Below are 107,677 nucleotides of genomic sequence, written 5' to 3'. Positions count from 1 at the left end.
TTCTCTGAGAAAATAAGCACATCATCAATATAAACTATTGACATATACGTATAGGGATTGAAGATGCTGTTCATGATATTTTGAAACTCTGAGGGAGCGTTCTTTAGACCAAAAGGCAAAACATTCCATTCATAGTGTCCAAACGGGACATTGAATGTTGTTTTATATTTATCCTTTTCAGCTATTTGAATCTGCCAGAATCCTGACTTCATATCAAATTTACTGTAAAGGTTGGCCTTGAAGGTTCGTTTGAGAAGATCCCTTTTGTTAGGAATCGGGTGTCGAATCCATTTTAGGACAGCGTTTAGCGGCTTGTAATTTATCACAAGCCTAGGGGTGCCGCGTTCTTTTTCTGCGCTGTTATTAACATAAAAGGCAGAGCAACTCCAGGGGGAGTTAGAACGTCTGATGATACCGCTTTGCAGGATATTGTTATTGATGGTGTTTGTATTACTGGTAATGGTTGTGTTGGCATTAGTATTGGTGTTGGTGGTATTGATATTGGTGGTGGTGGTGGTATTGGTGGTGGTGGTAATGGTATTGGTGGTGGTAGCATTGTATTAGTGGTGCTAGATTTAGTAGTGGAATTGGTTTTGGTGGTGGTAGTGGTATTGGTACTGGTATTAGTGGTGGTGTTAGTATTGGTGTTCGTATTGGTGGTGGTAGTGGTGTTGGTGGTTTTAGTGTTGTTGGTGGTAGTGGTTGTTTTGGTATCGGTGGTGATGATGGTGTTGGTGGTGTTGGTTTTGGTGTTGGTGTTGCTGATCTTGGTGTTAGTGTTGGTGTTCGTGTTGGTGGTGTTGGGGTGTTGGATCACCCAACAGATTACATATCTGATGTAAAGATTGAAAAACTTATTCAATTTGATTCAACAGATGACCCATCTGTTGCAAAAGATGGGTCATCTGCTGGAAGTTATCAAAACAGAACTGCTACCTATTTTTATAACTTCCAATAGATGACCCACCCCGTTGTAACATGTGGATTATCCATTAAAAGATATTAAAATAGGTCTTCCAGCAAATTCTCCATTTGCTGTAACTGATAAGACAGTTTTGGGAATAAAACAAAATAGCTCTTCTAACAGATTCTCCTTCTGTTGAAATAGATGGATCTCCTATTGGAACAAATCAAACCAGTAGCAAGATTATTTTGATTTTTTCCAATAAATAACCCATTTATTCCAACAGATAGCTCATCTGTCGGAATATTTTTGTAATGTATTGTATTTATTAAATTTTGTGTTACCTTTTTTAAAAATCATGCAGACATCAATTGTAATATTTTTTTGTTTTTCTCTTATTTGTAGGTAAAAGATGTCTCCCAAAAGAAAAAAAAAATGAAAGTAGATGAACTTCTGACCAACTAGTAAAAAAGGCTAGAGTACAAATGGATTCAGAGGAGCTTCCTAAACAATCTCTTTTGGGAAATAGTGAAGCTGAGGAAAGATATGAAACAAAATAAAGAAAGATAGTTAAATTAAGTAAAATGATATTGAGAAAGGTGAAGAAGGGTCTGTAGAGGATGCTAAGGAAAATAAAAGTAAGGAGGAAGAAGATGAATAGAAAGATAAAAAGGAATGGGAGGAAGCAGAAAGTGAGGACGAGAAAGATGATGATAATGCATCATCGATGGGTCATGAATTAAGATCAAAATCCCAGCATAATCTTGTCAAAACTATTAGTATTTACAGGTTTCAAGTTGAGATATTGATAGATAACCCTGCAGATTTAACTGGTGATTTTATAGTTAAATCTCTTATGGGGAAAATTTTTGATGATTTTAGGAATATTATGTTGAGGGAAAAACTTGAGGGTCTTTTTAGGTCTGCTGCTTTGGATAATTTCTTAGCCTGCTTCAGGACAATTGTTCCCACTTCCAAATGAGCATGGTATATGGTCTTCCAAAGCACAGGATCAAGTACATGGGTGATGATAAATATTTGAAGGAGAGGAACAAAAAGATGGATAAAATATAGATTAACTACTAACGCATGCCGATTTGTTTTGGCATGAAAGAGTTTTCCATAGTGATTGGCTTGAGATGTGATTTTCCACATGAACCACTCCTCAAGAAAACACCTATCAAAAATATAAGGCAAGTCGGACCCACAAACCACCACCAACAAATAAAGGTACGACATTGTCCAAGCGACCACCTACCAAAACAAAAAAGGAAACGAAAAATAAATAGGTTTTGGAACATTGTTGGATGTGTCTACAGAGCCATGAGGTTGATAGAAGGTCTCAAGAATAAAGACATACCAAAAAAGTACAAGAAGCAATTGTTCTTAGTTTTGTTTGTCCATTTTGTTATATTGACAAAAGACATCAACAAAGTCATAGAAGATGATTTGTTGGTGCTTGTTCAGGATTTGGATAAATTTAACATTTATCCCTAGGGATATGGCAGCTACAAGTTGACTCTTAAATATTTATTAAAAAACTATCCCCAAATACGATCAGCTTATACGGCTTTCCTTGGTCTTTCATGGAAAACTTAATCACTTTTTGTTTACTCTTGCATTAATTTAAATTGAATAATTATTATGACTTTTTTTTATTTTCTTCATGTTTACATTTTTTGTCTTGGGCATTTAAAGCCATTCCTTACCTCCAAAAGAAGGTTAAGAATTACCCGGATAAGGTTTCTTATTCAAGAATCCTTAGGTGGTTGGCTGCAAAGAGAAACACAAAAATTAAGGAGGTTGATAACTTTAACCCTTTGAATGATGAGTAAGTCCTCTTCAAGTAGAATAATTTTACTCAAAGAAAGATTAAAATAGATGGGTTATTTGTTGTAACAGATGAACCATCTGTTGTAATTTATCTTAACAGATTACCCATCTACTGCAACTAGTGTAATAGATGGGTAATCTATTGCTACAGATTACAACAGATTGCCCATCTATTTCTTTGGATCTCTGAACCTGACTTAACAGATTACCCATCTATAATAACTTATACAAGAGGTGAGTAATCTATTGCAACAGATGTATAATCTGTTGTGATAGATTTATCATCTATTATAACAGATGGATCATCTATTGTATAAGTTATCTATGTTAGCAACACATATTACCCAACTGACTGTAAATTATTATTTGATTTAAATATATCTACATTTATTTATAAGTACCATGGCTTGTGCCTACTGAGCAAGAGTTGAGGATGATTTCTTTAGTTACTCTAGGTCTTGTTCATACAATAGTACACCCAAAGGTGGAGTTAATAAAAAAGGAATTGGCTGGAGAAAAATCCATAATAAGAGAAGTTAGGGAAGGTCAACCTCATGTTGAGGCTCTTCATGACTAACCTGGTGCAACAGATTTAGATATTATTTTTGGGGGTGTTGGTGGTGATGGTGTTGTTGGTGAAGTTGTTGATGTTGGTGCAAGCCATGTTGATGCTGCTTCTAGGTATGATGATGAGCATGTTGCGGATGCTCAACAAGATGATTCTTTCCAACTCACCCCCTTCAGTGGTCCAACTCAACCCTCTTCAAGCTCATGTTTTCTTTGCAAATACAGAAATTGCATAGATAGATAGAATGAACTCATCAAAAAATAGATGCTCTCACTGATGCTATCAAGTTATTAACATCCAATAGGGGTGTCATACCATCTAAGAAGGTGAGAGAGTCATACACTCCTACAGTAGAGGTTAGGAAGAAAAAAAGATGAATTCGACATATACTTTCAAATAGGAAATAAAAAATTACAACTACTTCTCCTCCAAAAGTTGATGAAGTTTAGGAACCATTAAAGAAGGTAGGCATATATGCGGTTCTTGATGCCAAATTTAAGGCTCTGCTGAGAAGGTACATAAATTCCAAGCATGCCGCAAGAACCTTCACCATGAATCTACTTTCCTCCGAAGACTTTAAGAATATGAAAAATATGAGGGAGTGGTACGTGGATAGTGTAGTTTTACTTTTTCTAACCTAACCTTCCAATCTAATTTATTTCTTACATTCTAAGTCATATTTTTAACAGATTACCCAGTTGTTGCATAAGTTGTAGTAAATTGGGTAATCTATTAACAAAGGTTAAGAGAAGCTATGTAATAAATTATCCATCTGTTGCTTAAGTTACAGTATATGGGTAATCTGTTAACAGATTCAGAGAACCTATGCAACAGATGGACTATCTGTTATATCTTTCCACTTTATTTTTTAATAATTACTAACCTATTTAAAAAATGTCTTCTTATACCACAGTATGTTGATGAAATTCTCGGCCTCATGAGGGTCAGACACTTGGCATTCACAAATGCCTATTATCTTAGTGATAGGATAATGGCCCTCAACTTCTGCAACAATTTCAAAAGAGAAGGTACGAAGATATATGTAAGCTAGAGTCAACTCCCGGTGGTACAGTATTTGATTTCTTAGTTTCTACATTCAAATGGGATCAAGATATGATTGACTATGTTAGAAAGAAGAGGCAATATCCACATGGAATAGATTGGATTAGGACAAAGAGAATTCTTGCAGTCATGAACCTAGAGAAAAAACATTTTGTGACTCTTGAGATCCTTCTCTATGAGGGACACATGAATATTTATGACTGCAACTTACCTATCTTCGAGGAGGGCAATTTTTTACAAAGATGCAGCCATTATTGCACTTGTTCTCAAAATTGTTGAAGCAAAGTAACATAATGAATCACTTTCCAGAGAAAGTGTTCAAAGAAATATTGACTTTTGAATGTCAAAAAAAGGACAAGGACCTTGAGAGAAATCTAACCAGTGCCACGTACGGGTCATACGCGCTAGCATATATCGAATGTTTGCTAATCGGCACAGAAATGTCAAATCCAAGGACCTTCCTGAATGACAACACTGTGACAAGGATGCAAGAGGTCTAGGTTGCTGGGGTACTAAATGAATGTTTGGAGCTTGTATGTAAAAAAGAAAATGTAAAAACATGATGACAATTTTTATTTTAAGTAATGACAATTTTTAATTTTTATGCTTGATGACAATTGTATTGGTTTATTAAATTTGCAAACTTATGAATTTGTACAAAAAATAGTTACTAAGTTCAAATATTATAAAAAGTGCATTATATAGATATAGACATCTGCATAATGCAATAGATGACTAACCTGTTGCAACAGATGTCTCATATGTTTGAAGAGGCCAAACAGATATAGACTTGTCTACATTGCATAAATTGAAACAGATGAGTAACCCTATTGCAATAGATGTATCATCTATGGAAATTTTCAAACACATATTTTATCTATTGCAACAGATGAGTAATTCCTTGGAAATGACCAAACAGATAAAAAGGACATCTATTGCAATATATGGGTAACCTGTTGCAATAGATGAGTAATATATTGTAAACGAACAAATAGATAAAATTATTTATTGCAATAGATGAGTAATATATTGCGTAGTTGTGGTTTAATTTATTGAGAGAAAGGAGAGTTGAACAGATGAAACATTTTTCGCAACAAGATGAAATGGTTTGAAAAAATTAGTTTGGTCCCAATTGATCTTAACTAATTTTTAAAAAGAGAGAAATTTTAGCAGACGTGTCATCTGTTGCAAAAGATCCATTATCTTTTACAAAGTTTGAATCTAGTATTTCATTTCAATTAATAAGTTCAAATCTAAGGATAAAATAAAATTCATAGATAAAATAAAATAAATCAAAGCCTTCATATATTACATTAAACAAATAAACAAATAAATGAACTGTAAAAAATTATTATGGTTATAGAAGATAAATATTTGCAATTTAAGTTTTGAAGCCAACAATTCCTAAGGAGAGGTTATATACTTTGACAGACTAAATCTACAAAGATCTAATCAATATTGACCAGTTGTTCTTCATCCGGTGATATGGAGTTCGGCTTTGCTCATCGTGGACTTTTAATATCTCTTACGTAGGTTTTCTCAATCTTCACTTCTCCATATTTATATAAAAGAGTAGCATATCTTTTACTAAGTCATCTAGCATCAAGTCCATCATTTGGTACTTGTAATCTATCGCTCAAATACTCGGCATAAGCGGTAATAAAAAGATTGTAATCCCTGTGTATGTCAAAGTCAGATAATGTATATCTTGTAATTAATGTAAGAGTTATGGAATTTATGAAACTAAATCATGATGATACTTACAGGCTACCACTGGATTGTTGAGCAATTCCTTTAACATATAACACATCAAATGGATTATCCATTTTATCTCGGTATGCTTCAATCATCGACCAATCAGTATGAATCTTTTGATCCAAAAAGCCACTTATATCAGGGTAAGTAAGAAATATTTTGTCCAGCTTTTGTATCTTTGATAATGGCCCAGAACGTATCCTTCGCGATATCGAGTCATAAACTAGAATGCACCTCTCTTTTAGAACAATAACCGCCAACACCCAATGTAAGTCATCATCATATTTAATTGGGATGTACACTTCATTGATCAAGTGACGAGGTATGGCCGATGGAATTCTAAAACCTTTGATGATGTTGATTAAACATTCCTCATTTAGAAGAACTTTCAGTTGTTGTTGACAAAGATCGTAATCCTTATTGATGTAAAATTTGAACAAATAGTTGTCTGTCATGTATTTGTAGTGTTGTTATGTTTGCAACTTGGCCTTCTTTCAGAAGTTGTAAAAAATGACATTGATGTGTTGCACATTTCAAAATATGTAATAATAAAATTAATAAACAGGTATAATTACGTACAGTATTAATAATAATAATATATATATATATATCTGACATTTAAACATCATCATTCTAGCATGTTTGGGGTTGTGACATCAAATAGAACCAATTCTTCATTTTGGGATGTGCAACAACAAAGTCAAACATATCAAAACTAACCCGATTGGTTCAATTTATAGTGTTCGTCTTTTCTTCAGGACTTATATATGTTAATTTCATCATTTTACAAGAATAATTGTATAAATCAATATTTTTAAAAATAATTTATCTACCTATTGGCATGAAGCTTCTTTAACAACCCATCAACAATCCGTTCTGAATAGTCGCTGATCAACTTTGTTATTTTTTAGGAGTCTTTTCCAATATGTTGAACTCTTCAAATGGATAATTCGTTCGTTCTCCTTGACTAACAGGATTTACTTTTTCTTCCTCTTTAAAAGCAGCTGATGGATTATCAGCTATGATGGTATGTTGTTCAGCAGAAGCTTCTATTGTGACATCCATTTGGAATGCCATAATTGTCAATGCAAATCATAGAGATAAAAAAAAAATAAACAGAAAAAAGATAACTCATCTATTGGAGAAAATCAACAGGTCTTCCTACAATTTTAATTTCTCCCAACAGATGACCTATCTGTTATAGGAGGAAAATATGTACGACAATACTGACAAATATAAGGCAAGAGTTGTTGGCAAAGAAGTTAGACAATGAGAAGACCTGGTTATTTTGATACATACTCACTAGTAACAAGTATTATATATGTATTCTAATATTAATAGTTTGGTCATTGTGTACGGTCTGCAACATCATCAAATGAATATTAAATGTAATGCCCTGAGAGTACACCCTAGGTGCTACACGGTGCTTATAGTCTGAGGGACCACAAGCTAACCCATGAGCTGGTACCTATTGTGAGCACTGAATAATATAATAACATATGCAAAAGAACAACTGATAAGCCTTAAGGTTTTAGCAACTAAAAACAATACTAAATCATGATTCTAGAAAACAAATCTCTAAAACTAATAAAAATAAAGATAAACCAACTGACTATTTAAAATGTCAGAAAGCCTTTAAACTGCCTGAATAAGAGTTGATGGGACAACCCTCAACTAACTTCATCTATTGAACTGAAAACATGAAGATAAAAATAGTCTTTCATTAAAATATGAGGACTCACCACTGCTACGGCTGATAATTTGGAAAGTCTATGCGCGATCCGGGAACTGAGCGTTCGAACCTATGATATGATACATCATAGTGCAAGAAAAGACTAAGCGATCAGTACTTTGAATGTACTACTATGATAAATGAGGTAGGCTGACATGCATGGTTTCATGAACATGAGTAATAACTGACTGCATAAGTAGCATGAAATATTGAATATAACACATGAAATCTGTAAGCATTGGAGATGCATGAAATCTGATAAATACCGAGGATGCATGAAATTTAAAAATGCTAAGGATGCATAACCAAGCATATAACAGGTTCTGAATATAATCTGTAAATATTGAAGTACTGAAATTTGATAACTAAATTACTAATATCTATATACTATGGTCAAGCAGCTGAAACTAAATTACTGAGCTGATTACTGGACTAAGACTGTGGGAGCTATCATCTAACTGACATGCCCCAATGAGCAATTTGGAATCTAACCTGTGAACCCAGTTGGAAGGGTGTCAGTACCGTGCCACGGGTACTAATGTTGGTTGTGTGGATCCACTAAAGTGTTGCTCAGAAGGACTAAGGGTTACCCTCAACTGGCAGGTACCCGTATAAGATCAACCCTCAACTGGCAGGTTAACATCTTAACCTACGCTGGATACGTATTTTGGGAATGCGGCGACTGCTACTAAAGGTCATACCCTCAATTAGAAGGTGAGCCCTAATCCCTGGGTGTGTTCGGTGATAAATCCTACTCCCAACTGAACTGACTCAGAAAACTAAATTGTTCTGAGTTTAACTGACTATGATAACTAACTGAAGTGATAATACTCATAACATATTCTAAAACTAATCTAAAGATGCTGAGACTAAGTAAAAAACTAATTTTTTGGGGTATTCATAATGCACAGGACTCGATAGCAATAATAGTAAAATAATACTAAAACTTTAAGTACTTCATATGAAAACATTTATATCAAAATCCATTCTTGTAGGCATTTCATTAAACACTTGATGTTCATAGTTCAGGCTAAGCATGGAGATAGTTTAAAGCTTGTAGTAATAACATGATTTCAATATCAACATCACCAGTTATGAATTTAATCAACGAATAACAGTATTAAAACATGTGGGGTTTGATAGCAACAATAATTTCATGTAAACATGGTATAGAATTACAATTCATGGGAGTTGATGGTTAAAATCATAATTTAAAATCAAAATAACTTGAAAATATCATAAATTGAATTTAAAATTGGATACTTGGGCTCCATGGGTGAAAGGGACCCATGAATGAACACTTAACATACCATGGTTTATAAATTTGTGAGGATTGATGGTGTATTCTTCAGATTTGACCTTAAATCTTGACGGCTAGGGTTTGTTCTTCAAAGAGACTACTTTTGATTTGGGAGAAATTGAATAAAATAATGAAATAATAGGATATTGGAGCTTTAATCCTGTGTTTTTCACGAATTAGGGTCATGGGAAAAAGACCAAACTGCCCTTAGGAGAAATTTAATTTTCGTCACTGAAAATCCCAATTTGACCAACACTACAACGTGATGCTAATCCGGTGAGTCACTGGAATTTCACTGTAAGTGTAGTCCAAGGATGAGTCCAAAATTGTACCTTGGCGTGACGAGGTGCCATCGTGATGTGTCACTGGAAAATAAACGATCGTGAAATTGCACCTTGGTGCAACGTGGCACCATCGTGGTGCTTTGCTGGAAAAGGATGAATATGAATTGAAACTCCATCGTGATGTGGGATAATCGTGGTGCTACACTGGAAATCAGACAATTACAAATTTTTCCTTCACCACGATGCGGTACTTATCGCGGGGTTCTACTGCTCTCACTAAAATTGCCATAACTTCTTAACCGACTATCGGATTTGGGTGAAATTAAAATCGTTGGAAAGCTAATTCAATTTCTTACAACTTGGTTGGTCTTGAGATGGAAAATTATGAGTATAGAAAATGATATGATCGTTTGAAGTTGACTAAAGCAACATTCTTATACAAAAATCAATCGGTAAGAATTATTTTGATTCGTCTAACAACTGCAAGTTATTTGAGACCTTAATATACATCAAACTAGTTCATAAAACTATCAAATACCATGATGTAATATGCATGAGCTTAAAACATAACGATGACATGGGTTTGGATTTTTGGGGTATTAAAATATCTCCCCCTTGGGAACATTCATCCTCGAATGAGACTGTTTAAGCTGAAAACACTGAGGAACTGAAATTACATTTTGAATATACATGACAAAAACATGATTACATGACTGAGTCTGAGACATGACATATGACCTAACTAGTTCTGTGAATGCATGACTAACATGAGAATGATATGCAGTTGAAACTGAGTATGGGAATGAGAAATTCTAAGAAGATCATTACCTGAAGCTGATTCTGAGTTTGCGGAGAAAAGATGAGGGTACTTGGTCCGTATATCTACTTCTACTTCCCAAGTGGCTCCCTCAACAAATTGATTCCGCCAAAGAACTTTGACTAGCGGAACTTCTTTGTTCCTTAGTCTACGAATTTGTCGATCAAGGATCTCGATTGGAATTTTTTTGTAAGAAAAGATGTTCTAAACATCTATGCTTTTCAAAGGAATGACAACTGCTGGGTCTTCAATGCACTTCTTCAACAAAGAGATATGAAAGACTGGGTGCACTGATGCTAAGTCTGCAGGCAATTGAAACTCATAAGCCACCTTTCTGAAATGGCTCGAAATTCTGTAAGGACCAATATATCGGGTACTAAGCTTCCCTTTCTTACCAAACCTCTTCACTCCCTTCATAGGAGAGATCTTCAGATATATGAAATCACCAATCTCAAACTCAAGATCTTTCCTTCTCACATCTGCATAAGATTTCTGTTAGCTCTGGGCTACCTTCAGTTTTCCCCTAATCAACTGTACTTTCTCTAAAGCATCAAATACCAAGTCAATCCCTATCAAAGTGGTTTCTCCTACTTCAAACCAACCAATTGGAGATCTATATCTCCTTCAATACAGAGCCTCAAACAGAGCCATCTAAATACTGGAATGATAGCTGTTATTATACGTGAATTCAATCAAAAAAAAATAGTCATCCCAACTGCCCTTAAAGTCGATGACACACTCTCTTAACATATCCTCAAGGGTTTGAATGGTCCTTTCTGCCTGACCATCTATCAGAGGGTGAAAGGCTGTACTGAGGTGAACTTGGGTACCAAGACCCTTCTGAAAGGCTTTCCAAAAGTTAGAGGTAAACTGAGTACTCTAAAATGATGGACAAGAGGACACCGTGAAACCTAACCAACACTCTAATATAGAGATTAGGATAGTGCTTGGCTCAATAAGAAGTATGAACTGACAAGAAATAGGCTAATTTGGTCATCCTGTCTGAATGACCCAAATTAAATCATGCTGACAACGAGTACGAGGAAAACCTATCACAAAATCCATGTTCACTTCCTTCCACATCCAAGTGGGAATACTGAACTCCTACATAGACCCACTAGGCTTCTGATGCTTAATCTTAACCTACTAATAAGTAGAGCACTTAGCCACAAACTCTGCAATATCCCTCTTCATCCCACTCCACCAATAGACTTCTCGCAGATCGCGGTAAATCTTTGTGGCCCATGGATAAATCGAGTAATACGCACTATGTGCTTCTGTAAGAATTCACTGTCTCCGCTCACCAATACGTGACACACAGAGTCTACCTTAGCAATGAAACACATCATCTTCCCCTTGGGAGAAAACCTCTAATTTCTGACCTCTGACTGGCTTCTTCAACTTCACCAGACTAGTATCCCTATCCTGCTTTTCTTTTACTTCAGAAACTACAAAATATTTGGAACTATTCTGAACCCAAATGCTACCCTCAGCTGAATCAACCAAATGAACACCTAACCTGGAAAGCTGATGAACTTCCTGAACTAACTTCTTCTTGTCACCCTCAACATAAGCAACACTACCCATAGACAATCTACTTAGGGCATCTGCCACTACATTGGCCTTGCCTCGGTGATACAGAACACTCATACCATAATTTTTCAACAAATCTAACTATATCTCCTCTGACGCAAATTTAAATCCTTCTATGAAAATACATACTACAAGCTTTTGTAATCTGTGAATACATCAACATGCACCCTATACATATAGTGCCTCCAAATCTTTAAGGCAAACACAATAGCTACTAACTAAAGATCATGGGTAGGATAATTCTTTTCATGGGACTTAAGTTGTCGAGAGGCATAGGCCACAACTTTACCCCTTTGCATCAAAACATACCTCAAACCAACTCTAGAAGCATCACAATACATAATAAACCCATTTGAACTATCTGGTAACATTAAAATTAGGGCTATGGTAAGTCGAGTCTTCAACTCCTGAAAACTCTTCTCACAAGAATCTGACCACTGGAACTTGACTTTCTTCTGAGTCGATCTGGACATGGGGGATGCAATAGATGAAAATCCTTCAAAAAACCATCGGTAATAGCCAGCGAAACCTAAGAAAATCCTTATATCTGATGTAGAGATAGGTCTGGTCCAGTTTCTCATTGCCTCAATCTTTTGAGGATCGACTCTAATGCCATCACAGATAATAATATATCCAAGAAAAACTACTAATCTTAGCCAAAATTTGCACTTACTGAATTTAGCAAATAACTGATGGGCTCTAAGAGTCTGCAATACTATCCTGAGGCAGTCTGCATGATCATTTTCATTGCGGGAGTAAACAAGAACATCATCAATAAAGACTATGATGAACATATCCAAGTTCTTCTTGAACACTCGATTCATCAAGTACATAAAGGCTGCTGGGGCATTTGTGAGACCAACGTACATGACAAGAAACTCGATGTTACCATATCGAGTTTTAAAAGTTGTTTTTGGAATGTCACATTCTCTGACTCTAAGCAGATGATAGCCAGATCTGACATCTATCTTAGAAAAATAACCGGCACCCTGAAGTTGGTCGAATAGGTCATCAATTCTGGGAAGTGGATATTTGTTTCTGATGGTGACTTTGTTCAACTGACGATAGTCAATACATATTCTAAGAGAACCATTTTTCTTATGAACGAACAGAACTGGCATGCCACACAGGGAGATATTGGGCCTGATAAATCCCTTATCTAGGAGATTTTTCAAATATTCTTTCAACTCTTTGAGTTCGGTTAGATTTATTCTATATAGAAGAAAAGAGATAGGTTGAGTATTTGGAAGAAGGTCTATTCTGAAGTCAATTTCCCTCTCGGGAGGAACTCTGAGAAGGTATTCAGGGAACATATCTGGAAATTCCCTCACTGCTGAAACTAACTCAAGGTTAGGTCAGGATTAGATTCTTTGACTCGAATAAGATGATAAATACACCCCTTGGATATCATTTTCCTCGCTCTAAGGTACGAAACAAGCTGACCTCTAGGCACTGTAGTACTACCCCACTATTCAAGGATAAGTTCATTTGGAAACTAAAAATGAACCACTCTATTTCTATAATCAACTAAAGCATAGCATGAGTGAAGCAAATCAATGTCAAGAATGACATCAAATTCTGCCATCTCTAACTCCACAAGATCAATTGAAGTAAATTTTTGAGACACTGTAACCAGTCAATTCCTATATACCCGTCAGGATACAATAGAGACACCTACTGGGGTAGACACTGAGAAAGGCTCTACTATGATTTCGAGACTGACTCCTAAGTTGACAGCTCTATAAGGGGTTACAAAAGAAAGAGAAGCTCCAGGGTCTAATAAATTATAAATATATAAATAAAAGACTTACAACGTACCAATGACCCCATCAGGAGAATTTTCTTGATCCTATCGAGACTGAAGGGTATATAATCTGTTTGGACACTGACCACTGGTAGCATTGGAAGCGGCACCCTACTGAGTCGAGCAACCAGCTAGAACTGGAGGATGACTGGATTGACCCTGCTGACCACTCTTTGGGCAATCCCTGACTCTGTAGCCTGGCTTTCCATACCCAAAACAAACATCACTACCAGCTCTACAAACACCCTGATAATTTCTACCATATTTTTGACAAAGAGGATTCGTATGACCACTGTTTACACTACCTTGGGAGTTAGAGCCTGGAGCCCTATCACGATTGTCATTTCTGAATTTGGGCACAGGAGCACTGGCTGAAGATGGAGCTGGGACCAAAGATTTTTGATAGAACTGGGGATGGTTACCACCTTCTGACTTTGGCTGAGTAAAATTAAAGCTACCCATTCTAGCTCTCTTATTCTCTTTCTCTCTCCTTAGTCTTCTATTCTACAATCTGTTGGGCATGGAGCATAATCTTAGATAGGTCCATCTCCTTTATCAACATTGTAGTCCTACACTCCTTGACCACACTGTTAGATACACCAGACATGAACTTACTCACATGGTGCTTACAGTCTCGAGAGTACACCCTGGGTGCCACATGGTGCTTACAGTCTCGATGGATCATAAGCTAACCCATAAGCTGGTACCTACTGTGAGCACTGAATAATATAATAACATATGTAGAAGAACATATAATAAGCCATAAGGTTTTAGCAACTAAAAATAACATTGATTCATGAATCTAAAAAACAACTATCTAAAACTAATAAAAATAAACATAAATAGACTGACTATCTGAAATATCCGAAAGTCTCTAAACTGCCTAAATAAGAGTTGATGGGACAAGCCCCAACTAACTCCATCTACAGAACTGAAAACATGAAGATAAAAATGGTCTATCCTTAAAATATGAGTATTCACCACTGCTACAGCTAATAATCTGGAAAGTTTATACATGATTCGGGAACTGAGCGTTTAAACTTATGATATGATACATCATAGCACAAGAAAAGAGTATGTGATCAGTACTTTGAATGTACTGGTATGTTAAATGAGGTAGGCTAACATGCATGGTTTCATGAACATGAGTAATAACTGACTGAATAAGTAGCATAAGATAGTGAATAGAACACATGAAATCTGTAAGCATTGAAGATGTGTGTAATCTGATAAATACTGAGGATACATAAAATCTATAAATGTTGAGGATGCATGACCAAGCATATAACATGTTCTAAATATAATCTGTAAATACTAAAGTACTAAAATCTGATAAATGAATTACTGATAGTTATATCCTATGGTCAAGCAATTGAAACTGAATTTTTGAGTTGATTACTAGACTGAGACCGTGGAAGTTATCATCTAACAAACATACCCCAATGACCAATTTGGGATCCAACCTGTGAGACTAGCTAGAAGGGTGTCAGTACCGAGCCACGGGTACTAACGCTGGCTTTGTGGATCCACTAAAGTGTTGTCCCAAAGAACTAAGGGTTACCCTCAAAAGGCAGGTACCCGTATGAGATCCACCCTTAACTAGCAGGTTAACATCTCAACCCACGCTGGCTACATAGTTCTGGAATATAGGGACTGCTACTAAAAGTCACACCCTCAACTGGAAGGTGAGCCCCCATCCATAGGTTCACTCGGTACTAAATTCTACTCCCAACTAAACTAACTCAAAAGACTGAATTAACTAACTATGATAACTGACTGAACTGATAATGCTCATAACATATTCTAAAACTAATCTGAAGTTACTGAGACTAATTAAACAGCTATGTTTTATGGGTACCCATAATCCCTAGGACTCGATAGCAATAATAGTAAAATAATACTAAAACTTTAAGGACTTAGCATGAAAACATTTATATCAAAATCCATTCTTGTAGGCATTTCATCAAACACTAGATGTTCATAGTTCAAGCTAAGAATGGGAATAGTTTAACGTTTGTAGTAATAGCATTATTTCAATACCAACATAACCAATTATGGATTTAATCAGCAAATAACAACATTAAAATATGTGGAGTTTGATAACAACAACAATTTCATGTAAACATGGTATGGAATTACAATTCATGGGAGTTCATAGTTAAAATCATAATTTAAAATCAAAATAACTTGTAAAGATCATAACTTGAATTTAAAATTGGATACTTGGGCTCCATGGATAAAAGGGACCATGAATGAACACTTAGCATACCTTGGTTTATAAATTTGTGAGGATTGATGGTGAATTCTTGAGATTTGACCTTGAATCTTTAGGGCTACGGTATGTTCTTGAAACAGAATACTTTTAATTTGGGAGAAATTGAATAAAATAATGACCTAATAAGGCTATTGGGGCTTTAATCCTGTGTTTTTCATGGATTGGGGTCATGGGAAAAATACCAAACTGCCCATAGGAGAAATTTAATTTTCATCACAGAAAATTCCAATTTTGACCATCACCGCGACGCGGTGCTAATGCGGTGAGTCATTGGAATTTCACTGTAATTGTAGTCCAAGGATGGGTGTGAAATTTTGCCTTGGCGTGATGCGGTGCCATCGCGATGCGTCACTAGAAAATGGACGATCGTGAAATTGCACCTTGGTGCAATGCGGCGCCATCGTGGTGCTTTGCTAGAAAAGGATGAACGTGAACTGGAACTTTACCATGATGTGGGCTAATCATGGTGCTACACTGGAAATCAGACAATTGCAAATTTATCCTTCACCGCGATGCGGTACTTATCGCGGGGTTCTACTGCTCTCACTAAAATCGCCATAACTTCTCAACCGACTATCGAATTTGGGTGAAATTAGAATTGTTGGAAAGTTAATTCAATTTCCTACAATTTGGTGGGTCTTGAAATGGAAAATTATAAGTAGAGAAAATGATATGCTCATTTGAAGTTGACTAAAGCAACATTCTTATTCAAAAATTCAATCGGTAAGGATTATTTTGATTCATCTAACAACTGAGAGTTATTTGAGACCTTAATAAATATCAAACTAACTCATAAAACTATCAAAGAACCATGATGTATAATGCATGAGCTTGAAACATGGCGCTAACATGGGTTTGGATTTTTGGGGTATTACATTAAATAATCTTCTTAAATGAAGATTTGGAGAAAAAAATTTATATGAAACAATCTAATGGGCTTGCGGTTCCTAGAAAATAAAAGAATATTGTACGTCGTATTAAGTCACTATATGAATTAAAAAAAAAGTACTCAAACAATAACGTGTAAAATTTGAAACATTGTTGTCGAGTGATTTTAAGATTAACGAGTGTAGTAAATGTGTTTACACTAAAAATACTCCAAATCATGTAGCCATTGTTTACCTATATGTTGATGATATGTTAATAATTAGATAGTACTAGCATAAATGCTACAAAATGTATGCTTTCTAAAAATTTTGACATGACCAACTTAGGAGTTGTCGATTTTATTCTAGGAATTAAAGTTCACAAGAATCTTCAAAATCTAACAGTGTCAAAGTCGCATTTTATTTAATTAGTACTTGAAAGTGTCAAATGCATAGACTTCAAAATAGCAAGATCTCTAATTTGATTAAAATTTTGCTCTTGCATAGAATTAATGTCAAAGTAAGTCTTACTCGGAGTATGCTCAAGTGTTGAAAAGTTTGATGTACATTATAAATTGTGCATGTCCATATGTATCTTGTGCGATATGCTAACTAAATTGATACATAAGTGATTTCGACTAAAATCATTGAATGATAATGAAACGAATTTTAAGATACTTGAGATAAACTTAAGACTAAATTTTGTCCTATAATTTGTATCCAACGATCATTAAGGGGTATTGTGATGAAAATTTATCACTGAAATAAGTTGAAACTAAATTCACAAGTTAATATATTTTTAGCATTGGTAGAGAAGCAGCATTGTGTAAGTCATGCAAACAGATATGCAGCTCGAGCAACAATGAAATTTTATTTAATAGCTTTAGGTAAAATAGTGAAGAAGTTGAATGGCTTTGAAACTTCTTAGATGACATTCCATTTTCCCCAAATCTTAGGCACCTAAATGTATATACTTTGATAGTCAAAAAACAATAGGAAGGGTTGGGAGCATTAATTATCATGAGAAATCTCATCACATTCTGCAAAGACATAATACCTTAGACAAAAACTCTCTAGTGGTTAATTTTTTAAGGTTAAGGATAATGTGTCGAATTCATTTACAAAAGGTCTAACTAGAGGGGGTTCATCATCAAAAGATTTGAAACTATGTCCGAGGACTAGTAATTATGGTGGTTACTCTACTTAGAAAATTGGAGATCCCAAATCTAAGTTTAAGGAGAAAACAAAATTATGGTTGACGGTTCAACAATGTCAAAATAAAATAATGATCCATTCTCATGGTGAATAAAATGTTCGGTATCAACATAAAGTGTTATTGTTTTTTAATGATTTATAAGTTTGAAATGAGATTATCAAATAGTGCATCTACATGTGTATACATATGTAAGTGTGAACTATAAGCCACGTCAAGAAGGATGCAGTAGGATTTAGTTCTAAATGCACTTATAAAATCAAATAATGAGAATAAAAGACGGTTAAAGGATTGATTGTGTGGCTTATGATTGTCTACCTAGATAGACACCAAAAGTCAATGGTACAATCTCAAATCTACTAATTGATCGTGTATATACAACATATATTCCTTATGAAAATTTCAAAGGGAGACTTATTTATCCACATGAGATTAATCCTTTTATCCATATGTGATTAATCCTTATAATTACACTATTTTTTCATGCATATTTTCATCATATAATCATCTCTATTTATGTGAAATATCATTGGGGTTTTAAGATGTATATGAGAAATGAGAAAAGGCACCTTTTGAAGACACATTTTTTATTGCACCTCTTTATCTCACCCTTTTACTGTCTATAAAATCAAAGGTCTTGCTTCAAATTTTAGACATTGAAAAATATTGAAATACGTAAACTTTCTCCCCTTACTTTTGTATTTCTTTTTTTTTAAAAAAAAAGAAATTAATTCGTATGATTTGCTCAACCATTTAAATTTGCGCAATTTTGTCAATTGAAATAATGCATTACAAAATAGAATTTTATTCTATCCTAGGAGAAATTTTTTAAGAATACATAAACAAATTATAGGCTCGAAATAAGTTTGTGCATCATGTATTTTCAAATTTTGTTGTTTTGAATATAGGGAGATAACAAATTTAAGAAACTAACATCTAATTTTTTATTTACCAACACAGTTACCAACATTTCATCTTACTCATTCATGAAAAAACTTCTGCACCTATAAATAGAAATCTACCTTCTCTATGTTTTGCATGAAAAGTATTGTTAGTGTGCATGTAAAGGTGGGGTTGTGTAGTGAAAGCAAAAAAAGTTATGATGAAAAAAGAGATAAAGTATCTCTTCACCACAAAAAAGAATAATACTTTTTTTAATGATGCTCATAATGTAGCTTGCCTCCACTAATCTAGACTTTGTTTGAGTCATACAATTTTGTGGACTATTGTATTTTGGAGTGAAAAAATTCAAATTGTTAAAACCAAGTTGGTAAAGATTCTATTGCAATTCGCTTGAATCTTTCTTAGAGAGAGATCCATACCCAATAATTACTTTTACTTTACCTTTATTTGCAACCTTAAATTATTTTTATCATCAACTCAAAAGTTAAAACGAAATAGGAGATATTCCCTTATACATCAATCTAGAATTTAAAATTTAAAACTTTGACATCAATGAGGACTATTTTGATGTATACTCAAAACGGCAAAGGACTTAGTTGCAGTTATTAGCTGCAACTTGCAAATATTTTCTGTTATTTTTCTCAGTGCATTAAATAGTAAAGAGAACACATTAGTTGGTTCATCAAAATTACAGAAGAGAATTGAGGCAAAAGAATAAAGTTATTTAACATAAGAAATACCAAGTGATACTTATTCAATAAAATCACCAAGAGAAAGGTTTATGGTTAGGTGTAAATCCAACAGTCATTGTAACGTGATACAAGATAGATGATAGCTTTTTCTTTGATGGAACAGCCACCAACCAAGGTTGTTTAGTAACATCTAATATAATTAAGTTAATGCATACCTTGTACCATGGTCCAAGATGTCATTTCAGCCTATGAGGATCCTGCTCCACACAACACAAAGTCTAGACCAGTGACACCTTCCATTGATCTGTACCAACCTTCTCAGCCGAGTAATAAACCTCTAATCATATAACTCTTAAATTTTTTTTACCATGCTTGGAACTGTGATGGCCATCTTGTATAGCTTATTTCACATAATTTTGATTTAGCAGTTGATCACTCACTACACAAATTAACATGGAACAAAACTTTTGGCTTAAGTTGATTATATAATGTATGAATAAAGATGAAGAGAAAATATCCAAGTGAAAAGTAAGAACCTCTTCACAACACACCATACACATATTACATTCCAAAGCCCACTCTATTCATATAATCAGGGCGTCATTTTCTTCGAATACGAAGCAACCCTGTAATTTGTAGCTCCATTATAGCTCTACATAACCGGGCTCTATGCAGCATTAAGTCAAGGATCCAGCATGGTTCCATTGGGTTTCCATGATTAATTCTCACATAAGACCACAATATCGTACACTTGAGAAATGAAATCTGTATCGTACACTTGAGAAATAAAATTTGTAACAAGTACTAAAAGGGAAAATGATACTGAAGTAAACAGTTCACAAGAAACTTCATATTCCTTCTACTGTATTGTTTTCTATTTTCCATTGTCAGTGAGTGTTGGACAGATATAATTGGAAACAACTATTTATTTTAGTCAAGCCTTTCATCAAGCGAAAAAATTTGATCAACTATGTATCATATATCAAACAGGCTATAAATGGAAAACTTTAACTATAAGGAAACACAAGAGAAAAATATTATTGAATTGTTGTATCTACATTATTAACTGAAACCCTAATTATAGACTCATTTTTCAAGTAGAACACTACATTAAAATACTTTTCCAACTAGAATTCTATATACTATTCCTATTCCTACTCCAATTCTAACACTCTCCCTCATGCTGGTGCATATAGATCAATACATACCGAGCTTGCCATAGATATAATTAATATAATAACTCATGAAGACTTGGTTATAATATCTACAAGAAAACTGGTACAGACTACTCAGGACGTCTGGGCAATCATAATTGAAAAGAAACAAACTGAAAAGCGGCTGCAAAAGTAGTAAACGTCGCCGAAAAGTATTTGTCATTGAAAAATTGCCGAAAACTGGTATAAAATGTATGGGTTATCTCAAAATCAATAGATGAATAGATCTTGAAAAAGTCACGGAAAAATTGGTTGGAACGTGCTCACGCGCCAAAATATTAGATTTGACGTATGAAAAGTGGTCAAAATCTAAGAAAAATTAAGAATAGTCGAAATGAAGGCACAGCCCTACTTGAAAAGAAAATTATATGGGTAGGGTCGGAATGATGACATGACCATACCAGGAAAATGGCATTTCGGTGCACTAAAGTTTTCGCTATCCACAGGATCCAAAGAAGGGACCGACCACAAGGATCTATTGTACGCAACCTTTACCTTTGCATTTTTGTTAGAGGTGATTTCCAAGGCTTGAGCCAGCGACCTCCTAGCCACATGAAAACAACTTTACCAGTTACTCCAAGGGTCCAAGGCTCTTCTTCAGGCACGACCCTAATAGAAAAGAGAAATTATATAGGTAGGGCTGGAATGATGGCACAACCATACACAAATCTGATCTAAAAAGTCATGAAAAGACGCACAAAACTATGCAAATCTAATTTGAGGAGTCACCGAAAGAATGCAAAGAACTACACAAATCAAATCTAAGAAGTCATCGGAAAGACGTAAGAAGCTACATAACTTAGATATGAGAAAATAGTCCAAAAAGATCCACGGTGATATGAGAAAATAGTTTGAAAATATGCATGGTGATACGCAATTCAGATTTGAGAAATAGTTACCAAAGAGATGCACAGTGCTACATAGATCAGATATGAGAAAGTAGTCACCGAAAATATGCACGATACTACACAAATTATATATGAGAAGCCACTAAAAAGAAGCACGCCAATCCAACTTTTGCTAACACGATCATTGGCCAGAAAGGCGACATATATGGGTAATAGCCACCCGCTGGCAGCAAAAGCTTTTTGATTCTTTACCAAGATCGTAGAGGCTCTAATACCATGAGAAGAAATACTAGAGAAGAATATTATTGAATTGTTGTATTTTCATTATTACATAGACACCCTAATTATAGACACTGCATTCCAATCATTTTTCTGTAATAACCTGAATTATGCAAACTTGCTTTTATATGTTTTGACCATTTTCCCTTCTCCATGGTTGCTATATATTGATTTTTAGGTGTGGGGATGGTTGGAACGATTCTCAGTGTGATAAAAAATGATTTGGGCGAGTTCGTGATTTTTTAGAGACTTCAAGAGCCATATAGTTGAACTTCAGTTAACATTTGATGCTCTGAGTGTCAGATGACTATTTGGAAAGTTCCATTAGATTTGAAATGTCAAATTTGGATTAGTACCGTGGCTGGTTTGAGTTTGGGGTCTTTATTTTGCATTTCAACCCTTTGTTTGAAATATAGTGAAAAAGAAATCCCGAGAGTTGATTTAATGAAAATAATCCTTTTACAAAAATCTAACGTTTCCATTGAGTTCGGAATGTCAAAAATAGCCTGGTAGCATATATGATTTATTTCTATTGTGTCTCGAATAAATCTCAAGGGTCCGTTCGAAGATTTTGAAAACCATAAAAAATCAGATGGTTTGATGAATCTGGTGCATGTGTAAAACCTTCTTTGCGTTTGTGAAGAAGGAATTAACTATTCATCTCGATCGCAATAGTAGTGGTCGCGATCTCGAAGGGTAGTTGAGTTGGGTCAGGTCTTCACCTTCTTCACGAACGGGATAGGATTGTCGCAAATGTGAGGGTCTGGGACGTGGATCTTCGCGAACACAAAGGCTATTAAATTGGCCAGGTAACGTCGACCCACACAAACATGAGGGTTTGACCGCGTTCACGAGGTACTATTCACTAAATAGTATAAAAGCCCCAAATTTGTGAATTCCAATATTTTTGGACCTCAAGCTTCGCGTATTGAGTGATTTCTTAGGGTTTTATCATTTTTTGTGCTTAGGTAAGCTCCTAAACCATTTTTCCATCAATTTCATCTTAAAAAACACCTTTTAATCATGATTTGAAATGGATTTTGAGGTTTTTATCAGTAAAGCTTAAAATATTATTTTATGGATATGAGCCTTATTTTAAGCTCATTTCCACATGGGTTTTCAACTGTAGATTCTTTTAACCTAAGGGAATGCATTTCTAAAATGAAATTCAATTTTACCCCTTTCATTTTTGAACTTGTTTTTCAAACTCATTTTGGACCCGACCTAAATATGGGCAATATAAGTATCATTAGCTTTCTTTTACTGTGTAGATGCTATAATTAAATATTGTAGTTGATTCCAAGGTCATTTGTAAGGGGAAAACTCCATGTTGAAGCACTTTAGACTGGTTTTGTCGTTTTGAGGTAGGTTATGGCTTAACTTCTTTCAGGTTGAATTGGATAGTTAATAAATAAGTAAAACATGCCATGGGTTGGGGAAAATAAGTATGAAATTTATATTTCAAGATACTAATACAGTTATGTGCCCATGTGGGGACTTATATTCTGTTGTTGTTGACTTTTGATATCTAATATTGTGTGTTGCCCATGCAGGCACTTAATTTGGCATCATTTACCTTATATATGCATCTAAATGCCTTTAATTTAGATATAATGCCCGTGCGGGGGTTTAAATGGTTATATAAAGGACTTACTTAAGCATTGGTTACCTTTATCATGATAGAAATACTTGAGTAGGGGTTGATATGATAAAAATGATGTCTTACATGCATATTTATTCCGATGGTGCCTAAATAGAGTTGATAATCATAAATTGGGGACATTGAGTTGGTTTCTGGGCTCACATAAATATTCGTGTTGGGTGGAATGGATATTTTCATATTGATTGATTGTGATCATTACATCCTCATTCCATACATATACATTCATAAGATACTAGTACCATTGTGGAACAATGCTTTTTGAAAGAAAATGAGACACTTTTATAAAAAAACCCTCTCTGTAAACACGAACCAGTAGTACTAAATTTAGTTGCAACATATGCTACCTGAACGCTTCAAAAATATTGGCCCAAAAGTGGAAAAACACTTCAAATGATTTTTCATAAAGTAAATCAAAGACATAAGAGAAAAGTCATCCACAAAGGTAACCAAATACCTAAGACCCCAATTTCGGACATAACTAGACTTGGTATTGTTGCGGCCCTCTTTCCTTGCAGAAAGTGGGATTCAATTTGGCAAACTCTTGGGATGCGTTTAAGATAAGGGTGTGAAGAGTCGCCATCTAACGTATTAAGGCGCATTAGGGTACCGATCTAGGCTACTACGAACCTATTTTATCATTTTGTCTTAGTTCACCAGAGTTCAAGTAAGAGTTCAAATTACCTCAAAAGGAAGGTCTCAGGCACCTTTCAAGGTCCACAAAGGTGGTTCCCGGCCAAATTCATACTTTACATAGGGATTCTATGTGATCAAATAAAGGTCTGTTCTTTTATTTTTAATTTACTATTTAGCTAAGCAATAAGATAATTAATAAGCAAACACATATCATTTGTTAATGCTAATTGTCGATTATCTATGTGATAAAATAAATAAAAATATAGAAATAAGATAAACGAGGAGAAAGAAACGACATAATTTATAATAAAAAGAGGACTGCTTTATAATAAACTAGCTACCCCAAATAAACATGTAAAATAAATAAAAAGACAAAGAAATCGTACGAATAAAACAAAGAGATGTTTTGATTCTATTCGAATCAAAAACCCAACTTGTTAATCATCATCCGACCCAAAGGCCGAACTCTTAGATAAGTAATAATGTCATTAGCCTCGCCGTTAATATTTGTTGGGATCATCATTTCCGAAAAGGGCTACCCATCCCACCCCACCTAGGCTGGATGTCAAGTCTAAGGACGTTCTATGACAAGGACAAAACTAACATCTTTAGTAATATTTAACATCCCGACTATCGTTCAAGAGGCATTTGACTTTGTCATTTTGAATTTATGTTCTAGACTAAAAGAAAACTATGCTGCCTAGGACTCGATATATTATCATTAACCTATAGACATGCTATCTAAATGTTCAACAAGTAGTGATAAAGGACGACTATGATTCGTGAATGTAACATCATTGTGTGTCAATGAGAGGTGTCAAAAGTATGGTAAATGTGTCGAACAAAAAATGTGCTTGTGAATTAAGTGTTGTAAAATATAAATGAGAACATAAGAAATCAATAAAAATATTAAAAGGCATTAACATGTTAAGGATGCCATAATATATCTACTCTAGTGTTTAAACATATCGTAAAATGCTCAAAATATGTATTTTAATAAACCAGAAGTTGTACTATTGCAGGAATTTCATAGTGATATGCTAGAAGTGTGTCAATCGTACTAAGATGCACAAAAATTTAATGTTCTAATGATAATAACATGCTAAAATTGTGTAGATATACAGTAACATGATTTAAACATGCTCGAAAGTTAATTAATTATGCTGAAGAGTTACTTAAACATGCTAAAAATAACATTAAGGCACAGTATTTTAATGTTGACATGCTGAAAACATGTCAAAAATGCCAAAAATCTAATATTTTAACATGCTATAAATGTAAGGAACTAGCATTTTAAACATGCTGAAATTCAATCTAAGCGCTGAAATTAATTTGTTGTCTAATTATAACACGCTAAATGTATAGTCCTGGTAATATGATAGAAATATTTTATGCGCTGAATACATGTGAAAAAATTATTTCTTCAAACTAAGAAGTCATGACAAAGTATAGAATTGTATAATTGCTAAAGGAAACATGGATCCTTTTAAAAGTTAATATGCCAAAAATTACTTTATCATGCTCAATTTACGTTAACATGCTAGACACACAATGACACAATAACATTATTTTAGCCTAATACTTAATATGACAAATGGAATCAAATTAATTAATAAATGAACTAAATATCGCATAATCCTAAATTTGTGTGCCTAGGTGACCTATGTAGCATGAAATGCACGTAAAACCTAAGTTGTGCCTATCTACGCCATTCATAGAGCACGTAAATCTCCGCCTCCCAAAGCAGTCCCCAAATTAATATTACATCAATAACAATAGTGTCTTTACAATAATATTACAAACCGGAATACATTAGAAGAAAAATAACTGTCTAAAGAATACATAGTCCGTTTAAAGACCCCGGCGACTCTTCGGAATTTTCAACCTGTAGAGCAACAATGTGGCAAAGGCAAAGACAAACAAGACACTACAGCATGCTTCTACATATAAGTGACATGTCAAACACAAGGCGGAGACACTACAGCATGCTTCTACATATAAGTGACATGTCAAACACAAGGCGGAGAAGTCCCTAAGAACATACATTCTAACACACTAGGCACTCAATAAATAATTAATAACATCGTTCTAGACACTTACCAGTATGCAGCAGTAAGAGGAGAGAATTAAGTATAAGAAACCCAAGCAGTTGTAACAGCGAAATAAAGCAGGATGTTCCCAACGAGCCTCCCCGAAGAATCAAAGACTCTTAAAACAACAAAGGAATTGCCTTGTATTCAAATAGCTAGTAGTCTTTTTGTTCTCACAGAGTAATTGTGAACTTAGGAAGTTTGAGAAGTTCAGAAGTTGAGCCGTGTTTTCATTGTCCATTAATGATAAAAAGGGTTATTTATATATGCTAAAGGTATGGACCCTTTTCGAAAAGTAAAAGGAAAGAAAAAAGAGTTTTTCTAAAATCATTTTACTGACTATCAGTAATTGAATCAATTCAATTTTATTCAAAAGGAAGGGAAAATATTTATGTAGTCAATCAATAATATTTTTCACCTCAAAATCAGTTAACCACAAAATTCAATAAGGTAAAAAAAAAAAGGCCTTCCATAATTACAACTATCATCTATCATAAATTGATATTCAAATATTATTAAGCAATCATGAAAAATTCATTCCAAACAATAAAGGGAAGAAAGGATACACAAAATCAATTTCAAGAAGGAAAGGAACATGTCAGGAATCAATCAGGGATGTAAAAAGGTCAAATTTACCATAAATGCCTCAATAAGAATATTTTCTAAAATAATAATAAAATATGTCCACCCATTTACCATAAATCAATTAGAGATAATCAATTAGAAGTAATCAAGGAATTAAACAGGTTAGCTACCATAAACAAAATCTATTCGAATATTCAAACAATAACCAAAGGACAAATAGGTGCTTATTTCCGTCATAACATGATTGAATTTCCTACTACCATACGTTATAAAACATGCTGTCAACTTTATCATCAAAGGGAGAACACAAAATGACATACCCACCAACTTTTCACATCAAAACACACAAGTATACAGTAATTACGAGTCCAGCATGCACCGATTAGAGGCAGAGAATCGGATAACATATAATCAAGCCACAAATTTTGTCAAGGTTAACGGATGGAGATAACCCATCAAGCAAAGAAATCAGTCCAAGTGCTTAAAGAAATTCAAGGTTAACTCATAGAAATTAGGCATTTTCACACATGACAGACCCAGAGATGAACATGAACAAATAATTACATGAATTTAATCACAATCCAAAGTTACATGTCACGAAAAATTAATTTAACAAACAAACATGCAATTTGAGTTTAGGGAGATCAAACCAAATAATAGTTGAATCTGGGGGTGGCGCGTAGCTGGTTCGTCGTCGTTGATGTTTCTCGACTGTTGAAGGTGGAGGCCGGATCTGAGTGGGTTGGAGGAGAAGGGTGACGGCGCTGGAGCGGCTGTTGTCGCGGTGGCGGGGTTGGAGCGGTGCTGGCGTGCTGGCTGGATTCTCTCCGGAGATGGCGGAACGCGACGGGAGAGGTGTGTTGACGGCGTTGTCTGGTCGGAGAACGGGCTGAAGCAGCTGTATCGCCGGCCATTGCGGGTGGAGGAGAGGCGCGTGGACCGTTTGGGTTGGTCGCCGGAGGGGAGAGGAGAAAAGAGATGGGAAGATCGGAGCGGAGGGTCCAAGGTGGTGATGGCATAGCTGCCGGCGTGGAGGGATGGAGAGGCGGCGCCGCTTCTCCTTTCTTTTTGCAGAGAAAGGTTTAGAGAGAGCGGGGGGGGGGGGGGGGGGGAGAGAGAGGATATTGGAGGCGGATGAAAAAATGGTAATGAGATTAGGGTTTTGGGGTTATTGGATTAAAAAGGAAAGGAAGGTGTAGATCAAATCTCAGCCGATCAATTTCGATGAACGACTGGAATTTTAAGACTATGTAGATTTAGACTGACTAGGATTGCAAGGAAATGGGTAGAATGACTAGGATTGCAAGGAATTGGGTTAAAATTGTATTGGATTGAGTAGAAAGGCTATAATTATAAGGAATTTGAACACTATTGGACTAAAAGGTAAATAAATTGTGCACGGTAATTTTAATTTAGGCTGTCATTTAAATTAAAGTAGGGATAATAATATATGATGATAATAATTAAATAATAAATAATAATATGAAATAATAAATAACAAATAATAATAAATAAAATAATAATAAATAATAAACAGTGAAAATTATCTCAAATATACTTTTTAGATTGTAAATTACAAGTTATAGCATAACATTTCATTAATTACTAGATTTAAGAAATAATTACAAGATATAACAACTTTTGCAAAAAAAATATTTTAATTAAATTTTTGATTTTTTTTTAATATTTATTATTTGTATTATTTTCTTATATTTAACATTTATCAATCTTAATCAAAGATCTTGGATAATTATGGCAAGTTAAGGTATTAATATTTTTTTAATAATTAAATATCAAATTTGTTCACAATTTAAGGAGTTATATATGGTAAATATATTTTGTAAAGTTAAGAACTAATTTCATACTTTTATTAAATTGAATAATTAATTTGATTATACACTTTTTCATATTTTACTGTCTTTAATTACCAATAGAAGTCTTATATCTTTATCTTTTTTAACTTCTTTTTTCCTTCCTTTTTACCCTTTTCTACAGAGCATCACATTTTACAGTAGCTCTTTGTCCAAAACATACGCAAGATCTTTAAATTTTTACCAACTATCAATAAAAGTCTTTATCTCATTATTATTCACTCTTTTCAACTTATGTTTCCTTCTTTTGAGTATGACTATTGGTTTCCAACATTCATTCACCCTTAACCTTGGTTTAATATCTTAAACTTTTGTTTTTTTGTTTTCTTCAGATAATGTCCAAAAAAATTAAGTTTGGTTATACCCCTAGTAGAAAAAGCCTAAAATTATACAACAAAATAGTCCGATTAATCTTTCAAGACTTTGTTTCATTGTCTTTATTCATTGAGCATCGTTTGTTATTGGTAGCATGTTATTGATATTTGTGCAAATACCATGTATTGCCGAATTTCAAATGCTTGTTATTGATGAAACGAGCAATATTACTGCGCTTATCAGGACAAATGACGAAGTCCTTTAATGTATCATTAGTACTTAAAAGAGTCATCGTGCTATCTCCATCATTAGCTTCACGGTTATTCAAGTAATCAGCATCTCTAACATACTCTGTAATTATTGTCCAGTCCCTTATGAACACATCTGCTTCAACAGTAAATCTGAAAAATGAAAAGCAAATCGACAAATGAAGCATCCCATATTAATCATACACAGTAAAATTCAACGGTTGTTCAAGTACATACCCCTCTTTGGGATAAAAAACAATCATAAGTTGTGGCCATTCACCTTGTTTCATCATGTTCTTGCACAAATCTAAAGTTTCAATGTCATCTTTACATAATACCTGGAGTTGAATAACAAAAGCATTAAGATATGAAACATGATATTCAAAGATCATGCTAAGAAACTTGAACCTTTTTTTCTCTAAATAAAAGGTCTATCCAAAATTTATCCTTTTAATTTTTTATATTTTTTTCACTGAGGGCATACTAAGTTGCTAAATAATATTATCTCCTTGTGAAAATTTTGAGCATCACAGGGAAGGCAACATACAGGGAAGACAACGTATCCGTGTAAAACACCCCATTTCTTTTCATAAAAAAGACTTGAAATTTTTTTATTGAGCATGTATGAATGTCACAATACTTTCTTATCTTAAAAATCTTTGGTTTGTTAATTCTTGAAGAACGAAGAAACAAAGTATAGTCCCCCACCACACAAATCAAATAGTAACTGTTAAATTAAAAAAAAAAAAATTAATACTCAAAAATAAATACCCAATTTACATGCAAATATAATATCCAATTAAATACACTAAAAATACACAATCGTTTTTACCTGCTTGCGCTTGACCTTTTAGTTCGAGAATGTAACAATAGAGAATTGAAGAAACACAGAAAAATAGAGAATTGAAGAAATACAAAAAAATAAATCTTTAAATTCGCTTTGAATGAAAAATATCCATTTTCATAAAAAAAATTAACAAACTTGACGAATTCCATCTCCCTCCATGACGTATCATGATTGAATACAAATTAACAAAATTCATATTTGTTATCAAAAGAAATAATTATTTTTTCTTTTCTTTCAAATTATAATCCTCAGCAATTTGTTGACGCCGAAATTATGATATTTTTATTTACTGACAGAAATTAATCGTGTACAAAGAGGAAGGTAGTGTATGAGGATAGAAACTCTTAATGCAAGCATTAAAATAGGAGAAAAAACAACGGTTAGAGGGATTTGGGGGTGGATAAAGATCAGTAATTAAGTTTAACTATATTTAAGTAAGGTAAATTGTATGTTAATTGTATTAAATCTTAATTTTCCTTTTTCATTAATTACTTTTTTGTATTTTCAAAAAAACAAAAAAGATTTTTTTATATATATTTTTTAAAATGAAAGTTGCTATAACTTGACAACTTAAAAGTTTTGCTATAACTTGTAATAACTAATCTAATAAGTTTATATAGTTAATTTTCCATAACTTTAGAAGGATGCTCCTTTCGAATGGGACCAAGCATGTAGTAAGGCCTTTTAAAGTATCAAATCATACTTAATGAAACCTACAGTCCTTGTGGCGCCCATACCTAGAAAACCTTTGATACTCTATATCGTGGCATAAGAATGGTCAGTTGGAGCACTATTGGCACAAAGAAATAGTAAAGGAAAAGAAAACTCTCTTTACTATCTGAGCATAATGATAACACCAAATGAGCTGAATTATTCTCCAATTGAAAAGTTGTATTTGGCATTGGCCTTCTTAATCTAAAAGATAAAGCACTAATTTCAAGCTCATGTTGTCCATCTTGTATGTGTAGGGTAAATCCCATTAAGTTTGTAATATCATAACCACTCCTTAGTGACCGACTTGCAAGATGGTACCTTCAATTCCAACAGTTTGAGATCATGTACATCCCTAAAAGGCTATAAAAGGACAAATATTGGCAGACTTCTTGGCAGACCACCCGATACCCGATGATTGGGAATTGTTTGATGAACTTCCTGATAAAGATGCAATGGTTATTGAATCTAGACCCCCATAGAAGATGTACTTTGATGGTGCCGCACATTAATATGGAGTTGGTTCTGGTATATGGTGTTTGTCACTCCACAAGGAAAGGTCATCTCATACTCTTTTACCTTGGCAAACCATTGCTCTAATAATGTTGCTAAATATCAAGCATTAATGCTCAGCCTTGAGATGGCAGTTGACATAAAACAACTACAATTAAAAGTCTTTTGTGACTCTCAATTGGTAATCAAGCAGCTATTGGGAAGCTATGAAGTCAGAAAGCCTATGCTACGCCCATATCATAATTATGCTCAAAATTTAATAGGATGACTTGGAGAAGTGACCCTCCAAAACCTACTAAGAAAAGAAAATAAGTAAGCTGATGACTTAGCTGCCTTGGCTTCAATCCAAACTATTCCAAATTAGACATAAGTTACTATTCACCAAGAATGGGTAGTACCGCCGCTGAGTGAGGATAAAGATGTAGAAAATAAGGTTGAGCACCTCAGCGTCATGTCTGAAGTTGTAAAGGAAGATTGGTGATAGCCTATCATTGACTACTTGTGTTATCGTATTCCTCTAGAGGAACCAAGAAGAAGAACTGTCATCCGTCGTCGTGTATATCACTTTCTTTACTAGAAAGATACACTGTACAGAATATCAATTCAAGATTTGTACAGAAAGGAGTACTTTTATGATGTTTGGGAGAGGAAGAATCAATTCAAGATTTGTAAGAATCACACTCGAGAGTTTGTGGATCTCACCAATCTGGATCGAAGCCCCATTTTCACATTTAAAGGATAGGATATTATTGGCCAATAATGGTAAAAGATTGCTTGGATTATGCTAGAAGGTGCAAAGCTTGTTAATTCCATGAAAATTTCATACATCAACCTCTTGAAGTATTACATCTAACTATAGTATCTTGGCCATTTAATGCTTGGGGACTGGATGTTGTTGGGCCACTACCAAAATCTTATGGTAGACACTTGTACATCTTAGCCGCGACAGACTACTACTCAAAATGGGTCGAAGTTATTGCTCTCAAGGAAGTAAGGAAAGAAAATATTGCAAACTAAGTGAATATCATCTACCGCTTTGGAATCCCACTGTACATAACAACCGATAACAACAAGCCATTTAATAACAAGCTGATGAATAAGATTTGTGATCTTTTTGGTTTCAAGCAGTTTAAGTCTTCTATGTACTATGCCGCCGCCAATGTCCTAGCTAAAGCATTCAATAAGAATTTTTAAATCTATTGAAGAAAGTCATCTCTAAGTCCAAACGAGACTGGTATGAGCGAATAGAAGAAGCTTTATAGGGATATAGGACAACTAATCACACACCGACATAGGTAACCTCATACTCGCTTGCTTTTGGAGTTGAAGCAGTCCTGCTACTTGAGCATCAAATACCTTCTTTAAGACTGGATATTTAAAAGGGCTCACAGATAAAGAAAATGCTAAGTTGCATCTTGCAGAGTTAAAAACTCTTGATGAGAAGAGACTAGAGGCTAAACAAAATCTTAAATATTACCAAGCCTGTCTATCTTATTCTTTCAAAAAAAATTTTGCTTGAGGTGCTTCCAAGTTGGAGATCAAGTCCTTGCAGTAAGGAGACTTACTATCACTTCTCATAAGTCTAGGGCAAAATTCACCCCAAAATGGGATGAACCATATGTCATACAAGAAGTATATTCATAAGGTGCTTACAAGATTATCGTTGTTAATGGCATAAAAATTGGCCCTATAAATTAGGGGTCGGGATTCAGTTTAGTTTGGTTGTTTAATATCGATTCGGTTTTTCAGTTTTCAGATTGACAAAAATGACAACCATAACCAAGTTGAAACAAATTTGATTTGCTTCGCTTTCTACAAATTCGGTTCGGTTATTTCAGATTATTCTTTTGGTTTTGAAGATTAAAGTAGTGAACCTTCTTTGTCATGATTGGGCATTTAAAATTGATTATTTTTCTAGAAAAATATTTTTTTTTCAAATCTATTTTTTCATTTCCAAATATAAATAACTCAACAAACATGAAATGAATAAAATAACCATAAGTTTAACATAATATACAACTGCCCCTGGAAACTAGACACTCGTTATCTCGTCTCTCGAGGCACCACAAATCCACCAAGTATATAGTTTAAAGTAAGAAAATTTTATCAAGCTTGCAAGCTGAAGTTGCCAAATTCACTAAATTTGAAAGTTGAGTCGCCCAAATCGCCAAGTTTGCAAGTGGTAGTTGACAAAATCTCCAAGTCTTCAAATCGAGGCCTCCTAAATTTTCATGCTTTAATATGGACAAAATTTGTCCTTTTAAGCTAGCCTCTTACGATATTACCCTTATAAGGATCTCAAAATTTTCATGCCTTAAGGTGAAAAAAATTTGTAGCTTTGCACCTTAACCTGGCCTCTCACGAGTTTATCCTTAAAAGGATCTCAAAATTTTTTATGCCTTAAGGTGGACAAAATTTGTCTGTTTGCACCTTAAGATGGCCTCTCACGGGTTTATCCTTAAAATTATCTCAAATTTTCATGCCTTAAGGTGGACCAAATTTGTCCCTTTGCATCTTAAGCTGGCCTCTCATGGGTTTATCCTTAAAAGGATCTAAAAATTTTATGCCTTAAGGTGGACAAAATTTTTTGCTTTGCACCTTAAGCTAGCCTCTCATGAGTTTATCCTTAAGAGGATCTCAAAATTTTTATGCCTTAAGCTAGACAAAATTTGTCCCTTTGCACCTTAAGCTGGCCTCTCACGAGTTTATCCTAAAAGGATCTCAAAATTTCCATGCCTTAAGGTGGACAAAATGTGTCCCTTCGCACCTTGAGCTGGCCTCTCACGAGTTTATCCATAAAAGGATCTCAAAATTTTTATGCATTAAGGTGGACAAGATTTGTCCATTTGCACCTTAAGCTGACATTTGAACAAATTTGTTATGTATAGCCACCATTTTGAAGTAAAATTGGTCCGGTCTTAAGGTGACGGAGGCGAATTTAATCTCTCACACCCTAAGTTGACTGTTGAATAGCCACCATCTTGAAGAAAAATTGGTCGGGTCTTAAGGTGATAGAAGTGAAGCTAAACTCTCGCACCCTAAGCTGATTGTTGAATAACCACCATCTTGAAGTAAAATTGGTCGGGTCTTAAGGTGACGGAGGCGAAGTTAAACTCTCATACCCTAAGCTTATTATTGAATAGCCACCATCTTGAAGCAAAATTGGTCGGGTATTAAGGTGACGGAGGCAAAGTTAAACTCTCGCACCCTAAGTCAATTGTTGCATAGCCACCATCTTGAATTAAAATTTGTCAGGTCTTAAGGTGACAAAGGCCAAGTTAAACTCTTGCACCTTAAGATGATTGTTGCATAGCCACCATTTTGAAGCAAAATGGTCTGGTCTTAAGGTGACGGAGGCGAAGTTAAACTCTCGGACCCTAAGCCAATTCTTGCATAGCCAGCATCTTGAAGTAAAATTGATCAGGTCTTAAGATGATGGAGGCAAAGCTAAACTCTTTCACCTTAAGCCGATTGTTTCACATTGTTATTGGCTTTGATTCTACAAGAAAAAAAGAGACAATACAAAGAAAATACAAGTAGGAGAGAGATTGGAACCTGACTAGATGTTTCAAACTTGAAAGTCATAAATCACCAATTTGGATTGAGACAAAATATTATGGTGAGAAAAAATCCTCAAAATTTGGTTTGCAATAATCAAATTACCCTTTGATGGTGACATTTCTGCATCAAGATGTAAGTTATTTTGTGAGGCAATGCAAATCTAAAATTCTCTATTGAACATAATTTAGGATCAACTTCAAAAATTATGTAGAAAAATTTTGAAGATCATAAATTTCAAATCTTGGATATGTTATGTATTCTTATTTCTGGCATCTATATAATCAAGTGGATCATGATTTCGATACTCCCATATTAACGTTTAAATTTTCTGGTGTCACCGCACAAATCTGAAGTTGTTTGTGCATCAAAATCCATTTCTGATTGTAGGATAGTACCTGAAAAGATCTCAGAGGTATTAAATTATGAAATATATATATATATATATATATATATATATATATATTATATCTTTGTGTCTTGTTTTACAAGAATCAAGCGATTGTGATTTCGTCTTTCCTACTTCAATATATGAAAGTTTTGGCAAAGACGCACAAATATGAAATTTTCATTATGATAAAATTTAGATCTAACTTCAAAAAATTATAGAGAATTATATTAAAGTATTTTAAATCTAAATTTTTTATATGTTAAAGATCTTGAATTTTAGTTTCAGGAATATCAAACGGTTCATTATTTTGATTTTCCTACAATGAAATAAAGAAATTCTACCACTAACATGCTGGGATGGAAAAAGGTGACAAAAAAATAAAAGAAAAGCAGAAGGAAAAGAAATTACCTCAACATTATTCATGGCTTGGAAACCCACAAATTTATATTGAAAAAGTGGGGAACCTACATCCTTTTATAGAGTTGTAGAGTGACTATTTCCTTCTCAATATAAATTTAAATTGAAAGAGTTTTCATCTCCAATATGAATTCAAATTGGAGGTTGTTTCCTTCTTACATATAAATTCAAATTGAAGGTTGTTTCCTTCTCCAATATAAATTCAATTAGAAGAGTTTTCAGCTCCAATATAAATTCAAATTGGAGGTTGTTTCATTCTTCAATATGAATTCAAATTGAAGGTTGTTTCCATCTCCAATATAAATTAAAATTGGAAGGGTTTTATTCTTGATTAAGCAAGGCCGTAAAAAGTTTTCCAAAATCTATTTGAAGTTTGACAAATTCAATATATCCTAGAAGTAGACATCGTTAAGAAATTCATTATTGGAGTTGGATATCATATCTCACCAATGGGTCATAGTGTAGAAATTGATGAAATAAATCAGGACTAAAAAAGAGAGAATTTTTTAGAGGCAATATCAATTTGTAAGTTACATGGTTCAACTTTAAATTTTCTCAACTAATGAAATGGGTATTCATATGTATGAAAATCTTTGAAGCACGAAGAAAGCATGTTTAAATAATCATACTTCAAGTCTAGTCTCTAAAATATACACTCGACCAGCCTTGAAGTAGGGAATATTTTGTGGGCAAATTTTTTTTTATTAAATTAATATCCGTACAAAATTTAAATTATATTAAATTCAAAATATATTAGTTCCAAATAAATATTGTGAATTTATATAATTGGATTAATTATTTAAGAACAAATATGTAAGATTTTAATTAATGTCCAATTTTTATCAGGCTAGCCCATTGATTTGGGCTACAAATGATGAGCCCACTTTGCTAATCCCAAGATATTGTCATATTTTAGAGGCCTAAATAAGTGCCATGTATATAATGACATGGAATGCCAAGTCAAGTTAAGGATCTAACAAGGTCATGCCACATGTCAAAATGATGCAGCAGGCCTAGTGAAATCAAAGTCCATGAAAAAGCATCATGTCACTTAAATTTGATTGGTCAAAAGAAGTCTATCTTTACCATGACTCTTCACTTCTCACAACTATAAATAGAGGTCTCATTATTCATAGAAAGGGACCAAGAACTCTAATAAGAAGCAAGAAAGAACTCGTTGATCAAAAGATATAACTTCTCTACAAAGTTCAAGCATTCAAATTCAGTTCATCATCAAGATTCAATATCAAGACCACAAGATTCAAGAACAAGCCCAAAATCCCTTGAATCTAAGTACAAGTCAAATCAAATCTGCAAATTGAGTTCAAATTTAAGATCAAGCTCGAAGCCCTTGAATTTATATTTGAAAAGATGAATCAGAGGATTCATAGAGATTGTAGCACTCACTTACTAAAATTAATAAAATTATTATTGAAATATTTTTTTTATCTCGACTATTATTTTTCGGTCTCGAAATTTGATTGTCTAACAATAGGTTCAAAATTATAATTTATGAAAATTATTGTTATAAAATATATTATTTATGTAGATGTCCACTTAATGTAATTCTTCCATCTTCCCACCATTATTTACCATTATGTTTCACTTCCTCCATGATCTCAAATCCTAAATGTTATGTCTTTTACCTCCTCCATGATCTGACTCCTTAATGTCATGTTTATGACAACATTTTATATGTCGATCCTTCCATCTTCCCACCATTCTTCACCATTATGTTTCACCTTCTCCATGATCTCAAATCCTAAATGTTATGTCTTTCACCTCCTCCATGATCTTACTCCTTAATATCATGTTTATGATAATATTTTATGTGTCTCTAGGTAACACTATAAATAGAGGCACGAGGGTTCATATGGTATGGAATGGATACACTTGAACAATTGAAAGAATAGAAAACTCTCTTCTCTTGAGCTATTATTTCTTATCTATTTTCTTACTTATATTGTTCTCTTAGTTTAAAAACATATTATTAGCACGAAATATCCTCATTTAAAGCCAATCCCTTGTCAAAATATTGGGCTAAATTAATACATCAAAGATTTAAGCACTATAAGTAAAGGTTATCCTTGTCTCTGTATGAGGCATGCATGTTTTTTAAAAGATACCTTAAATGAGATAGTCTATGTATGTACGCTTAACATATATTGTTAGTATGTTTATGAAATTAAATATTGCTTATTATGACATGTTATTATCTTCATAAATTTTTTACGTAAGTATTTAGTGAATTGGATAAATATTATTGTGTGATTTGGATAAATTCATCAATCATGAAGTTTCCTTATTAAGGTAGACATTAATTAAACATATAAAGACTACACTATTTTCATTAATCATATATAATAAAATTGCAAATATATATTACTGGGAATACTAATGGATCTAGATAAAAACAGTTAATTTTACACTTTATCTTTAATGGAGGAGCAGATATAATTATTTTGGTGTTTTAACTAGTCATATATGAGGGTTCTTGTTAAGTATTATTTACTTGTTTGTCATGTTCTAATTGATTTTGCTTTTGTTTTGGAGACTAATAGTGTTGGTGAAGCCTTATTGTTGGTTGTAGGATAGGAAGAATGAGGCAAAGCATAACTTGTTACTCACTATAAATATGAAACATCAACTTAATTTCCTTTGTTAAAGGTATTTACTTTTCACTATCTTAGTATATAAATACATAATTGCAAAGAGGGCATAAACTCATCAGATTACACTTTGTGTTGCATCATATGATAATGACTATGGACCAAGCATGAGTCCTAGTGCACTGTGGCCTATTGTTCCATTGGTTGAGGATAATATGGTAGATTCAAGTCCTATCACACCGAGAGAATAAGACATTAAGTTGGAATCTCGATGCACCATGTTGGGTTCAAGTCCACTGAATTATTGCTTAGTATGTCTTTTATGGTTAAGATGTTTAAGTCCCACCGAATTATGGCCTATCATATTATTTATTGGTAAGATGTTAGGTTTAAGTTCAAATGAAATATATTGATCATAACAATGATGGGGGCAAAATAAACTTTCAATGAAAAATCATGAGATCTGCCACACATTTATTTGCTCCGTTCTTTGATGTGGATGTAGTAGTAGTGAATAATAAGTCTGAAAAATAAGTTATTTTTTGTATATATGGATGTAAAGGAACAAAATTATAATAACCATAATTATGGTAAAAATAAAGAATATTATAGATTGATAAAATGGACCTTAAAAAGTGAAGGTAATATTTACCATCAATTTGGTATAAAAGGTATATATTGGGCACACGGTTGTCAAGCGGCCTAATTTGATAAATATTAAAAGTCCCCCATTAAAAGAATATAAAGTGGTGGTACATTTAATCTTTCAAAGTGATGTTGAGGTGAATCATGTAATATAGAAAATATAAAGACATAACATTGAGACTATAATAAAATTTATGAAGTATGTACAATTATTACTCCATTCCTTGAAGAGAATATGGGATGTGATAAGTATGTAAATGTTAGGCCATTCTTGAAATTAAAGGTATCAATATGTGATAAAATTGAAAAATAAGAATGTGATTATGATTGGATAAATACCACTACTCACCTCTACGGGAGGTTTGCGTCTCTGATTATCAAACTATAAAAGCAAGAAATAATTCTTGTTAGATTTGGTATGGCATGCTCTATTATGAACTATCAAATGGAAAAGAAAAGAAATAATTATGTCATATAAAGGTTGTGACCATGACCAAATATAAATGTTATTGTGTGGCTACATAAATTTGTCACAGATGTATTTGATAGCTTTGAGAAAAAGCTAATATGTTACGACATGAAGAACTATTCTTCATGAAATTGGGATTGTAGTGAATCCACAAAAGAAACTTTTTAAGTTTCAAGAAAATTGACAAACAAAATAATTATTATTATTATTTAGATACTAAAAATTATGAAAAAATTTTATACTCATATTACTACAATCAAAATGGTTTTTAAATATTTATGTGAAAGGTTACTCATTTTTCTTCTATTTGTTGACATAAATATCTATGCACGATGCTAGAATCACATGTGACAGTTTTCATGACCTGATTTATGAGTCATGATGGCATCGACTTTATTTCACCAGTAGGTTATTCAAATCGTAGCTCAGAGCTATTAACAATGGGCTGATTTGTTGGAAAATGGCCTAAAAGTCTAAAATCACAAGTAAAAGGATTATAATAACAATAAGACAATCATAATAGTCTAATAGATAGATATAAGATCAACAATCATCCCACGACCTAGTAGTATCGGTACAAGAGCTACTATAAATGGAACATAAGTACGAAAATAGTCTAATACAATCTGTCTCAGAAACTAAAAGACTATACACAGATAATAGAAGGAAAAATGGCAACTCCGACTCCAAGATATCACCCTATCTTCAAAATCAACTCAGCACGAACGTCACATCAGTGATGGCTATAAGTACTCAGATCTGCATAAAAAAGGTACAAAAATATAGTATAAGTATCAAAACTATGGGTACTCAGTAGGCATCATCAGCCGACTGAGCTAAATCATGATATAAATACGATAAGATAAAAGATGAAATAAGCTAAGTCAAGGTAAAAGGAAAAACCTAAAAATAAGCTCCAACACTGTAAATAAGTGATCAGAACAGACATAAAATAAAAAAAAAGCATAATTAATACTACAAAACTGGCCTTCATAAGTCAGAAAGTGTGAAAAATAAATAACCCAATAGGGGCTCACATAAGCTTGAGGGTACAATCAAAGAAAAACAAAAAACTAAAGATCCATAACTTTATCGAATATCATCTATAGCCATTAAACCATCTATACCATATCATATCTTGGCTAACTATTAATACCAGACTCAAATCAGAACTTATATCATCATCATCACCATAACATCCACAATAGTATCAACATTATAGAATTTGCCGGACTTGAACCAAAACTCATATTATTATTATTATTATTATTATTATTATTATTATTATTATTATCATCATCATCATCATCATAACATCCTCAATAGTATTAACATCATTTGTCAGACTTGAACCCGAACTCGTATCATCAATATCATCATCAATTGCGGACTTGAACCAAAACTCATAACAATAAACTATATCAATAAACCATACTAATAAATCATATCAATAAACCAATGGGTTTTATCCAAAATTAGCACCAACTCTCATATATCAAATTAGCATAATCATTAAATATTTAATCTCCTAAAAGACCCAAAATAAGCATTTCAAAAGGTATAACATGTAATGACCCTTCCGGTTATTTTCTATGTTTTCACTTATCTTCCATAGCTTTTTCAAGTCATTTATGACTTGCTGGGACTGACGGTTTGGTTACCAAATAATTCGTTTGATTTTTAGAGTCAATTTTCTATTTTGATATCTTCATTGATTCCAAATGACCATCGATAAAAAACTTTGGTAAAATGATCTCGGATGAAAATTTTGACTGTTTCAGCAGATATGAAATATTGATTTTATTTTGGGTAGACCATTGGTTTTGGTACCAATGTATTCAAGCTCATTTCGACCTATTGGTCGGAAAGTTAGAAAATCAAAATATGGGTATGGGATCCATATTTGGTCGAAATGACCTTAGATTAAAAATTCAACTTATCCACCACATTCAAAAGATTGATTTTAGGTTAGGAAGACCCTTGGTTTAGTTCCCAAGGCTTCTAAACTTATTTTGGGCTATTGAGCGGATTTTAGGAAAAAGTAGAGCTATATATGTGGGCCTCATTTTTTGCCGAAATGATCTTGGATGAAAGTTTTAATGATTCTAATGGATTTGAAATGTGGTTTACACTCAAATTTTACTATTGAGTGATGTTATTAATAAGTTTTTGACTTTGCTGTCACAGAGATACCGTACCTCTTTGCCGAGGGGGTCTATAAATAGACCCTAAAGTCGCGAATTTGGGCATTTTCCCTTCATCTTTGAGAGCCTACAATCCTAAATGGTTATGATAACTCAAAATTAAGTCTTGTGGGAGTCTAGGGAGCTTGGTAAACATCTTTTATCATGATTATCATCCGGATTAAGGTAAGATTTCATTTCTTTATTGGTGAATTGCATAGTTTTTGATCCAAAATCTCAATTTAGCTTAGGTCTTCATTTATCAATAAATTTGATTTGTTTGAACCCATTAATTGAGGGTTATGATTCATTGGTGATGTATGAGCATTAGGTTGGCCTCGAAAATGCAATTTTCGTACTTGGAACCCACTTGAGGTTTTTGGTGTTGTTTTTGGATCCGAAGCACAATACTGAAATATGGGTATTTTTAGAATCGTATTGATGATTAGATTATATTTTTGATATCATGATGACAGTTGGAAATTGTGAAGTGAAGACGAGCATATAGTGCATGATGTGAGGTTTTGTGGTTCGCCCTTGAGGTAGGCTTTTACCTTCTCTTCTTCGAAGATAATGTGTGTTATGTATGGCATGTTAATATGGATTTTAGGATTGATTATGAATAAATAACCTAGTATTGATTAATGGTGTTTGGGAAATTGGATGAGGGTTTTGGACCCATAATATAGTATGTCTATGACCCTTTTAGAATTCTATTGCCTTCTCTCTAGATTGAATTACATTGTAGTATAAAAATGTTATGATGCTAGGTTTGGGATATGGTCCAAGTTTTGTAATCATGGTTAGTCTGACTGACCTTGGTTGGGCTAGTCTAGTGATCTTGAAACCGTATCTTAGCATAGAATTTGACATAATTGCCCATGTTTCTAGATGAATTTCCTATTTTAGGATTGGTTATGGTTTAATTGACATTTAGAAGTTGAACTAGATACCTTAGTCTAGTTTTGCATGTAGTTTGCATAAATATGGAGATTGAGGATTATAAGTAAGATCATCTACCCACTTAGGCCAAGACTTGTGTTAGCCCTTGTGGGCTTAGTTATGGATAGTAGGCCTAGTAGAGATGATTTTTTTTGGATCATGATTATTGGATTATAGAGATGTTAATTTTCCTTAGATATGGTATTGATCTTTTAGAGATGTTATTTCGTCTTAGTTATTATATTTGGCCCATAGAGATGCATTTTCATCTTAGTTATCATATTTGGCACATATATAGATGCATTTTCATCTTAGTTATGATATTTGACCCAAAGAGATATATTTTCATCTTAGTTATAATATTTAGTCCATAGAGATGCAGTTCCCTCTTAGTTTTGATATTTGGCCCATAGAGATGCATTTCCCTTTGTTATGATATTTGACCCATAGAGATGCATTTCTCTCATAGTTATGATAGTTGGCCCAAAGAGTTGCATTTCTCTCTTAGTTATGATATTTGGCCCATAGAGATGCATTTTCCTATTAGTTATGATATTTGGCCCATAGAGATATATTTTTCCCTTAGTTATGATATTTGGTCTATAGAGATGATTTTTCTCTTAATTATAATTATTGGGCTTATGGAGATGATTTTCCGCTTGGTCATGATGTATGACCTATAGATATGAGATGTCTAATAGAGGTGATATGCTTATTGATATTATGCCTCCTAGATTTGAGATGCCTCCCTGATGTGAGATACCTCCTATATGTGAGATAATTATAGATATGCTATGGCTTATAAATATAATTATCAATATTAACTTTAAATATTCTTATGGGCCTAAGGCTGCGATTATAATGTTGTGATTATTCCAAACATATTATTGGGCCAGGGGATGTATTATGATATTGGTTGGATATTCGGGAAGTATTTATTCTTGTAAAGGAAACGGTTGTAGAATATGGATACATATATGTTTATGTTGCTTATGATTTTATTAACTGAATACTAGTGATGGCATACATAGATTTGGTACATTCACGATTATTATATCGGTATTAATATGATCCTAGCTGAAATACAACTTTATCACGATTTTTCCTAAATAAGGGTTAAAACCCACTGTTCACCTTAACAATGAATTTCTTTACTATAATAATTGTCTAACTAAATGGTATATTTATACGTATAAAAGAGGTTAAAAATATTATTTTAAAGATTTGACCGAGACAGATTCTGATTCATGGCTTGCCACTATTATTTACTCCGATCGTGAGATATTCTGACCTTTTCTATATTTGTACAATGATTTAGTCTCAAAGATCATTTTGGGAAACAAACTAACAGATTTATGCTCTTTTAACCACGGCTTAAGTCCATGCACCTATTATATATCTATATATATGTATTGAGAGTTATGATGATATTAGTTCTCGACAAGGTCGGAGGATATTGTTATGATGATATTGACACCTGACAAGGCCGAACGATACTGTTATAATGATATTGATACCCCTTAAGGGCGGAGGATACTGTTAAGATGATATTGATACCCTTCAAGGATGGAGGATACTATTATGATGATATTGATACCCGACAAGGCCGGAGGATGTTGTTATAATGATATTGCTATCAGGCAAGGTTGGAAGATACTGCTATGATGATATTGATACCTGAAAAGGCTGAAGGTTAATTATGATGATAGAGATGGTTATGATGATGAGATTGTGATGTTGATTATGTACCTTGCATTCATTCTTACATGCACATCACCTATCACCAGTATGTGCCTATGTCTATCAATTGGTATGGGATGGTTGCATAGATATGGGTGATGAATATGCCTTATGTTGTTGTATGTTGATTAAACCTTCCGAGCCTGAGGCGGTGGGGGTATGCATAGGCTTGGCTAAGTATTTAGTTGTCCAAAATAACCAGTTATTTGTGTTGTTATTGATATTGTTATTATCATTGTGATGATCATTATTATGGCTAGTTTATGACAGATTGGTCATTAATTCAATATTGAGCTTTAAGTTATATGTTTGGCCTCTTTTATCTTACGATTGTATTATTATGCGTGATTATTTCATGTCTAACCATATGGATTAGAAACCCTGAGTATGATAGTATTAAATCCTGATAGGATCATAATGAGGTCTTAAAATGAACACATGATGCTTAGGTTATGCTTTGAGTTGACCTCATAACTATACGTATATATATTTAGCTATATGTAGCTATGGTAATACCGTATATCCCTTCTTTCATTTGTTCATATTGTATATTTGTTATTGGCATTATATATTATTATATATTCTTCTTCCACTCTTTATTCATATATTGGCTAAGGATATACGGTACAGTATTGAGATTCCTAAGTATGACTTGAATAAGATAGTGCATCCTTATTACTTAGTTAACCTTATTATGTTGGTCTATTGGACATGAACATGATACGGTTTTCTTATTATATCATCGGCTTGTTATATGATTTCTGGACTCTTGAGTGTAGTTTTCATTCTGTTTATTATTTTATATATCTGTCTTATCTGTGGAGCTCAGTTGGCAGTTGCCTGCTGAGTACCATTCGTTTGGTACTCATACTACTCTTCTGCAGCTTACAGGTCATAGTACGGGTTATCTCCATTGATGTGTGGGTTGTGTGGAGGAGCCATAGTCCAGATATACAGAGTGAGTTCCCAACATTTGGAGTAATACTTTTCTCCCTCTTATGTATTAAACTAGTCTATATGTTATACTCCGAGATAAGTTGTATCAGTGTATTTTCCTTGATATTTCACTTTTACCCTTATTATATTAGAGCTCTTGTACTGATACCACCAGGTTTTGGGATTTATATATGTATTTGCACTTTTGTTATACTTATTCCATATTCTTTCCTTAATTTATTTAGTAGTCCATTACTAGTCGTTCCGGACTATGGGTTTGACTTACCTATGGTGGATCATAGTAGGCGCCATCATGACCTGAGAAATTGAGTTGTGACATAACATGAGTATATAAGTCTACAAGTATTAATACAAGTCCTTGCATAAGATGGGTTGGAGGGGCCTACTTTTAATCTCCTAAATCTATTTTAAGGCATATTCTACCCGAGACTAGATTAAGGTATCTACACTCACTTCTAGATGTTAAGTAAGTTATAAATATTCCTAAGATACAAATTCTACCTACAACATGAGCAACTAAGTCAATTAAGCCTAAATTACGGTTTCAAGATAGCCTAAACAATCCAAATAAGACTAATCATACCAATCATACTTCCAATACCTAAATTCCATCCTATATATAGTATAGTATCATAATTATACTACGAATTAGCTCAATAATAAAGAGGGTAAACCTAACCTACATGGACACCAAAGAAGCTCAATAAGAATTTTTGAGAAGCTTCCGCAACATGCCACGCTATCAAAATTATAATCTACTCATCAAAACAAGAACAATGATACCCATATTGAATTAATGTGCTTCGGGTCCAAAATTATGTAAAATATTGTGTGAGGCTCGTTTGTGAGTTTTACTTTTGAAACCGAAAAAACATCTCTCTATAATCAAGGAACATTTATCCTAAAAAATGGGTGAATTCCGATATTACATGGTGCTACAATCACCCCACCAATATTCTAGGTATTTTTGAATTAAATGGAGAAATTAATTATAGAATTTGATGAAACTTATCAAAAATTCAAAGAAGAATTGCGTAATTTAAGTCAACAAGGGATCCAGAATCACCCACCAATGATTCTACCAAATTTTCACACATTTTAGGGTTCAACACACTTGAACATAGAAGAAAAATGGGAGAAATCGGGTTAAGTAGGGTTTTTATACCCTTCCCACGTATTCGGGTACCTCTTAAGCAAATACTGGACCTCTTAAGCGACCTAGTGTCTCTTTAGTGAAATTTAGATGCCCGTAAAGGTACCACTTAAGTGGTCCCTTGCTGCTTCAGTGGCCACCTCTTATGAAACAACCCGAGCCAGGGCGTAGTCATATTGGGTGCCTCAAGCCCCATTCGAGACCGGAGACCACCCCTAGCACCGAGCCATTACCACCTTACACTTTAAGTTAGATGAATCTAAATAATATAACATAACAATATGGAACAATCAAAATCAAATACAGTCAAACATTGTCTTCCCCAATACCAATACCAATGACAAGGCTAACACCAATATCGACAATGCCTATGCCAACCCAAATTAGTCTTACAAAGCCTCTATCCAAAATCAAAACAACATCAGGTCGGGACATGCCCCTGACCAGAACCAAAAACCAAAGCCTAAGAAATAATAAAAGCATGGAAGTAATGTAGAGAAATCCATAACATGAAATAAAGCCTTCTAGAGTATGGAATCTCACCATTTCAATCCGACTCTAAGTTGTCCCCGAATCCAAGATCAATGAGTAGGAGGAGTAGTATGGCAGGCTTCTGCATCACGTAGGGATACAACACTTTAAGATGGATTAGCGGGTGAATGATAGCATGTACTCAGGAGTAAGGATAAAATAATGTCAACATTTGAAACCAAGTAAATAATCATATGCAATCACATCCATCCATATATATATATATATATTCCTTGTCGGGAAAGGGAACTTGGTTTAGCATGAATTTAAATCTTTAACCTGGTTGTGTTGCTTGACTATCCTAAAACCACCCACGAGCTATGTGGGTCCAGTGTTCCCCCATGAACAGGCCCCAGTACGTGTAGCCACATGAACAAGAGATATCATAATGGTTGGGGATTCCCGTGTACTCTTCACCCATCGTGATACATATATACAAGCATAACTTAGGGGATTCTTGGGAACCCAACAAACATATGGTCACCATGGCCAACCCCCATGTTGGCAAACATGAGTTTTTAATATCCATCTATTGCACCTACACCTTCATGGTTAGCTATCACAACCTGCCATTATCTCCCAATTAAAACCTTTAGCACATAACCAAACCACTAATTCCATGTATTAATAACCAAGGCCATTATGAAGTGGTATCGTCATATCGACTATAGCTTGCAAGCAATGTCATTAGCCAATACTTAGGGGATTCTCATGTACCCCATAGTTTCCATTATTAAAATCACTTGGGGGATTTTCATGTACCCCACAAGGTTTTTTAGTTAAAACAAATCCATGGCCACCAAGGCTTTAACATTTAACCATTTAAACCTACTGTAAGTTCCATTACCATATCACGCAATACAAAGTTTTTCATAAAAGCCAAGCTATGTGACAAGCATTCTCATAGGCACTTAACATGTTGAGGGAATATAGTTTCCAAAGCCAAAACCAAGTACCAATTAACCATTCCTATGCAACCATGTGTTCAAAACCATAAATATAACATGAAAATAATAATTAAAACATAGGAAAACATTATCCAACCAAGAACAACCAAAAGCCTCAACATAATTAAAAAAAATAATACAACATCAATACCATGAAAACCATACATGAAAACATGCTTTTAGTTTGAGTAAACAATGAGGGAGGAGTAACATGCCTTAGATACCAAAGAGTACAGAGAGAAACCACCTTTGTAAGCCCCGAATTGATTGCACTGAAGAAGCCCTAAACTTTTTCTGAACCAAGAGCCTTGAGAGTGTTTAAAGTGTTTTTGATTGAGAAGAATAGGGTAAATGAAGTCCTAATAGTATTTTAAGTCGTGGGGTCAGCAGAGGTTAAGAGGGGAAATGTCCAAAATACCCCTAACTTAAACTGTAATAATCCAGCGGGTGGGTAAAACTCCACCACCCCCAAAATTATCCACAATATATGAGTGGTATCCACTACTCGTACGTTGGACATCATATAATATCCACCATACGCCTCCTCTTAACTAAGTCGTACCCATACCATATGACTAGTACCTTCAAACCGTATCCAAGATAGAATCAAAGGGATTACACACTGGAAAACATACGAATTAGACTATACCACTCGTACCATATCTATACGACCCTTATGAAATCCATTCATACCTTGGACAGAAACCAACCAAACCACATGATTATCATATGAGTTGAGGACCCTAAACCATACCCACATTATACAACAAGTATCTTCAAGTCATATAATGTCCAGAAGGTCAAACTTGGGAAATTTGTAAGGGTCATAACTCAGGTTTTTTCAATTCTCCCCCACTTAGATCATTTAACCTTGAATAATGGAACGAGGTAGTACTAGAATGATTTTAACCCCCAAATGTCTCTACCCTTACCTTTAAGATGGAAAATAGAATACCAAGAAATCAATCTTTTCTTTAACAATGTTTAAAAACAAAGACATTGTAAAGAACACATAACTTTCTCATGAACTTTCGGAGAAGAAAATAGGAGCGGATACTTGAACTTCATGTCCTCTTTAACTTCCCATGTAGCCTCTTCCTTCTTGTGGTTCCTCCATAGAACCTTTATTATGGCCACATCCTTATTTTGCATTCGATGAACCTAACGATCCAAGATCTTTTCATAAGATAGAAAATCTGAAATACCAATATCCTTGATAGGCACAACATGAAATGGATCACTAATACACTTTCTCAACATAGATACATGGAATACTGGGTGAATAGAGCTAAAACTAGAAGGCAATCCCAACTCATATGTTATATTACCAACCCTCCATAATATAATATAAGGACCTACATATCGGAGTTTCCCCTTTTTCCCAAATCGCATCACTCCCTTCATGGGAGACCCTTTCAGGAACTCCTTATCTGCAACCTCAAACTTCAAGTCTCTTTGCCTCATGTTCAAATGAGAATTTTACCAACTATGGGCAGACCTAAGCCTATCCCAAATAACCTTAACCTTTAGCATAGCTTGGTGAACTAAATACGGGCCAAACATCTATAACGGCTTAAGTCTGCACCCCAACACAGTACTTACGACCCTGAAGGACGACAAGCAAACCCATGACTGGTACCTATTATGAGCACTGAATATTAATACTAAAATAATGCATACGTTAGGCTAAAATGCCATAAGATTCATAATATGAATACTGATAAATATAGCAACTAATAATAGCATCTAAAAATTGAATACTGTCTGAACTAGTCTAGTCTGAAAAGTCTCTAAATGAATTATCAAAATATGAAGTTGATGGGATAAGCCCCCAAATAACTTCTTTTAAGGAATTGCTGAATCTACTAAAATACTAAAATAGTAGCTCTGTCTTTAAAATATGAGGACTCACCACTGAAACTGCTACTTCTAACTGAATATGGCTAAGTGCAGTCCGAAACTTGAGCCTCTGAACCTATGATATGAGACATCATAGCGCAAAAGACAGTATGCAATCAGTACGTGAAATGTACTGGTATGCTAGATAAGTTAAGGCTAATATACATGGGCTCATGTGTATGAACAGTAACTGGATAAATGATATGAAGTAATTGAATCAGAGTACATAGATAGCTAAAACTGTTGTACATACTGAGTATGGAATACTATGTATTTACATGTGTATTATATCTGAGATTATACTAAAACTGAGTACTGAGTTATGATAATTATGTAACTGATATCTGAGTAACTGATAAATTAATTACTAATAACTGAGTGACTGTTAACTGACAGTCCTGATTCTGTAGAACTAAGCTAAGTTCTATGCTAAAGACTGAAACTAAAATTGTGGAAGGTAATCATCTAACATGTTTAATAGTTCTAATGGATTCTATAGTGTTTAATGAGTTCCAAAGGTTTTTATTATGTAAATATGTGTGTAACAACTTGTTTAAAATGTACAAGGGTCAATTAAATCAATACAAGAGTCAAAATAATAAGTTAAAGATCAATGTGCTAGTTCATCATTATGGATGTTGTGTTATTTTGAGCTTTAATCCATGGTGTTTGATGTTATAGGATTCTTAGTGAGTTGATTATTATCATATATGAATTATATAAAATCTATAAATAAAGTAAAAACAACACCACAAGGTTGGTAATGTATCAATGAAAGCACAAGACATGACTCATCTTAAAATTTGACAAGTCGGATGTCACCAGCGTGTGTAGGACCTTGGAAATAGATTTGGGGTACGTGATATGCATAGGGAGCTTCCTAAGGGACCTATAATAGTGTCCCCTTTATATGAGCCCACATCACGGGCTCCATCCCAGCGGAATGACCCCCAGACCCGCCCCTTGGTCCACCGACGGTGAAAAACCTTGTCCTATAAATCGAACACTTAAACTTGTTGTTATGGATTTTTGGATGTCTTTTGACATTGACAGGGTCTGATAAACACTTATTTTAGGGTTTATTTCTCTTTAATTTAGCTTTTTAATGGATTATATCATGTATTCAAGAATCTTGATTACAGTTATGTCTATTAGTAGCTAAACGCCCCCTTTTTGGGGTTAAGGCCAAGAAAATGTTTAATCTCGCTTTGAATTGATTTTTTATGGATTACTTATCATGTTTGGATATTTGCTTATCATTTTTTTTTAACTATTTTAAGAAGTATATAACCTTAGAATACATATATTGTCGATCTTGTGATCTCAGGAGAAGGAATAAAAAGATAGAACATGGGGATAAATAAGCAAGGTTCTTATTCTTTTATAAAATAAAGAATTTGAATTAGCATCTAGGATAGTGTTATACCTAGAATCCTTTCTTGGTTCACATGTAGTATGATAGCTTTATGCATCTAATTGGATTAGTACATCCCCGCTCAACAATGTAGTTGTAATGTCCAGTTAGGTATAATGTTAGAGGTTGAGAGACCATGGTCATACTATGAACCCTACCAATCAACAACCAAGATAAGTAATCTAATAAATAAAGCTAAATAGCGTAATATGATTGTTCTTAGTGCTTTAACCCTGGGTTTTCATCCATTAATTGTCCAAAGTCTTTACTTTTATGCGCTGTTTATTTTTCTTTTAGTTTATTAAATTTCAAAACTATCTTGGTTACCTTTGTACCACTTTAATCTTAATAAGTTAAACCAGAATAGGATAGTTGTTAACACAAGTCTCTGAGGGATCGATATTCGGCTTTTTTTTAAGGTCACTGTATTACTTGGTAAGACCACGTACACTTGCGTGTGCGCTTGGGCACAACAACTAACTTCAACTTTGGTTTTGACTTTGCCTGAGGTCATTGAGGTATTTGTGGTCTACTACTATACATCTCGTATGGGACTTGGATTTTTCTTGATAAAGCATGGAAACGTGATAACTTATGCCTCTAGACAGTTGAAGGTGCATGAGATAAATTATCCAATCATGACTTGAAACTATTATTTGTGGAGTTTTCATTGAAAATTTGGCATCACTATCTATATGGAGTGCATATAGATATCTTTCTTGATCATAAGAGCCTGCAGTATGTATTTACTCAGAAAGAGCTTAACCTTAAGTAGAGGAGATGGCTTGAGCTTCTCAAGGATTATGATGGGTTTTCACTATGATCCTGGTAAGGTTAATATGGTTGTTGATGCTCTTAGTAGGTTTTCCATGGGGAATCTAGCTCATGTAGATAAGGAAAAGTAGGAGCTAGTGAAGAATATTCTCCATTTGTCTAATCTTTGAGTTTGTCTCTTGGACTCCGAGGATGGTGGTGTGTTCATTTGGGAAGTGGCGCAGTCGTATCTTGGTGTTGAAATCAAGGAGAAATAAGTGTTAGATTCTGTACTGATGAGGATCAAGGGTGACATTGGTGGGCAGAAGGTGATGGCCTTCGAGATTAGTGGTAATAGAACTTTGTGGTACCAAGAGAGGTTATGTGTTCCTGATGTAGATGGTTTGTGATAAAGAATCTTGGATGAGGAGCATGAGTCATGCTATTTTGTATATCCTGGTTTGATGAAAGTGTATCATGACGTAAGAAGATGTATTGGTAGAACAATATGAAGAGGGACGTGGCTAATTTTATGGCCAAGTGCATGGTGTGTCAACTAGTGAAAGTTAAGCACAAGAGACCCAGAGGATTGTATCAAGAAATTTAGTTTCCTGAATAGAAGTGGGAAGTGATCAACATGGATTTTGTTACTGGTCTTCCTCGATCTCGAAATCAATTTGATAGGTTGGCTCACTTTTTTCCAGTGAGGACTAACTTCTCGGATGAGGATTATGTGAGGTTGTTCCTCTAGAAGTTTTTGAAGTTGCATGGGGTACCTGTTTCTACCATTTCTTATCAAAGGAAACAATTTTCATCTCTTTTTTGGCTGTCATTCTAGAAAGGCTTGAAGACTAAGGTTAGTCTTAGTACAACTTTTCACTCGCAGCTGGATGGGCAATCAGAAAAGACTATTCTGACATTGGAAGACATGTTTCGTGCGTGTGTGATTGAATATGATGGTAATTGGATTGAGTACTTACCTCTTATAGAGTTTGTTTACAACAATAGCTATAGTATTGGTATGGCTCTATTTGAAGCATTATATGGTAGTAGGTATAGGTCTCCTATTAGGTGGTTCGAGCTTGGTTAGGCGGAGATGTTGTAATACCCCATATTTTCCTAGCTAAGTTTAGCTCTCAGTACATGAGAATTCCTACATAAAACTTTCAAAATTCTTAAAATTTTTCAGTTTAAGACCCACCATTGTATAGGAAATTCAATCAGCTATCGAACGATATAAAATTTGCCATAATTCGATAATCCCGTAAAAAAGTTATGGCGATTTTAGTTTTGGGAGTCAGGCTCTGCGATATCATCGTGTTGCAGTGACTGGCCAAATGGTATTCATCAGTTTCCAGTGAAACACCATGATTCCATCGCATCGCTCCATAGTTCTAGTTCATACTCGTCCTTTTCATGTGTGTTACCATGATGGCGCCGTGTCGCGCCATAGTTCCAGTTCAGAATTGTTAATTTCAAGTGATGCAATATGATTCCACCGCATCACGCCGAGGTTCAGTTTTGTAAATGTTCGGTTTTAAACAGTTCCATCCAAACTTCCAGTGGCTCATCGTGATGCCACCACATCGCGGTGAAGGCCAAAATTGGGAATTTTAATGACAAAAATTTAAATTATTCCAGGGGTTGTTTGGTCTTTTTTGTGACCCTAAGCAGCCTAAATAGGGGGATTAATACCCTAATAACCTTATTAGATTATTTACTCAATTCCTCTCAAATCAAGATTATTCTCTCTCAAAATAGAAAAACCTAGCCTCCAAGAATCAAGAGCAATTCTCAAGAAATCTACCATGAAACTTCAAGAACACATCTTCTCTAGTGTGTTAGGTGTTTATCCATTGGCCCTTCCACCCATGGAGTCCAAGAACCCTTTTTAAAAATACAAGTTTTCAGATTTGTGATTTCTATTCTTGAATTAGATTGTACTCATGTTCATGATGTTGTTTGGGTTTCAACCCATGATTAACTTCAAGTTTCATAAAATTAAGATAGTATTTGTGTTGAATTATGTGATCCTCATGTTAAACCCTTGAAATTTTCAAGTTGAGTGTTGTATTCATAATGCTTATATGTTGACCATTATTGTGTACATTAATTATGCCCCCTAAGTGTTTGATTGAATGCCTATGTAAATCGACTAGTGAAATCATGACATATTATCATGTGGTCCCATTCATGTACAAGTTCATGCCTCTCAAGTATTTGACAAAATGTCTAAATGAATGCATTATGAACAAGGCAACTGCCATCCTGGTTCGACTAATGTCCCACTTCCATTCACACAGCTCAATTTCTTGATACAATCCTCCGAGTATCTTTTGCTTAACTTTCACTTGTTGACACACCATGCACTTGGCCACAAAATTAGTCATGTCCCTTTTCATAGTGTTCCACTAATACATCTCCTTAGGTCATGATACATTTTCGTTGAACCAAGATGTACAAAATAGCGTGACTCATGCTCCTCAGCCAAGATTATTTATTGGAAACCATCTACATCAGGAACACATAACCTCTCTTGGTACCACAAAGTACCATCACCACTAATCTCGAAAGCCATCACCTTCTGCCTACCAATGTCACTCGTGATCCTCATCAGTATAGGATCTAACACTTGATTCTTCTTGATTTCAGCACCAAGAAGTGACTGCACCACTTCCCAAATGAACACACCTCCATCCTCGGAGACCAAGAGATAAACTCCAAGATTAGAAAAATGGTGAATATCCTTTACTAGCTCCCACTTTTTGTTATCCACATGAGCTAAACTCCCTATGGACAACCTACTAAGAGCATCAACAACTACATTAGATTTATCTGGATCGTAGTGAAAACCCATGTCATAATTCTTATGAAGCTCAAGCTATCTCTTCTGCCTGGGTTAAGCTCTTTGTGAGTAAATACAAACTGCAGGCTCTTACGATCAGGAAAGATATCCATATCCACTCCATATAGATAGTGACGCCAGATTTTCAATGCAAATACCACAACTAATAGTTCTAAGTCATGAGTTGGATAATTCTTCTCATGCACCTTTAACTGTCTAAAGGCATAATTTATCACCTTTCTATGCTGCATCAAGACGTAGTGAAGTCCCACACGGGATATATCATAATAGACCACAAACACCTCAGTGACCTCAGGCAAAGTCAAAACCGAAGTTGAAGTTAGTTGTTGCACCCAAGCGCACATGCAAGTGTACGTGGTCTTACCAAGTAATACAGTGACCTTAAAAAAAACTGGATATCAATCCCTCTAAGACTTGTGTTAACAACTATCCTATTCTAGTTCAACTTATTAAGATTAAAATGGTGTAAAGGTAACCAAGATAGTTTTGAAAGTTTATAAACTAAAAGTAAAATAAAAAGTACATAAAAGTAAAGACTTTGGATAATTAATGGATGAAAACCTGGGGTTAAAGCACTAAGAACAATCATACTACGCTACAGTCCTGACGGATCCAATTCTAGTTGTTGATTAGTAGGGTTCATAGTATGATCATGGTCTCTGAACCTCTAACCTTCTACCTAACTGGACATTACAACTACATCGTTGAGCGGAGAAATAATAATCCAATTAAATGCATGAAGCTATCATACTACATGTAAATAGAGTAAGGATTCTAGGTATGTCCCTATCCTAGATGCTAATTCAAATTCTTTATTTTATAAAAGAATAAGAACCTTGCTCTATTTATCCCCACGTTCTATCTTTCTATTCCCCCTCCCGAGATCACAAGATAGACAATATATGTATTCTAAGGTTATATACTCCTTAAAATAGTTAAAACAAGGATAAAAAAGATCCAAACATGATAAGCTATCCATAAAAAGTCAATTCAAAGCAAAATTAAACATGTTCTTGGCCTTAACCCCAGAAAGGGGACGTTTAGCTCTTAATACACATAACAGTAATCAAGATTCTTGAATACATGATATAATCCCTTAAAAATCTATATTAAAGAGAAATAAACCCTAAAATAAGTGTTTACCAGCCCCTCTCAAAGTCAAAAGACGTCCAAAAGTCCATAACAACAAGTTCAAGTGTTCGATTTATAGGACAAGGCTTTTTGCCGTCGGTGGAACAAAGGACGCATCGTTGTGGTCATTCCGCTGGTATGGGGCTCGCGAAGTGGGATAATAGAAATGGGACACTATTATAGGTCCCTAAGGAAGATCCCTATGCATAGCACGCACCCCAAATCCATTTCCAAGGTCCTACACACACTAGTGACATCCAACGTGTCAAATTTTACGCCAAGTCATGTCTTGTGTTTCCGTTGATACATTATCAACCTTGTGGTGTTGTTTCCACTTTATTTACAGATTTTATATAATTCATATATCATAATAATCAACTCACTAATAATCCTATAACATCAAACACCATGGATTAAAGCTCAAAACAACACAACATCCTTAACGACGAACTAGCACGTTGATCTTTAACTTATTGTTTTGACTCTTGGATTGATTAAATTGACCCTTGTACATTTTAAAAAGTTGTTACACACATAATTACATAATAAAAACCTTAGGAAATAATTAAACACATTAGAATCCATCGTAATAGGCTAGAATAACACCTAGCTTAATCTGGTAACACTAGTTTTCTTGTTGAAACTCTAAGTGACCAAATTAAGTACAAACTTATTCGAAAGACACCTTTAACATTGTAATCACATACTTAAACACTCATATGTTTAATTATATCATCATTAACACATTAATCAAATAATAAGTCCTCAAAACAAGGCTAATTAAGCTAGAATACAACACTAAGGTGCATAAATCCACCTCATACTTAAAGCTTTATTCGTCCTCGAACAAATCTTCACTATTAGCATTATAAGCTGAGGTGACTACACTTCTACCACATGTAAGACACTTAAGATAGTACTATGATGACTACACACAATGCAAGTTACTACAATAAGCATGTTATGTACACAATTGAGAGTTTAAGAACACTACTTCAAAACATCCTAGCCTCAAGAATTGACTCACTAAGTTGGAAAACTCATACATATTGTTCAGTCACAGAAATCATACAAATCACCTCACTATCATCAAACATGTTTCCTCAACATAACAGAGTTACCCAAATCACTCACATAAACGCAATTTATAACAGAATGGGTACAAAAATTAAGTTACTCTTACTCTCACAAGGAATTCACAAGTTACAAAAGATGAACCATAGGCTTTCCTTGAGTTTAGTACTTCACTAATAGAAGAATGTTGAAGCTTAAATCAAATAGTTCTTTAATGGTTGTAATGTAAGCTAAGGGATGGGTAGGAACTATTTTGTCCAAGAATAGTGACTATCTTCCCTAAGCACTTTAATACATCACACATGTCATTCAGCTCACGTTTAATAACCACTTTACACCCCTTTTGTCTACCCTATTCTTTCATTTTTGCCCCATCTCATTAAGCTCACTTATATACACTATGGTGGGAGTCCTCTATATACACAACTTTTTCAATTTGAACAATTTTTTTTACTCTTTACATTATTCAACTCCCAATCACAGCACATATAATTTTCTTTTAAACACCAACAACTATTACTTAGGGGATTCACTTTCACCTTTCTCCTACTTGAATTTCCAGTCCCTCACTCAATTAATTATAAACTAAAGCCATTAGGATCTTTGGATCAAATTAATGTCAATCAAAAAAGGGATTAGGCTACATATGAGGCTTCCAAAGAATAAGCGAAAGGCTCAATGGGGCTAACTAGGATTATGCACAAGGGTAGGTAAAAAGAAGGTATAAACTTGGCTATCAAAGAAATGCCTATATCTTCTCCTAAACTCACACTTTTAATTTTGCTTTGTACACACACCACACAAGTTCTAGCACCAAATGCAACATGGAATATACAACAACCTTACATCACACATGGCACATGCTTAACTCAAGTAGGATTATCATAGACTTTTAACCAAACAATCACATGAATTCATATTAAGCCAACAACTAAAGGAGTCATAAACATGAGCCTAGTAGTCTCAAAAGTAGTAATTCACACAATCAACATGCTTTTACAACCAAAACACTTGCATCATGCAGCCAAATATAGCACCAACACGAACATCTCACTTATTCCTAAAACAATTTTTTTTTTAAAAATTACCCTAAAAATGGGAATTTCCTAACTCCATACTTAAAAATATAATTTGTCCCCAAAGTGCACAGTAAAGGTAGAGATAGAAATAAGAAAAAAGGGTCAAAAATACCCTTCTACATTGAGAAATTGGGCAACTTTATCCTCAGTCATACTTTTGGGTCATATTTACCCCCACTGTTAAGAAAGTTATCAAAAATACCTCCTTTTTAACACTTTTCCACCATGGCAAGATCATAGCCACGTGGCATGATATTTTGTGTGAGATGGATGCCACGTGACATGCCACCTCAACATCATACTTTTTTTTAATTTTAAATTTTTTCTTTAAGTTTTATTAATAATTTAATTTTATTAATTTTTTTAAAAATATTCAAAATAACATTTTAATTAGTAACAATTAAATTATTATTTTGAACTGAACAACAAGATCCTAAGGTGCATTATTTTCATTTGATCACGGATAATCTTGATCTAAGATATTGAAAGCTTCTTTCATTCTTGTGCTCCTCTTTTTACATGTTTTTAGTGGGAGCCATCCAGACTGGAACTAATTAGAGATAGTGATGTTGATCGTTACTTCTCCAAGATGGATGATGAAGATTGGAAAGACCTAAAGTTGCCTCCATATGCAATTGCCAAGCTTTAAAATTGACCTCTAAATATCTTTCAATACTCTACAGCATGTTGCCCTCTATTCACTACATCATAATGAATGCCCAATAATTATTTGAACTGTATTTTCTTTATGTACACTGAATAAAGGCACATCACTCAGTTGAACGAATTGTTAAAAATCAAGCCTAAGAAAAGATACATTACTATTGCAATACTTGCCAGATAGTTAGGTACACAGATATACACACCATTCCATTGAATTGTGATGTCAAAAGTCAAGCACAAGGTTAGATTGTATAGTAATACCTTGTAATGTTTTTGTATTTTCCTTTCCAGTTCTTAACCAACTACTCTAGTGATGCGCAAGCACTCCAATATTTGTTTTCGGTGAGCTTCAATTTGAGTTGGTTGTTTTGAATATTTTTTAAAATTAATAAAATTAAATAATTAATAAAACTTAAAGAAAAAAATTTAAAATTATCTAAAACAAAAGGTATGACATTAAGGTGGCATGCCATGTGGCATCCATCTCACTCCAAATGTCATGCCACATGGCTATGATTTTGCCATGATAGAAAAGTGTTAAAAAGAGGGGTATTTTTGATAACTTTCTTAACGGCGGGGGTAAATATGACCCCAAAGTATGACTGGGGGTAAAGGTAGCCAATTTTCAGAGTAGAAGGGTATTTTTGACCTTTTTCCCTAGAAATAATCCCTGAGGCCTCTAGGCCTAGCTTGTAGCATCTTCTTGCATTAAGGGGTTCTGGGGACCCCACACTCAGTCTTTACCATGCTCCTTAGCTCAGATTTTCCAGTATTCAGACTCCTATCAACCTGCGACTCCCAAGGAGTGCCTGATTTAATGTAAAAACTAAAAATATTGAAAACAAAACATACCTTAACTTGGATTGTCTCCCAAGCAATGCCTGATTTAATGTCACGGCATGACCGAATCAACTTTTTCCTCCACTTTGAGGATATGAATTTCACCCCCAACTTCACATCCATCTTTTTACTTCACTCATAGGGTGGTGGTAAAAAGATTAAGGAACCAAGTAATGGATGGTTCATTGTAAACCACTCGTACTTGAAGTGAGGTGTGTTTTTATGTTGCTTAACTGGTGCAAAATAAGGAATATAGGATTCTTATTCCTCATCCTCACACTTTCCCACTATTTTAGATGATTCCACAGACTAGACATAATCTAAACATAACGTAGAAAAGTGCTTTAAGTGAGACCCAATCAATCCCACTTCAAAAATTTAAACAATCCACGATACACTCACTCTTATTCACCTTCTCAATTTTAGTCTCAAGAGATAGATAACAAATGAATGGCTATGATTCTTATGTCTTCTCCACACATTAGCTAGTATCCTCCTTTGCTTTACTTAATCTCTACAGAGATGGTGGTTGTGGTATCTTCTTAACCTCTTTAGCAACTTTATGTTTCGAGTACTCAGACTTCCTCGAATTATCAGCAACTTTGTATATAACTGGTTAAGGAGTCAACTCTTCATCTACCTCCTTAGTTGTATTTTGAGCAACGCCCACAAACATGAATAAATTAGGATTAGTACCAAAGATATCTGCAGAGTGATACATATTGCCACAAACCACACATCAACTTGAGGTTTTCTCTAAAGGTTGTAAACAAGCATGTCCCTTCCAAGCGCTTCCATTAAAATATAGACAAAAAGCCTCTTGGTGGGGTCCTCCACAAAAACAAAAAGAATCGTCATCCCTCATAAATCATCTATCTCAGGCTGCCATAGCAAGAAGTGTGATAACAGAAATAAAGGAAATAAAAAGAAAAAACAACTAAACTATGTACAATTCAATATAGCTAACTAAAAATAAAATAGTTGCCCAATTATAAGTCCCCGACAACGGCGTCAAAAACTTGTTGCCTCCAAGCGCACACTCAAGTGTACATGGTCTAACCAAGTAATATAGTGGCCTTAAATAAAGACGAATATCAATCCGTCAGAGAGTTTTGTTAACAACTATCCTATTCTAGTTCAACTTATTAAGATTAAAGTGGTGCAAAGGTAACCAAGATAGTTTTGAAAGTTTATAAACTAAAAGTAATGTAAACAGTACGTAAAAGTAAAGATTTGGACAACCAATGGATGAAAATCTGGGGTTAAAGCACTAAGAACAAATATACTATGCTATTGAACTTAATTTGTTAGATTACTTATCTTGGTTGTTGATTCATAGGATTTATTGTATGATTATGGCCTCTCGTCCTCTAACCTTCTACCTAACTGGACATTACAACTACATCGTTGAGAGGGGATTTAATAATCCAATTAGATGCATGAATCTATCAACCTACATATGAACCAAACAAGGTATCTAGTTATATCCCTATCCTAGATGCTAATTCAAATTTCTTATTTTATAAAAGAATAAGAGCCTTGCTCTATTTATCACCACATCCTATCTTCCTATTCCCTCTCTCGAGATCACAAGGCTGATAATATATATATTCTAAGGTTAGATACTCCTTTTAGTAGTTAAAACAAGGATAAAAAACATCCAAATATGATAAGAAATCCAAAAAAAACTCATTTCAAAGCAAAAGTAAACATGTTCTTGGCCTTAACCCTGGAAAGGGGGTGTTTAGCCACTAATAAACATAACCGTTAATTAAGATTCTTGAATACATGATATATTCCATTAAAAAGCTTAAGTAAGGAGAAATAAACCCAAAATAATTGTTTAGCATCCTCTATCTAAGTCCAAAGACGTCAAAAAGTCCGTAACAACAAGTTCAAGTGTCCTATTTATAGGACAAGGCTTTTTGCCGTCGGTGGACTAAGGGGCGCATCGCGGGGGTCATTCCAATGTGTCAAACTTTACGTTGAGTCATGTCTTATGCTTTTTTTGATCCATTCCCAACCTTGTGGTGTTGTTTCCACTTGATTTACAGCTTTTATATAATTCATATTTCATCATAATCAACTCAAAAAGTATCCTATAACATCAAACACCATGGATTAGACCTTAAAACAACACAACATCCATAACAGTGAACTAAAAACTCGAGCTAAGACTAGGCTTGCCCACGTTGGTCTTTAACTTGTTGTTTTGACTCCTGGCTTGATTCAATTGACCATTGAACATTATAAAAGAGTTTTTACATATATAATTACGCAATAAGAACCTTAGAACTCATAAATACATTAGAATCCATCGAGATAGACTAGAACAACACCTAGCTTAAGCTAGTAACACTAGTATTCTCATTGAAACTCTAGGTGACCAAATTAAGTACAAACTTGTTTGAAAGATACCTTTAACATTGTAATCACATACTTACACACTTAGATGCTTAATTATATCATCATTAACATATTAATCACATAATAATTCCTCAAAACAAGGCTAATTAAGCTAGGATAAACACTAAGGTGCATAAATACACCTTAGATCATTAGCTTATCCTTCAGCTTCTCAAAACTCCCTTACAAGCATCAGACCAAAAGAAATTTACCTTCTTCTGAGTCAACTTAGTCAATGCGGAAACTATAGTCAAAAAACGTTCCACAAACATCCTATAGTAACAAGCTAAACCCAAGAAGCTCCAAATATCGTTTGGAGTCATGGGTCTAGGCCATTTTTTCATCACTCCAACTTTTTGCGGATCTACCATGATCCCTTCACTAGAAATGATATGACACAGAAAAGTGATAGCATTGAACCAGAATTCACATTTAAAAAATTTAGCATACTACTTCTGCTCCTTCAAGGTCTGTAATATAATGCATAAGTGATTCACATAATCCACCTCGCTCTTTGAGTACACCAAAATGTCATCTATGAAAACAATGAAAAACAAATCTAATAATTGATGGAAGACCCTATTCATCTAATCCAAGAATGTCGAAGGGGCATTGGTCAACCCAAAAGACATAACCAGAAACACAAAATGCCCATATCGGGTACAGAAGGCAGTCTTAGGGATATTCTCCTCCCTAATCTTTAACTGATGACACCTAGATAGAAGATAAATCTTGGAGAAGAACTTATCATCTTGCAATTGATCAAACAGATCATCTATCCTAGGAAGAGGATACTTATTGTTTACCGTCACCTTATTCAACTATCGATGATCAATATAAATTTGAAGGAAACCATCCTTTTTATGTACGAATAACACTGATGCACCCCACAGGGACATACTAGGATGGATGAAACCCTTATCTAAAGGATCCTTGAGGTTCTTCTTATGCTCTTTCAACTTAGAAGGAGCCATTATATACAAGGGAATATTAATTGGACTAGTGTCTGGAACAAGTTCAATCCCAAACTCAATCTCCCTATTAGGAGGAACACCAGAAAGGTCATCGTTAAAGGCATCAAGAAATTTATTTACCATTGGGACGGAATGCAAAGAAGGACCCTACGAGTTAGAATTCTTAATTCAGACTAGATGATAGAGACACCCTTTGGAGATTAATTTTTGAGCTCTAAGATATGATATAAAATTCCCCTTAGGATCTAGGAAACCACCTTCCCACTCAATAAATGGCTCATTAGGAAACTTAAAGACAACCTTTTGAGTCCAATAATCTAGAGAAGCATAGCACGAATGCAACCAATCCATCCCCAATATGACATCAAAATCCACCATATCTAGTTCAAACAGATCCACCAATGTTTCTTAACTACCAACAGATACCACACACTCCCTATATATTCTTCTAGCAATCACAGAGTCACCTATCAGGGTAGAAACAAAAAAAGGGTCCGAAATACACTTCGGACCAAATCCAAAAAACACAGCGATAAATGGGGTCACATAAGAGAAAGAGGACCCCAGATCAAGTAAATAGTACACATCATAGGAAAAGAGTTTCAATGTACCATTAACAACATTAGGCGATGCCTCGAACTCCTATCGGGTAGTGAGAGAATAAAGGTGGTTCTGACCAATGCCAGAACTAGATAGTTCACCCTTTGGTGCCGGAGCTGATGATGAGGTAGCTGGAACTTTGTTCGCCCCGGAAGCAACCTTAACAATAGGACAGTTTCCAAGCATATGCCCTGACTGACCACAGTTGAAGCACTTATCCCTTACCTCATCATAGAAACCCTAATGAAATCTACCATAAAACCTCCAGGAAGGATATGATAGAGTTGACTAGGACTTACTAGCATGATATTAGGCACCCTATACCGTAAAATTATTGCCACCATGAAAATGTTTATCACTCGACGGCTTTAGGTAGGGAGTACTAACCATCGAGTAAGAACCAAAATTTCCCTACTTCTTCTTGGGCCATTTACCACCATCCGTGACACTCTACTGTTGGCCACCACACTACTCAGAGAACTTAAACTTCTTACCCTACCTCTCTCCTATTTTAGCCTGCTTCTTCTTCTCTTCCTCTACCTATTGCATGTACACAACCAACCTAGAGATATCCATGTCCTTGATCAACAGGGCATCCTTACTCTCTAATATCAACTCTCTGATAACCCAAAAAAAAACTTCTTCATTTTATCCCTAATGCTAGAAACCATTTCCAGATCATACTGAGATAATTAGTGAAACTTCAAGGCATACTCCTTGACAGACATCTTACCTTGCCTCAAATTAATAAACCCTTCCATCTTTGCTTCTCTTAACTCCTGAGGAAAGAAGTGGTCCAGGAAAGTATTAGAAAAATCCTCCCACAGAGATGACTTAATATTCTCACCCCTTGCCTATTCCCATTCCTCGTACCAGTGGTGCACCACATTCTTTAGCTTATAGGTGGCAAACTCCATACCCTCCATATTCATGGAATGCATAACACTAAAGATATTATTTATCTCATCTAGAAAACCTTGAGAATCCTCCTCCACCTTAACACCTATAAAGGTTAGAGGGTTTTACCTCATGAACTGGCCAACCCTTGTGTCCCCAGAAGATAGAGTAACAGGAACACCACACTCAGACTACGTAGCTACCAACTGTTCCAACATATGAATAGATTGACAAAACTCAACATTCTTCACTTTAGCTTAAGAAGCTTGAGATGGACAAGAAAGAATCGGTGAAACTACAGAACAATCTGAAAGAAGACCTCTAGATCGGGTCTGGACCCAATAAGTAGCACAGGTCCCATCAGCATTGTCCTTAGTTGGTAAAGAGGAGTTTCCATGAGCTTTAGATCATCGAGGAGGCATGATATGAAGAGCAGAAAAACTAAAATTAGAGGAGAATTCAAGAACTTAGACTCTACATCTTGAAAATAGAACATAAGAAAGAGAAACATTCCTAAATACCTTGTAGCAAAATTTATGAGTGTGGCATGCTACAGACCCCTAAAAGAGACTCTACTCGATATGGCTTTATGAACTCCCAATTGGCCATGAACCTAGTCTCTTATACCAATCTAATATGACCCGAGCGAGGGCCTAATTGTGTTGGGTGCCTCAAGCCCCATCCAAGACTAGAGACCGCCCCTAATACCAAGCCTACCGCCTTGCACCTTAAGTCAGATGAATCTCGATCATATAACATGACAAGATGGAAAAATCATAAATCAAATACAGTCAAACTTTGTTAGCCCCAATACCAATACCAATGCCAAGGCTGGCACTAATACTGACACCGTTTATACCAACCCAAAGTAGTCTCACAAAGCCTCTATAAGAAATCAAAACAACATTCGGTTGGGATATGCCCCTGACCATAGCTAAAAACCAAAGCTTAAGAAATAGCAAGAGTATGTAGAGAGATCCATAAAATGAAATAGAGGCTTTTATAATATAGATGCTCGCCACTTCAATCCGTCTTAAAGGTATCCCTGAATCCAAGATCAATTAGCAAGAGTAATAGTACGGATGGTTCCTACAAAGTATAGAGACATAGCGCCTGAAGACGGGTTAGAGGTGAACACTAGCATGTACTTAGGAGTAAGGATAAAATATTGCCAACATTAGAAACCAAGAAAATAATCATATGCAAACATATCCATACATATATATATATATATATATATATTCCATACCTGGAAAGTAAACCAGGTTTAGCATGCATTTAAATCTTTAACTTGGGTTACGTAGCTTGACTATCCTAAAACCACCCACAGGCTATATAGGTCAGTGTTACCCCCTGAATGGGCCCCACTACCTGTAGTCGCATACACCAGAGAAATCATAGGGGTAGGGATTCCAGTGTACCCTTCACCCACTATGATACATAAATACAAGTATAACTTAGGGGATTCTCATGTACCCCACAAGTATATGGTCACCATAACCAACCCTCATGTCAGCAAACATGAGTGCGTCCATTAGACTGACACCTTCACGGTTAGCTATCACAACCCGCCATTATTGTACAATTAAAAACTTTAGCACATAACCAAACTAGTAATTCCATTTATTAATAACCAAGGCCATATAAAGTGGTATCGTCATACCAACTATATCTTGCAAGTAATGTCATTAGCCAATACTTAGGGGATTCCAATGTACCCTATAGTCTCCATTATTAAAATCACTTAGGGGATTCCCGTGTACCCCACAAAGTTTTTCATTTAAGCTATGGCCACCAAGGCCTTGCCATTTAACCCTTTAAACCTACTTTAAGTTCCATTACCATATCATGCAATGCAAAGTTTTCCATAAAAGCCAAGCTATGTGATAAAAACATTCTCATAGGAACTTTAAAGAACATGTTTAGGGCATATAGTTTCCAAAACCAAAATCAAGTATCAATTAACTATTCCCATGCAACCACGTTGTTGAAAACCATAAATCTCATATTAAAACCATAATAAAACATGGGAAAACATTATTCAAAAAAGAACAACAAAACCCCCCAACATAATTTTAAAAAAGCCCCAAACAATACAACATCAATACTAAGTAAAGCATCCATGAAAACATATTTTTTGTTTGAACTAACAATGAGAGAGAAGTAATATGCCTTAGATACCAAAAAGTATGGAGATAACCCACCTTTGTATGACCTAAATCGATTGTATTAAAGAAACCTTAGCCTTTCTTAAACCAAGAGCCTTGAGAAAGATTTGAGAGTGTTTAAAGTGTTTTTGATTGAGAAGAATAGGGTAAATAAAGTACTAGTAGTGTTTTAAGTTGTGGGGTCAGTAACAAACAATCCTATTTTAGTTACCCAGCTCAGTAACAAACAAGGTTCAGAGAATAACCTAATTACGAAAGAAACCCTGTTGATTCGCCAAAGTTCTACAAGCCTGGATTCTAGAGAAAGAGATTCTATTAAGGATACTTTAACAGAACCTTAGGACTTATCTTGAGTTGGGAATCCATGACTCTATTCCTGACTAGAGAAGGGAATGTAGTGAATCACCAGTTTGGATTGAAGAATAGGCACGCACAAATTCACAGCATATTTGTGGGATCTATCGAATGGAAAACTGGGAAGACTGTCGATACACCAAAGATCTACCAAACATGATCACTAACAAGAGAGTAACAAGTGCTGGCTTGGGGCTCAGAGCTCCTTAAGCTTGGGTTCGCTTTTACCTCTCTCTAAAAAGTGCAGTCATGGTAAAATCTTGGTTTATTGTTCATCAGGGACTCCCAAGCAGATGAGTTTTCTACAAATCAAAATAGAATGCTTGTTATTCAACAGTATAACATGACTTATATACTCGTGTCAACCAAGGTGTATGTGGATCTGTTTTAATTTTGTTTGAAGTTGATTGGAAAAATATGGACTTCTCTACAAGGAATTATAATTTCGATATGATAGTGGGTTGCTCGGGATTCAAACCTGGAACTAGTCGGATGGAGTAGATAAGTTCCTTGTTAAATAAAATTAATGTTAATCTGAAATAAAATAAACAAGTAAAGATCCCTCCCCAAGCCGTGGTTGCACTTTTCATTGCACACGGCTTTCCCTATGTATACATCAGTTCCTTTCTTATAGAAATTTGAAAGACTTTTCAAAGTTGAATACTCAGTTGATTTACCCCTTATTACTATTACTATTACAATCAACATTTCATAATAGTGCAAATTTTTTATCTCTTCATTATTTAGAAAATCTAAGAATAAATCATTGATAATTCACCAGATCATTGATACAAAAAATATCCAAATACCAAATCCTACTTCTATATACTATACTCCCCACAAACTATACGAAGCTCGTGGGAAGGTCAAAGAAAGAAGAGGCATCTTCCTGGCTTAGAAATAGATCAAAAATCTACCCTTCGCCCATCTCTCCCTCAGCAAGGAAATAGTAGTAGCAGCAGTCTCCCCACTAATTCCAGGTTAAAGTCCCAAGTAAGTCAAAGAGTCCGAAATGAACAAAGGCATTATATGAAAGCTTTCCTTAACTATTCAAGGAAGGGGTTTGACTTAGACCACTTAGTAGGACCTTCTAGCTTACAAGAGACCTTCCATCCATGGTTGATATCTTCCTAGACTTTCTCCTTATTCAGGAATATGAGTTTTTCTTTCCCAATCCTTTGTTGGACGAGAGCCTACAATGTCCAAATATTCGAAAGAAAGATGCTAATGTCACTAAGGGAATAGCTCCAACATTCCTTCTTCTAGTTCCAGAAGCTTTTATAGACCAGTCTATCTTCTCTATAGGGAAGACAATGCTAGTATATCAGAATCGAAACCTTGGTTAAGGTTATCTAGAGACTATGGCTGTCTAGAGTAGAGTATCAGTATAGAGAAATTAATAGTATAGGTCTTCCTCGCTTTTACCGCTGGTGAGATCCCTGCTTGACCATAATTATTTTTATTTTGGATCGTTTTGAGGGCTGTTCTAGATGGATGCACTACAAGACCTCTCATGGATGCTTACCTAAGCTACAGAACTCAATTGTTGGGCGCCTTAACTAAAGGAGCTAAACCGAAGGATCTCATTCCACCTTATCCTTCGCTGAATCTTTCCTTTGTCCTTTCCCTAAACTGGAGACGAAACTTTCTTATTCAACTATGGGGGTTAGTGAAGGAAAGAAAGATCAACACGTCTTCTTTAGAAGAATTTTCCTGCATCAGTATATCAGCTGATTAGATATAAAGCTATGTAGCAAGATCCCCAATCGGGTTAAGAATATGTCTTTTTTCTGCCTCAATTGAGACTTATAAGTGGCCAAGCTTAGATCCTAAAGATAGTAGGATTAACTGGGCTTAGCTTAGATAAATGCTCTTTAAACTGATTCAATATCTTTCTTGCCTTATCCTGCTAACAACCTATGATGTGCGCTTGTTGGAAATCATCTTCAATATTTGATTCCTAGTGCGCTGATTTGAGAACAACCTAACTTTCGTTCACTTCCTGCTACTCCTGCTAATGCTATTGCTACCTCCTTATTTTCTCCTTCGATACGTGCCTGGTCAAAATCTTGCTTTATTTATATTCTTCCTAAAAAGGTCATACTTCTGCTCTTTTTCTTTTATCGGCTATTTTGACTATGAGAAATCTTTTCATCAGATAGTCTTTAGTTCATTTTGTAGGCTGGACATCTTTTTCCTAAAAAGTCCTCACATAGTCAGTGAAGGCCCAAGTATACCTATCTAAAAAACAAATGCACGACAGCTTTTGAATAAAAAAGAGATGTATCTTTCTTTTCTACAAGAGGAATCATAGCTGATTAGAGTGATACTAAGTTTTATTTTTGGTTGCAACCCAAATTCCTGGGAGAATGAAATTCAAAAAGTTGAGGAACGAAGTAACCTCATCCAATGGCCTCCTTTCTTTCCTTTAGAGTCGAGTCACTTCGTACCTTCCTAGTCGTCTATTTCAATCATGCCAATTGGAGGAAAGCCCATCTTTTTTTGCCTATTCCTGGTGCCTAGGGGGTAATAGCTTCTTCAATAGCCAAGTCGAGCAGTCAAGCAGCAGGTTGAAGTCTTTGACTTCACAAGTCCAACTCTCAAGCAAAAGGCTAACAACGCTTGTTCCACTTCTAACTCGTTAGGGATGGGATTTCTAAGACCTCTGATGCCCTGACTCTCAGTCTCAATCAAGTAAGAAAGGGAACCCTTTTAGCTACGGTAATGGGTATAGATCTCTTCCCTCAGCTGCTTACCCAATGGACCACTTAGAATAAATTGAATCGAAGACGGTAAGCATTCTGTAATCATTCTAAGTTTTCTAGGCTGCCCATTCTCTTTGTATAAAAAGTAAGAGTAGGAAATGTCGTAGGTAAAGCCATCCAGTACTATATCCTCCAGCCTTCCATGTATTGCATTCGTTCATCGGGGAATCCCTTTATTCACTCCCATCAGGGGAATTTGCCTTGATTTCAATTCTATTACATACAAGTAGGCCAGCCAGCCCATCTGGTAATTGATTTTATATTCAAGGTAGGATATTTCATCCTAGCTTTCCAATTTATCAGTCGTAACAGTGTTCGAAGCCTAATATCCTTGCAAGCTTTGGATTCTTTCCTATCTCTGACCGGGAAAAAGGTTACCAAGCAAGTGAAACTTAAGTGAAACTGTACTCGCCTCTTCTCCTTCTTGTCCTCTTGTACTTCTTTTCTTCTTATTCTCATATCCGGAATCAGAACAAGCTCTTGTTTAGCAGCCTCACTTTGTTAGCAGTACTAGTTTGTAGTCTTGATTGACCTGGAGCACAAGCTTTACCAGCCAACCCGATCTGACCTTCGAAACTCTCTTCTCATACTCCTCGTTCATCGTTCCAGGCATACTCCAATTAGCTCTTCTCTTACAGAGCCTCGTCTGTTCGATTACTTTCCTAGTTTTATTTTTGCTTTATTAGATAAAGCTTTTTCATTAATACATAGAGTTGGCGTATGTAGTGAGAGTCAAGGTCAAGGTTGATTGATGAGTTCAGTGGACAGAACGATAGATATGAGGCCTAGGTCAAGGCAGGAAGTTAAAGTGTAACTTCCCCCGTAGTTGGGGGCGGGGGTTAAGCATCCGATTAGACAATGAACACTAAATGAAAGAGGCAAATCCATTTTCTCACCCGCCGGAGATTGATTGGAGGCTTATTCAGTAGGTCCTCCTTCCCTACAGAATGGAATTCCAAGGCATCTTACGACGATCGCATTTGCTTTTTCTTACTCCTGAATAGAGAAAGATTGAGCCTTTTCTGTTCAACCCAAGTGTTGGAGTTCTAGAGCACACTCTATCTTTTCTTCCTCATTTTTCTGTTCCAAGAATGATCCAATTGAATCTTCTGAAGATGATATGTAAAATCTCAAGGGCTCAAAAGAGGATCGTTTATGCTAATCAAATTAGTACTCATGAAGAAGTATTTCCCCTATTATAGAAGGTGTGAAGTAGGCGGGGTCTTTAAAGCAAAAAAGCAAAGCCAGTTCCAGGGATGTAGAAAGAGGGGGATTTCTCGATAGTCCAAAACTAGTGATCTAGTCTTCTCCAGCAAAGAATCGACGCATGCCAAGTAGACTATAATTTGTGGCACTATATCCTACCTATCCCGAAGAGAAGTCTCCAAAGTGGGATTGTATATTAACTCAGTCTCCGACGAAGAAGGTTCAGGCATGCTTCGACTTAGCCCTATGATCCGCTAATTCATCTCTTTTTCTAGTATTCCACAAAGGAGGTGGATAGGGTCAGCGAAAGAAGTGGCGAGGGCAGAAGAAAGGGTTTTCAATTCGATGATTCCCGCTCCTCAAAATGGGTATGAAACAAAGGACATAATGGGTTAGGTAAAACCTATTTTGAGATGAAAGATCTATCAAAGCAGAAAGTCTGAAGCCAAAGGTTTTTTTCAATGCATATGCTTTAAAAGTCAGACTTGGATTATATTATTTATCTGTACTTTATTAATGGGATAGGAATTCGTAGTGGGATGTTCTTTTCATAGATCCTTCGAGAGAGAAAGGTTCTGCTCTGGATCCTCCTCAAAGTCATTCAGAACCACTTTAAGGCTGTTTATTGACCATAGCAATACCATGTTTAGTGGTGGGGTAAAGCACTAGCGAGAAGCTTCCCTTGGGATTGTTTTCCCAGGAAATTTTCCTTTTTTGCGCTTATACACTCTATCTTTGATGTCAAGCCCAGTCCAGTGACCCATTGGATTGGATTTCTCCATTGGGTGGACTCCATATGGGGATAACTTGTAACTTGTAAAGTCCAGGAATGAATGCTTATTAAGGAATCGGTAAGCTGATGTGCCATTACTGGGTTCCATCCTATGGCAATTATCGACTCGGGAATGAACGAAGTCGCTTCAGTTTAAAGTAGAGGTTTGTGGTAATAGTGGACTGACAGATCATCTCCAAGGAATGAGTGCCTAGGTTGCAGTGGTAAGAGTCGCTGCCGATGGAGTTCTAGCTACCAGAGTCTTCGATACGAAAGAGGCGTCTGAGTAAATAGAAGTGAGATCTTTTTAGTTCTTGAACTAGCCTTCCCCAGCTTAAAGTCTAGTGAGGAACTCTTTCTCTTATATAGGCTATTTTGCCTTGAAATCCCATTCTACATCTTATTCTTCTATGTAAGCAAAGACTAGCAGGGCATTCTCTTGCATCAACTCCACCATCCCAAACCGTACCAACAACATACGAGTGGTACCCACCACTCATACCCTAGAAAGAATGTTAGACATCATACACTGTCCACCATACAACTTCCCTTGCCCAAGTCGTACCCATACCATACGACTTGTACCCTCAAACCGTATCCAAGACAAAATCAAAGGGAGTGGAAACTGATCAACATACGAATTGGACTATACCACTCATACAATCTCCATATGACTCTTATGATGTCCATTTGTAACTTGGAAAGAAACCAACCAAACTACACTAATTATAGTACAACTTGAGGATGCAAAACTGTACCCACATCATACGACAAGTACCCTTAAGTCGTATATGTCCAGAAGCTCAAAATCGGGGAATTTCTAAGGGTCAAAACTAGGGTGTTTTAGCTTAAGAGGTAGGGGTTTTGCTTAATCGGACCTCCACTGGGCCAGCTCAATCGCTTAAGTGATGGACCATTCGCTTTATCGCCCTTTAAATTAAGAGACCTAAAAGGGTATTTAAGCGGTGCACCTGCACTAGCTGAGACTTTTAATTGTTCCAAGTCTTTGCCAACCCCTTGGGATTAATCCAAAATTTTGTATACATAAATGAACTATGCTACTCTATCAAATTCGACATTTTGGACTCAATGGCTAAGTTGAAATTTCCATACAAGGTTATTTTAATGAAAAGCGGGTCCTACACCCATGTGTTGTTTTTCTTAACTCCTGACCAATAACCCAAAAGCCTCAGGACCTGAACCAGGGGTCTACCCAACCTATAATTGACATTCTAAAGCTGTTGGAATTGCGAAATTGAAACACGAGACTAGACTGATGCTTTTGCCCTGTAGCTAATTTTAACTAGTGAAGACTTCAAATTAAGATATTGGTTTTAAAATCTAATCAAACTGCCATATAAACGAGCTTCCAGCTCAACCAAGTCATAAATGACTTAGGGCAGCTTTAGGAAAGCTCTAAATGGAAAAAATGAGCAGAAATGCAAAAAATGACCTAGAGGGTCATTATATTATCCACTACTAAAATGACTTTCCTTAGCAAAAGTAAAGGATTAGGATGTACCTGAAGCCTCAAATAGGTGAGGATACTGGGCCCATATCTGGTTCTTGATTTCCCAAGTAGCCTCTTCTACTGGATAATTTCTCCACTAAACTTTAACTACTAGAATCTTTCTAGTAGGCAACTGCCTGAAATCCCTGGCTAATATGAAATCGGCTCTTCCAAGAAGGTCAACCGCTCATCCAACTGACCTGAGTCCCATCTAAGCACATGAGACACATTTGGGATGTACCATCACAACACAGAAACATGGCTTTTCCACTATAAAAAAATCCAATTCTGCAAAGGATTGTTCATAGAATTACTTGGAAAATCAAATGAATAACAGCAAAATCTGGGGCAAAGCTAACTCATAAGCCACCTCACCAACTGTGAGAAGGATCTCAAATGGTCCAATATATCTATGTCTAAGCTTGCATTTCCTCTTGAGCCTTATCATATCCTTTATGGGAGATACTTGAATGAATACCTTCTCACCAACTCTAAATTATAAGGCACGAAGTCTACAATCTGCATAAGCCTCTTTCCTACTCTGAGCTACCCTCAACCCATCTTGAATCACCCTAACTCTATCCAACAGATCCTAAATCAAGTCAATACGACAAGGCCCAATCTCGGAGGTCTTAGACTACCAAATAATAGAACGACATCGGGTACCATACAAATCCTAAAAAGGCTCCATCTCAATACTCAAATGATAGTTATTATTACATGCAAACTCCACCAAGGCTAAATATTGCTCCTACTGACCTCCAAAATCCATAACACAGGCTAGGACTATTTCCTTGAAAACCTGAATAGTTTGCTCTGACAGCCCGCCGGTTAAGGATAAAAGGCTATATTAAGATCCACCTGAGTACCCAACTCCTTTTGAAAAACCCTTCAAAATCTAGGAGTGAACAACGAACCTTAGTCTAAAAATATTGATATGGGCACTAATTTTAACAGACTACGTCACGAACATAGATATGGGCTAACCTCTCAGCACTAAAGGATATCTGAATAGGAATAAAATATGCCGACTTAGTCAACTAATCCATAATGACCCAAATACCATCAAAACCATGGAAGGTGAGAGGCAAACCACTAACAAAGTCCATGGTAATCCGCTTTCATTTCCACTTGGGAATGGACAATCTTTGAATCAAGCCACAAGGACTCTAATGCTCGGCGTTCACCTGCTAACAACATAGGCAATGAGCTACAACATCCATCAAATATCTCTTCGTACAACTCTATCTATAATGTTGTCTCAAATTTCTATACATCTTAGTTGTACCCGGGTGAATAGAATATCAAGAGTCGTGCGCCTCACGCAAAATTGATTAAATGAAGTCTCCAACTATCAAAACATAAATGCAGCTATCAAATCTCAAAACACCCTTAGAATATGGTGTCTCTCTTGGACTCACCACTTAACATCTGATCACAGATGATGCAAAGTCTCATATCCTCAAACTGACGACTCCGAATCTACTCAAATAAGGTAGACCTTACCTCAACACTAGCAAGAATCCTCCTAGGATCTTAAATATCAAGTCACACCATCATGTTGGATAAGGACTGCATATCCAATGTCAACGACCTCTAAGAGATTGATATAGAAGACAAACTACCCATATTCACCACCTTCTAGCTCAAAGCATTCGATACCATGTTTGCCTTGCCTGGATACAAAATAAAGATGTCATAATCCTTAAGAAACTCCATCCATTTATAATACCTAGGATTAATCTCTCTCTAGGTCATAAGATGTTGAAGACTACAATAATCCATAAAAATCTCATAATGCATGCCATAAAGATAACACCTACAAATATTATGTGCGTAAACTACTGATGCCAACTCTAAATCATGAGCGGAGTAGTTGCACTCATGCACCTTTAACTTCCTTCATGCATAAGTAATAACTTGACCCTACTTCATCAATACACAACCAAAACCAACACCAAAATCATCACAATAGATAGTGAATCCCTCACCCTTGACAGGAAGAGCCAATATAGGAGCTAAAGTACAAAAATCCTATCAGCTTCCCAAAGTTCAATCCAAACTCCTTGAACCATTAGAAATAAACCTCCTTCTAAGTCAATCTAGTCATCGGCCCTACAATAGTGGCAAAACTCTCAACAAATCGTCTATAGTAACTAGCCAAAGTAATGAAGCTAGGAACCTCAGATGAAGATCTAGGCCTAGCTAAATCACGAATAGCCTTAATCTTTGTTGGGTCTACGATAATCCCATCCTTAGACACCACATGCCCAAGAAATGTCACAGACTCTAACAAAAACTTACATTTAGAGAATTTGGCAAAAAGCCTATGGTCTCTCAAAGTCTGAAGCACAATCCTCAAATACTATATATGCTCTTCTCTACTCCTTAATACACAAGGATGTAGTCAATGAACACACTTATAAAGGAATCCAAATAATGTGTGAACACGCAGTTCATCAAATCCATAAATATGGCTAGGGCATTGCTCAACCCAAAATATCTCATCAAGAACTCATAATGACCATACCAGGTCCTAAAGATTGTCTTTGGATATCCTTAACTCGAATCCTCAACTAATGGTAACCCAATCTCAAATCAATCATAGAGAAACTACTGCACCCTGAAGCTAGTTAACAAATCTTCAATGCGAGTCATAAGATACCAATTCTTCACTATCACTTTATTAAACTGCCTGTAGTCAATATATATATGCATGAAACCATCCTTCTTTTTTGCGAACAAGGTACGTACTCCCTAAGATGACACACACGGTCTAACAAAACCCTTATCTAAAAGATCCTAAAGTTGAGAAATTAGATCCTTAAGCTTGGCAGGATCCATACAGTAAGGTGACATAGAAATAGATCGAGTGCCTGGCTCAAGATTAATAACAAACTCAATATCACACTCTGGAGAAAGACCAGGTAGATCAACAGGGAAATATCATGAAACTCGTGAATTATAGAAACAAAGTCAAGCGATGGACTCTCCACACTAACATCATAAATATAACTAAGATAAGACTTGCAACCCCTCAAAATAAGACTCTTTGCTCGAATATAAGAAATAATCTCCATCGACTCGTGGCTAATAGCTTTATGGTATACCAGGCATGGATAAGGTAACAATCTTTGTAAAATAATCCAAGACCGTATGATAGTGGGATGACCAATCCATGGCCAAAATCATATCAAAATCTACTATGTCTAACGCAATAAGATTAGCAAGAGCAAAAAACTCTTGAACAATCACAACACATGATATATAAACTCGATCTACTACTATAAAATCATCCATGGGAGAGACACACATAATGACAAAGATAAAGAATCCCAATATAACTCCAATCATAGGGCATAATAAGAAAACATATAAGAATAATTGGATTTGGGGTCAAATGAAGCAAAAGCCAGATGACAGCATACCAAAATCATACTTGTGATAACAACATTCAAAGATTCTGCCTCGAGTTTAGCAGGTACGACATAAAACTAACTACACCCGCCTAAATAATGGAACACTCTAAACTAAAGGGATTACTATTCCATAACTGGGGCGCTCTCTCGAGAATTGGCCAAAACCCATACAACCATAACATGCCCTGGTGTTGTATTAAAACCAAAAAATTTGGTTGACCCAGAATAACCATCATGGCTAGAATAACCAAACTATGAACCCTTCAGAGTCTGACCACTACTCTGGCTAGGATGATTATTGTAACTAGATTGACATCCATTAGTGATCTAAACTATGGCCTGGACGTTCCTACTAGACTAATCCTGATGCTAATACGACTGATGCGGAGCGTACCTACCCTGAGAACCACCACCTCTAAACTATAAGACACTACGACTCCCACTGAAACTACCGTAATATCTCAAGATCTTATTGTTGCATCCTTGCACCTTATAATGCATCTCCTCCATAATAGGAGCATGATCAAAAACCTCAATAAAAGGCCTACCCACAACAACCAAACTCTATTTCAACATGCAAAGAGGGAGTTTTATCCCTGAACAACACACCAAAACCTCTTATACTCATGAAATCAATCCTCATACTCCACGACAGTCATGGAGCCCCACTTCAACCTCGAGAATTGATCTCTGAAATGATCCCTAAGACTTCAAGGCACATACTTCTCCAAGAAGATCTCAGAGAACTGAGTCCATATCAATGGGGAAGATCCGACTGACCTAGAATCAAGATGACCTCTCCACCAATGTCGAGCCACTAAGTCTAACTAAAACTTAGTTTAGTCCTTACCTTGAGTCTCAACTAGGTCTAAATTACAGACCCTATTCTTAAAAGCAATCAAGAACTCATAGGCATTCTTGCCCAGTGCACCAGAAAGCCTAGGCAGAGCCAATCTCAATAATCTACCCAACATCCTCTGCTCCTCAATAGAAATATTAGGCTGGGCAATTACCAAATTAGTAACCATCAGTGCAGGAGGTACCTCAACTCCAAGGACTGCAACTACAGGTTACACCTCTATTTTGATACCACTCTGATCTACAGACTATGCACTATTAATGGTACACCACCAACTAATCATAAGAAATGAAATAATGAATCACTAAGCACTAAAGAAGAAATAAACTTCGATGGAGCCTGGTAAGGTCCCTGGCCCACCATTAGCTGAGAAGGAAAAATTTTTGTCTCGAGAGTAAGAATAGGGTCTGGTGAAGGCCCACTATCCTGTACCCTAGTTAGGGATACATCTTCAGGCTTCCCACAACCTCTAGGTCATCCAAAAACTACTATAGGATCCCTAGTCACAGACTCGAGGTCCTCATCTCATATAGCAGTAGCATGTGTCCTAGTCATCTGTGAAAAGGTGAAACCAAAGGAATTCTTTAGAAACCAACTTAGAATCTTTGCATGAAATAAGTGAAAAAATCCTAAGAATGTCCTATAGCCTCTCGAAGATAAGAAATATACATCATTGTTTTGACCTCGGGACTCTAATAGATACTTCCTCTTTGTACCAATAATTCTAGTGAACCTAGTCTTTTATACCAATTAGTCACGGCCTATTTTATGAGTCATGATGGCACCTACTTTATTCCACCAAAAGGTAGGAGATATATTCAATGGAATAATTTGCTGGAAAAGGTGAAAAAGCTGAGAAGTTTGCAAACAAAGACTTATTATAATAATAAGGTAATAATAATAGTCTAAAAGATAAATAAAACATCAATAACCATTGTACGATCTAGGAGTGTCGATATAAGAGCCATTAGCAAAAAGGAACCTAAGTACTGTAAAAATCAATATACATCAGTCTCGAATAGTGAAAAACTAAACACAAATAGTAGAACAAAAATGGGCAACTCCAACTTCAAGAGCTCACCCTATCTCAGAACTAAACTCAATATAATTGTCAAATCAACGACTACTACTAGTACTCAGATCTGCACCAAAAAGGTACAAAAGTGTAGTATGAGTACAAAAACCATGGGTACTTAGTAGGCATCATGATATAAGTACGATAAGATGCAAGATAAATAATCCAAGCCAAAGTAAAAGGGAAAACTTAGAAATAAGCTCCAACACTGTAAATAAATAACTAGAATATGTATAATACGAAAAAAAGGCTTTATTAATACTACAAGACTAGCCCCCATAAGACAGTAAATATAGGAAAGTAAAAACCCAATGCAATCTCTATAAGTCTAGATGGTGCAATCAAGGAAGTAAATAACCAAAATTTCATAAATTTACCAAATATCAATCCATAACTATGACTCTATCCATACCGTATCATATCATAAATAAACTCTTAATGTAGGACTTGAATCAAAACTCAATATCATTATCAATAATCATCATTTGTTGAACTTAAATGGAAACTCATGTCATCTATATGATCATCAATTGTCGGACTTGAACCAGAACTCAATATCAATAAATCGCTGAACTTAGTCTAAAATTAGCACCAACTTCTAAGTACCAAACTAGCATAAATATAATGTATCTAGTCTCCTCAAACTCTAAAATAATCAATTTAAAGGGCATAATATGAACCTAGAAGTCTACAAGAGCTAACACAAATCTTGGCCTAAGGTTGACCGAAGGGGCCTACTTCTAATCCCTGAAATACATTCTAAGGCAAATTTTAAATCAGACTAGGCTAAGGTATCTAAATTCACTTTTAGATGTTAAATAAGCAACAATTAGCCCTAAGATTGCAATTCTATCTAAATCATGAGCAACTAAATCAATTACGCCTAATTTATGGTTCCTTAACAAGCTAAACAATCCAACTAAAACTAATTATACCTATTATACCTTGAAGACCAAATTCCTATCCTATATCTAGAATAATATCATAAATATACTATGAATTAGCTCAATCTATGATGATGGTAAACCTAGCAAATCTGGACAACAAAGAATAGCCCGAATAATCCACTAAATCATCGATTCTCCTTTCCAAGAAGCTTTCGTAAGATGCCACTCTATCAAAATCATAATCTACTTATAAAAATGATAACAACTATACCCATATTATACTTTTGTGCTTTGGGTCCAAAATCATGTAAAATCTCATGTAGGGCCCACTTATAAAATCACACTTTCAAAATTGATAACACATTCTTCTAAGCTTAAGGAATATTTACCCTCAATAATAGGTGAATTCTAAGGTTAAATGGTGCTACAATTAACCCACCAATTTTCTAGGGATTTTGGGGACATTATAAGAAATTAACCATGTAATTGATCAAAACTCACTTAGAATTCAGAGAAGAAATGCGTCATTCGAGCTTACAAATACTTCTCTCAAGTTTTCACACCTTCTTGGGTTTCGCTCTCTTGGAAATGGGTGAAAATGGGAGAAAATAGGCTAAGTGGGGGATTTATAAGTGCCAAGTGTTACTTAAGCAGCCAAGTGACGCTTTAGCGACATTATTCGACTATTGTGCATGTCTCTTCATCAAAATTTATCCACTTAAGTGGCCACACTTAAGCAATAAAGGCATCAGTTAAGAGATACCATTCTGAGCAAGTCAGGCTTCTTAAGCGGCTGGCTAGCCACTTAAGTAAATGCACCAACACCAGCTGAAGACTTGGAAATTTCCATGTCTCTACGACTTCTCGAGATTCATTTGAAATCCTATATACACAAAAAATTTATTATACCGTATCAAATTTGACATTCTAGACTCAATGGCGCATCCAAAATTTCCATCCAAGGTTCTTTCAATGAAAAGTAGGTCCCATACCTATGTGCTATTTTTCTTAACTTCTGACCAATAGCCTGAAATAAGCTCAAAGCCTAAGAACCCAAACCAAGGGTCTACCTTGCCTACAATCGGTGTTCTGGAGCTATTAGAACTGTAATAATTATCATATATGGTCATTCGAGTAAAGATTTTTATCAATAGCCAATTTTAATAAGGGAAGACCTAAAGTAGGAAATTAGCTCTAAAAACCAAATGAACTACCCAAAAATTAAACTGTTAGCTCCAAAAAGACATAAATGACTTGGGGCAGCTATAAGAAAGCTCTAAACCACAAAATGAGAAGAAATATAGAAAATGACTTAGAGGGTCATTACAATAGTAACCTTAAAAGTTTATAAAAAGTATGCTAGTTGGCATGTCATGACCCAAAAAGGGTCGTGAAGGCACCTATCGTGGCTCAGCGTTGATAAGTAAGCCAATCACCCAAATTGACAAAGAAAAAATAAAATCAATAACAACATAACAAAACCAAGACTTCTAGAATGCATTCAAGCCAATATGTAAAAATAATTAAAGTAGATGGTTGAAAGAAATCTCATAATTTGCGAAATCTAGTGTCATAATATAAAAGTGTATAGTATATAACCAAATTTGAAAATACAAATATGTCACTGAAACCAAAATAAATACAGATTAAAATAGGAAGTGGCCTGGAGTTAACCCTGAAATTCATAGAGCACCTAGTACCTCAAACACTACTCCAAATCTATACGAAGTCAGCTACCACAACTTGTACTCATAATCAAATCTATATCGGAAGGGACAATAAAGGTGAGTACGGTCCACTTAGGCTTAGTAGGTATCATAGACTGAATAAGCAAAGTAGGAAATAAGGCAAGTAAAATTACTATGAGCACATCACCTGCAAGTAGAAAAGTCCCAAATGATAGCTCAACACAAATACACAAAGACACGCACACATATATATATACACACAGAAACTGAACAACACATACACACATACACACATATATAAAAATACACTGAACCTAATTACAAGACAATAAAACTGGGAAAATCAAACAAAATATATGTGCGATACAATGTAATGTAATGTAGATGTGATAAATGATTAAGTCATCACATTACTTTCTGTATGCACCCATCGAGCTTGCACCTACCAAGTAGGACTTTAGGGGGATTTGAAACCCATATACTATATCTTAATTTAAATCTCAACTCTTCTCACCTCTCCGACTCGTGTTCATAGAGAGAGTTTTCATAAAAGTGTCTTATTTTCTTTCAAAAATGTATTTCTCAGTAGTACTAATATCTCATGAATGTATATGTAAAAAATAAGGATGTAATGCTCACAATCAAATCAATATGATAATATCCTATTGATCCAACATGGATATATTTATATAAGTGAGACCAAAAATTAACTCAATATGTCCACAATTCATGATTCATCAACTTCAATTACGCACCACCAGAATAAATATACATGTAAGGCATCATTAATATCATATCAACCCCTTACTTGGGTATTTTATCATGATATAGGAAATCAATGCTCAAACAAGGCCTATATTAGCAAAAAATCCCCTGCATGGGTATCATATCTATAATAAAGGCATTTAGCTGCACAGATAAGGCCAATAATGGCAAATAAAGCCTCTATATGAGCTATACAAAATATCATTTATCACAAATCAACCATAATAGAATATAAGCTCTACACATGCACACAATAGTAAAAGTAATCTCAAAATATAAATTGCATATTTTTTCCTTAACCCATAGCATGTTTTACTTATTTATATCTATCCTACTCATCTGAAAGAAGTTAAGCCATAACCTACCTCAAAACGATAAAATCCTAGTCTAAAGTATTTCAACTTGGAGCTTTCCCTCAAGAACAACCTCAGAATAAACTATAATATTAAAATATAGCATCTACATAATAAAAATACTAATGATACCCATATTGCCTATATTTATACTGAGTCCAAGATAGATTCTAAAGACGAGTTCGAAAATAAAAGGGGCAAAACTGTTTTTTTAAAATACATTTTGTAAGGTTAAAGAATTCTATTAGATAAAACCACATTAAAATGAGTTTAAAATAAAGTCCATATCAAAGAAAAATCATTTTCAAGCTTTACTGGCAAAACCCTAAAAATCCATCAAAAATTAAAAAAGGTGAAAATAAAATCTTATTTGAAAATAATAATCATCCAAGGAAAAGGACTCTATTGAGTGATTTGATATGAATAACTTTTAATGAAATGTACAAAAAAGGATAATCGGTGGTTAGTAATTGATGGTTGTGATTGTACATTGCAGCAAAGTGTGAATATAAGGTATGCCCTAAATTGTGTATAATCTTATTCTCCTATGTATATAGTTACATACATGATATGTATTATAGTGTATCTTTTTGAAATTTTTTTGTCTTATTAATTATCTTGGTTGTTACAATTTTGATGGTCAATGGTAGCATAATAGGTAGCGAGGGTTGTAACAATAGAGTATTAAAGAGAGAGAGAGAGAAAAGTATAGAGTTATTTATGATAAAGGAGTTCATAAGAGATATGGGTTTGGTTGTTACATGGAATTATGTCCTTTAGTCATGCTATGAGGATAAAGTAATTATGCTATTAAATAAAAGGTGGTGAGGTTGGAAGTCATAGCAGGTTAAGTATGATAAGTTTCTAAGTATATATTGTCATGATCTCTTCTTGATTTCTACATATTGTAATATGTTTTCTGACCCTGGTCAGCTGATCATGCCTACCAGTATGCTTGTTTTGTATTTATACTACACTTATTATATCTCTTTTTAGGGGTATATCTATGGTTGCAGGTTAATTTATGTTTCAATAGTGCAACGATGACCAGTTGTACAACATGATACCTAATTTACTTATTACACTATGATTTTAAATGTACTACTTTATCTCTCTATTTTATACGTGATTACCATATCTCACATACTTAGTATACCCTATAGTACTGACCGCATACCTTTTTGTTGCTCTATATCCTATTATGATATAGTTCGTGTAGTCACTCTCACAAGTGGTTATTATGGATCCTAGTTTCCAGTATTTGATTTGGTGAGTCCTCATCATTTAGGAGACATCTTGAAATTCCAATTGTTTCTTTTTAGACTTTATTTAAGTTGTTTAGAGTTAGTAGGGGTCCTGTCCTAGTAATTCATTAATTTAGTAGAGGCTTTCAGACATAGTAGGAATTATCATTTCAAAAATTTCAATTTATTTTTAGGTTACCCATTTCAGTTATCTTTTATGTTTCAAATTAATATTTTAATATTATTTTTAGTAATATTCCAGTACCAAGGGTTCGCTTGAGATAACTTGTGGTTCTTAGCATTGTGCCTAATTTTTGGTGTAGACTCGGACTGTGATAATTTCTTTTATATTAGCAAGCTGACATGATACATATGTATGTATGTAAATACATATATATGTATATATATCCGTATATATCTATATCTTTATACACACACACACACACATATATATATCTAGTTTTGATGTAAATTATATACTCGCATGCTCGAAAACTACCTTCGTATCCTCAAAGTGTAATAATGTAATGTCGCGACCTAAGTCTATACCCTGGATGTGACCATACTCTAGCCTAGCATAACAAAAAAATTACATGCACAGTACTGATGGAAAACTAAAGTCACAGACTAACTTTTGAAATAAAGATAAAATACAAGAATAAAAATATTTATTGACTACAGCAATGAATCTTTCAAAATTTGTGTACATATATTTTAACGTAACTGACCGTCTACTGTCACAACCCAAATTCCCAAGTCATGATGGCACCTACTTTATGTTACCAGTAGATAATCCAAATCATAGCCCAAAATATATAATTAATAGGCTACTTAGTGTAAATGGCATAAATGTTGGAGGTGTGAAAGTAAATGAATTACAAGAAATAAATCATAAGAATAATAACATTAGGGGAGAGATATAAAAGAAAAGTAATATCACCCCACGACCTAGTAAGGTCGGTACAAGAGCTTCTAATCAACAGAATACGAGTACTATAAAATTCAAATATAAAATAGTCTCAAAATAGAAAGACTATCCAAAAATAGAAGATGAAGAAAAGGTCAACTCGATCCCAAAAGCTCACCCAGTCTTCGAACTCTGACTACTATAATCGTAGAGTCAACGAAGGTGGTTAGTACTCAGATCTGCACTAAAAAGGTATAAAAGTATAGAATGAGAGGCAAAGCCATGGATACTTTGTAAGCTTCATCAGCCAACTGAGCAAAATCATAATATAAATACAATAAGATGCGAGATAAGTAAACTAATTCAAGGGAAAAGAGCAAACCTAGAATAATACTCCAAGTACGGAAAGTAAACAATCGGAATAATAAAAGTAAAGAGAACATAGCTACTTCTAACATAATTGGGCCCCATAAGCCCAGAAGACATAAACAAGTAATTAAATAACCCAACATGTGTCCCCCATAAGCCCGTGGATGCAATCAAGAAAAAGTAATAACAATAATTAAACCAAGTATCCACAATTTGAAACTATAATCATGGATATTTCCACACCGTAACCACCAAACTCAAACTATGTAAGACCCTGTAAAATATCAATGATTTTATTTTTGACCCTCCCGCGTTCGTAATGTCAAATTTTTATTTTAATTATGTTTAGGGGTGTTAAAAGGGTGTTTTTGAAAAGTTTCAAAATTTTTGGAATCGATTCGGGGTCATTTTGGAACACCGAGGCAGTGAGCCTTCATGATATTGGTGTGCCACAGCGGTTAGCCTCCATGATAAGGGTGTGGAATAGAGGCTATCCTCTGCAATAGCGGCGTGCCATGGTGCTATTTTAATTTCATCCAGTTTTTTTCACTTGGGGTAAGGGTCTTTTGCCTCCTTAAACAACTTATAAAAATAAAATAAACTTTTTCTTTTAGTTTTTAAAGATCAAAACACCATTCATTCTCTATTAAAACCCAATAAAACTCAAGGGTTTTTATAGAGGATTCACTATCCAAGCTCTAAACTTTGAATTTACTTCAATTTCTTATGTATTTCAGGCATGTATCTCATTCTCCAACTTTAATTTTACATTGAGGTATTTATTTACTCATTATCCGTGTGGTTTGAATTGATAGGTTTGAAATTGGGTTGAGGAGTTTTGATTGGTACCACTTAAATAACTTTTCCCATGTTTTAAATTGATGATTTATTCTTTAATTTTTAGTTTTTCGACAGAATGGATGCATTGTTATGGGAAGTAGAATGGGAAACATTGGTTACCAAAATTGATGACTTTTTCTCTTGGTAATGGAATGAACCCCAACCCACTTAGTAAATTTGGTTTTTGAACATGGATATTTGCAAAATTTAACTTATGAATTCATTTCATTGGATTATTGGATAATTGGTTAAAATAGATTTAAAAGGCACTTGGTGGCCATGTCTTGGATTTTTTAATGGATCTTGAGAGTCTAATGGTTACGTGGATTAGTTTGGAATGATTATGTGAGCTTTCAAGTGTAATTGGTATGAAGATACTTGATAATGCCCAAGCTACACCTTTAATCTTAATATTATGCGGTCTCTATCAAATATAGTAACCCAACAAAGGTTGGGTCAAATCCCAAGGGAATACGTCGAATTGTGGTTTCATCTATTGTAATAAACAGGCAAAATTGGAAAAGTAAATGGGGGGTTTGTAGTATCAATATCGAACAAGTAGAGGATATAAAATTTGGTCTTAATCAGTCGTTGATGAACACAAGGATTGTGTTCCCTTGGCTTCTCAACTCCGTAGGCTTATCGTGCTTTATTGAACCAACTTGATACCTTGCATATAGAATCTGATAAGTTATGTACCACCAGTCATATTTTGGATAAGCTGACTGATTTCACCCTTTACCTTTTGAGTCTCAAGATGTCGTCTTATAAACCCTTATCCTAGATCCCAGTTAACTATTACCTTTTGAATCTCCAGTTATTAGATGATAACTAACCATCTTACTTAGATAATACCTAGTGGCGTGGATCGACAGTTAAACTTCAAAGTACTATTGTAATTATCTTTTCCTAGTCACCACTTCTCTTTTGGAGTAAGTAGCAATAATCTAGGAAAGATCCTAACATTTACAACCGCTAAGATAACTATTAATGTGATGATAATACAATCCATGCATGGGCATTCGTTTAAAACAACATAACACTTTCCCCTACTTCATCAATTCATCAGGGTTTCCACAACCCTAGCTAAGGGTTATTTAGGTGATCATGCTTGTGAAAGAATCAATAACATTAATAATTGAAAGCATGAAATGTAATCATAATAATCACAACTAAAAACCCAAAACTTTGATTTAGTTAATCAACCAAAATCAATACAAGAGAATTTCAAGACCAAAATTTGATCTCAGAATCAAAATATGGTTGTCAGTATTAAGAGTGCATAATGTCTACTAAAAAACACATAAGGGGTATTTATTGTACATAAGGTAACCCTAAAATCAAAGCCTGGACGAAAAAGTGCAAAAAAGATTTGGTGTCCACTTAACTGTGTCTACATGTGGCCTGACCTTGGGCTCATATGCCACATGTGGCCTGACCCTGGGCACATATAGGCATGGGTAAGTGAAAAAAAATTTTCCTACCCCCTTCCACTCTCTAGACTTTGGACTTCTGGCACTTACCTTAACCATATGTGGTTGACATGTACCATATGCGGTCCACATGTTGTCATAGATAAGTACTGGAAGTTCGTTTTTAACTATTTCAACCTCTAGATCTTCAAGTTTGATACTTACCTTAGTCTTATACAGACCACATGTGCTACATGTGGTCCATGTAGACATAGGTAAGTGCCAAGCCTTCTAACTCTATTGACCAAGCTTCCAAACTTCAAGTTTCAACACATGCTTTGATCACATACATCCGGAAAGTGTTACATACATAGGTACCTAAAAACTCTATTTTTCATCATTTTCTTAAACTTCGCATCCAAAATCTAGTTTTCTGCAAAACATACCCAAAACACATCATATCTAACAAAACAACCTAAGAAACCTAAATATTTTAATATTTTTAAGCATCGAAAGTGCTATATTTCTATAGCACACAACACCACCAACTTAGAACGCTCAACATAATCAAAGCAAAACAAAACACAATGATTAACTAAGAGAATCTAGTCAAGTAATAATTTAAGCTCAAACCACAAGACCCTCTCCTATTCCAACCTTTCAAAATCAAATGTTTATAAACATAAAGCACAACAATTTGGCACAATGGGATCAAGGTATGGAATTACATTAGCAACAAACAACCATGCATTTGTACAAGTTACACTACCCAAAAACGTAAGCAACTAGTAATATGACTCATAAGCCCTCACACTCCAAAGAGAAGTTCCAATCAATGTGCATCAAATACCATAGGCTTGCCCTTATTTTCTTTATCTTAACATTTAGACAGTTAAGTTAGGATCACTATAGGGCTTTTCTTAGCTTTTAATATAGGCTTAGGGGCTGGTATGGTACATATGGACATATCAAGTGACTAAGCCTCCTTGGCACTACACTAACTTTGGGATCCACTCATTATCTATCTTTTCTTTGTATTCCACCCTTATTTCTCCCTTTTTATTCTTTATTGCACATTTAGGTTGGGTATGGCTTTTACTCTTTCTTTTTTTGTTTCACTTTTTCATAATTTTCTTTTTATTTTTCTTTTTCTTTTGCTACCACACTAATCCCTACTAACTTTTTCTCTTATTTTTTCCTCCTACATACCCACTTTATATCACACCCCTATAATAGACACTTTTAACTTAGGTGATTTTCCTGAGTTGAGGTGCACAATGTCCAAGGAGGAACGAGCCAAAATAGGTTATTGCAACATAAATGAGAAGGTGAAATTGAAATAAGAAAAAATAAGAAATGAGAAGGTGCACAATGTTCAAAGTAGGGATCAAGGGATACTAATTAACATTCAGAAGGTCATTTAGGCTAAAGGTGGAATAAAATTAAAAAAATGACCTATGATTATTTCTTAACCGACTATCCTTCAACCTAGGAAAAACTAATCGGGCAAGTTTTAAATTCAACACACAATGGGAATGAAGTAGCATCTCCCACACACATGGCACAGAGTCAATATTACAAACTACTACTTATCTGGTTTATGCAATTGTTAGCAAGTGATTATCATGTACGTAATCCTAATGCTAACAAGATCCATAATTTTCACACATATATTCATTCACACAATTCTAAAATTTTGGAGGGGTATCAGTTTTCTCAAAAATCAATCAAAAAATATGACAAATGACCTAAATACTTACAAATCTCCTAATTACATAAGAACACAATACAATATGAAACAAAACCTAATACAACACAAATTAACCTAGACATGCCAATTCTACAACCAGACCATGACCGACAGGAAAAGAAGCACAATAAAAAGGACCCACGGCAGCTATGGTATAACCCACCCCTACTAAAAATAGGACATTATTCCCAATATTATAAAATAATATAAAACAAAGAGAATAAGGACATACCTAGAATGCACAATACGTCCATGTCATGAGAATTCATAAATGGGGGTATATTGTAAGACCCCATAAAGTTCCCTCGTAGTCTGAGCCTTAGAGCGTGTCAAGTAAAGTGTAGTTTCAGCCCTACAAATTGAGAAAAGACTTACCAAGTGATTGGTATTTAAACCATACACTTTATCCCTACAAATTGAGAAAAGACTTACCAAGTGATTGGTATTTAAACCATATAGAATTTTCTTAAATTTAACCTTTTGTCATGTAGAGAATGGAATTAGATTTCTAATGATACCACTTTCATCCAAATCTGGAATCAGGGTGAGAAGTTATGACCGTTTTACTGAGAGTTGTCGGAATTGCCCCAGGTGCGATGGACGATCTGACAGACCATCGAGTCTGCGATGGACCATCGCTCGGTCTGTTGTAACCAAGGCAGTAACTCCCTTTTGTAGCCCAAGTGCAATGACCAAAATGATATACTATTAAGGATGCAACAGACCGTCGTTGGGACCGTCGCACTCAGGCAGTGTGGCCTCATCCTGGCCAACGTGTGATGGACGATCTGATGGACCATCGGGTATATGATGAACTATCGTAGAGACCGTTGCATCTAGGTAGTGTGTTTATTTTATGGCCAACGTGCGACGGACGATCCGACGGACCCTCACTTCAACCGTTGCAACCCTCGTTAAGTGTTTTTAACTTATTTTAACAAAAGGATTTTCGGTCTTTCCACTCTTTTATCAACCAGATATATTCCAAGCAAAGCAAATAACTTTATTCATCATCCAAAACACAAGAAATCTAGGGTTTATCCCTCAAGATCATATCTAAAATCCTTCTCCAAGAAATCAAACAACTCACCATGGATTCTACAAATTGAGTTGAGATTTGAGTTCTCCAAGTTCAAAGGTTGCAAGAACACTCTCTCAAGAGCAAGAAGAAGGGTTTAGAGCAAGCTCGTTCATCCAATTTCATAATCTAAGGTATGTGAGATTTTGAACAAGGGTAATCCTTTCATCCTTGTGGCCAAAGGATTATTTAAACTATGATTTTCTAAAATCTATGAGATTTTACATGAATTTAAATTAGGGGTTTTCACCCATTATTATTGATTGCAATATTTTGATGTTTTCCATGAATTGAGAGTCTAATGGCATGATTTCACATGTTTTTTTGAGAAATTATAGCTGGGTCTATACCCCATGATTTTAATCCTTGAGAAATTAATAGTTGAAATGTTTGAGATATTGAAGTATATGAGTATGTTGAGATATTGAGATAAATTGCTGAAATTTCTAGATTTCTACATGAGTTATAAATCTATATGCTATCTATTATGGTTTTGATGAGTTTTAACTTGAGATTTAATTATGGGTTATTAAGCCCTACTTGAGATTTGCAATTTTATGTACTCTTATGCTATATGCACCCATGATTTGAGTATTCTGAGATTATTGAGAAATGTTTTGACCTAATGGTCATGGAGTTTTTAAATCCACTTCACTACATGAGATTATAGATTTGATTATTGGATTCTTGATGAACCATGAGATTATTTTAAAGTGGATTTCTATGAGATGAGTGAGATAAACTAAAGGGAGAAGTATTTAGCACCATATTGGGTAAGTTACCATGGTTTCTTACCTCAGAACTATGTGCCACTATAGGTTTGAGATTTTGGGCCTAAGGTCGAGATATAGGGCCCGAGGTTGAGATAAGTGATCACTGAATTGAGGTTATACTCCCTGGAAAGATTATGATGCTCCTCCCCAATGTGGGGTCTCTTTTTTAGGAGGACAAAACGTTGGACTCCATATAGCTCATATGGTTTATGTTGGTTAAGAGAACCTCTCTTGATACAAGTTATTTTTCTAATGATAAAGTTGCAGATTTGCTCCCAAAGACTAAAATATTTTCCCTTGATATAAGTATTTTTCCCTAAAGCTTGAAACGAGATATTTTCCTAAAGTGAATGAAATGCCTTCAATTATGTTTCAAAGTTATATGATTTCGAATTCCAAGTACTTGAGTTCAAAAGAGTTATGAGTTCTTTAGCATTAAAGAAGTTTTACTCTCCATGAGACATATGAATGAGTTGAAATTATTGTTTAAAATTTTCTTTAGCCTATGGGTAATGAGAATAAGAGAAGAGTACTGATTTCAAAGTTAAACTATGATGATTCACGAGATTTTTGTTACATGCTCCATTCTACATGATTCATGAGCTTTACATTTTATACTTTTATGAGCCATGTGAGTCATTACTTATTGCATGTATGATTTGATTCAAAAGTATTGATGTTGTTTTATATAAATTCATGCTCCCCTACATACTCAGTATATTCCCAAGTGTTAATCCATATATACATCTATGTGCTATATTGTCTTATAATGTAAGTTCAGGTTCTCAGTTCTAGCCTCATGAGTAACTTTCGAGTATCTCTATTTGTATTTCCACAGTGGTAAGTCCTCAAGGTTCGAGGACTTATCTTTAGACATATCTATATTTGAGAGACTATGTTATCACTTTCAGTTCATTTTAAGTCAGTTGGGGACCTGTCCTAATGGCTCTTTAGTTCATGGATTAGCTTTGTCAGACTACTTATTAGATTGTGATTGTGTTGAGAATTCCAGTAGTATGGTCATTTGGATTGAGTATTTTCTCAGTATCTCACTTCATATGGTATGTCTATGCTAGTGTTTGAATTATTTCATCTTAAAATAAGTGTTATTAGTATAAACAGACTCAAAGGGTTAGCTTAGGGATACTTGTTGCCTTAAGCACCGTGTGATGTCCTGGGAGGCGATTTTGAGTCATTACAAACTTGGTATCAGAGCCTAAGGTTTTATGAAGTCCTAGGGAGTCTAACAAGCCGCGTTAAGTAGAGTTTTGACCATCAGTGTGTAGACAGCCACATCTATGAGTAAGAGGATACGAGATATTTTAGGAAAAATTTGTTTCTTCTTTCAGATTCTATCATGCCTATAGTTGTCCCTGTCATCTAATAATTTGTGCTCTTCTATTTCAGAAAATGCCTCTCCAAAGAGTAAATGCCCAGAAGAATGATGATGAGCAACCCCCACCTATTAATCAGTTGAATTAGATTGTGTCTCATGCCGAGTTTTTGGTGACCTTTCATACGTTAGCCCAAGAAGTCATCGCCAATGTTCAGGATAATAACCAGGCTGTAGTTGTTATTCAGGAGGGAGGTGATATAGTTGTGGCTAGGATTTGTGATTTTATGCAGATGAATTTGCCAGAGTTTTATGGGTCTTAGGCAGATGAGGACCTACAGTTGTACCTTGAGAAGGTGAGAAAAATTACATAAGTAATGCATATTTCTGAGAAAGAAAGTATTTAGTTGGCATCCTATAGACTGAAGGACATTGCTTATGGATGGGTTGTATCATAGAGGAAGAGTAGAGGTGATAATGCTCTCCTATGATTTGGCAGGTGTTCCAAGATGCATTCTTGGACAAGTTCTTTCCATTTGAGATGAGGGAGGCAAAGATTGAGAAGTTTATGAACTTGAGGCAGGGCTCCAATACTGTTAAGAAGTACTGCTTGAAGTTCAACCAGTTGGCCAAGTATGCTTCTGATTTGATTTCTGACACCCGGGTTAGTATAAGCAAGTTTATGACTGGTGTTTCTATGTTGGTACTGAAGGAGTGTAGGGATACGATGCTACATAGGGATATGGATCTAGCTAGGTTGATGATGTATACCCAGTAGATAGAAGAGGATAAGATTAGAGAGAGAGAGAGTGAGGGTAACAAGAGGGCTAAATCTGAGCAGCATGAGTTTAGATAGCCTAGGTTACATGGAGGGAACCACTCTCAGTTTTAGAGATGTCTGTCTATGCCAGCGCCTTTATCAGCTAGTGCTCCCGCGCCTAGAGTCAGGTAGGAGCAAGGGGCAAATCTTTTATGTCTAGATCATAGAACAGTGTTGGTAACAGGCCTCGTTATCCTCCTTGTGCTAGGTATGGTAGGGATCATCCCGGTGAGTATTTCATAGATTTGAGGAGCTATTTTGGTTTTAGAAATTAGGGCCACAGGCTTAGAGATTGTCCTCATGCTAGACAGGGGAAAAGAGATGCCCGACCTCAAGCAAAGGCTACTAGTGTACCAACTCCTATACCCCATCCCGCCCCTACTCAGGGTGCTTTATCTAGCACTACTAGATATCAGCACTAGAATAGATTCTATGCCTTACCATCCTGTCAGGAGTAGGAGGACTCTCTCGATGTTGGACCCCGGGTCAAGTCTCTCTTATGTGACCCCACTTATAGCTGTAAATTTTAAAATAAGTCCCAAAAAGATTTTTGAACCCTTCTTAGTTTCTACACTAGTAGGGGAATCAGTTGTTGCTAAACAAGTGTATAGAGATTGTCCTATTACTGTTCTTTATAGAGTCATACTTGAGGATTTGATAGAGTTAGACATGGTGGATTTTGACCTTATTCTGGGTATTGACTGGCTTCATTCTTGTTATGTATCTATACACTGTCATACCCATGTGGTCAAGTTTTAGTTTTTTGATGAACAAGTTTTAAGTGGTCCGGGAGTTTGGTATCTCCTAAGAGTCATTTTATCTCCTATCTCAAAGCCAGAAAGCTAATATCGAAGGGTTGCATCTATCACCTAGTTGGAGTCAAAGATACTAAGTCCGAGGCTCTAACATTTAGTCAGTCGATATTGTTAATAAGTTTCCAGATGTTTTTTCAGAAGATCTCCCGGGGGTACCTCCCAATAGAAAGATAGAATTGAGGATTGAACTTCTTCCCAATACTCAGCCTATTTCTATTCCACCATACCATATGGCACCTGCAGAGCTTAAGGAGTTAAAAGTGCAACTCAAGGATCTTTTAGACAAAGGTTTCATTAGGCCCAGTATTTCTCCTTGGGGCGCACCTATCTTATTCGTGCGAAAGAAAGACGATTATTTGCGTATGTTCATTGACTATCATCAGCTTAACAAGGTCACAATAAAAAATAAGTATCCTCTTCCAAGAATTGATGACCTATTTGATCTGTTGCAAGGTGAAAGTTATTTCTCCAAGACAGACCTTAGATCCGGCTATCATCAACTTAAAGTGAGGGACTGTGATATTCCAAAGACAGCCTTCCGAACCGGCTATGGTCACTTTGAGTTTCTGTTCATGTCTTTCAGGCTAACCAATACCCCAGTAACCTTCATGGACCTCATGAATCGAGTGTTTAAGCCATATATTGATATGTTTGTCATTGTCTTCATAGATGACATCCTTGTATTCTCCTATAATAAGAGTGACCATGCAAATCAACTTAAAATTGTCTTGGAAACTCTTAGATATCACCAGTGGTTCACCAAATTCAGTAAGTATGAATTTTTGCTAAGGTCTATAGCCTTTTTGGGTCATACTGTTTCAGCCAAAGGTATTAGAGTTGATCCTCAAAAGACAAAAGCTGTAAGAAATTGGCCTAAACCTATCTCTAAGTCTAACATTAGAAGTTTATTAGGTCTAGCGAGCTACTACCATTATTTTATTGAAGGTTTCTCTTCTATTGTGTCTCTCATGACCCGGTTGACTCAAAAGAAAGTTAAGTTTCAGTGGTCAGATTCCTGTGAGAAGAGTTTTCTAGAGTTGAAGACTCAACTTACTTCAGCCCCTATGTTGACTTTGCCTGATGGTATAGATAGTTTTGTGGTGTATTGTGGTGCCTTTAGAGTTGGGTTGGGTTGTGTGTTAATGTAAAAAGGTAAGGTTATAGCTTATACCTCTAGACAGTTAAAGCCGCATGAGAAGAATTACCCAACCCATGATCTTGAGTTAACTGCTATGGTCTTTGCTTTGAAAATCTGGAGATACTATCTTTATGGTGTTCATGTTGATGTGTTTACTGATCATAAGAGCCCGTAATATGTATTTACTTAGAGGGAGTTAAATCTTAGGAAGAGAAGGTGGTTAGAGTTGTTAAAAGACTATGATATAACTGTGTTGCCCATATACAGGAGCGTAAAAAAGAGTGTTGCCCATGTAGAGGAGCGTAAGAAAGAGTTAGCTCGTGATGTGTATCATTTGTATAGATTGGGTGATAGATTGCTTGATTCATCTGAGGGAAGTACTTTGGTGTAGAGTAGTTTCAAATCCTCTTTAGTTTCAAAAGTGAAGGAGAATCAAGATAGAGATCCTAGTTTGGTGAGGCTGAAGGATTCAGTTAAGGACCAAAAGGTAGAGGTTTTATCCTAAGGGGGAGATAGTGTGTTGAGATTGTAGGGTATATTGTGTATTCCATGTATTGATGATCTGAGATAGAGGATTATGGTTGAAGCACATAGTGCGCGGTAGTCCATACATCCTGGCACTACTAAGATATACTGTGACTTACAGGAAATCTATTGTGGAATGGTATGAAGAAAGATATAGCTGGGTTTGTAGCAAAGTGTGCAATATTCCAATAGGTTAAGGTATAGAACCAAAGATCTGGTGGTATGATGCAAGATCTTGGTATACCCACTCGGAAGTGGGAGGTGGTGAATATGGACTTTGTGGCTGGTTTACCCCTTTTGCGTCGTCATCATGATTCTATTTGGGTTGTTGTGGATAGGCTGACCAAGTTAGCGCATTTCTTGCCTATGCACACATCTTATACAGCTAAGGATTATGCTAGATTGTATATCTGGGAGTTAGTCAGGTTGCATAGAGTTTCCTCATCCATCATTTTGGATAGGGGCACTTAGTTTACTTCTTAGTTTTTGAGGGCGTTTCAGCAGGGTCTTGGTACGCAAGTTCTTTTGAGTTTTGCTTTTCATCTGCAGATAGATGGTTAGGCTGAGAGGACCATTCAAACCCTAAAAGATATGTTGAGGGCATGTGCTTTTGATTTCAAAGGTAGTTGGGATAAGCATTTTTCATTGATAGAATTTGCCTATAATAATAGTTACCATGCTAGCATCAGGATGACACTATTTGAGGCCTTGTATGGTAGGAGATGTAGATCACCCGTAGGTTGGTTTGAAGTGGGACAAGCTACCGTGATTGGGCCTGATGTAGTTTTTGAAGCTATGGAGAAAGTTAAGTTGATTAGAGAAAGGTTGAAGATAGCTCAGAGTCGTTAAAAGTCTTATGCCGAAGTAAGGAGAAGAGATATTGAGTTTAAGGTGGGTGATTTCGTATACTTGAAGATTTCACCCATACAAGGGGTGAAAAGGTTCTATAAAAAGGGAAAGCTTAGTCCCCATTATGTTGGCCCGTATAGAGTCTTGAGCTGTGTTGGTAAAGTAGCCTATAAGGTTGAGTTGCCCGCAGAGTTGTTAGTTGTTCATCCTGTTTTTCATGTCTCCATGCTTAAAAAGCATATTGGTGATTTTGTTGTAGCAGATCCCTTAGAGAGTGCTGATATTTAGAACAGGCTTTCATTCGATGAGATTCCTATTGAGATCCTAGATTTTTAGATCCGTAGACTGAGGGACAAAGAAGTCCCTTAGTCAAAGTTTTGTTGCGGAACTAGTCAGTTGAGGGCACTACTTGGGAGGCAGAAGCAGACATGCAAGCCAAGTACCCGCATCTTTTTTTCGCGAGTTCAGATCAATTTGAAGGAATTATTCTTCCTTAATTCAACCCTTCTAATCTAAAGTTCAGCTATATATATCTATTCTTGCATGAGTTCTTGCAATTTCCGAGGCATTCGAGAGTTTAGAGAGATTTTGAGCTGTTTAGCAAAAAAAAAAAAAATTTCTTCAGTTATTTGTACTCTATTTTTCCTATATTCTAAGTCTAACTAGAGAAATTTGAGGATGAATGTTTCCAATGGGGAGATATTGCAAGACCCTAAAAAGTTCCCTCGTAGTCCGAGCCTTAGAGAGTGTTAAGTGAAGTGTAATTTTGGCCCTAAAAGATTGAGAAGATACTTACCAAGTGATTGGTGTTTAAACCATATAGAATTTTCTGAAATTTAAATTTTTGTCATGTAGATAATGGAATTAGATTTCCAACGATATCAATTTCGTCCAAATTTGGTATCAGGGTGAGAAGTTATGGCCGTTTTACTGAGAGTTGTCAGAATCGCCTCAGGTGCGACAGACGATCTGACGGACTGTCGAGTCTGTGATGGACTGTCTCTTGGCCCATCACAACAAAGGCAGTAACTCCCTTTTCTATCCCAAGTGTGATGGCCAAAATGACGGACCGTCAAGGATGCGACGAACCGTCGCTAGGACCGTCGCGCTCAGGCAGTATGGCCTAATCCTGACCAACATGCGATGGACGATCTGACGGACTGTTGGGTATGTGATAAACCATCGCTGAGATCATCGCGTCGAGGTAGTGTGTTCATTTTCTGTCCAACGTACGACGGACGATCCAACGGACCATCCGACTTGCGATGGACCGTCGCTTCGACCGTCATAACGCCCATTTAGTATTTTAAACTAATTTTAACAAGGGACTTTTCGATCTTTCCATGCTTTTATCAACCATATATATTCCAAGCGAAGCAAATAGCTTCATTCATCATGCAAAACACAAGAGATCTAGGGTTTCTCCCTCAAGATCAAATCTAAAACTCTTCTCTAAGAAATTCAAGAACTCACCATGGATTCTACAAATTGAGTTGATATGTGAGTTCCTCAAGTCCAAAGGTTGCAAGAACTCTCTCTTAATAGTAAGAAGAAGAGTTTAGAGCAAGTTCGTTCAAACAATTTCATAATCTAAGTTATGTGGGGTTTTAAAAAAGGGTAATCCTTTCATCCTTATGCCCAAAGGCTTTTTTAAACTATGATTTTCTGAAATCTATGAGATTTTACATGAATTTGAATTAGGGTTTTTCACCCATTATTATTGATTGTAATATTTTGATGTTTCCCATGAATTGAGAGTCTAATGGAATGGTTTTCACATGTTTTCTTGAGAAATTGCAGCTGGGTCTATACCCCATGATTTTAATCCTTGAGAAATTTATAGTTGAAATGTTTGAGGTATTGAAGTATATGAGTATGTTGAGATTTTGAGACAAATTACTGAAATTTCCAGATTTCTACATGAGTTATGAATCTATATGCTATCTATTATGGTTTTGATGAGTTTTAACTTGAGATTTAATTATGGGTTATTGAGCCCTACTTGAGATTTATAAGTTTATGAACTCTTATGTTATAAACACCCATGATTTCAGTATTTTCAGAATATTGAGAAATGTTTTGACCTAATGGTCATGAAGTTTTGAAATCCACTTCACTACATGAGATTACAAATTTGATTATTGGGCTCTTGATGAACCATGAGATTATTTTAAAGTGGATTTCCATGAGATGAGCGAGATAAACTAAATGGAGTAGTATTTAGCACCGAGTTAGGTAAGTTGCTACGGTTTCTTACCCCAAGATATTGGGCCCAAGGCCGAGATAAGTGATCACTGAATTGAGGTTATAGTCTCTGGCTAGAGTATGAATCTCCTCCCCAATATGGGATCTCTTCCTTAGGAGGACAAAACGTTATACTCCATGTAGCTCACATAGTTTATGTCAGTTAAGAGAACCTCCTTTTATACAAGTTATTTTCCTAATAGTAAAGTTACAGATTTGCTCCCTAAGACTAAAGTATTTTCCCTTGATATAAGTATTTTTTCCCTATAACTTGAAACGAGATATTTTCCTAAAGTGAATGAAATACCTTCAAGTATATTTCAAAGTTATATAATTCCGAATTCCAAGTACTTGAGTTCAAAAGAGTTATGAGTTCTTGAGCATTAAAGAAGTTTTACTCTCCCTGAGACATATGACTGAGTTGAAATTATTGTTTAAAGTTTCCTTTAGCCTATGGGTAATGAGAATAAGAGAAGAGTACTGATTTCAAAGTTAAACTATGATGACTCAAGAGATTTTTGTTACATGCTCCATTTTACATGATTCATGAGCTTTACATTTTATACTTTTACGAGCCATGTGAGTCATTACTTATTGCATATATGATTTGATTCAAAAGTTTTGATGTTGTTTTATATAAATGCATGCACCCCCAAATACTCAGTACATTCCCAATTGTTGATCCACATATGCGTCTATGTGCTATATTGTCTTATAATGTAAGTTCAGGTTCTTAGTCCCAGCCTCGTCAGTGACTTCTAAGTATCTCTGTCTATATTTCCACAGTGGTGAGTCCTCATGGTTCGAGTACCTATCTTAATAAATTTCCATATTTGAGAGACTATGTTATTACTTTTAGTTCATTTTGAGTCAGTTGGGGACCTGTCCGAATGACTCTCTAGTTCATGGATTAGTAGAGGCTTTGTCAGACTAGATATCAGATTGTGATTGTGTTTAGAATTCCAGTATTGTGGTCGTTTGGATCGTGTATTTTCTCTTTATCTCACTTCATATGATATGACTATGCATGTGTTTGAATTATTTCATATTTAAATGAGTGTTATTAGTAGAAACAGTCTCAAAGGGTTAGCTTGGGGCTACTTGTAGCCTTAAGCACCGTGTGATATCCCGGGAGGTGATTTTGTATCGTTACATGTATCTATTGGCAGAGACGGTGGTGGTAACGGTTCATTACTAGAAAAAGCACCTACTACTATCTATACGTGTCTTTACCTTTCAATAACTGTAGAATCTATTGAATAATGTATGTCCTTTTTAAAGGCTTGGTCATATAGCATGTTGGGGTCCTATAGATCCCTCAAGTGTCCTCTTTTGGCCCCAACCACTAGGACCTCCTCCTCATCCTCCACAAATAAATCAAAATATCTGGGTGTGTGCGGAGGTAATATCTGAACAACTAGGGGTATGAGTAAAGAATGGACCATTATATGGCTCTCTGTAAGAGAGCATACCTATGCTCGCAAAGTGTCTACTTCCTCCCTAATATGACCTAGATCTGGTGTCTCAATCTCTACAAATGCGGTAGCAACATATTTTTAAAAAATATCGATACGTACCTGTAAATCAACACGTAACTCTAACATAGAAGCTCTATGTGTGGAATCCCATCTAGCCTCTTGCATCTCTAGTATAATCCAGACCCACAACCGGATATTCCCATATAGATTAACCACCTTAGTATCAATAGCACGTAACTACTCATCAATGACTCTCTAACTCTCCACTAGGCTCTGCAAGAACTCATGAAATACTAGAGTATACCTATAGCAGAAGATATAGTGTACTTGCAAGGGGGCAATGAAGAAGTACCCACCAGCTTTGAACTAGAAGCTAGGGCTGATGAAGAAGTGGCCGGTTCTCTCTCACCCTGAGTATTCAAATTTAGGGCCTCCTTTTTCTCCCTCATCTCAAGATCAATACTAACTCACACATCACCTCCAGGAATATCGCTAGGATCTGTGGAAACTATAGGGCCCTCATACTGGACCCAAGGTACTACGGTAGGCTCACTATGTCTCGTGGGAAAGGTCGAGTATGTTGAATCCTTCATAGTCTTTGTCTGTGCAGTAGCTATCACAAGTACTCTCTCATTGACTCCCTATATCTTTGGTACGCCTGCCTCATCACACAATATTTGAATAAGGCACGAGAACAGAAAATTCATTGCCTCCCCAAAAGATTTATCATGGATCTCATGTTGGAGGATGGCTGCAAAGTCAATCCCATACTCAACCATTATATTAGCAATCAGGGAGGCTCCCTCTCAAGTTAATACATTATCTGAAGCAGTCGAGAAAAGTTGAAAACTTATGATCAACCATCAGAACTTAGCAGCAAATGTCAATGAAGACTTCTTTATCACACCATGTCCCTCGATCCACGGGGTCTCATCACCAAAGGGTGAAATTTAACCAACTATCCAATTAGCCATCTCAACTTTCTTATGTTTATGCTCCACTTCTAGAATGAAATATCCATCTCATGTGGCTCTCAATCTTTAGTAATACTCTCTTGTGGATGTAGGAGAGATATAGTCCTAACAAAAAATAACCCAACAGATAGTCTCTGCTAAAAGATCAACCCAGACCCCTCTCACAAGGGTTTTCTCAAGATATGGCTACTCTATATGTCTTATTAAGACTGAAAATCTGTGCAAAGAAAGAACTATTGTGGAATGATATGATGCATAGATTGTAAGAACTTAGTGTACTAGTCATCCACTCCAACTGATAACAATCAAAGAAAGCCTGCAACTGTAGTACTTTACTCAGCACAGATAAATCAATCTTATGCTTCTAAAAAAATAAGCTTCTTAGGCCTGTCGGTCTCTGAGATATGACTGTATATATCATATACCATCTACATTCCCTCCACACACCACCTCGGGTTATCCTCATCAAGTCGTACCTCTGAGGCACGTGTAAGGGCGGCGGAACTCTATCTCTATTGTGCTGGTGCCTCTTCTTCTGGAATGGGCACCTTATGGGAATCCTACTATATACCCTCCTCAAACTGGGGTGTTCTTGATGGTTGTGTATAAGTTGTCGTACCCTTCTCAAACTTGTGTACCATTGATGACTCCTCCTACTCTGTAACCTCGGATAAATCCTGGGACCCCTATAACTTATTTAAAATCCCAACCAGTCCAATGAGCACATATATATCAAGAATCATGATTTTCAATGCAAACTAACATGCCCAACATTCGGTATCCTCTAGTTGTTCAAATTCAACTTTCGTTCAGGGCCTAACCTTAGAATTTAATTTGAAACAAAGCCCTACAACAAGATTTTAGGCTACTTCAAGGCTTCTATACACAATCATGATTGTTTCTATATATGTTTCATGGACATACACATATCAACTTTTTTGTTAATAATTAAATCAAGATATAACTATGAGAATCAGAGAAAGTTACATTTTCTTTGAGAATCCGGAAGAGAACAATGAAGAAATAGAGCAAAACCCAAATATGAACTTGTTTTTAGTATGTTATGACAAGTTGGTACCTCAATTAAGTTTCAAATTGGCTTTTTTCTAAGTGTGGGAATAGTTTAGGCTTTGAGAGGAAAGTTGAATTTCAAGAGAGAAGTGAGATTTTGAGGATTAAAATGGGTTAGAATAAGGAAAAATATGTTTAAATAGTGAGGAGGGCCAAATTAGGTCTTAAATAATCATTAGTGGGCCCAAAATTTTAATTGGAATTTGGGCCTACAAACGAGCCACTTGCGGCTAGCCTATGGGCGCATGTCCTACATGCGGTCTCCATATGCTAGGTATATGTGGTCCTAATTTTTTGGCCCAACTTCTTACTTCCTGAAATTTACATTTTAATATTTACCCATCTGCTTATGGTTCTATAACTTGAATTTACAATTTTGAAAGCTTGATTTTGTGCCAAATTCCACAACCATTCTCATCCTTAAAATTTTATCTTTTTGATTACCATTCACATTACCTAGCTTGAGTGGGACTTATGACCCTGATGAGTTGGACATATGGTCCCCTTACCTTTAAGTTTATGAGTGTAGTAGTCTTACTATATTTTGGGTAAGTCCATAAGCTATAAACCTAAAAAATCAAAACAAACAAAAGTGAACACTACAATATTGGGTTGCCTCCCACCCAGTGCTTGATTTAACATCACGGCATGACGAGGGTACCTTGATTACTTAGAATTCATAAGATAACCATATGAATACCCTCTTAGGTCATCAATATAGTCTATCACCAACACCACCCTCATGTCAGTCTGCTTCTTTGTTATTTTTTAGATGTTGAACGTGGCCTCCTTACCGTCTCTGAACTTTAGCTCTCCCTTCTCCATGTTAACTATCGCTCTACCTTTGGCGATAAATTATCTCCTAAATGATGGGCATCTCATTGTCAAACTACTATCCAGAATGACAAAGTCAGCCAAAAATATAAAGTTATCAACTCTCATAATCACATCAAAAGAGATGCCTACAGGTTTATTCACAGTGTGGTCAACCATCAACAATCACATTGTAGTCAGTTCAGGAGGGCTCAATCCCTATTGCTTGAATACATCCAATGATATCAAATTTATGTTATCTCCTAAGTCATTTAATGCTTTGGCAAACCGGGATGACCCAAAAGTGCCTGGTATAGTGAATGCTCCAAGATAACCCTTTTTCTGGGATAAAGATTTAGTCGTGACTGCAATACAGTGATTCAACCTGTCAACATCCTCAATTGTAGCCCTTTTCTTCTTTGTAACTAATTGCTTCATAAACCTGACATATCCAGGTATCTGTTCTGACGCCTCAAGAAGAGGTATGTTCACGCTCAATTCTTTTAACATCTCAATAAATCACTTAAAACTTACCTTTCTCTCTTTTGTGCTTCAATCTCTAAGGAAACAGTGGGGGAGTTCTTGACATTTATCTTATTTCTGACTCAATGACTGAACCCTTACCTTTGTCCTCACCAACTTTACCGTTACCACCTGTTGCCTTTTCAAGCTTTGCAATATGTATCTCAGATCTATCATCAACTTTATGCCTTAGCGCTTTCGCAGCAGGTAATGGAGGATCTGCAGTAGTGATACCACTCCTTGTGGTAATGGCAAGAACATTACCTTCGTATTATAGAATTTGTACAGTGATGCTTGGAAGGGTACCTGATTGCCTCTAGTTCAGCGTTCCTGACATTTGCCCGAATTGTTATTCCTACTGCTATCATAAGATTAAAATTTCTAGGTCAACCCCGAAACGTCATCCTTGATTTCTTAAGTTTGCTCTTCTAATTTTCTTGACCCTTTACCATCTTAGTCAGTATCTCTTCCATTCTTGATTCTGCAATCGTCTGCTAGGAGGAATGTACCCATATCATTTCTCTCTATATTCATCTTTCATTCTTCAGTCTTTATCTCGCTCCCTACTGCGGTCCTTGTATCTTTCATAATAGTTCCAACCTTAGTTTTCTTGCCCTTGGGCTCAAAAACCCGCCAACTGATGATCTAGATAATTGGCTTTCTCCTCTAAAGCTGGCTCATAAGCTTTGAAAGATGAACCCTGTGCTCCTAATGTGTTCACTTTCTCAAAAATTTTTGTTGCAAACCGCTTTTCTTGTAACCCAAGATCAGTTCTTAGCATCGCAATTTCCTATGGTACTAAATCATTAGCTACTTTCTGGTAATAAAAGGCACCAATGGCATATGTTCTAGATCCTCTCTCATCCTTCTGAGTTTTGCACTCTCAATTAGTGAGCAAGCTCTGATCTAGAATATCTAAAGCTACCTCCCAACGTAGTCTCATAAAGGTACCTCCAGAGATGGTGTTTTCTATGGCTCTAGAACTGATGATCAGGGCTCTGTAGAATATCTCTAATAAGTTTGTCCCTCAAATTCGATGACTGGGCACCTTACTCAGCTTCTTATTAAACCTGAACCAAGCCTCATACATAAACTCTGACTGTAGTTGCGTAAAGTTACAAATCTCATCCTTAAGTTGCAACATCCTGGATGGAAGAAAGAACCTTTTCCAAAATTGCCTGCACAACTCGTTCCATTTAGTGATAGATCCTCTTGGAAGTTCCCCTATCCATAAAGATGCTTATCCTATAATTGAGATGGGGAATACCTGTAATACCCCGAAAAATTTTTTCGTTGAAATTTTATGCGTAAATGTGTTGGGATCCTATCTTCCAGAATGATTTATAATTTTCTATGTGTTATTTCTTGTATTTCGACCCACCATTTCGTAGAGCATCGAATAATATTTCCAACGATATGTGGATCACCCAAAACAGACACTCGAGCAATGAGTTACGACAATTCCGATCAAACTACGACCATTCCGATCGAACTGTGAACAATAAAATGTGCAGGAAAGAAAAAAATACTGCAGCCAGGCGATTTTTTTGGTCAACTTCAAATGATCATAACTCCTTATACATAATGAACTGTGTAAGTTTCTATATATCAACGGAAATCCTTGAGAGTCTTCTTTCCAATGAAATTGGTTTCATCCAATTTGGACATCGAAGTAAAAAGTTATGACTAATTTACTTCAGCCTATTGGATAGAAGGGCAGATTTGACATTAATTGATTTTTAAAGGTATTTTGGTCATTTCCCATTATGGTAACCCTCTATATATACCCCCTTTGAGCTGAAAATTGTTATTCAATTTCTCTCATTTCTCTTATATCTCTCTCTCTCAAAATATATGTATGTATATATATATATATATAGAGAGAGAGAAGAATAGGAGTTAGGGTTAGGGTTCCAATTGGGGGAAAATCGATTCAAGGCTTCGCTTCGTGAATTGCATGCGTCAATCTCTTCGGCTACAAAATCTAAGGTATGCAAGTGTTTATCTACTTTCGTCCATAGATCCCACAAATCCTTTTTCAAAGGCTCAAGATACATGTGTACATATATATATATATATATGATTATACTTTCTAAATTTTCATTGTGTATGTGTGTAATATTCACATGATGGTTGAGATATATGTGTGGGATGATTATGTGTGTTGGTTGAAGTATATGTGTGTAGTATTTGTGTGATGGTTGGTAATTATGTTGTTGAAGTTGATGATATCCAAGAAGGGATCTTTGTATGTTTGTGGAAACTATGGTGGTGTACGATGTATAAATATATGAAATGGGTGATTGAATACTTGTAATCTTGATGAATCCACGTATGCCTAAGAAGTGCATGTAAGGTGTTTGTGAAAATACCTAAGAGACTAGAGATTTTGTTTTAATAACATAATAGGTCCAAAATTAATTGATTATGAATATATGATGATTTAAATTGTTAAGCCTTGATTTATACTATTATTCCATTATTTCCTTGTTATGACTTGATAATTATTATTGGGAATTATATATCCCTACTATTGATTGACATGTCAAATATTTTCTAAATGTGAGTTGGATTGTAAATTGAGAAATGTGGATGTTGAAGTTGAAGGATGATGGTGTTGTGGTGCATGAAATTGAGCATTAAACCTATGCCATAAATGGTGCATGTAAGATAATTACTAAAATGCCTATGTGAAGAAGAATTTAAGTATTTGATATGTTTGTTATCCAAATTATGATTTCATGCCATATCCATAAGCTTAACTTATGTCTACCATATGTTTGACAAAATATTTAAGAGAATAGGAAACTATGCATTGTGGTTCATTAGGTCTTAAAAAGATAAATTCATGCTTTGTTCCTATGGATAGTTGACTTCCTTGAATTTGTGGTGCGTTGTGGGTCTATAATGGAATGCCATGATGAATTGTTGAGGTAACTATGATGTTTGTGCGTAGTATTTGTTGTGGACCCAAAGCATGCTCCCCACGTGTTCGATTGGATGCTTATATAGAGAAATGAGACCATTTGATTTGCTAAGTGTGAAGTCCTCTATTATGTGTTGCGTATGATGGCCTATGGGCATGTTGTGCATGAGTTATCTATCTTGTGTTACTTTATGCTAATGTGTGCTGGGGGTACGTATGCCCGAAATAGTCTGCTGGTCTAGAGCAGAGTCAGTTTTATGGTAATATCAATCGAGTGATGAACAATAAACTCCTGGTTAGTTTCAAAACTTGGGGAAAACTCAGTAATCTCGAAAATCATTCTTTATCGAATAATCGGGCCATGAAGCTCTGAAATCTTACATATCAATTCATTCCGTTACAGTCCTCTGTACATTTTGTGAGATAGTAAGATTATCTTAAAAGTAAGTGGCAATTAGAAATACTCCGTCAGAGAACCGAATCACGCGAACTCTGCCATATTGATAAAGTATCATAATGTGAGAACAGATTCAGTTTAGTTGAGTATAGTTAAGAACCAGGTAAATGTCTTTCAGTTGGGAGTAGGATTCAGCACCAAGCGAGCTAAGGATGGGAATATTCCTGCGAGTAGAGGGTTTGATTCTTGGCAGCAATCTTTATGATCCAGAACTACGTTTCCAGCGTAGGTTGAGACATCTATCCTACGAGTAGAGGGTTAGATGAGGTGGTTGTCTTGCGAGTAGAGAGTCCCACCATTCTCATTTGAGGTCCTGATAGTAGAGGGTCCTATGCAGTTGTCTTTACTGGTGGTGCGGTATTGACACCCTTTCAGCTGGGGTACAGGTTAGATGCCACTTATAGTAAGTGGGGCATGTCGGTTAAATGATCATTCCCATAGTTTCAGTAACAGTCTCAGAAAAGAACTCAATTAATATACAGAAGTTGAGGCTGTCAGATACAGGCCTCCCAGTATTTCTATCATTATCTTTGAGTAGAGAGACTTCCTGCGAGATGAGGGTTGCTCTTGAACTTATTTATCCATTATCATTATCGTTGAGTATAGAGACTTCCTGCTAGATGAGGGTTGATCTCAGATTCAGTTGTTCAGTGTTCTAGAGACTTCCTGCTAGATAAGGGTTGATCTCAGATTCAGCTGTTCAGTGTTCTAGAGACTTTCTGCTAGATGAGGGTTGATCTCAGATTCAGTTGTTCAGTGTTCTAGAGACTTCTTGCTAGATGAGGGTTGATCTCAGATTCATTTGTTCAGTGTTCCAGAGTTAGTGAATTCGAATATCAAATATCAGTAATATCAGTTATCCGATTTCTCAGTATGGATAAGTACAGATGTCAGCTCTAGTAGCTTCAGATACTCAGTATCTTATTGTCAGTATTATTATTTTTGGGTGTCAGCGTTCAAAA

At 35.4% G+C, this 107,677-nt stretch overlaps 1 protein-coding gene across 1 annotated transcript; it reads right to left on the bottom strand.

The window, feature by feature from the left end:
• Nucleotides 1-29,256: 29,256 nt before the first annotated feature.
• Nucleotides 29,257-100,401, bottom strand: LOC107856249 (histone-lysine N-methyltransferase ATXR6-like). The gene is made up of 4 exons (XM_047408542.1): nt 100,257-100,401; nt 100,052-100,119; nt 29,585-29,685; nt 29,257-29,500 (listed from the first exon to the last, which is right to left on the bottom strand). The coding sequence occupies exons 1-4, from the start codon at nt 100,399-100,401 to the stop codon at nt 29,257-29,259; spliced, it is 558 nt and encodes a 185-aa protein (XP_047264498.1).
• Nucleotides 100,402-107,677: the final 7,276 nt, after the last annotated feature.

This window comes from Capsicum annuum, chromosome 3 (assembly GCF_002878395.1).
Source record: "Capsicum annuum cultivar UCD-10X-F1 chromosome 3, UCD10Xv1.1, whole genome shotgun sequence".
In the NCBI taxonomy this organism is placed as follows: Eukaryota; Viridiplantae; Streptophyta; class Magnoliopsida; order Solanales; family Solanaceae; genus Capsicum; species Capsicum annuum.
This window is presented reverse-complemented; position numbering and strand designations above follow the sequence as displayed.

Bases quoted from the DNA above. Each gene is read 5' to 3' on its own strand.
- LOC107856249 (XM_047408542.1), bottom strand. From the start codon at position 100,401: ATGAGGGAGAAAAAGGAGGCCCTAAATTTGAATACTCAGGGTGAGAGA. The intron at 100,120-100,256 runs GTATACTCTAGT...GGATTATACTAG, and splicing joins CACTATATCTTCTGCTATAG to AGATGCAAGAGGCTAGATGG. The intron at 29,501-29,584 runs GTATGTACTTGA...TTCATTTTTCAG, and splicing joins GTTTTTTATCCCAAAGAGGG to ATTTACTGTTGAAGCAGATG.